The sequence below is a fragment of the Dendrobates tinctorius genome, unplaced genomic scaffold, assembly GCF_039654945.1.
Source record: "Dendrobates tinctorius isolate UK_male_01 unplaced genomic scaffold, ASM3965494v1 ptg000208l, whole genome shotgun sequence".
Taxonomy (NCBI): domain Eukaryota; kingdom Metazoa; phylum Chordata; class Amphibia; order Anura; family Dendrobatidae; genus Dendrobates; species Dendrobates tinctorius.
In genome coordinates, this window is record NW_027361875.1 from 8,862,719 (window position 1) to 9,006,897 (window position 144,179).

The 144,179-nt window shown below is 43.7% G+C and overlaps 1 long non-coding RNA gene across 1 annotated transcript; it reads left to right on the plus strand.

Annotated features, from left to right (window-relative positions):
- Positions 1–23,824: 23,824 nt before the first annotated feature.
- Positions 23,825–103,134, plus strand: LOC141058003 (uncharacterized). The gene is made up of 3 exons (XR_012222070.1): positions 23,825–23,983; positions 80,635–80,794; positions 102,161–103,134. It is a non-coding gene; the product is annotated as an uncharacterized lncRNA (long non-coding RNA).
- Positions 103,135–144,179: the final 41,045 nt, after the last annotated feature.

Genomic DNA, 144,179 nt, shown 5'->3' on the forward strand with positions numbered 1-144,179 from the left:
CGGGCATTATAAACTTCTGTGAAGCCCTTGGGGGTTCAAAGTGCTCACCTCACATCTAGATAAGTTCCTTAGGGGGTCTAGTTTTCAAAATGGGGTCATTTGTGGGGGGTTTCCACTGTTTAGGTATATTAGGGGCTCTCCAAAGGCAACATGACACCCGCAGACCATTCCATCAAAGTCTGCATTCCAAAACGTCACTACTTCCCTTCCGAGCCCCGACGTGTGCCCATACAGTAGTTTTCTCCCACATATGGGGTATCAGCATACTCAGGACAAATTGGACAACAACTTTTGGTGTCCAATTTCTCCTGGTACCCTTGGGAAAATAAAAAAATGGTGACTAAAAGATCATGTTTGTGGAAAAAATACAAATTTTTTATATTCACGCCCGGGCGTTATAAACTTCTGTGAAGCACTGGGGGGTTCAAAGTGCTCACCACACATCTAGATAAGTTCCTTGGGGGGTCTAGTTTCCAAAATGGTGTCATTTGTGGGGGGGTTCCACTGTTTTGGTACATCAGGGGTTTTCCAATCGCGACATGGTGTCCGATCTCAATTCCAGCCAAAAACGTCAAATGGCGCTGCTTCCCTTCCGAGCTCTGCCATGCGCCCAAATAGTGGTTTACCCCCACATGTGGTATATCAGCGTACTCAGGACAAATTGCACAATAACTTTTAGGGTCCTGTTACCCTTGGAAAAATAAGAATTGAGGGTGAAACGATCATTTTTGTGGAAAAAATATGATTTTTTAATTGTACGGCTTTATGTTATAAACTTCTGTGAAGCCCTTGGGGGTTCAAAGTTCTCACCACACATCTAGATAAGTTCCTTAGGGGGTCTAGTTTCCAAAATGGTGTCATTTGTGGGGGTTTCCACTGTTTTGGTACATCAGGGGTTTTCCAATCGCGACATGATGTCCGATCTCAATTCCAGCCAAAAACGTCAAATGGCGCTGCTTCCCTTCCGAGCTCTGCCATGCGCCCAAATAGTGGTTTACCCCCACATGTGGGGTATCAGCATACTCAGGACAAATTGCACAATAACTTTTAGGGTCCTGTTACCCTTGGAAAAATTAGAATTGAGGGTGAAACGATCATTTTTTTGGAAAAAATATGATTTTTTAATTGTACGACTTTATGTTATAAACTTCTGTGAAGCCCTTGGGGGTTCAAAGTTCTCACCACACATCTAGATAAGTTCCTTAGGGGGTCTAGTTTCCAAAATGGTGTCATTTGTGGGGGGTTTCCACTGTTTTGGTACATCAGGGGTTTTCCAATCGCGACATGATGTCCGATCTCAATTCCAGCCAAAAACGTCAAATGGCGCTGCTTCCCTTCCGAGCTCTGCCATGCGCCCAAATAGTGGTTTACCCCCACATGTGGAGTATCAGCGTACTCAGGACAAATTGCACAATAACTTTTAGGGTCCTGTTACCCTTGGGAAAATAAAAATTGGGGTGAAAAGATCATTTTTGTGGAAAAAATATGATTTTTTAATTGTACCGCTGTACGTTATAAACTTCTGTAAAGCCCTTGTGGTTCAAAGTTCTCACCACATATCTAGATAAGTTCCTTGGGGGGTCTAGTTTCCAAAATGGGGTCACTTGTGGGGGGTTTCCACTGTTTAGGTACATCAGGGACTCTCCAAACGTGACATGGCGTCCGATCTGAATTCCAGCCAATTTTGCATTGAAAAAGTCAAACGGCGCTCCTTCCATTCTGAGCTCTGCCATGCGCCGAAACAGTGGTTCCCCCCCACATATCAGGTATCAGCGAACTCAGGACAAATTGCACAATAACTTTTGCAGTCCAATTTCTCCTGTTACCCTTGGTAAAATAAAAAAAATTGAACCTGAAGTATTTTTTTTGTGAAAAAAAGTTAGATGTTCATTTTTTTCTTAAATATTCAAAAAAATTCCTGTGACGCACCTAAAGGGTTAATAAACTTCTTGAATGTGATTTTGAGCACCTTAAGGGGTGCAGTTTTTAGAATGGTGTCACTTTTGGGTATTTTCTATCATATAGACCCCTCAAAGTGGCTTCAAATGTGATGTGGTTCGTAAAAATAAAATGGTGTTGTAAAAATGAGAAATCGCTGGTCAACTTTTAACTCTTATAACTTCCTAACAAAAAAAAATTTTGGTTCCAAAATTGTGCTGATGTAAAGTAAACATGTGGGAAATGTTAGTTATCAAGTTTTTTGGGTGCCATATCTCTGTGATTTAAGGGCATAAAAATTCAAAGTTGGAAAATTGCGAAATTTTCAAAATTTTCGCCAAATTTCCGTTTTTCTCACAAATAAACGCAAGTTATTTGAATGAAATTTTACCACTAACATGAAGTACAATATGTCACGAGAAAACAATGTCAGAATCACCGGGATCCATGGAAGCGTTCCAGAGTTATGACCTCATAAAGGTACAGTGGTCAGAATTGTAAAAATTGGCCCGTCATGAACGTGCAAACCACCCTTGGGGGTGAAGGGGTTAATTTCTCTGGAATAAGACATCAAATTGCAGATATCATTTTATTCGGCTTTCTATGACCTACATGCCCAAATAGACAGCCTAGGAGGGTTGATCCTACTGTCTTTTTTTGCATGTGTTGTTTTATACAAGGGTATCAGAAGAATGTAGTAAAACAAACCCTGTGTATATGAATCCATTACCCTTATGGAAGACTTCCTATATAGTGGCCATTTCCCCTCGGAGAAATGAACCCACAAAGGAGAGTATAAACGAGTTCCTTATCTGTCCAGGGTGTTTATGTTTAGGAAGGTATTTGTGAGCAAAATACATCTAAGAAAATACAGAGAAATCTTCCAAATATTACAACAACCCTTATGGTATCTGTTCTGTCACGTATTCACGAGAAAACTCTCACCGATATTTTATCTGATTACAAAGAGGAATTCAGCTGATGTCATAGATTGTAATCTTTGGGACAGTTTTGGAAATATGTAAACAGAATTGAATAAAAAATGTAAATGACGATAAAATTGAATAAGTAAGGGAAGTATTTTCCAAGCATATGAGGTTTAATGTAGATAAATGTAGAGTGATGCACCTAGGATGGAGTAGTCCTATCGCTGCCTATACATTAAAGGGGAGAATACTTGGGACTGCAGGACAGGAGAAGGACTTGGGTATTCTGGTTACAAGTAACTGAGCAGCAGTACTCAATGTCAGGCAGCAGCTGCAAAGGCAAATAAGATTTAGAGATAAATCTTTTGGGCTCCACATTTAAAAAAGGATATTTAGAGTCAGTTCAAAGGCAGGCAACTAGATTATTTCAAGGGATGGAGGCCTCTCATATGATGAGAGGTTGGAAATGTTGGGCTTGTTTAGCCTAGAAAAAAAGATACCTCAGAGGAGATCTCATTTATATGTATAAATATATGTGTGGTCAGTACAAAGGACTGGCGCATGACTTATTCCCTCCAGGACCATACTAAGGACCAGGGGCACTTATTACCGGCGGAAGAAAGGCGACTCCGACAGCTAAATAGGAAAGGGTTCTTTACAGTAAGAGCAGTCAGACTGTGGAATGCCCGACCACAAGAGGTAGTAATGGCAGACACTATAACAGCTTTTATACAAGGGCTGGATGATTTCCTCAGTACACAGAACATTATGGGTTATAAAAAATTTAGTGATAAAATGTATAATTGATGGAAAAAGGTTGAACTTGATGGGCCGAGGTCTTTTTTCAACCTATATAGCTATCTAACTACTGATGGTACCAATCCTAATGCTATGTTTCTCTGTCACATTCAGAACCTGCATCAGGAAAGTACCCAACATATACAGCCAACCTATACATGGACTGCCATAATCCTTCTGACCTCCATTGCGCTGATATCAGTCAATATTCCTTTTCATTAACTATATTTTTCTATTTAGTGGTTCACCCTCCAAAATATTCACAGGGATCCTTCACTAGATTTCAAAATATAATCTGCGCACATTATAAATCAAATATCTTAGGGTATGCACAAGGAATTTTTAGGAGATGGAAAAACTAGAAGAGTTTTTCTAGAGAAATCCACTTTCACTAGGAAAAAATTTTTCTAAGTGCTTTTTTCCAGAACTATATTTTTCCTGCAGTTTTGAATGAATGATTTCCATACTATTTTGCTGGCGTGTCAAGTTTACAGTCGAATACAAGTCACTTCTTTTTTTTTCATGGCAAGGATTTTGAAAACTCGTTTGGAAAAAAGTTCCCAAAAAACCCCTCACCCTTTCAACAATAAAGTGGATGTTCCACTGAAATGAATAGGAAGAGTATTCAAAGAGTATTTGAAGCATTTATTCATGTGAACTTTGAAACATATCCGCTTCAAAATCCTCCTAAAAAAACCTTAGCCGTCTTTTTTACTGCTTTTGAAGAGAATCTATCACCAGGTTTTTGCTAAGCTAAACACCTAATCTGAGAGCAGCATGATGTAGAGATACAGACCCTGATTCCAGTGATGTATCTGGGCTGCTTACTGTAGCTTTTAAAAAAAATCTATTTTATCAGCAGGAGATTATCACTAGAGGACTAGTAAACCTGTTGCCATGTAGTCCTCCATAATCATGAGTTGTGTACAATCCAGTCCCCACCGCTGATTGGCAGCTTTCTACCTATGCACAGTGTCTTTCCTTGTGCAAATGAAAATAAAGATGATCCTTCTACAATGCGACAGCCCTTGAGATATTTGTAGACAGCTATTACGTCTCCTCTCAATCTTCTCTTTTGCAAGCTAAACATTCCCAAATCCTGCAAAATTTCCTCATAAGACAGGGTTTGCAGACCGGTCACCATTCTGGTCGCTCTTTTCTGAACTTGCTCCAGTTTGTTGATGTCTTTTCCAGATGAGGTCTGACCAAAGAGGAGTAGAGGGCAATAATGACTTCACGTGATCTAGACTGTATGCTTCTGTTAATACATCCTAGAATTGCATTTGCTTTTTTTGCTGCTGCATCACACTGTTGACTCATGTTCAGTCTGTGATCTATTAGTATACCCAAGTCTTTTTCACATGTGCTGTTGCTTAGCCCTATTCTTACCATTCTATATATGCTTTTTTCATTTTTATTGCCCAGATGTAATACTTTGCATTTTGCCCTGTTAAAAAAACATTCTGTTAGTTGCTGCCCACTGCTTCAGTTTATTTATATCTTTTTGAATCCTCTCTCTCTCTTCTCTAGTATTAGCTATCCCTCCTAGCTTTGTGTCATCAGCAAATTTAATCAGTTTACCCTCAATTCCTTCATCTAAATCGTTGATAAAGATGTTGAACAATACAGGGCCCAGGACAGAGCCCTGTGGTACCCCACTTGAGACATTCTTTCAACTGGATGTGCAGCCATTTACGACCACTCTTTGGATCCGATCACTAAGGCCTGTTTCACACTTGCTTTTTTTTGCAGCGCGTTTTTCCCGCAAAAAAACGCATTGAAAAACGCATACAAAAGCATACAACTGCTGCGTTTTTTTCAAGCATTTTTATGAGCATGCATGAAAAAAACGCAGCGTTTTTAAGCGTTTGTATGCATTTTTAGTGCGTTTTTACCGCGTTTGCGTTTTTTTCCAACATTAGGTGGCCACTCACACTAACCCAAACCATGACTTTACTAACCCTAACCCTGACCCTAACCCTAACCCTAACCCTGACCCTAACCCTAACCCTAACCCTTAACCAAACCATACTTAACCCTAACCCTGACCCTAACCCTGACCCTAACCCTGACCCTAACCCTTAACCAAACCATACTTAACCCTAACCCTGACCCTAACCCTGACCCTATCCCTAACCCTAACCCTAACCCTGACCCTAACCCTTAACCAAACCATACTTAACCCTAACCCTGACCCTAACCCTAACCCTAACCCTAACCCTAACCCTGACCCTAACCCTTAACCAAACCATACTTAACCCTAACCCTGACCCTAACCCTAACCCTAACCCTGACCCTAACCCTAACCCTAAACCCCCTTAACTAACCCTAACTTTACCCAAACCCCTAAATTCCATTGTCTAAACTAATGGTAAAAAAAAAAACGCATGTGCAAAAAAACGCATACATAAGCATGCCAATGCGCACATATGCTCACCATAGACTTATTATAATGGGTGTCTTGCTGTAAAAAAACGCATTGCGCGCGCATGCGTTTTTTTGAGGCAAATCGGACGCACAAAAAATGCAACAAGTTGCATTTTGTGCGCCCGAGCGCATACCGCAAAAAAACGCATGCGTGGTAAAACGCGTACAAACGCATGTGTAGGCGCACATAAGCGCATCCCATGCAAAGTATAGGAAAAAAAAACGCATGCGCTATTTAGCGCTAAATTACCGTGAAAAAAAACGCAAATGTGAAACCAGCCTAAGCCAGTTATGAATCCACCTAACAGTTGTCTTGTCCATTCCATATTTAGCCATTTTTCCAATAAGGATTGTGTGAGATACTTTGTCAAATGCTTTGCTGAAGTCAAGATATTCTATATCTACAGTATTTCCCTGATCCACCCAATCAGTGATTCTGTCATAGAAGGAAATTAAGTTAGTCTGACATGACTTATTAGTTACAAACCCATGCTGACTCTGTTTAATCACTTCATTCTTATCCAGGTATTGACATACATGTTGTTTAATAATTTGTTCAAAGATCTATCCTGGTATAGAAGTCAGACTCACCGGCCTATAGTTGCCTGGGTCCACCTTCTTCCCCTTTTTGAAGATAGGAACAACATTTGCTCTTCTCCAGTCTTCTGGGACTTCTCCTGTTCTCCAAGAATTTTCAAAGATTATGTAGAGGGGTTCAAAAATTTCTTCTGCTATCTCCTTCAGTACTCTGGGGTGTAATTCATCTGGACCTGGAGACATGAATTCATTTAGGTTATCTAAGTGTTTCCTCACTATCTTTCTGTTTACAGATATCCTAGATTCTTCTATTCCTTTAAAAGGGACCATAATAGCGACCATGTGTCATTTCATGTCGGGTTTTGGAATGATTTGACAGAAGCCGGCAATTGATTTAGCGCTATTCTGATATATAGAACTCTATGAAATGTAAATATATATATATGTGTCTCAGTGACATGTATATATATATATATATATATACTGTATGTATTCTATGTGTCTATAGCTATTCTTTCTTTTGGGTCTTAACCTGTCATAAGGCTCCATTATATGTCCATTTTGCAAGCCTGCGAGAAAATCTCGGCATACAGATGTCACATGGATGTCACACGGATGCTTAGATGCGAGAAATTCGCATCCTCACATGACAATCGGATGACATACGGATCACTGTTCATGAAACATTTGTGCGATTCTGGTCCGTTAAAAACGGACCGATTTTTTATACGTTTTGTGTGACTCCAGCCTTACGAACAAAAAATCATGAAAACTCACCACATCCTATTATGTGTGGATCCTTCAGAAGAAGGATTCCTCAAAGCTAGAAATGCAGGAATGCCTTAAAGTGTGCAGTGCTGGACGTAACATGGGGAACAGTCCCTTGGTTGGCCAGTTCATTGTTTAGTTCCATAATGAATGACAGGGAAACAATTTGTTGCTGATAAACATAGCTAAGGCCATGTTCACATGCTCAGTATTTGGTCAGTATTTTACATCAGTATTTCTATGACAAAACCATGAGTGGAACAATCAGAGGAAAAGTATAATAGAAGCACGTCACCACTTCTGTATTTATCACCGATTCCTGGTTTTGGCTTACAGATACTGATGGAAAATACTGACTAAATACTGAACGTGTGAACATGGTCTTAGGGTAAGTTCACATGTTGCCTATATGGTAGGGATTTTCTGCAGTGTAATACAATGCTAGCAAAATAAATGAATTAAATCTATACATTGTTGAAAATTGCTGCAAGAAAATTAACATTTTTCTAATCTGCAACATGTTAATTCTTTCTGAAGGATTCAGTGCAAAGTTTACTCTTTGCAATGAAAAAGGTAAAATGTGGGTCAAGTCCACAACATAATGTAAGGCTCTGTTCACACGCTGCAGTTTTTCAGCCTTGTTTTTCGGCAGCCTAAACCTGCTCTCTTGGCAGTAAAACACTATTAAAAATGCAGGTTTTGCTGCATTTTTTGGTATATTTTTTTAGCCACATTATTTTTTTTTGTGCAGATTACATGTGTGAGTGGTCTAAATTATATGTTTAATGAAGTTAGTTTAATTAACCAAAAAAGGAGCAAAAAACGTTGCAAACTAATCAGCAAAACCTGCTTTCTACGTTTTTTAGGCATTTTTTCACTTTTTAATTGCTTTCTATGGATGAAAAAAAGCTGCAGAAATGCTGAAATAATTCATATGCTGCAGACTTTGAAGTGTGCGCATGAAAGTTCTGAAATCTCGTAGCTTTTGCTTGTACTCTAAAACGCTGCTTATTATTTACATTAAGAAAACGCAGCAAAGTAACGTTGCATCTGAACACTGCCTAAAGCTATGTTCACACTTTGCAGCGGTTTTTATGCAAATTTTCAGCTGCTTTTTACAGTACCAGCAGAGTCTATGAGATTTCAGAAATCCCATGCACACACCTTGTTTTTTCTTTTCCTGACTGTTTTGTCAAAGAGCTGCGTTTTTTACAAAAAGCACGTCACTTCTCTCAGCGTTTTTCACCCATTGAAAGCAATGGGTGTTGCAAAAAAATTCAAGTATCAGGTTTTGCCGCCGTTTTGATGCCAAAACCTGATGAAGATGAATCAGATTAATTTTTATGCACTAATCTTTATCAGCATGCACAAGAGACAAATGTACCCTGACAAAAATGCAGCAAAAGCTAAGCAAAAAACGCAGCAAAAGCTAAGCAAAAAAACGCAGCAAAAGCTAAGCAAAAAAACACAGCAAAAACTAAGCCAAAAACGCAGCAAAAGCAAAGCAAAAAAACACAGCAAAAACTAAGCAAAACCTGCTTTTTTAAGGAGCTTAAACGCAACTTAAAATTGGCATAAAAAAAGCTGCAAAAGCGCAACATGTGAACGTGGCCTAACAATTGCAGATTTTGCTGCAAATAACCCACCAGTATGCTGTGGAACTTACTTTGTCGCTAGGTTCATATTTGGTGCGGGTTTTGTTTCTTCGCCGGTACTCTAAAATGTTGTGGATTTTATGTACGGTAAATCTGCACATAAAATCCACACCAAATACGCAAAGTGTGAATCTGGTTTAACTGTTCGATAAGCATTTAGCATCCAAGGGCTTCATCAAAGAGGTTCCGCACACTTTCTGCTCACTGACTTCCATATATCTACCAGAAGTCTTCAAGGTTTACTTCCACATGTGGCTTGAAACAAGAGAGCGTTAATAATGAAAATTCCTATAAAATAACAGCAAGAAGAGGTCTTAAAGCCACGAAACATTAATGAAAAAAGTATATTGGAAATGTATTTAACTTTTTTTTTTGTCATGCAAAAAAAAAAACCTTTCTTTGCTGAAGTCAGAATATTCTTTAGGCATTTTTCTTTCTGATTCCATTGAAGCACATGACAGGCAATAGGCAGAAAAAGAAGTATTAGTGTCGTTTGTACATACGAGTAGTACCGTTTTCTAATTGGCCAGCACACGGACAGCGCACTGACAAATGTTATTCAATTGGGCCGTTTAGGAGACTGTTTTTTTCAAGCGGACCGAAACCCCCCCATACACTAGTTTCTTCCACATTTCAGATGACACTCGCCTACTCAGGTCTATGGGACCGCAAGAAATAAATTGTATCCATATGAATCAATATTTTGGCATCCATATTTCATGGTTGCATTGCGGTTGATAACATAGGAAACATTATTTGGCTTAGTACATTTTTTAAATTTTGATGGATAAAAACAGACACACGGACGATATACACGGATCTAACACGGATGTAAAATACGGATAATTCATGGAAGCATAAAGATGGAATATGGATATAAAATATGAACACATGGATGATACACGGATGGAATATGAATGTTAATTACTGACACACGGATACTACATGCCTGGCGTATGGATGGAATATTGATGTAAAATAAGAACATGAGGGTGATACATGGGTGGAATATGGATGTAAAATATGGACACATAGTTACTACAAGGCTGGCGTATGGCTGGAATATGGATGTAAAATATGGACAGACGGATACTATGTGGCTGGTGTATGGATGGAATATGGATGTAAATTATGGACAGATGGATACTATGTGACTGGCGTATGGATGGAATATGGATGTAAAATATGGACAGACGGATACTATGTGGCTGGTGTATGGATGGAATATGGATGTAAATTATGGACAGATGGATACTATGTGACTGGCGTATGGATGGAATATGGATGTAAAATATGGACAGATGAATACTACATGGCTGGCGTATGGATGGAATATGGATGTTAATTACAGATACAGATATTACATGGCTGGTGTATGGATGGAATATGGATGTAAAATATGGAGAGATACTGTAGATACTATGCGGCTGGTATATGGATGGAATATGGATGTAAATTATGGACAGATGGATACTATGTGACTGGCATATGGATGGAATATGGACGTAAAATATGGACAGATAGATACTATGTATCTGGCATATGGATGGAATATGGATGTAAATTATGGACAGATGGATACTATGTGACTGGCGTATGGATGGAATATGGATGTAAAATATGGACAGATGAATACTACATGGCTGGCGTATGGATGGAATATGGATGTTAATTACAGATACAGATATTACATGGCTGGTGTATGGATGGAATATGGATGTAAAATATGGACAGACAGATACTATGTGCCTGGTGTATGGATGGAATATGGATGTAAAATATGGACATATAGATACTATGTGGCTGGTGTATGGATGGAATATGGATGTAAAATATGGACAGACAGATACTATGTGGCTGGTGTATGGATGGAATATGGATGTAAAATATGGACAGATAGATACTATGTGGCTGGTATATGGATGGAATATGGATGGAATATATGGACAGATAGATACTATGTGGCTGGTATATGGATGGAATATGGATGGAATATATGGACAGATAGATACTATGTGGCTGGTATATGGATGGAATATGGATGTAAAATATGGACAGATAGATACTATGTGGCTGGTATATGGATGGAATATGGATGGAATATATGGACAGATAGATACTATGTGGCTGGTATATGGATGGAATATGGATGGAATATATGGACAGATAGATACTATGTGGCTGGTATATGGATGGAATATGGATGTAAAATATGGACAGATAGATACTATGTGGCTGGTATATGGATGGAATATGGATGTAAAATATGGACAGATAGATACTATGTGGCTGGTATATGGATGGAATATGGATGTAAAATATGGACAGATGAAAACTACATGGTTGGCGTATGGATGAGATATGGCTGTAAAATACGGACATATGGATGATACATGACTGGAATACAGATGACAATAATGGTGAAAATATTATGATTTTTCATACACCCATCTAAGTCTGGGCTTGAACTGTTTTCCTATAGAATCTAGACCAGCTATAACCGTTATGTATCACATACTCTGAATATTGAAGATCCCTGTGGATTGATAGAAATGAACTACAGGGAATAGAAAATTCAGACTAATGAATAAACTTACATCGTGCACAAGAACAGGTAACAAAGAGATACACGTCTCCCTTCCGGCCGAATGCTGCGCTACTAATTACACCATCGCGCACAGATTTGCACTGTTAATGACCATCCAAATGGTGAGATTTACTTGCCCGTTTTGGTGCATTCTGCACTTTTTACGAGCGCAGTTCACAGAAAACCCACTGAAAGGTTCCTCGACGCTTTCATGAATCAGTCCTTTCGCATGCCATTGAAGCCCTCATAAAATTAGTGCGCTTCATATGCTAGCAATTATTGGTCCGCTTTAGAAAAGCATTACACACTGTTTGCATTGGGCTTTTTTTTTCAAAGGCACGTTACCCATAAAAAAGTGTGGAATTCACCCAAGCCCAGTGCCACAGCTTGAAACTCATTAAACCTTTGTGAACAGGGACTGACGTCGAAATTATGCATCTCAGCAAGAGAGCGCGGCAGGCCGGGGCTGTGCTGCCGATGGCTGGGCATCTTAGACTTACTTCGCGTTTACAGGGCACTGGGGTATAGCTCCTTATATATATGTCTTATACCTATGCTGCACAGATTATTTACTACCGCGGTTTATAGGGGAAACTTAGGGCCACTCCTGTTTGTTACCTAATTCTATTTCCAGATGATCTTAGATGCGAGCCTTGCTTTGGCAGGACACAACGTATTTGGAGTCATGTTTTGTATTTTTACCCCTGTGGAAAGTTAGGCAATTGCACGTGCTGCTCCCGCTTGCTCAGTAACCTCATGCAGACACAGCTTTCTGACTATGACTAACAGTGTGCGATGAAGAACGGCAGTGTGGGGATTAAAGTTTACTGCTAATGTTAATGAAAAAGTAACCTTCTCTCAAGGTATCTGATTTTGGATATTGGTAAATAAAAGGAGGTTAGCCAAGTTTCCCACTTTCACTCCTCTGGCTTTGCACACTGCGGCTCCGACACAGACTCTGACTTCTTCTCAAATGTGTCCAATAGTAATAAGAAAATTAATGCAGCAATATAAAGTATATTAAGATTTCTAAAATTGTCTAAGTTCCTATAAAAGTTAATACATTAATTAACCAATAATCATAATAATAATAGGTCATATTTTTATTTATAACTGGAGTCAGCTTTGCCACATTTCTATCATCAATGACTTGAACTCCGCCCAAAATGAGCTCCGACTCTGACTCCTTAGCACTGGTTAATAAATTATACTTTAAAGGGAATCTGTCAGCAGGTTTTGCTATATAATCTGACAGCAGCCGGGTGTAGAGACGGAGACCCTAATTCCAGTCACGTTTCACTAGCTGATTTGCTTGCTGCCATTTTAATACAATAGCGACAAAAATCCCATAGGTAAAATAAATGGTGTGGATACAAGGGACAACCCTGCTCCAACAACATAAACAAAAGCTCTGCAACTGATATGAAAAACCAGGAGGAGCAAAAAGAGCATAAAGTCACATAATTGTAATAAAATGTCAAAATTCTTTATTTAAATATCAACAGTGCAATACAGATCATAATGAGGTGCTCATGAATAAATATGGACATATATCCCAGGGAAAACCCCCCTCAAACTCCCCAAGTTGGAAACAACCCGGCAAGTATACAAAAAATATATAAAATATATATATAGATATAGCACAAAGCCCCAAAAAGGGTCCTATTACCATATTAGTCACCAAGGGACTGAGTCATATCAAATCAGTAACAAAAATGGGGCTTTAGTGCTACCTAATATAAGAGCATAGTGGCAATAGATCATAGAAAATGCTCATAAAAGTTTTCACAAGACGCCATGTGGCAACTTACCAGGAAGGGGAGAAGAGGGAGAGCCCAGCGTAGGTACCCTTATTATTACTATTATTACTACCTTCATGCAATTTTTGCAATATATTTTTTTACTTTTTTATTCCAGGATATTTGTTTTGTGTTTTGCTTTTGGTTTTCTCTGTGTAAAGGTCATGTGTTCATATGCAATTACATTTTGCATGCACATTAATTTACTTTTTCTGCTCAGACCCAGTTTCTCATTTGTTTCAATGTGCATTCTGTGCATATAAGGGTGTGACCGCCCTGTTTCTGAGTTGGAAAATCCATCCTGTCTGGCCTATACTATTACTGGTGGTTCAGTCCCTCTGTCCTTGTTCACATTTACGTCACTTGACAAGTGGAAAGGTTTTAAATACAAGAGTTAGGACTGTCCCACAAGGGTTGCCGTGACGTGGCGGGATGGCTTCTACATTATTTTGATCAAAATTATGTTAACTAAATACCCTTATTACTATTATTACTACCTTCATGCAATTTTTGCAATATATTTTTTTACTTTTTTATTGAGGGCAGAGCAGAGTCCTGCAGTGTGCAGGTGCCGGGAAAGGTCAGAGCGGTCCGGCGCCTGCGCACTGCAGGACTCTGCTCTGTCCTCAACAGGGCAGAGTAGTGCGCCTGCGCGGGAGCTGCGACGGGAATCCAAGAAGAAGACGTCACCGCTACAAGATGGGAGGAGCCGGACCGGACCGCGACACCCATTGGACCCGAACCACATCTGGACCGCCCCTGGGTGAGTATAATATAACTCATTTTTCTTATCTTTCAGGTTACATAGGGGGCTTATCTACAGCATTACAGAATGCATTACAGAATGCTGTAGATAAGCCCCTGATGGTGGTGCCGGCAGCTGATAGGGCTACAAATAGGTGACAGATTCCCTTTAACACATGTGGGGACTGCCTGTTTGTTATGCAATCCTCTTATGTGTGCAGGCTGTCTAACAGCCACAAATAATGCAGCCACAGGGACTCGGACATAATATACGAGCACTCCCAGGTGCTCAGATAAGATGTTAGCTGAGCACGTTCGCTCATCACTAGTGTCCACCTCTCCAGTCAAGCCAAGAGATAAGAGGATTGGGGGACCCCTGTTTTGGAGGTGCAAGAATGATAAGACAACCTATTTAAAAATTAGTTTCACTACGAGAAGCACTTCTAAAAAAAGAAACCATCACTGAAAACACAGCTGATCTACTGAATCTACTGAAAACCCCCAGGAGCAGCTGTTGGAGTAAATTCATATGTGGCACTTCAAAAAAGTGGGCACAGCAAATTTGCCACTAAATCCACATATGCCATGTGCTGAGTCTGATGTGGATTCAAATGCAAGTATTACCCTTTGCCTTCTCATTAATCTGGAATGTCTGTGACAGTGTGTTAGTGCTCTATGCGTAAATAATGATGGAGAGACTGACTTTGTGTTTCCAGCCCACAGACTGCAGCAATAACAGGGACTCCGGCAATAAAACATGTCAGAAGTTTCACTGACAGATAATGGAAATCCGCACTGAAAGCTATAATTGGCTTCTCTGGCTTTTGCCTTATTGGCACTGCTAACTTAGAAGGTGAGAAAAACAGCACTAATAGTGTCATGGCAGCAATATTAGATTTAAAGGGGTGACAGCACTTATCAGCATTGATTACTGAGGTGTTAGCTATTATACATCAGCGTACATTTCTTTATTTTAAATTGTGCCTTATAAATGTATTACCAGGGGAATCAGCATCAACTGCAGTTTTCGTATTGCATAAATCAGCTTCTACATTAACTAGCGCAATAGTTCTACATATAATTGGGATGGTTATTGGAAGGGCAATGCCAACTTGGCAATCCCTCACAAATTCTCCACTAGGTAAAGGTGAGTTCAGTGCATTTATGCTATAGTATATGTTGCTTAATGTAAGCAAATAAAAGCTCCCTTATACATTGTATTTTCAGCATTTATAAACATTTGTAAAAGATATCAAGATCTATAGAGTTAAAAAAATAGAGAAAAATATCAGGAGCAAAACAGCACAAATATATTTTTAAGCACTCACAATAATGCAACAAGATCGTAAACTAAAGAAAATAACATTTCAACTTTTCAAAATGAAACACTAAAGTAACATCTTAGTACTGCTTTTCTTTCTTTCCCTTTCTTTCTCTCTTTCCTTCTTTACCTTTCTTTGTGCCTTTCCATCCATCCTTCTTTCTTTCTTTCTTACTTTTCTCTCTTTCCTTCTTACTTTTCTCTCTTTCCTTCTTTGCCTTTCTTCGTGTCTTTCCTTCTTTCTCTTTCTTACCTTCTTTGCCTTTCCTTCTTTCTTTCCCTTTCTTTCTCTCTTTCCTTCTTTGTATCTTTCCTTCTTTCTCTCATTCTTTCTTTCCCTTTCTTTTTCTTACTTTTTTCTCTTTCCTTCTTTGCCTTTCTTTGTGTCTTTCCTTCTTTCTCTCTTTCTTTCCCTTTTTTCTCTCTTTCCTTCTTTGCCTTTCTTTGTGTCTTTCACTTTCATTCTTTTTTCATTTTTTTCTTTCTTTCACTTTTTCTTTCGTTCTTTTTTTTTCTTTGTTTCTAGCTTTCTCTTCTTTTTTAGTTAAGTGACTACAAAATCTTAACACTCCATGAAAAAGTCGAAGAATACTATGTAAATCCATCCCTGCAGAAATTCTGTGATGTTTCTTTTTATTATCTCAGTGAAGTGAGTGTATTGTAAATTTGATATTCATATGTAACCTCCTCTCATAATAAATTGGGTATTATCAGGGATTACTGCCATCAGCTGCCATCCTTCCACAATGTTAGTTTGATAACTTGTTGTCCTGCTAGAGCTCTCCCGGATATCACCAATAGGTCAGCTAGAATCTAGCAGACATTACAAACTCACAGAATGGGATTACTAAATTAGGCCGGTTTCACACGTCCTGATATTTCCTGTACCGTAAAAAACGGTACTGGAGATATCCATGTCCGTGTGTCAATTTGTCACATTCGTGTGGCATCCATGTGCTATCTGTGCGTACCATCCGTGTGCTGTCCGTATGTTATCCGTACGCTATCCGCGTGTCCGTGTATTGAAACAATTTGTTTCAATATTAACCCTATGACTTTTAAAACGCACACGGATGGCACACGGACACCATCCGTGTGCGGTAGGTATTTACACGGACCCATTGACTTGTATGGGTCCGTTTGATCTGTGCTATTGCTCAAAAACAGACATGTCAGCTTGTTTTGCCCACGGACACACGATCCATGAAAACATGCTGACATGTACATGGACCCATTCATTTGAATGGGTCTACGTGTGTCAGTGTCTCCGGTACATGAGAAAACCATCACCACATGTATCGGAGACACTGACGTGTGAAACCGGCCTTATCCTGGCTCCAATCCATGAGTTCTGACCTGTTTCAATCTAGATTCTGTCAATTAATTTTAATGTTCTGTGTAATATGTTAGTACTATATAAATTAAATTATTGTTAAAATCACTATTATTACTGCTATGTATGGTTGCCCAGTAGTCACTTTTTTGGGACAGCAATCTGAGGAGTTTCCTGCAGCAGCGTATTACGTTGCAGGGATTTAGGAAAGTCCTTTAGACTCCACACCCCAGAGAGGCTTGCCCCAAACCCTTATAGCTTGAGAAGACACTTTTTATTCTACAGATACAACATTTTAAGACAACTATTTCTCTAAAATGCAGCAACTTTTCAGAGTAAAACCTGACTTAGGCAGGGGTCACACTTGCGAGTGTGATGCGAGAAACTCGAGCGCAGGGCCAGCTGGGACAAAAAAGTAGCCCTGCCACACAAACCCCATCGGCTCACAAATAATACTCCTCACCCCGTTCTGTGAATTTTATTTTACTTTGTCGTGAACCTCACTCTCCTAAAAGGAGATATTTGAAGAGCCACATGTGAATGGCGCCACAGTGCGTATGATCGACCACAGCTGCATTTATATGGTGCTCTACAGAGCTCCGATTTTCAGGATCATGGGGTCCCAGCAGTCGGATCTCCAGCAATTGGAAAGTTATCCCCTTTCCAGAGGAGAGGAGATTACTTGGAATAATCCATTTAAAGAGCTTTTCCAATATTTTATTTGGCCATAGTAATATTGAAAATACTAAACCAATATTGACCCTCCCAAAGTCAAATGTCGCCTCTTCGACAACAGGACAGGAAAGCGGTACTGTGTAGTGCATACAGGGCTGGCTCCAGGTTTTTGTGGGTTCCTGGTGAAAGAGTCTCAGTGGCCCCTTTAACAAGTACCACAATTCTTGATGCACAGATACAGCAGAGAAATATAGGTATAGTACAATGCCAAAGATTTTACTTCTTACATTACATGAGTGATAACTATTGTAAAATCAACAATAGTTCAGAAACCAGACAGTATATTGCTCCATACAGAATAATGAGCCCATTATAATGTTCTATACAGAATAATGAGCCACATATAATGCTCTATACAGTATTATGAGTACCACATAGTGCTCCATACAGAATAATGAGCCCCATATATTGCTCCCTAGACTATTATGGGTACCACACAGTGCTCCATACAGTATAATGAGCCCCATATATTGCTCCATACAGAATAATGAGCCCCATATATTGCTCCATACAGAATAGTGAGCCCCATATAATGCTCCATAGAGTATTATGGGTACCACACAGTGCTCCATACAGTATAATGAGCCCCATATATTGCTCCATACAGAATAATGAGCCCCATATATTGCTCTATACAGAATAATGAGCCCCATATATTGCTCCATACAGAATAATGAGCCCCATACAATGCTTCATACAGAATAATGAGCCTTATATACTGCTTCATACAGAATAGGTTCCATATAATGCTCCATACAGAATATAACGGGCCCTGACACGGAAGCACCTTTGGACCAATGGCTGACCAGACGGGGCCATATCAGGCCACTTCCCCCTGAGGGAGGCGCCTGATCGTTGTGTTTCCTAGCAGTCTGGCCTCGCTTCATCGTGTGCTCTCTGCTCCTGCAGTTCTGTTCTCGGCTGCTCTCTGCAGCAACCTCTCAGTCCTGCTACCCGTGTTCCTTGTTCTCTTCTGCAGTTCTGCCTCCTGTGTTCCTGTCGTTCTGCTCCAGTCCTGTCTCCAGTGTTCCTGCTGTCCTACTCCAGTCCTGTCTCCAGTGTTCCCGCCGTTCTACTCCAGTCCTGCCTTCAGCGTTCCTGCCGTCCTACCCCAGTCCAGTCTCCAGCGTTCCTGCCGTCCTACCCCAGTCCAGTCTCCAGCGTTCCTGCCGTCCTACCCCAGTCCAGTCTCCAGCGTTCCTGCCGTCCTACTCCAGTCCTGTCTCCAGTGTTCCTGCCATCCTATCCCAGTCCAGTCTCTAGTGTTCCTGCCGTCCTACTCCAGTCCTGTCTCCAGTGTTCCTACTCGTGTCATTCCTTCTCGTTCCAGTCTTCTGTCTCACTTCTTTCCAGCCTCCTGGTTCCAGTCTTGTTCTGTCATTCTTTACTCCAGTCTCACAGGCTTACTCCAGTCCATCCTGAGCCGCCCCTCTCAGTACCGGCTACCGTGGTACTCGAACCCCTGGGCCTGCTCCTAATGGTCCCTGTATAGGGGTCGGTTGCACCTGGCAGCTCGCCCGGGGTCCTCTCGGTGCCACGGTCCAGAAGGTCCACTCCCGGGGTTTCCTGTTCCAGACCACCCACGCTAACACATACAGTATTTTGAGCCCCATATATTGCTCCATACAGTATTATGGGTACCACATAGTGCTCCATACAATACAATGAGCCCCATATATTGCTTCATACAGAATAATAAGCCCAATATAATGCTCCATACAGTATTATGGGTACCACATAGTGCTCCATACAGTATATTGAGCCCCACATATTGATCCATACAGTATTATGGGTACCACATAGTGATCCATACAGTATAATGAGCCCTATACATTGCTCCATACAGAATAACAAGCCCAATATAATGTTCCATACAGTATTATGGGTACCACATAGTGCTCCATACAGTATATTGAGCCCCATATATTGATCCATACAGTATATTGAGCCCCATATATTGCTCCATACAGTATTATAGGTACCAAATAGTGCTCCATACACTATATTGAGCCCCATATATTGCTCCATACAGAATAATGAGCCTCGTATATTGCTTCATACAGAATAATAAGCCCCATATAATGCTCCATACAGTATTATGGGTTCCACATAGTGCTCCATACAGTATATTGAGCTCCATATATTGATCCATACAGTATATGGAGCCCCATATATTGCTCTATACAGTACTATGGGTACCACATAGTGCTCCATACAGTATGAGCCCCATATATTGCTCCATACAGAATAATGAGCCCCATATATTGCTCCATGCAGTATAATGAGACCCATATAAAGCTCCAAACAGTGTAATGAGCCCCATATAATACTCATTACAGTATAATGAGCCCCATACCTTGCTCCATACAGAAGGTGCCCCATACCTTGCTCCATGCAGAATAGGTCCCATATAATGATCCATATATAATGGGCCCCATATATTGCTCCATACAGAATACAGAATAATGAGCCCCATATATTGCTTCAAACAGTATAATGAGCCCAATATATTGCTCCATACAGTATTATGGGTACCACATAGTGCTTCATACTGTATAATAAGCCCCATATATTGTTCCATACATAATAATAAGCCCCAAATATTGCTCCATACAGAATAATGAGCCCAATATATTGCTCCATGCAGAATAATTAGCCCAATATAATGCTCGATAAAGAATAATGAGCCCCATATAATGCTCCATACAGAATATGATGGGCTCCATATAATGCTCCATATAGAATATGATGGGCTCTATATATAGCTCCATACAGAATAATAAGCCCCATATAATGCTCCATACAGTATTATGGGTACCACATAGTTATCCATACAGTATATTGAGCCCCATTTATTGATCCATACAGTATATTGAGCCCCATATATTGCTCCATACAGTATTATGGGTACCACATATTGCTCCATGCAGTATAATGAGCCCCCATATAATGCTCCAAACAGTGTAATGAGCCCCATTTAATACCCCATACCGTATAATGAGACCCATACCTTGCTCCACACAGAATGAGCCCTATACCTTGCTCCATGCAGAATGGGCCCCATATAATGATTCATATATAGTAGGTCCCATATAATGCTCCATATATTATGGGTCCCATATGATGATCCATATATAATGAGCCCCATATGATGATATATATATAATGACAGAAAAAACTGATGGCACATCCTAGTCTGAATTGGTGCATACCAAAAAACAGCTTACATATCAAAATAAGGAAATGGTTGCATTTAATTGCATTAAGGTATATCAAATATGAAATATATGAAATGTGAATAGCATAATGGCTTTTGGAAGTTAGAAAAAAATATGAGATACTTTGCACAAAATTTGGCCAAAAGATGTGAGCCCACTCACCAACGTCAAGGTGATCTCATTGAACGGGTCCCTATTCTAACTGCCTCATGTGAACTACAGGCTAATAACAAGATAAAGCCTATATTTATAGGAAGATAGGAACCAAAATCACTATTCACATTTCATATATTTCATATTTGATATGCCTTAATGCTATATATATAATGGGCCCCATATGATGCTTCATATTCAATGATCCCCATATGATGCTCCATATATAATGGGCCCCATATAATGCTCCATTATATGATGGGCCCCATATAATACTCCAGTATATAATGGGCCCCTATATTCTGCTTCAGTATAATGGGCCCCATAGGATGCTCCAGTATATGATTGGCCCCATATATTGCTCAAAACATTAAAAACCTGAAATCCTCACCTCTCCTCGCTGGCCGCTGCTCTGCTTCAGACTTCTCAACGTCAGTGTCTTCCGGCTCTCTGCACTTTGACTGTTCAGGCAAAGGTGACGTCATCGCACCCTCTGACCTGAAACGTCACAGTCTGAAGACGCCGTAGTGGAAGAGCAGGAAGAGGTAAGAATCACCAGTGCCGGGGCCCTGAGCTAGCCGGGGAGGGGTGGACTCTTTATTAGCCCATGTGGCAACATTTCACTTCCACAGCAGAGAATGGTTATGTTATCAATCTAAAACGTTGCCATATGGGCTAATAAAGAGTCTGACACTTTCTTCACAATTTTGTCGGAGCGATAGATATAGACATATATACACACATAATAAGAGCAGATACTGAGAATTACACCATGTATACAGGACAGAAGAAATATACACAGCTCCACAATGTATACTGTGGTAAGGAATATAGAGTGGAGCTGTGTATATAATATATAGTGGGATTCGCAGACATGTCATAGACATGCATGCAGACATGCACACAGAGACGCTCGCACACACTTAGATAAGTACATAGACATGTTTTTAGACACTCTTATAAATGCACACACACAGACAGACATGCTTATAGACAATCGCATGCAGACACGCACGCACGCAGACACCCATGCAGGCAGGCCCGAATGCAGACAGACAGGAACGTAAGCACACAGACAGGCATGAAGGCAGACAGGCACGCATGCAGACAGGCAGGCACGCACACAGACAGGCATGCAAGCACGCAGACAGGCACGCACGCAGACAGGCTGGCATGCACGCAGACAGTCAGGCATCCACGCAGACAGACACGCAAGCTCCGTGGCAAATTTTAGGCCACACCCCGACCACACCCATTTCACAACTAGTCGCACCCATGTCCATGCCCAAACCACACCCATTTAGCACTGACTGGTACTGAGGTCACAGTGGTGGTCAATATGGTCACAGTGGCTGGTACTGTGGGCACACTGACTGGTACTGAGGAAAAGAAAGAAAGAACAGAGAGAGAGAAAAAAGAAAACAGAGAAAGAAAGAAAGGACAGAGAGAGAAAGAAAGGGGAAGAAAGAAAGAGAAAGACAGAGAGAAAGAGGGGAAAAAGAGAAAGAAAGAAAGAAACAGAGAGAGAAAGAAGGGGGACAGAAAAAAGAACAGAGAGAGAGAGAGAGAGAGAGAAAAAGGAAAGGGGGAAAGAAAGAAAGAACAGAGAGGGAGAGATAAAGAAAGAAGGGAAAGAAAGAACAGAGAGAAAGAAAGGTTAAAGAAAGAAAGAATAGAGAGATAAAGAGAAAGAAAGAAACAGAGAGAGAAAGAAATAACAAAGATGGAGAGAAAGAAAGAAACAGAGAGAGAAAGAAAGAAGGAACACAGAGAGAAATAAAGAAAGAGGGGAAAGAAAGAACAGAGGGAGAGAGAAAGAAAGAACAGAGAGAGAGAAAGAAAGAACAGAGAGAGAAAGAACAGAGAGAAAGAAAGAACAGAGCAAGAGAAAGGAAGAGGGGAAAGAAAGAAAGAACAGAGAGAAAGAAAGAAGAGAGAGAGAAAGAAGGGAAAGAAAGAACAGAGAGAAAGAAAGGTTAAAGAAAGAAAGAATAGAGAGATAAAGAGAAAGAAAGAAATAACAAAGATGGAGAGAAAGAAAGAAACAAACAGAGAGAGAAAGAAAGAAGGAACACAGAGAGAAATAAAGAAAGAGGGGAAAGAAAGAACAGAGGGAGAGAGAAATAAATAACAGAGAGAGAGAAAGAAAGAACAGAGAGAGAGAGAAAGAACAGAGAGAAAGAAAGAACAGAGAGAGAGAAAGGAAGAGGGGAAAGAAAGAAAGAACAGAGATTAAGAAAGAAGAGAGAGAGAAAGAGAGGAAAGAAAGACCAGAGAGAAAGAAAGAAGAGAGAGAGAGAAAGAGAGGAAAGAAAGAACAGAGAGAGAGAAAGAAAAAAGAAAGATTAGAGAGAGAAAGAACAAAGAGAGAGAGAAAGAAAGAGACACGCGGTTCCCCTCCGTACACCCCGTACACACACAGCTCTGCTCCGCTCCGTACACACATGGCTCAGCTCCGTACACTTCGCACACACAGGGCTCTGTTTCATACACCCCGCACACATGGCTCCACTCCGTACACCCCGTACACACTTGGCTCTGCTCTGTACACCCTGTACACATGCGGCTCCTCTCCGTACACCTCGTACATGCGCGGCTCCACTCCGTACACACACGGCTCTGCTCCATACACCTCGTACACACATGGCTCCGTTCCATGGATCTCCTACACACACGGCTCCGCTCCATACACCTCATGCACACACAGCATTGTTAAATAGATCTCGTCTGATCGAGGCCCCTGATCATGTGACCCCTGACTCCTCCCCTCCTGTGACCTCATCACAGGTCCTGTGCTCACAGAGCAGCCTAGCGACGTCATTGCTGGGATTTATTAGCGAGGGGCTGCGGTGGCCGGTGGGTCTTTCTGGGAGGATGAGGATGGGGTCGGTGCATGGGGGGGCATAGTGGCTCAGTGCAATGGGACAGCGGGTGGAGGTGGTCAAAATTGTGACAGTCTCGCCAGATCCGGAACAGTTGGGAAGTATGCATACACAAATATATATACATCGTCGGCCGTGCAGAGGAGCGGATCACTGGCTGGGGTGAGTAGCACAGAAAGCAAAAAAAAAATCTGCTCTGATGCTGGTACTGGCCAGCATTAGACTGAAGAGCCCTATGCGCGCTGCGATGGCCCTTTCAAACTTGTGACTGAAGGCCCTGTGTACGCTCACTCTCCAGCTTGCACACACTGACGGGGCCGCCACTGCGAGCACGTCCTGACAAGTGCCACAGCGGCTCTTGTCAGCACGTGCAAGAGAGAGAGTGTGCACACACAGGGCCTCTAGTAAGATGTTTTAAAGGGCCGGCAGCCCACTTTGTATTACAGAGCCGCCAGCCCACCGGGCATCTGCCCGGCTCGGCAGATTAGCAATCTGTGGCCTGCTTGAGCGAGTCTCTCGCATCAATACCTGGCACTGCCGCTGACACTCAGGGCCGGAGTGTGTGGCTGCATGTATCTCTATGCAGCTGAACCACCGGTGGCAGTGCCGGTTATTGATGCGAGAGACTTGCGCGAGTTTCTCGCATCGCACTCGCAAGTGTGACCCCGGCCTTACTCTAAACAAGAAGTCAGCTGCTAATTCATGCTGCCAATAGTCATTACTGACTTCCTTTCCCCCATAGTGGATCTTAGTGCCATCCCTTCCACAGGTAAGTGACATATGTACATGGGGCCATTGGGTCACCCTCCCAGGGCTGTGGGGTACTCTGTACCGGGTCGGTATCAGTGGGATGTGTCACAGCAGCGGTGACCCGGACCATGGCCCTGGGCGCCCAAGTAATAGGAAGATGTGAATGGTGGAATGTAGTTAGATGAATAGTTTGTGACGCCACCTGTGGTGCTTGGCAAAGGAGGTGTTAAGCCGACACTACATGCAGATCCGCTGGGACTGATGGTATGGTGCAGCAAAGATGTAAAAGCTCCCCACAGGTGAAGCTATAGTCCCAGGGCAGTGTAGATGTGGTTGGCACGGGTGCCAGAAAGGTAGGAAGCAGACAAGACACAGCGGGGTGCAACTTCTGTACCTTTACTTGATAAATGCAGTCCAGGGTCCTGATTACAGATGGTAACGGAGCAGGCTAGCCTGGAAGCAGTTCGGGGATGCTCTCTCGGCAGATGGGCTGTGCAGTCTCCTTCCTAGCGCTTATTCGAATGAAGTACTCCTAGTACTGAGTTACACTGGAGTTCCTCCTGACAGATGTTCTCAAGAACCTCACTTGCACGGCAGACAGCTGTAGCTTATCTCGGGGACTCCTCTCTCCTGAGTCCCGGCTCACTATCCAAGCTGCTGTTGCGCCCTCAAGTCTTAGATGGGAGTAGGGCATGTACAGCCTCCTACTCCTCTGGTGTCTGTTGCAGGACCGTTAGTATCCATACAACCGTGGAGACCAGGCTCCAGTTCATGCGCTCTCATTGGAGATGAGCCTTTCCTCTCCGCTCAATCTCCGCGCCTCTCCCCACGTCTGCACACGTGTCCCTCCTCACACTAACTGACCACTCCTCCCTCTTGGCCCTCAGAGAGCACTCCTCCCCTCAATTCTGGTTCAGAGTCCCCCCTGCTGGCCTGGAGTGGAACTGTGTTGCATGTATAGGTTGACTGCGAGAGAGACCCTTCACTGCTTCCACGCATGTCATCACCCTCCCTGGAGGAAGGCAAAGTCACTGTGGCGGCCATACTCCTGGGGGCACCACATTCCCCCCTAGTGCAAGTCAGCACTCCTGGGCTGAACAAAACATGAAAACATATAAACAGTTAAGCAATAATAATTGTGCAAGATTTAAAAAAAATGAAAAAGTTCCAAAAACCAAATGCTTCAAAAATGGTCCTATGATGATAAGTCCAAGCATCAATGTCCATGGTCCATTCCTGGGCAAATGGTGAATTATATACAAATAAAGTTTTTGATCACACAAGTCCTGTGGTACAATGTCCATAAAACAAACTGGAAAATTCACAGGAAACTCTTACAGGTTACCTGTAGGCACAAAACTTGAAAACAGTTACATATACAGTATATATACATACAATTTCAACATTTACATTTATTTATCTATATACGATATCTGATGGGCGGTATACCTTGTGTAGTACGGGTAGACCTGCATAATACTGGTGTGGTTGTGGAACTCACTGGTTGTCTGGTACTAACCACTGGTGTTGAACTGACTACAATACTGATGTTTCTACGTAACACAGGGATACTAGATTGTCTGCGAAGTCTTAGTCTTACCATGGGTATGACAGATTCACCACTAGCAGGGCGAGGGTTCTCTGGCACCACTGCTGGTGTGGCATCTGCTGCCTGATTTTCCTGATCCTCAGGATTTTCTTGAGTCACGCTTTCCTGTGCTGCCAGTTGGGGAAATGTCAACACGGGCACCACTATTGCATCATTTACTTTAGTCCAATTGGCAGGAAATTCTCCAAGTATTGTGCTGACCTTCTCTTCTTCTTCTATGGGTTGGATGTTATCTGGTTCTTCCACTTTTTCCTTCAACAGATCAGGACATAGTTTCAGGTGATCTCTTGATATTGCTGCTGAGGTTTCTCCTCCATCTTTGCTAATAAGGCATACCTTGGTATTATCAAAGTTTGAGGGCAGAATGGTATAAGGTTCAGCTTCCCATTGATCATCCAATTTGTGCAATCTTCTTTTCCTCTTGAGAACTTGTTCTCCCGGCGACAATGGAAAGGCAGGTGAATTTTGATTGTAAAGCCTCTCCTGATTTTGTCTTGCCTGAGCTAGACTCTTTTCCACGCATTCTTGAACTCTTCTGTACTGTTGTTGTCTTTCTGTATCCCAGTCAGCATCAGGTGACGTTACTTCAGGCGTAAGGACTCCCATGTCCAAATCAATAGGCAGTTTACCAGGTCTTGCTCTCATTAAGTAGGCTGGGGTACAGTTGGTGGAATTCACTGGAATATGGTTGTAGAGGTCCACCAGATCTGGCAACTTCTCCGGCCACAGATTTCTCTCCTCCAAGGGCAAAGTCTTCAGTAGGTCAATCAATACCTGGTTCATCTTCTCACACATGCCATTGGTCTGTGGGTGGTACGGTATTGTCCGGATCTTTTTACAACCATACAAGTTACAGAATTCCTGGAACACTTCTGCCTCGAAAGCTGGATCTTGATCTGTAAGCACTCTTTCAGGATATCCATGTGGTCTACAAAAGTGCTGTTGGAATGCTCTGGCTGCTGTCCTGGCTGTCTCATCTTTGACAGGCACAAATACGAGGAATCTTGAGTAGTAGTCCACAATGGTAAGAGCATAGATGTAGCCTGACCGGCTTGGAACCAGCTTCACATGGTCCAGGGCCACACTGTTATGAATGAGTCACCGAAGGAGGAAAAAACAAAAATACAAGCTAAGTCCGGAAAACTGGAGAGGTTGGTAGCTATCGGATTGCAGACCCCTGATCCTATTCATACAACTAACAGTAGTCGTGGGGGGTTTCTACGGTGCTCTAGACCCCTTGTTCACAGCCGGAGAACTAAATAAGCCTAAAGAAAGAAAGGGGAAATCTAAACTGCCCCAGAGCAGACCCCAAAGCAATAGACAACCCCCAACATGTATTGTCGGTGAAAAGCAGATGAAAACACAAACGACAGACAGGTTGAGCAAACGATGGGGCCCAACTAATTAAATAGGAAAGGACAGAAAAGATGCTGGCTGCAATCCGCAAAAATTCTGCCAAAATAATGTCCAACACGTCTGATAGAAAAAAGGCCCTGATGTCACTAGACTTCAAAATCACTATATCAGCACTCAGGTATATTCTGAAGACTGAGCAAAAGATCAACTTGACCAGAGACAAAAATGGAGCTCAGCCTGTACCAACAAGGGCAGGCAGAACACAAACACTAAGTAACCAGACACAATCTCATGGAAAAATAAGAGAGCAAAAACTTAGCTTTCAGAAGACAGGTACTGAACTGGTTTGCAAGAGCTCAGAGCAGAAAGGATCACCAGCAACCCTGCAGGGCATCTGCTGCCTTATATCCACTCAGTGATTCCGGGTGTCCAATCACGCTCCGCCTGTTCAGATGACAGGTTTTTCCCATCCCAATCAATTTCACTACCTCTCTTCACCAGCAGAGGGAGTTCATCAGACATCAACGGTGAAGGGGAAAATGAACTCACAACAGTACCTCCCCCTTGAGGAGGGGTCACTGAACCCTCATCCACGCCACCAGGGCGATCAGGATGGGCCCGATGAAAAGCACGAACCAATCTTTCGGCATGAATATCGGATGCAGGGACCCAAGAATTATCCTCCTGGCCATAACCCTTCCATTTAACCAGATACTGAAGTCTCCGTCTAGCCAGGCGAGAATCCAGTATCTTCTCAACCTCATATTCCACATTACCTTCCACCAATACAGGGTCAGGAGGTGCCACCACAGGGACTACTGGCTCAACAAACCTCTTTAACAGAGACTTATGAAACACGTTATGGATCTTAAATGTAACAGGAAGAGCCAATCGAAAAGAGACAGGATTAAGAATCTCCAAAATCTTGTAAGGTCCAATAAATCTAGGTTTAAACTTTGGAGAAGCCACCTTCATAGAGATATTCTTTGATGACAACCAAACCATATCACCCACCTTAAACTGGGGACCAATGGTCCTATGACGGTTGGGAAACCGTTGGGCCTTTTCCTGGGAGAGAGACAACCTATCCACCACTTGGTCCCAGATCTGGTGCATTCTCTCCACCACAGTGTCAACACCTGGGCAGGCAGAAGACTCCACCTGCCCTGAAGAGAATCGAGGATGAAACCCAAAGTTACAAAAAAAAGGTGACATCAAAGTGGCAGAACTAGCTCTATTATTTAAAGCAAATTCGGCCAAGGGCAAAAATGAAACCCAACCATCCTGATCAGCAGAAATAAAACATCTCAAATACGACTCCAAAGTCTGGTTTGTTCTCTCCGTCTGCCCATTGGTCTGAGGGTGAAACGCAGAGGAGAAGGACAACTGAATTCCCAGCTTGGAACAGAAAGTCCTCCAAAATCTAGAAACAAACTGAACTCCTCTGTCAGATACAATGTTCTCAGGAATCCCATGCAAGCGAACCACCTGTTGCAAAAACAAGGGCACCAACTCTGAGGAAGATGGCAACTTAGGGAGTGGTACAAGATGGACCATCTTAGAGAATCTATCACAAATCACCCAAATAACAGTCATTCTGTGAGAGACAGGCATATCAGAGATAAAATCCATTGAAATATGGATCCATGGCCTCCTGGGCACCGGCAAAGGCATCAACAATCCACTAGAGCGAGAACAAGGTTTAGACCGGGAGCAAGTCCCACAGGACTGCACAAAACTCCTGACATCACGAGACAAGGCGGGCCACCAAAAAGACCGACTCACCAAATCTCTAGTACCAAAAATACCACGATGACCAGCCAATGCAGAGCAATGAACTTCAGACATCACTCTCTTCCTCCACTGGTCAGGAACATACAATTTTCCAATGGGACAACGCTCAGGTTTGTCCTCTTGAAACTCTTCCAGAGCACGTCTCAAATCGGGCGAGATGGCAGAAAGAACTACCCCCTCACCTAAGATGGTAGCAGGCTTGGTCACAACAGGAGAATCAGCAAAGAAACTCCTAGAGAGGGCGTCTGCCTTGACATTCTTAGTGCCCGGAAGAAAAGAGACCACAAAATCAAAACGTGTGAAAAACAAGGCCCACCTAGCCTGTCTACGATTCAAGCGTTTGTCCGACTCCAGGTAAATCAAATTCTTGTGGTCAGTAAGGACCACGACTTGATGTTTAGCTCCCTCCAACCAATGTCTCCTCCTCAAATGCCCATTTCATGGCTAACAGTTCCCGATTCCCCACATCACAGTTACGTTCAGATGGGGAGAACTTTCGGAAAAAGAAAGCACAGGGATTCATTTTAGATGTTACCGGATCTTTTTGGGACAAAACAGCTCCTTCACCAATCTCAGAAGCGTCCACCTCTACCTGAAACGGGAGTGAGACATCAGGTTGCCGCACAACCGGAGCAGAAGTGAACCTTCGCTTCAGCTCCTGAAAGGAAGAAACAGCCTCCGGAGACCAATTCAGCACATCAGCACCTTTCTTAGTCAAATCAGTCAATGGTTTGGCAATACCAGAGAAATTAGCTATAAATTTATGATAAAAATTAGCAAAACCCAAAAACTTCTGGAGGGCCTTCCAAGAAGTGGGCTGAACCCAATCATAAATGGCCTGTACCTTGGCCGGGTCCATTTCAATAGTTGACGGAGACAAAATAAATCCCAAAAATGAAATCCTCTGTACCCCAAAAAGGCATTTCGATCCCTTAACACACAGGGAATTCTCCCTCAAAATCCGGAACACAGTCCGAACATATTCCACATGAGAGTCCCAATCCTTGGAAAAGATCAAAATATCATCCAGATAGATGATCAAAAATTTATCCACAAAGTCTCGGAAAATATCATTCATGAAGCACTGGAAGACAGAAGGGGCATTAGTGAGCCCAAAAGGCATCACCAGGCACTCAAAATGTCCCTCCGGAGTATTAAACGCCGTCTTCCATTCATCCCCATGCTTAATGCGAATAAGATTATACGCCCCCCTGAGGTCAAGCTTGGTAAACCAGCAAGCACCCTTAACTCTAGAGAACAGATCAGAAATCAGGGGTAATGGATACTGATATTTAACAGTAATTTTGTTGAGGGAACGATAGTCAATACAAGGCCTTAATGAACCATCCTTCTTGGCCACAAAAAAAACCCCAGCACCTAAGGATGAAGAGGATGGTCTAATATGACCCTTCTCCAACGACTCTTTAATATAGGATTGCATAGCCTCGTGCTCGGGTACAGATAAATTGAAAAGTCGACCCTTGGGAAACTTACACCCAGGGCTCAGCTCAATTGCACAGTCATAACTCCTATGAGGAGGCAAAAATGCAGACTCATTCTCACTAAATACATCATAAAAATCAGCCAAATAGTCAGGAACATCATGCGACTGGGGAGAGGTGGAGAAAACAGGAATGTCACTAAGGGCACACCGACAACCCCAACTCACCACAGACACAAATTTCCAATCCAAAACTGGATTATGGATTTGCAACCAGGGAAACCCCAGAACAATGGTATCATGCAAATTATGCAACACCAAAAATCTGCAATTTTCTTGATGATCTGGGGCGACCCGCATTACCACCTGGGTCCAAAACTGAGGTTTATTCTTCGCCAAAGGAGTAGCATCAATACCCCTCAAAGGGATAGGCGTCTGCAGAGGTGTCATAGGAAATCCACAATGTTTAGCAAAATCCAAGTCCATCAGGTTCAGAGCTGCTCCCGAATCCACGAAAGCCTTAGCGGAAAATGTGGACAGGGAGCAGATCAGAGTAATTGCCAGAAGAAACTTAGGTTGAACACCACCCACAGCAAATGTGTGTGCAAAACGTTTCTCTCGTTTAGGGCAGACAGAAATAATATGCGAGGCATCTCCACAGGAAAAACACAGCTTATTACGCCTTCTGAACTCCTGATGTTGCGCCCTAGACAAAACTCTATCACATTGCATAGGTTCAGACATTTGTTCAACAGGTGGCAACACCTCTCGTGCAGTTTTGTGTTCGCGCAAACGCCGATCAACCTGAATGACTAATGACATAGAATCGTCAAGACCAGAGGGAACAGGAAATCCCACCATAGTATCTTTTACGGTTTCTGACAAACCCTTCCGAAAGAGAGCTGCCAAGGCACCATCATTCCAAGTAGTAAGGACCGCCCACTTTCGGAATTTTTGACAGTACAACTCTGCAGAATCCTGACCCTGACTCAATGCCAACAGGGCCTTTTCAGCCTGATCAATAGCATTAGGTTCATCATACAACAGCCCTAAGGCTTGAAAAATGCATTCACATTAGCTAGAATAGGATCATCAGGTTTCAAAGAAAACGCCCAATCCTGAGGATCGCCACACAGCACAGAGATGACAATTTTAACCTACTGCGCGGAGCTCCCTGATGAGTTAGGCTTCAAGGCAAAAAATAATTTACAATTATTCTTAAAGTTTCAGGAGTAGGGATCTTTGGTTCAGCAACATGTGAATGAGCAAGATAGGCGAAAATTCCCCGCACTTCAGCAGCGAGCTGCTCCACACGATCAGACAATTGCTTCGTCTCCATTGAGAAGAAAAAACTTCCCCCTACGGCCTCAAAGACATAGAGGAAAAAATATACACACACAAAAAAAAAAAAATATTCGGATTGCAGACCCCTGATCCTATTCACACAACTAACAGTAGCCGTGGGGGGTTCCTACGGTGCCCTAGACCCCTCGTTCACAGCCGGAGAACTAAATAAGCCTAAAGAAAGAAAGGGGAAATCTAAACTGCCCCAGAGCAGACCCCAAAGCAATAGACAGCCCCCAACATGTATTGTCGGTGAAAAGCAGATGAAAACACAAACACAGACAGAAAGACAGGTTGAGCAAACGATGGGGCCCAACTAACTAAATAGGAAAGGACAGAAAAGATGCTGGCTGCAATCCTCAAAAATTCTGCCAAAATAATGTCCAACACGTCTGATAGAAAAAAGGCCCTGAAGTCAATAGACTTCAAAATCACAATATCAGCACTCAGGTATATTCTGAAGACTGAGCAAAAGATCAACTTGACCAGAGACAAAAATGGAGCTCCTCCTGTACCAACAAGGGCAGGCAGAACACAAACACTAAGTAAACAGACACAATCTCATGGAAAAATAAGAGAGCAAAAACTTAGCTTTCAGAAGACAGGTACTGAACTGGTTTGCAAGAGCTCAGAGCAGAAAGGATCACCAGCAACCCTGCAGGGCATCAGCTGCCTTATATCCACTCAGTGATTCCGGGTGTCCAATCACGCTCCGCCTGTTCAGACGACAGGTTTTTCCCATCCCAATCAATTTCACTACCTCTCTTCACCAGCAGAGGGAGTTCATCAGACATCAACGGTGAAGGGGAAAATGAACGCACAACACCACACACTCAAGTGGCTGTTTGGTGATGATTGGCTGTAGAGGAGCTCTCTGGCTGTTTCGATCCTTTCTGCGCAGGTTACATTGTCCACACTCTCGGCACCACCTCTCAATGGCTTTCCTCATACCAGCCCAGTAGAACCTCTCCCATAGCAATGCTTCTAACTTCTTCCATCCGAAGTGTCCAGCTCCATTGTGGTATGCTTCCAGGACCATTGATGCCTCTCTCTTTGGGACTATCACCTGCCAAACCAGCTCATGAGTACGGGCATTGATACTCCTCCGACACAGCTTTACTTCATAAATGAACAGCTGGCCTCTCTCCTTCCACAACTGCTGGGTTTCCTCAGGAGCATCTGACTCTGGGCGTGAGTCAGCTTGTGACAGTAGCTCCTTCGCCAGGCGGACCGCAGCGTCACTATCTTGCATTTCTGCCCAATCATGATGGGGCAATGGATTCAGGGTGACCTCCTTCAAGCCAGACCATCTGTTTCTCACTCCTTGGGCACGTTGGGCCACTAGTGGCTGGTAGAAGGGAGGCAACTCTATTTCTTCAAGAGCCTCAGGGTCTTCTCCTCAATCAGGCAGATTAGGCATCCTGGACAGCGCGTCAGCATTGCCATTCTTGTGCCCTGCTCGGTACTTGATGGTGAATTCATAGTTAGATAGCCAAGCCATCCATCGCTGCTCCAGTGCACCTAGTTTTGCAATTTCCAGGTGAGTCAACGGATTGTTGTCCGTGAAGATAGCAAACTTGGCAGAGGATAGGTAATGTTTGAACCTTTCGGTGACAGACCAGACTATGGCAAGGAACTCCAGCGTGAAAGAACTGTAGTTGTCAAGGTTCCTTTCAGTGGGACGCAGATTCCTGCTGGCGTAGGAGATCACTCTTTCTTTTCCATTCTGTACCTGCGACAGCACTGCTCCTAGTCCCACATTGCTGGCATCAGTGTACAGCACAAAGGGTTTGTCATAATCTGGGTAGCCCAGAACTTCGTCACCTGTGAGAGCCATCTTCAGCCGAGTGAAGGATCTCTCCAACTCTTCAGTCCATTCAAAGGTGGAATTTTTCTGTTTGGTCTTCTTGGACTGCCCCACCAGAAGATTTTGCATAGGGGTGGCTATTTCAGTAAAGTCCTTGATGAATCTTCGGTAGTAGCCTACCAGTCCAAGGAATTGGCGTACTTCATGAAGGTTGCTGGGCTTTGGCCAGTCCCGGATGACTGTGACCTTGTTAGGATCTGGTGCAACACCTTCTGCACTGACCACATGACCAAGGTACTGTACCTTGGGCTTCAGGAGGTGGCATTTGGAAGGCTTCACCTTCAGGCCAAAATTGGACAAAGCTTCAAACACTTCAGCCAGGTGTTCCAGATGATCCTCATAGGTTTTGGAGAAGACAATGACATCATCCAGGTACAACACGACCGTCTCAAAGTTCATGTGTCCCAGGCAGCACTCCATCAGCCATTGAAATGTTCCTGGAGCAGTGCAGAGCCCGAATGGCATATAGTTGAACTCACAGAGACCCATTGGAGTGGTAAATGCTGTTTTCTCCTTGTCTGCCTCTGCCACAGGAACCTGCTAATACCCACTAGTGAGATCTAAGGTGGAAAAGTAGTTAGCAGTTTTAAGTGCAGCTAATGATTCCTCAGTTCAAGGTAATGGGTAGGCGTCTTTATGTGTAATGCTGTTAATTTTCCTGTAATCAACACACATTCTCATGGTACCATCTTTTTTCTTTACAAAAACTATGGGAGCTGTCCATGGGCTACAACTGTCTCTGATAACCCCTGCTTCCTTCATCTCTCACAACATACTCTTAGCACATTGGTATTGTGTTGGGGGTATAGGTCTGTACCTCTCCTTTATGGGTGGATGGTCTCCAGTGGGGATATGATGTTGAACCCCTTTTGCCTGCCCAAAATCCAGTGGGTGTTCGCTGAATACCTGCTCATACTCCTGTGTCACTCTGTAACCCCATTTTTCTGGTGTGAGGGCGTAGAGTCAGTTCCCACTTGCAGTTGCTGGCACCACTCCTCTGGCTGCTTCACAGAGCCATTGTCCTCCACCTGGTCGGATGAGACCAAGGGCTCTGCTGCCTGCAAAGAGTTGTTATTAACAGTGAGCAGCTTAGCAACTGTGGCGTACCGAGGTATTGTGGCCTCCTCTTTCCCACAATTCAAAAGGTACTCTCCCTTTACATACATCAACCACCCATCTGGCTATCAGGACAGTGGGCCAGGTTTCAGAGTATACTGGCTCTACCAATGCCTGGTAATCTTTCCCTCTGAGACCTATGGCTGCCCGACACCAAACCAACATTTCACATCTGGGGGGTATTGCAATGGGGAAAGCATCACTCACTCTGACGCTGCCAATCTCTCCGCCAGAGAGTTCTACCTGTTGTCTTTGCATCAGGGCTCTGATCTCCTTCTGCAGGACTCGTTGTTCACTGGAACCAGCAGTCTCAGCCACCTGTTGCAACAAGACAATAACCTCGGAAAGACAGTTTTCAATTACATTTGTACCAAGAGTCATCATGGGATTACATTCACGTCAATCAATATCCACAACTATCAGACCTTGAGATTTTAGCTCTACCCGACCTACTTTAACAGTAATCTCTTTACATCCAATCTGCGGCAAAGACTGACCATTACTGGCAACTACTGTCAGTTCATCAGTTGGGCCACGGGTAAGTTCAGAATCAGCCCAATACCTCTTGTAAAGAATATACAGCATAGTGGTCACCTGCGAGCCAGTGTCCAGCAGAGCGTTCATGGGGATACCGTCAATCACGACTGGAAGGATTGGTCTCCCTCCAGCATACTTGGCTCTCCAGTTCCTTGGGCCTTGGGATCCTATTCCTGGGGGTTGGCCCTCTGCCCCAGGGGTTGCTCGTTTAAAGGACAGAATCTTGCAAGATGACCTGCCTTGTAGCAGCGATGACAGATGGGACGCCCGTCCTGGTCATAGCGATCGTTGTTCCTTCCTCGAAGTGGCGGGGCTCTCCTCCTCCGGAGCCATGGGACATCCTCTGGACTGGAAGCAAGCTGGATCTTTTCTTTGGAGGACACCTGCAGGGACTGCATGGTTTTAGTAAGTGCAGCCATCCCTTTGGTCAACTCCTGGACCTGAAGACGCAGCTCTTCAGTTGGATCTTTATCCAGAGTCTGTGCATCAGCCTCCACAGGGATGGAAGGGAAAGATGTTGCTTCCTGTTGGTAGGTGATCGCTGGGTGCCTAGGGGGCGCTGGACGGCTGTCAGTGGATTCCTGCAGTACCCGAATAGCCATGTCCTTAAAATCAGCAAAGTCCAGGTCAGGGTTTTGCAGGGTTATAATGCGCAACTGTCCTCTGTGGGTACTGGATAGGAGTCCTTCAATGAACTGCTCCAAAAACAGTTTATCTTCCTCCTTCACACTGTCAGGATCAACTTGCTTAACTGCTCGCAGCACCTCCTGCAGGTTGAGAGCATAGTCCCTTATACTGTCCTGCGCCTTCTGTTTACAGGCAAAGAACTTCATCTTGGTTTCAGCTGCAGTGCGTGTGCCAAAAGTGCTTCTCAGCTTGGCCAGGACCTTTGCAACAGTCTCTTTATCAGTGTCCTGCCAGGCTTTCACCTCTCTCTGTGCTGCACCTGTTAGCTGTCCAATCAGGATATTCACTTTCTGGCTTTCAGACAGAGGGTATACTTTAAACAAACTGCACAGTCTCTCTTTAAATTCTCTCACGGTATGTGACTCACCCGAGTACTGCAGTAACCAGGCTGCTCCCGGTATATAGGGCATAGACAGCGGCATTATGCGGACCGCCGCGGCGGGCGCTCCTCCTTGCGGCGCTGCGGGGTTGGCGACGGCATCCGTCGCTGCATTGTTGCTCGGCACAGACATTCTCTTCCTCCCCCTAGTTAACGTTAGCCAGGGCCGGGGGTTGTGTGAGCTCACCTGCGGCAGCTTCGCAGGCCCAATGCTCCGGGCTGTAGGCCTCAGCTCCTCCCCTTCTCACGCACTGTCCTCTCTTCCCGTGCAGCACTTCACTTCTTCACGCTCTGTGGCAGGCTCCACCCTCGAAGGCTTGTCCCTTTTTCTTCCCGCGCTTGCCATGGCGGCAATTGGCGCCAATTTCACACACAGTCTTTTACACAAACACAGTCTATGGCACACAGGACCCGGGTGGTACAGGGCTCCGTAATCCTGTTCGTGACGCCAATTTGGGTCACCCTCCCAGGGCTGTGGGGTACTCGGTACCGGGCTGGTATCAGTGGTATGTGTCACAGCAGCGGTGACCCGGACCGTGGCCCTGGGCGCCCAAGTAATAGGAAGATGTGAATGGTGGAATGTAGTTAGATGAATAGTTCGTGACGCCACCTGTGGTGCTCGGCAAGGGAGGTGTTAAGCCTACGCCTAAGCCTACGCTACATGCAGATCTGATGGTATGGTGCAGCAAAGATGTAAAAGCTCCCCACAGGTGAAGCTATAGTCCCAGGGCAGTGTAGATATGGTTGGCACGGGGATGTAGCGGTGCCAGAAAGGTAGGAAGCAGACAAGACACAGCGGGGTGCAACTTCTGTACCTTTACTTGATAAACGCAGTCCAGGGTCCTGATTACAGATGGTAATGGAGCAGGCTAGCCTGGAAGCAGTTCGGGGATGCTCTTTCGGCAGATGGGCTGTGCAGTCTCCTTCCTAGCGCTTATTCGAATGAAGTACTCCTAGTACTGAGTTACACTGGAGTTCCTCCTGACAGATGTTCTCAAGAACCTCACTTGCATGGCAGACAGCTGTAGCTTATCTCGGGGACTCCTCTCTCCTGAGTCCCGGCTCACTATCCAAGCTGCTGTTGCGCCCTCAAGTCTTAGATGGGAGTAGGGCATGTACAGCCTCCTACTCCTCTGGTGTCTGTTGCAGGACCGTTAGTATCCATACAACCGTGGAGACCAGGCTCCAGTTCATGCGCTCTCATTGGAGATGAGCCTTTCCTCTCCGCTCAATCTCCGCGCCTCTCCCCACGTCTGCACACGTGTCCCTCCTCACACTAACTGACCACTCCTCCCTCTTGGCCCTCAGAGAGCACTCCTCCCCTCAATTCTGGTTCAGAGTCCCCCCTGCTGGCCTGGAGTGGAACTGTGTTGCATGTATAGGTTGACTGCGAGAGAGACCCTTCACTGCTTCCACGCATGTCATCACCCTCCCTGGAGGAAGGCAAAGTCACTGTGGCGGCCATACTCCTGGGGGCACCACATTCCCCCCTAGTGCAAGTCAGCACTCCTGGGCTGAACAAAACATGAAAACATATAAACAGTTAAGCAATAATAATTGTGCAAGATTTTAAAAAAATGAAAAAGTTCCAAAAACCAAATGCTTCAAAAATGGTCCTATGATGATAAGTCCAAGCATCAATGTCCATGGTCCATTCCTGGGCAAATGGTGAATTATATACAAATAAAGTTTTTGATCACACAAGTCCTGTGGTACAATGTCCATAAAACAAACTGGAAAATTCAAAGGAAACTCTTACAGGTTACCTGTAGGCACAAAACTTGAAAACAGTTACATATATATATATATACAATTTCAACATTTACATTTATTTATCTATATACGATATCTGATGGGCGGTATACCTTGTGTAGTACGGGTAGACCTGCATAATACTGGTGTGGTTGTGGAACTCACTGGTTGTCTGGTACTAACCACTGGTGTTGAACTGACTACAATACTGATGTTTCTACGTAACACAGGGATACTAGATTGTCTGCGAAGTCTTAGTCTTACCATGGGTATGACAGATTCACCACTAGCAGGGCGAGGGTTCTCTGGCACCACTGATGGTGTGGCATCTGCTGCCTGATTTTCCTGATCCTCAGGATTTTCTTGAGTCACGCTTTCCTGTGCTGCCAGTTGGGGAAATGTCAACACGGGCACCACTATTGCATCATTTACTTTAGTCCAATTGGCAGGAAATTCTCCAAGTATTGTGCTGACCTTCTCTTCTTCTTCTATGGGTTGGATGTTATCTGGTTCTTCCACTTTTTCCTTCAACAGATCAGGACATAGTTTCAGGTGATCTCTTGATATTGCTGCTGAGGTTTCTCCTCCATCTTTGCTAATAAGGCATACCTTGGTATTATCAAAGTTTGAGGGCAGAATGGTATAAGGTTCAGCTTCCCATTGATCATCCAATTTGTGCAATCTTCTTTTCCTCTTGAGAACTTGTTCTCCCGGCGACAATGGAAAGGCAGGTGAATTTTGATTGTAAAGCCTCTCCTGATTTTGTCTTGCCTGAGCTAGACTCTTTTCCACGCATTCTTGAACTCTTCTGTACTGTTGTTGTCTTTCTGTATCCCAGTCAGCATCAGGTGACGTTACTTCAGGCGTAAGGACTCCCATGTCCAAATCAATAGGCAGTTTACCAGGTCTTGCTCTCATTAAGTAGGCTGGGGTACAGTTGGTGGAATTCACTGGAATATGGTTGTAGAGGTCCATCAGATCTGGCAACTTCTCCGGCCACAGATTTCTCTCCTCCAAGGGCAAAGTCTTCAGTAGGTCAATCAATACCTGGTTCATCTTCTCACACATGCCATTGGTCTGTGGGTGGTACGGTATTGTCCGGATCTTTTTACAACCATACAAGTTACAGAATTCCTGGAACACTTCTGCCTCGAAAGCTGGATCTTGATCTGTAAGCACTCTTTCAGGATATCCATGTGGTCTACAAAAGTGCTGTTGGAATGCTCTGGCTGCTGTCCTGGCTGTCTGATCTTTGACAGGCACAAATACGAGGAATCTTGAGTAGTAGTCCACAATGGTAAGAGCATAGATGTAGCCTGACCGGCTTGGAACCAGCTTCACATGGTCCAGGGCCACACTGTTATGAATGAGTCACCGAAGGAGGAAAAAACAAAAATACAAGCTAAGTCCGGAAAACCGGCGAGGTTAGTAGCTATCGGATTGCAGACCCCTGATCCTATTCATACAACTAACAGTAGTCGTGGGGGGTTTCTACGGTGCTCTAGACCCCTCGTTCACAGCCGGAGAACTAAATAAGCCTAAAGAAAGAAAGGGGAAATCTAAACTGCCCCAGAGCAGACCCCAAAGCAATAGACAACCCCCAACATGTATTGTCGGTGAAAAGCAGATGAAAACACAAACGACAGACAGGTTGAGCAAACGATGGGGCTCAACTAATTAAATAGGAAAGGACAAAAAAGATGCTGGCTGCAATCTGCAAAAATTCTGCCAAAATAATGTCCAACACGTCTGATAGAAAAAAGGCCCTGAAGTCACTAGACTTCAAAATCACTATATCAGCACTCAGGTATATTCTGAAGACTGAGCAAAAGATCAACTTGACCAGAGACAAAAATGGAGCTCAGCCTGTACCAACAAGGGCAGGCAGAACACAAACACTAAGTAACCAGACACAATCTCATGGAAAAATAAGAGAGCAAAAACTTAGCTTTCAGAAGACAGGTACTGAACTGGTTTGCAAGAGGTCAGAGCAGAAAGGATCACCAGCAACCCTGCAGGGCATCTGCTGCCTTATATCCACTCAGTGATTCCGGGTGTCCAATCACGCTCCGCCTGTTCAGATGACAGGTTTTTCCCATCCCAATCAATTTCACTACCTCTCTTCACCAGCAGAGGGAGTTCATCAGACATCAACGGTGAAGGGGAAAATGAACTCACAACAGTACCTCCCCCTTGAGGAGGGGTCACTGAACCCTCATCCACGCCACCAGGGCGATCAGGATGGGCCCGATGAAAAGCACGAACCAATCTTTCGGCATGAATATCGGATGCAGGGACCCAAGAATTATCCTCCTGGCCATAACCCTTCCATTTAACTAGATACTGGAGTCTCCGTCTAGCCAGGCGAGAATCCAGTATCTTCTCAACCTCATATTCCACATTACCTTCCACCAATACAGGGTCAGGAGGTGCCACCACAGGGACTACTGGCTCAACAAACCTCTTTAACAGAGACTTATGAAACACGTTATGGATCTTAAATGTAACAGGAAGAGCCAATCGAAAAGAGACAGGATTAAGAATCTCCAAAATCTTGTAAGGTCCAATAAATCTAGGTTTAAACTTTGGAGAAGCCACCTTCATAGAGATATTCTTTGATGACAACCAAACCATATCACCCACCTTAAACTGGGGACCAATGGTCCTATGACGGTTGGGAAACCGTTGGGCCTTTTCCTGGGAGAGAGACAACCTATCCACCACTTGGTCCCAGATCTGGTGCATTCTCTCCACCACAGTGTCAACACCTGGGCAGGCAGAAGACTCCACCTGCCCTGAAGAGAATCGAGGATGAAACCCAAAGTTACAAAAAAAAGGTGACATCAAAGTGGCAGAACTAGCTCTATTATTTAAAGCAAATTCGGCCAAGGGCAAAAATGAAACCCAATCATCCTGATCAGCAGAAATAAAACATCTCAAATACGACTCCAAAGTCTGGTTTGTTCTCTCCGTCTGCCCATTGGTCTGAGGGTGAAACGCAGAGGAGAAGGACAACTGAATTCCCAGCTTGGAACAGAAAGTCCTCCAAAATCTAGAAACAAACTGAACTCCTCTGTCAGATACAATGTTCTCAGGAATCCCATGCAAGCGAACCACCTGTTGCAAAAACAAGGGCACCAACTCTGAGGAAGATGGCAACTTAGGGAGTGGTACAAGATGGACCATCTTAGAGAATCTATCACAAATCACCCAAATAACAGTCATTCTCTGAGAGACAGGCATATCAGAGATAAAATCCATTGAAATATGGATCCATGGCCTCCTGGGCACCGGCAAAGGCATCAACAATCCACTAGAGCGAGAACAAGGTTTAGACCGGGAGCAAGTCCCACAGGACTGCACAAAACTCCTGACATCACGAGACAAGGCGGGCCACCAAAAAGACCGACTCACCAAATCTCTAGTACCAAAAATACCACGATGACCAGCCAATGCAGAGCAATGAACTTCAGACATCACTCTCTTCCTCCACTGGTCAGGAACATACAATTTTCCAATGGGACAACGCTCAGGTTTGTCCTCTTGAAACTCTTCCAGAGCACGTCTCAAATCGGGCGAGATGGCAGAAAGAACTACCCCCTCACCTAAGATGGTAGCAGGCTTGGTCACAACAGGAGAATCAGCAAAGAAACTCCTAGAGAGGGCGTCTGCCTTGACATTCTTAGTGCCCGGAAGAAAAGAGACCACAAAATCAAAACGTGTGAAAAACAAGGCCCACCTAGCCTGTCTACGATTCAAGCGTTTGTCCGACTCCAGGTAAATCAAATTCTTGTGGTCAGTAAGGACCACGACTTGATGTTTAGCTCCCTCCAACCAATGTCTCCTCCTCAAATGCCCATTTCATGGCTAACAGTTCCCGATTCCCCACATCACAGTTACGTTCAGATGGGGAGAACTTTCGGAAAAAGAAAGCACAGGGATTCATTTTAGATGTTACCGGATCTTTTTGGGACAAAACAGCTCCTTCACCAATCTCAGAAGCGTCCACCTCTACCTGAAACGGGAGTGAGACATCAGGTTGCCGCACAACCGGAGCAGAAGTGAACCTTCGCTTCAGCTCCTGAAAGGAAGAAACAGCCTCCGGAGACCAATTCAGCACATCAGCACCTTTCTTAGTCAAATCAGTCAATGGTTTGGCAATACCAGAGAAATTAGCTATAAATTTATGATAAAAATTAGCAAAACCCAAAAACTTCTGGAGGGCCTTCCAAGAAGTGGGCTGAACCCAATCATAAATGGCCTGTACCTTGGCCGGGTCCATTTCAATAGTTGACGGAGACAAAATAAATCCCAAAAATGAAATCCTCTGTACCCCAAAAAGGCATTTCGATCCCTTAACACACAGGGAATTCTCCCTCAAAATCCGGAACACAGTCCGAACATATTCCACATGAGAGTCCCAATCCTTGGAAAAGATCAAAATATCATCCAGATAGATGATCAAAAATTTATCCACAAAGTCTCGGAAAATATCATTCATGAAGCACTGGAAGACAGAAGGGGCATTAGTGAGCCCAAAAGGCATCACCAGGCACTCAAAATGTCCCTCCGGAGTATTAAACGCCGTCTTCCATTCATCCCCATGCTTAATGCGAATAAGATTATACGCCCCCCTGAGGTCAAGCTTGGTAAACCAGCAAGCACCCTTAACTCTAGAGAACAGATCAGAAATCAGGGGTAATGGATACTGATATTTAACAGTAATTTTGTTGAGAGAACGATAGTCAATACAAGGCCTTAATGAACCATCCTTCTTGGCCACAAAAAAACCCCCAGCACCTAAGGATGAAGAGGATGGTCTAATATGACCCTTCTCCAATGACTCTTTAATATAGGATTGCATAGCCTCGTGCTCTGGTACAGATAAATTGAAAAGTCGACCCTTGGGAAACTTACACCCAGGGCTCAGCTCAATTGCACAGTCATAACTCCTATGAGGAGGCAAAGACGCAGACTCATTCTCACTAAATACATCATAAAAATCAGCCAAATAGTCAGGAACATCATGCGACTGGGGAGAGGTGGAGAAAACAGGAATGTCACTAAGGGCACACCGACAACCCCAACTCACCACAGACACAAATTTCCAATCCAAAACTGGATTATGGATTTGCAACCAGGGAAACCCCAGAACAATGGTATCATGCAAATTATGCAACACCAAAAATCTGCAATTTTCTTGATGATCTGGGGCGACCCGCATTACCACCTGGGTCCAAAACTGAGGTTTATTCTTCGCCAAAGGAGTAGCATCAATACCCCTCAAAGGGATAGGCGTCTGCAGAGGTGTCATAGGAAATCCACAATGTTTAGCAAAATCCAAGTCCATCAGGTTCAGAGCTGCTCCCGAATCCACGAAAGCCTTAGCGGAAAATGTGGACAGGGAGCAGATCAGAGTAATTGCCAGAAGAAACTTAGGTTGAACACCACCCACAGCAAATGTGTGTGCAAAACGTTTCTCTCGTTTAGGGCAGACAGAAATAATATGCGAGGCATCTCCACAGGAAAAACACAGCTTATTACGCCTTCTTAACTCCTGACATTGCGCCCTAGACAAAACTCTATCACATTGCATAGGTTCAGACATTTGTTCAACAGGTGGCAACACCTCTCGTGCAGTTTTGTGTTCGCGCAAACGCCGATCAACCTGAATGACTAATGACATAGAATCGTCAAGACCAGAGGGAACAGGAAATCCCACCATAGTATCTTTTACGGTTTCTGACAAACCCTTCCGAAAGAGAGCTGCCAAGGCACCATCATTCCAAGTAGTAAGGACCGCCCACTTTTGGAATTTTTGACAGTACAACTCTGCAGAATCCTGACCCTGACTCAATGCCAACAGGGCCTTTTCAGCCTGATCAATAGCATTAGGTTCATCATACAACAGCCCTAAGGCTTGAAAAATGCATTCACATTAGCTAGAATAGGATCATCAGGTTTCAAAGAAAACGCCCAATCCTGAGGATCGCCACACAGCACAGAGATGACAATTTTAACCTACTGCGCGGAGCTCCCTGATGAGTTAGGCTTCAAGGCAAAAAATAATTTACAATTATTCTTAAAGTTTCAGGAGTAGGGATCTTTGGTTCAGCAACATGTGAATGAGCAAGATAGGCGAAAATTCCCCGCACTTCAGCAGCGAGCTGCTCCACACGATCAGACAATTGCTTCGTCTCCATTGAGAAGAAAAAACTTCCCCCTACGGCCTCAAAGACATAGAGGAAAAAATATACACACAAAAAAAAAAAATATTCGGATTGCAGACCCCTGATCCTATTCACACAACTAACAGTAGCCGTGGGGGGTTCCTACGGTGCCCTAGACCCCTCGTTCACAGCCGGAGAACTAAATAAGCCTAAAGAAAGAAAGGGGAAATCTAAACTGCCCCAGAGCAGACCCCAAAGCAATAGACAGCCCCCAACATGTATTGTCGGTGAAAAGCAGATGAAAACACAAACACAGACAGAAAGACAGGTTGAGCAAACGATGGGGCCCAACTAACTAAATAGGAAAGGACAGAAAAGATGCTGGCTGCAATCCTCAAAAATTCTGCCAAAATAATGTCCAACACGTCTGATAGAAAAAAGGCCCTGAAGTCAATAGACTTCAAAATCACTATATCAGCACTCAGGTATATTCTGAAGACTGAGCAAAAGATCAACTTGACCAGAGACAAAAATGGAGCTCCTCCTGTACCAACAAGGGCAGGCAGAACACAAACACTAAGTAAACAGACACAATCTCATGGAAAAATAAGAGAGCAAAAACTTAGCTTTCAGAAGACAGGTACTGAACTGGTTTGCAAGAGCTCAGAGCAGAAAGGATCACCAGCAACCCTGCAGGGCATCAGCTGCCTTATATCCACTCAGTGATTCCGGGTGTCCAATCACGCTCCGCCTGTTCAGACGACAGGTTTTTCCCATCCCAATCAATTTCACTACCTCTCTTCACCAGCAGAGGGAGTTCATCAGACATCAACGGTGAAGGGGAAAATGAACGCACAACACCACACACTCAAGTGGCTGTTTGGTGATGATTGGCTGTAGAGGAGCTCTCTGGCTGTTTCGATCCTTTCTGCGCAGGTTACATTGTCCACACTCTCGGCACCACCTCTCAATGGCTTTCCTCATACCAGCCCAGTAGAACCTCTCCCATAGCAATGCTTCTAACTTCTTCCATCCGAAGTGTCCAGCTCCATTGTGGTATGCTTCCAGGACCATTGATGCCTCTCTCTTTGGGACTATCACCTGCCAAACCAGCTCATGAGTACGGGCATTGATACTCCTCCGACACAGCTTTACTTCATAAATGAACAGCTGGCCTCTCTCCTTCCACAACTGCTGGGTTTCCTCAGGAGCATCTGACTCTGGGCGTGAGTCAGCTTGTGACAGTAGCTTCTTCACCAGGCGGACCGCAGGGTCACTATCTTGCATTTCTGCCCAATCATGATGGGGCAATGGATTCAGGGTGACCTCCTTCAAGCCAGACCATCTGTTTCTCACTCCTTGGGCACGTTGGGCCACTAGTGGCTGGTAGAAGGGAGGCAACTCTATTTCTTCAAGAGCCTCAGGGTCTTCTCCTGCATCAGGCAGATTAGGCATCCTGGACAGCGCGTCAGCATTGCCATTCTTGTGCCCTGCTCGGTACTTGATGGTGAATTCATAGTTAGATAGCCAAGCCATCCATCGCTGCTCCAGTGCACCTAGTTTTGCAATTTCCAGGTGAGTCAATGGATTGTTGTCCGTGAAGATAGCAAACTTGGCAGAGGCTAGGTAATGTTTGAACCTTTCGGTGACAGACCAGACTATGGCAAGGAACTCCAGCGTGAAAGAACTGTAGTTGTCAAGGTTCCTTTCAGTGGGACGCAGATTCCTGCTGGCGTAGGAGATCACTCTTTCTTTTCCATTCTGTACCTGCGACAGCACTGCTCCTAGTCCCACATTGATGGCATCAGTGTACAGCACAAAGGGTTTGTCATAATCTGGGTAACGCAGAACTTCATCACCTGTGAGAGCCATCTTCAGCCGAGTGAAGGATCTCTCCAACTCTTCAGTCCATTCAAAGGTGAAATTTTTCTGTTTGGTCTTCTTGGACTGCCCCACCAGAAGATTTTGCATAGGGGTGGCTATTTCAGTAAAGTCCTTGATGAATCTTCGGTAGTAGCCTACCAGTCCAAGGAATTGGCGTACTTCATGAAGGTTGCTGGGCTTTGGCCAGTCCCGGATGACTGTGACCTTGTTAGGATCTGGTGCAACACCTTCTGCACTGACCACATGACCAAGGTACTGTACCTTGGGCTTCAGGAGGTGGCATTTGGAAGGCTTCACCTTCAGGCCAAAATTGGACAAAGCTTCAAACACTTCAGCCAGGTGTTCCAGATGATCCTCATAGGTTTTGGAGAAGACAATGACATCATCCAGGTACAACACGACCGTCTCAAAGTTCATGTGTCCCAGGCAGCACTCCATCAGCCATTGAAATGTTCCTGGAGCAGTGCAGAGCCCGAATGGCATATAGTTGAACTCACAGAGACCCATTGGAGTGGTAAATGCTGTTTTCTCCTTGTCTTCCTCTGCCACAGGAACCTGCTAATACCCACTAGTGAGATCTAAGGTGGGAAAAGTAGTTAGCAGTTTTAAGTGCAGCTAATGATTCCTCAGTTCAAGGTAATGGGTAGGCGTCTTTATGTGTAATGCTGTTAATTTTCCTGTAATCAACACACATTCTCATGGTACCATCTTTTTTCTTTACAAAAACTATGGGAGCTGCCCATGGGCTACAACTGTCTCTGATAACCCCTGCTTCCTTCATCTCTCACAACATACTCTTAGCACATTGGTATTGTGTTGGGGGTATAGGTCTGTACCTCTCCTTTATGGGTGGATGGTCTCCAGTGGGGATATGATGTTGAACCCCTTTTGCCTGCCCAAAATCCAGTGGGTGTTCGCTGAATACCTGCTCATACTCCTGTGTCACTCTGTAACCCCATTTTTCTGGTGTGAGGGCGTAGAGTCAGTTCCCACTTGCAGTTGCTGGCACCACTCCTCTGGCTGCTTCACAGAGCCATTGTCCTCCACCTGGTCGGATGAGACCAAGGGCTCTGCTGCCTGCAAAGAGTTGTTATTAACAGTGAGCAGCTTAGCAACTGTGGCGTACCGAGGTATTGTGGCCTCCTCTTTCCCACAATTCAAAAGGTACTCTCTCTTTACATACATCAACCACCCATCTGGCTATCAGGACAGTGGGCCAGGTTTCAGAGTATACAGGCTCTACCAATGCCTGGTAATCTTTCCCTCTGAGACCTATGGCTGCCCGACACCAAACCAACATTTCACATCTGGGGGGTATTGCAATGGGGAAAGCATCACTCACTCTGACGCTGCCAATCTCTCCGCCAGAGAGTTCTACCTGTTGTCTTTGCATCAGGGCTCTGATCTCCTTCTGCAGGACTCGTTGTTCACTGGAACCAGCAGTCTCAGCCACCTGTTGCAACAAGACAATAACCTCGGAAAGACAGTTTTCAATTACATTTGTACCAAGAGTCATCATGGGATTACATTCACGTCAATCAATATCCACAACTATCAGACCTTGAGATTTTAGCTCTACCCGACCTACTTTAACAGTAATCTCTTTACATCCAATCTGCGGCAAAGACTGACCATTACTGGCAACTACTGTCAGTTCATCAGTTGGGCCGTGGGTAAGTTCAGAATCAGCCCAATACCTCTTGTAAAGAATGTACAGCATAGTGGTCACCTGCGAGCCAGTGTCCAGCAGAGCGTTCATGGGGATACCGTCAATCACGACTGGAAGGATTGGTCTCCCTCCAGCATACTTGGCTCTCCAGTTCCTTGGGCCTTGGGATCCTATTCCTGGGGGTTGGCCCTCTGCCCCAGGGGTTGCTCGTTTAAAGGACAGAATCTTGCAAGATGACCTGCCTTGTAGCAGCGATGACAGATGGGACGCCGGTCCTGGTCATAGCGATCGTTGTTCCTTCCTCGAAGTGGCGGGACTCTCCTCCTCCGGAGCCATGGGACATCCTCTGGACTGGAAGCAAGCTGGATCTTTTCTTTGGAGGACACCTGCAGGGACTGCATGGTTTTAGTAAGTGCAGCCATCCCTTTGGTCAACTCCTGGACCTGAAGACGCAGCTCTTCAGTTGGATCTTTATCCAGAGTCTGTGCATCAGCCTCCACAGGGATGGAAGGGAAAGATGTTGCTTCCTGTTGGTAGGTGATCGCTGGGCGCCTAGGGGGCGCTGGACGGCTGTCAGTGGATTCCTGCAGTACCCGAATAGCCATGTCCTTAAAATCAGCAAAGTCCAGGTCAGGGTTTTGCAGGGTTATAATGCGCAACTGTCCTCTGTGGGTACTGGATAGGAGTCCTTCAATGAACTGCTCCAAAAACAGTTTATCTTCCTCCTTCACACTGTCAGGATCAACTTGCTTAACTGCTCGCAGCGCCTCCTGCAGGTTGAGAGCATAGTCCCTTATACTGTCCTGCGCCTTCTGTTTACAGGCAAAGAACTTCATCTTGATTTCAGCTGCAGTGCGTGTGCCAAAAGTGCTTCTCAGGTTGGCCAGGACCTTTGCAACAGTCTCTTTATCAGTGTCCTGCCAGGCTTTCACCTCTCTCTGTGCTGCACCTGTTAGCTGTCCAATCAGGATATTCACTTTCTGGCTTTCAGACAGAGGGTATACTTTAAACAAACTGCACAGTCTCTCTTTAAATTCACTCACGGTATGTGACTCACCCGAGTACTGCAGTAGCCAGGCTGCTCCCGGTATATAGGGCATAGACAGCGGCATTATGGGGACCGCCGCGGCGGGCGCTCCTCCTTGCGGCGCTGCGGGGTTGGCGACGGCATCCGTCGCTGCATTGTTGCTCGGCACAGACATTCTCTTCCTCCCCCTAGTTAACGTTAGCCAGGGCCGGGGGTTGTGTGAGCTCACCGGCGGCAGCTTCGCAGGCCCAATGCTCCGGGCTGTAGGCCTCAGCTCCTCCCCTTCTCGCGCACTGTCCTCTCTTCCCGTGCAGCACTTCACTTCTTCGCGCTCTGTGGCAGGTTCCACCCTCGAAGGCTTGTCCCTTTTTCTTCCCGCGCTTGCCATGGCGGCAATTGGCGCCAATTTCACACACAGTCTTTTACACAAACACAGTCTATGGCACACAGGACCCGGGTGGTACAGGGCTCCATAATCCTGTTCGTGACGCCAATTTGGGTCACCCTCCCAGGGCTGTGGGGTACTCGGTACCGGGCTGGTATCAGTGGTATGTGTCACAGCAGCGGTGACCCGGACCGTGGCCCTGGGCGCCCAAGTAATAGGAAGATGTGAATGGTGGAATGTAGTTAGATGAATAGTTCGTGACGCCACCTGTGGTGCTCGGCAAGGGAGGTGTTAAGCCTACGCCTAAGCCTACGCTACATGCAGATCCGCTGGGCCTGATGGTATGGTGCAGCAAAGATGTAAAAGCTCCCCACAGGTGAAGCTATAGTCCCAGGGCAGTGTAGATATGGTTGGCACGGGGATGTAGCGGTGCCAGAAAGGTAGGAAGCAGACAAGACACAGCGGGGTGCAACTTCTGTACCTTTACTTGATAAACGCAGTCCAGGGTCCTGATTACAGATGGTAATGGAGCAGGCTAGCCTGGAAGCAGTTCGGGGATGCTCTTTCGGCAGATGGGCTGTGCAGTCTCCTTCCTAGCGCTTATTCGAATGAAGTACTCCTAGTACAGAGTTACACTGGAGTTCCTCCTGACAGATGTTCTCAAGAACCTCACTTGCACGGCAGACAGCTGTAGCCTATCTCGGGGACTCCTCTCTCCTGAGTCCCGGCTCACCATCCAAGCTGCTGTTGTGCCCTCAAGTCTTATATGGGAGTAGGGCATGTACAGCCTCCTACTCCTCTGGTGTCTGTTGCAGGACCGTTAGTATCCATACAACCGTGGAGACCAAACTCCAGTTCATGTGCTCTCACTGGAGATGAGCCTTTACTCTCTGCTCAATCTCCGCGCCTCTACCCACGTCTGCACTCGTGTCCCTCCTCACACTAACTGACCACTCCTTCCTCTTGGCCCTCAGAGAGCACTCCTCCCCTCAATTCCGGTTCAGAGTCCCCCCTGCTGGCCTGGAGTGGAACTGTGTTGCATGTATAGGTTAACTGCGAGAGAGACCCTTCACTGCTTCCAAGCATGACATCACCCTCCCTGGTTGGAAGGCAAAGTCACTGTGGTGGCCATACTCCTGGGGGCGCCACACCATCTACATGTTCAAAGCAGAATGTGATCCATCAAGTCTGGCCATCTTCTTCTATTTCTTCAAGGTCCAGTTTTGATGCTGATATGGCTATTGTAGGCACTTTTAGCCGTGAACCACCTTGATCACAGACACCCAGACTGTTCTGCAGCTACACAGCTCTGTTCTCAGCAAGCTGCTTTGTATTTTGACACCTTTTTATTATACCCAGCTTTAGCTATTTCAGCAGTTTGTGCTACAGTAGTTCTTCTGAGTGATCAGCCCAGAAGAACTAGTTTTTGCTTCCCACAAACATCAATAAGACATGAGTGCCCAGGACTCTATTGTCAATGTCCATAGGTGCCCATGATCTGTGCAGTGGGTTGTCCTTCGTTGGACCACTTTTGACCTTACCACTGCATACTGGGAACATCTCAATCAATCTACACCAATTTCACAAACTCAAACTAACTGTTTACCAGCTGCCTACCATTTGGCACTTCTTAACACGTCATTGTAATCCTTTTCCAATTTTTTCTTCTGTCATACATTTTCTGTAACACTTTAATTCTATAATTGATTTTTGGTAATATTTTGAACCTCATCAACTACTACCAAAACGAATCTAATAAGATTTGCTAGGTAGGTAAGTAAATGTACAGAAAGAAAAATGTGGAAGGAGGACACAGTATAGGTATGAAGTGCACAGTTGTCAAATAGAACTAGCAAAACAGGTGTGCAAAAACAGACATACACATTTTTTATAACAAAATTCAACACCCCTTCCCAAAATAAGTTTTATTAGGAACATAACTAGAGATGAGAGAACCAAAACTTAAAAGTTTGCAGTTCATACCGGACATTTAGCGTCCAGGGCTAAACTCTGAACACAGATTTCTTCCGGAAGTCCATTTTCAGGTTTGTGACAAGCAAGCACATCGTCTTTGATTGACACTGTTTTATTTATTTTTTATATATGCATATAAAAACTATTGTGCTTTCTGGATTCTGCTTTCTATTGCATTAAGAATGAAGAAAAGAATATTTAATTGCAAATCAAATGCACCAAGACACATGCCAGCTTCACCATATCACTAATCAATCACACTGAGTCGGGTGCTGCTGCTGGCAGATCTCATATCTAACCCCCTATCAATTTAATTTCTGTGTCATTCCCAGACTACTACTCTCATCTTCTTCAGTGGTTTAGTTATACAAAACAGTGCAAATTAAAGCTGTACTCTGAAGTGCTATAATATGTAAAAATGGATATATGAAACGGAAACTGCATTTCTGGTAGAAAACATGTTAAAAATGAAAGGTTTTTTTAGCACAAATTGACCAATGTGTAAGAACCCAAGAGCCACCGTCAAGGCGTACCCTTTTGTTGATACCCTAAACCTAACATGATGCCTCTCACAAGCTAAAAGCCTACAATTATAAGGGCAGGTAGGATCAAATTCTGTTTAAAAATGACTTAGGCTGATAGGAGGTGTGCTCAGTCAAAAAGCATGTACGGCAAATGTTAAAAAACTGACTGGCAATAAGAGGCTCTCTTAGCTTGCAACTGTTCACACTTGTTTTTTTCTGTTTGGTCAGTTTTTTGATATTTATACAACACATTACTGTTGTTTCAATAGTGTAGAAATTCACTCGGGAAAAAAGGTAACACGCTAAAAACTGCAACTGACCCTTTCGGCTCATGTACAGACTAGAGATCCTTACCACGCAGTCCCTAATGGATCATGCGTAAGCTGAGTTAACCCTATCCACAGACCAGACGATTCCAACTTGGACCTATGCTGCCTGAAAGGTCGTTGAGCGTTTCACGTTCCTCCGAGAGAACCAGAGGGCAGAGCAGAGTGTAAATTACCTACAAAAGTGAAATTGGGCTGAAATTGAAGAGATCCCAGTGAGTAACAAAAACCACAAAATGCAAAATAAGGATTAATTACGTACTGATAGAGAATATGCTGTCTACTTCCTAAAAAGAAACAGAAGATAGTAGCAGGGTAAAGAAGATAAACCGCAGAGAGATAAACCCTGACTGGCTTAAACTGCAGCAGTATGGATGGATATCCAAATGACACTATCACCAGCTGGAAATACCAGCATGGGGAAAGTATATAAAGCTGTACACAAAAGGTGATAGGGCAGACAAATGAGTAAATGAAAACACATTACTCTAAAAAGGCTGAAGCAAGAATAACAGAAACTGAACACCTAGAAAAACGGTGTATCTGCTGTGCCTCGGCGGACAGAGAAGCTGATCACAAAGCACAGGCTCAAGGGATTTAAACCCAAATGCATGACAGCTGTCTGAAATATTTGTGCAATATTTTAGGGCCTTCTCATCTTGATATCTGAGCTGTGAAATCTGATGTCCTTTCACTATCCTAAAATGACTGCTGCATTGCCTACCAAGGCTTTTATACAAGCTTTAAAGGGAATCTGTCAGCATGTTTTTGCTAGCTCACCCGAGAGCAGCATGATGTAGGCAAGGAGAAGCTGAATCCAACAATGTATCACTCATTTTACTGGGTGCAGCTGTTCTGACACAATCAGAGCTTTTAGATTTAGAATGATGTGTAACTCTAGAAGTGGAAAACAGAGCGCACAATAGGGTGATACCCTATGGAGAGAGAGTAGAAGAGTGCTGGTTTTGCTCACCTGAGGAAATTATGATAGGCACAACTCAACAACATGAAAGGCATGAAGAAAAATAGCTGCTACTTCCCCGTAGCTGGTGGATAAATCCTCCAAAAGATATTGGATCCAGTTGGAAGAACACAAAGGTGGGCTGCGCAGTTGGAGTAAACCAGTTCTTCAGAATTGATAAGGAAAAGGCTTTTTATTCATGAAGCATTTCAACGATGTACCGGCATCTTTATCGAGTGAAAAAAACAAGTGTTTTTTTAAAGTAGTTTTATATAATAAACCATATTTATTATTTTCTAGTTGATTTAATAAGCAATATATCAGTAATAATTATAGCAATACTATAATGTACAACAAATACAGTTCTGTAAGGACTTTTGACAGATTGTGACACATAATTGATATATTATTGTATAATAAATAATTATATAAATTATAACTATAAAAATATAAATAATTGTGGTATAGAATTTATCTACATAACATTTTGAAGGACAGTGAGGTCTTAAAGATTTTCTTGTATCTCACTAATGGATTGCATTGTATTAGAAGAACGTATTCCATCACTATATCTACATTTCCTTATTACTTTTTTTATAGCTTTATTTTTCATTACAGTATATTAGCTTTTCATCCGATATCCATCAGGTACTTGCCATTTAGGCAAAACATGGCCAAATTAAAAAGTGTAGTCATTTTTTGACAATCCTCTTTTTATTAATTCCACTTTAACTAATGATAGCATTTTGGATTGTGTCACGAAAATAAAAATGTATCTTTTAAAAATAAATTATTACCTACAGAATTAAACTATTCCATTGAATTTTGCATATTTTTTTATAAATTTGAAAATGTGTTCATTATCTAGGAAGAGCTGGCAGCTCCTCTGTAAGAAAATTTCCTGTAATTTACAGTAGGACCAGTAGAGGGGGCTTTAGGATAATGTTTCATTAAATGGTTTGTGACACAATCAATGATTTTGTGCTGAATCTTCATATATTAGTGATCTGTCTAAAGTCAAATTACCTATAAAAATGGTTCCTTCTAAAACTATGTAAACAAAAAATTGACTAATTTGTTAACATAGCAAAGCAGTTATATTCCCAGTAATGCATCCTAGACAGTTCACACTGCATATTTATCAATGGTATTGCTATATAGTACATTGCTATTGTTATATCGTGTTTTTGTCACATATCAGTGGCCCCATCTGGGCTTCTCTTTAAAGCCACGAAAAATGGGATTTGGGCGGAACCATCAATTGGGCCGTTGACTTTAATGAGGCAGGCAGAGTCACTTTTCTGCTCTGTCTGACTTCAATTTTGGCACTGTCTGCCTTCTTGAGGCAAGCACAAAAGATTGTTTGACTGCCTTGTTAATGTCAATGAGAAAATGGACAACGGTCTTAGGAACGCAGGAAAGAGACTCAGACGAGAGATGGGGTTAAACCACAACGCGTTTCGACGGAGGATCCGTCTTTGTGGTGCCCTGCGTCTTTATCGCCACAAAAAGGGTTAAATATATACTGTTCTGTATGTGTTTTGCGAGCAATGGGAGTTATGCTTTCTCTGCTAGAGACCACAACACCACACACACACACAAATTGCCTCACTCCCTCACTTGTCTGAAGCTTAGCGCTTTGCAGACATACCCTAACTGGGAGGGGAAGGAGTTGTGAGTTGTTGTTTCAGTGAAGAAGAACGAGGAAGAAGAACTCTTGGAAGCCATGATTAGACATGTGCTCAGTCCAGGAGTGAGAGCTAAGAAGCCTCAGGGTGTCAGCCTCTAGACCATCCATGCTTTCAGAGCAGGGTGGTAAGCTGAGAGACTGTGTGGGATTATACAACCAACAGCATCGTGTTTTCTCCCCAGAAAGACTGCAACAACCTAGGATCAGTGAAGGATAGTGCACGTTGGAACTTGAGCTGCTCACACACAGGATCCATGCTGCAAGTTGCCAAAGGAGAAATACACAGTGAGTAGAGGCTATATCGGAAGTTTTAGACTTTGGGAAGCCTTTGTCCCAGAAGGGATTAGAATAGCAGGAAGCTTACACTGAGTCACAGCAGAGTAAGATAACTCCTATTCTCCAGAGCAGACTGTAACCTGGTGAGAGTTGTAATAGCTCCTCTGAACTGTACCTGAACTACAGTAAATGATAAAGTGACTGTCCTTGTCTCCTGCCTTCTATTTGCATCACAATCTCTGGGGGTCTGCCCTGGTTGGAGAGGGTTTAACATCTGCACAGCCATCAACATCTACTCCCCCAGGGATCATCTGCAGTGCCGGCTATACTACAGTCAAACACTCCAACTGGCGTCACGAATCACTACATAAACTTTATCCCCATTCAACTCTACCCCTTTTACATGACCGCCTGGGTCCACAGAACGGGTCACTGCCACTGGGACGTTTCCCATTGAAGTTAACGGGCCCGGCGTCGAGTATCCCACGGCCTCTGGGGCGCGTCATCTTCATCAGGTGGATTTTTGGAAAGAAATCCACCTGACGAAGATGGATCCTCCGTCGAAACGCATTGTGATTTAACCCCATTTCTCGTCCCAGTCTCTTTCCTGCGCTCCTAAGACCATTGTCTATTTTCTCATTGCTCCTATCCTCCATTGGAGGTTTTCGGCTGGAGCTGCGATGGAGACCTGACATTCTAATCTGCCCCTGGGTTGCTTCCTAAGCGCTCCTCTATGACCGCTCATTACTGACTCTAATTGTTAATGTCAATAAACACATTGGGGATTCCACTCAAATCCATTGACGTGTGGTAAAAATGAATCTGCTATTATTAACAGTAAAGGAACAATTCAAGATTCGGCAATATCCACAGCAAGAAGAAAAAGAAAAAAGTAAGAATAATGGCTACACTGAAGACAATGCAACAAAATACCAAGGTCAAAAGTGCATGTTTAAAACACATAAAAATAAAAATAATAAAAATAAAGGGGTGCTGGAATAATAAACCCTATCAAAGCACAAATGGACAGTATAAGACAAATAAGGACAAATCGGAACTCAAATCATATCACAGCGAAAAAAATGAAGAAAATGTCCAATGTATAATTAAATTAAATATTTTTTAAGAAAAATACAAATCAATAAATACAGGGGTGGGAATAAATTAACAAAAGAAGGGGCAACACAAGGGTTCTATTGCACAGTTATTATGCACTACAATGTACTATGGCTGTTAACATAATTACAAAAAAATTAATTAATGAGCCACAAATTAATAAGCCACAAAAAATTTTTTATGTGCTGATATTATACATAATCATAACGTATAGAAAAAAAACAATCCGTATATAAAGTGCAATGTGCAGACATACGTAAATAATGGGCTCAGGCATAGGTAAGTAAATGAATCATATATAAAGTGCAAAATGCTAATAAACAATGGGCAGAGGCACAAAAACCGCATGGATGTATATCACCAATTGAACAAATGACTAATATAAAACACCATATGGGCAAGGAATGTCACAGCAAGCAACCATACAAGAATACTCAGTGGCAGGTGCAAAAAAGTATATACGCTGGCATAAGGTATAGTTTGGGCGCAATATTCCTGGCACTTGTTGAAACTTTTCATTTGTAACCGCATACATGATTAATTGTCATTGGACATCTTTTTTGTACCTGCCACTGAGCATTTTTGTATGGTTACTTACTGTGACATTTCTTTCCCATATGGTGTTTTATATTAGTCATTTGTTCAATTGGTGATATACATCCATGCGGTTTTTGTGCCTCTGCCCATTGTTTATTAGCATTTTCCACTTTATATATGATTCATTTACTTACCTATGCCTGAGCCCATTATTTATGTATGTCTGCACATTGCACTTTATATACGGATTGGTTTTATTCTATACGTTATGATTATGTGTAATATCAGCACATAAAATTTTTTTTGTGGCTTATTAATTTGTGGCTCATTAATTAATTTTTTTGTAATTATGTTAACAGCCATAGTACATTGTAGTGCATAATAACTGTGCAATAGACCCCTTGTGTTGCCCCTTCTTTTGGTAATTTATTCCCACCCCTGCATTTATTGATTTGTATAAATATTTACTGAAGACAATGCGAAGATTTCATACCGAATAAATAATGTAATGCTTTACATATCACTGTAGAAAAATCATAAGACTTTCCTGCACATAATGTGAGCTTTTCCACCACCAAAGCTTATTACAATTACATCCTACCAAGAACATTTATTTTATAGTTCTCATGATAAAATTGCGCACACATGATTGTAACAATTACACAGTAATATTTGGATTTTTATTCACATTAAAATGGCAGAATAGTTCTTACAGGAATGCGGTTTCTTTTGGATGATAGAAATTGTTGAACATTTACTATTTACTCATCATATAGCATGAACATATACAAGAGACATTATAAAAAGCTATAAATGAAATACAAGGTGCACCAATGGGTAGTACAGTAGGAACAGTATGAAACTTTCGGAGTGTAAAGGCATCTGCTCTCCTGTCCGTGTTTGTCTACTTTAGCACAGCCCTAGTGTAGGCGTATGGTAGGGCTGCACAACTGGGGTTAGATACGCTGCCAGCAGAGAGTAAGGTGCATCAAATGCTTTTCCCATTACAAGGTGCTTTGCTAACAGTATGTCAGGAGGTTCTCTTAAGGGTATGTGCACACGCTGCGGAATGCTCTGCAGATTTGGCCGAGCGGATTTTGTAAAATCCGCAGGTAAATCTGCAGGTCAAAAGACCTGTGGTTTTACCTGCGGATTAGCTTGCGGTTTTGCCCTGCGGTTTTTCATCTCCACAATGGAGGAGATGGCAAACCGCTGCGGATTCTGCAGAAAGAATTGACATGTCAATTGTTTCTGCGGTTTTGAAACTGCAGCAAATCCGCGCAGAAAATTCCACAGCGTCTGTACAGCGTTTTTTTTTTTCATAGGATATTATGCTACTGTACACCGCAGCAAAAACTGCTGCGGATCCGCATCGGCCAAATCCGCTGCGGATCCGCAGCAGAATCCGCGGCGTGTGCACACAGCCTTATAGTGGAGTTCATGTCAGATTGTTGACCACTAGTGATGAGGGCAATTGCTTGTTTTTCGAGTTTGCCTAGGGTTCTTGGGTATGCACCGGGTGTCACCGGTGCTCGATTGACAAGCTCGAGTCCCTGCAGCCTTTTGTTTCGCAGCTGTTAGACAGCCACAAAACATGTGGGGATTGCCAAAGTTTGTCAAGCAATCTTCGCAAGTTTTGTGGCTGTCTCACAGTCACGAATCATGTGGCCGTGGGAACTCGAACATGTCACTCGAGCACCCGCGACACTTGGTGCATATAAAAACCTGGGCAGATACCGCTGGTCTTCTAATTTAACATTCCTCTATGTTTTCTTATCCATGTATCTTGTTTATAAAGAACTTTTAATAGCAGTAGTTGAAAAGTTCCCTCTGACATATGTCAGTAAATAGTGCAATCATAGAATCCTAGAATATTAGTGTTGAAAGGACATCCAGGACCATTGTGCCCAACCCCCTGCTCAATGCAGGATTCGCTAAACCATCTCAGACAGATGTCTGTCCAGTGTTGTGAATTCCCTGGCTCAGATTTCTGAGCCAAAGCTCCCCCTGCTCCCTCTGGTGGTTACTGGAGGTAGTGGAGCTGGTGAGATTGACAGAGGTCTGCCACCTGATGATGATTATGACGATTGAAGGTCTGGGGTTACTGATTGGAGTATTTAAGTCTGCAGACTTCCTTCAATCCCAGCTGGTGATTGCTTTCCTGTGCATTCTGAGGTCTGATGTCTCCTGCCCTGATCCTGCATTGTTCAGCTAAGTGCTCATTTGCTAATCCTTTGCATCTGATCTGTTTTTGTCTCTCTCTGCTTGTTGTGCGGGTTCAGATTGCTCCTCTGGGGGCTGTGCTGGATCACTGCTCCATATGTTACAGCCTGTGTCAGTTTTTTCAGTCCCCTGTTATATTGGTCTCTTTTGCTTTGCTTCTAGTTCATACCAGAGTGCTGATATAGTGGGGGCGAAGTCATGTGACTTCAGTGTTTTTTTGTACATCAGACGTGTTGGATTTTTCAGGGTTTTTGCGTGATTGCAGACAGTGTCTTTCCTTTTCTATTATCTAGTCAGTTTGGGCCCCATTATTTGCTCAGTCTATTTTTCTGCCTGCGTTTGTGTTTCATATTGTCTCACTGACAATATATGTTTGGGGGCTACCTATTCCTTTTGGGGTCTGCTCCGTGGCAGTATAGATTTCACCTTTCTTGTTTTAGGCTTAGTTAGCTATCCGGCTGTGTCGAGGCATCTAGGGCATCGTAGGTATGCTCCACGGCTACTACTAGTTGTGTGGATAGGATCAGAGGTCTGCAATCTGCTTAGTTACCAACCTCTCTGGTTTTCTGGTGGCTTAGCCTGTTCCTGCCATCCTCCTCGGTGACCCATTCATAACAGAATCACCAGCCTTACTGTAGACTCTAGTGTACTCCAAAGAAGGAAAGAATTGTAAAAAAATAAAATAAAAAAAAAAGGGTGTCAGAATTTTTTTATGTATATTTTTTCCTCTTTTTCTCTGGGGCCGTAGGAGGATTTTTTGTCTAAATGGAGACTAAGCAATTATCTGATCGTGTTGAGCAGCTCGCTGCTGAAGTGCGGGGAATTTCTGCCTATCTCGCTCAATCATCTGCTGTTGAACCCAAAATCCCTACTCCTGATGTGTTTTCTGGGGATCGGTCTAAATTTTTGAAATTTAAGAATAATTGTAAACTATTTTTTGCTTTGAAACCTAACTCATCGGGGAGCTCTGTGCAGCAGGTTAAAATTGTCATCTCTCTGCTGCGCGGCGATCCCCAGGATTGGGCTTTTTCTTTGACACCCGGAGATCCTATTCTGGCAAATGTGGATGCGTTTTTTCAAGCCCTGGGGTTTTTGTATGATGAACCTAATGCTATTGATCAAGCTGAGAAAACCTTATTGGCATTTAACCAGGGTCAGGATTCTGCAGAGTTATATTGTCAAAAATTCCGAAAGTGGGCGGTCCTTACTAAATGGAATGATGATGCACTAGCAGCTCTGTTTCGGAAGGGTCTGGCAGAAACCGTAAAGTATGTTATGGTGGGATTTCCTGTCCCCTCTGGTCTTGACGACTCTATGTCACTGGCCATTCAAATTGATCGGCATTTATGTGAACGTAAAGCTACACGAGAGGCGGTGCCGCCTTTCGAACGAACTTCTGAACCCATGCAATGTGATAGGGTTTTGTCTAGGGCACAAGGTCAGGAGTTTAGAAGGCGTAATTAGTTGTGTGTTTTTTGTGGGGACGCCTCTCATACTATTTCTATCTGCCCTAAACGAGAAAAGAGTTTTGCACACACATTTGTGGTGGGCATTGTACAGCCTAAGTTCCTTTTGGCGATTACCTTGATCTGCTCCTTGTCTACATATTCCGCTAAGGCTTTTGTTGATTCAGCAGCAGCTTTGAATCTGATGGATTTTGACTTTGCCAAGCGTTGTGCTTTTCCCATGATACCCCTGTGGACTCCTATCCCTTTGAGGGGTATTGATGCTACTCCTTTGGCGGAGAATAAACCCCAGTTTTGGACCCAGGTGATAATGCGGGTCGCCCTGGACCACCAAGAGAATTGTAAATTTTTGGTGTTGCACAATTTGCATTATACTACTGTTCTGGGTTTTCCTTGGTTACAAACCCATAATCCTGTTTTGGATTGGAAATCTGTGTCTGTGGTGAGTTGGGGTTCTCAATGTGTTCTTAGTGACACTCCTGTTTTCTCCAACTCTCCCTAGTCTCATGATATTCCTGACTATTTGGCTAATTTTTCTGATGTATTTATTGAGAGTAAGTCTGCGTCTTTGCCTCCTCATAGGAGTTATGACTGTGCAATTGACTTAATGCCCGGGTGTAAATTTCCCAAGGGTCGGCTTTTCAACTTATCGGTACCTGAACATGATGCTATGCGATCTTATATCAAGGAGTCGTTGGAGAAGGGTCATATTAGACCATCCTCTTCACCTTTAGGTGCTGTTTTTTTTGTAGCCAAGAAAGATGGCTCATTAAGGCCATGTATTGACTGTCGTTCCCTTAACAAAATCACTGTTAAATATCAGTACCCGTTACCCCTGATTTCTGATTTATTTTCCAGAGTTAAAAGTGCCTGTTGGTTTACCAAACTTGACCTCAGGGGCTTATAATCTTATTTGCATCAAGCACGAGGATGAATGGAAGACGGCGTTTAATACCCATTCATAACAGTCCAGCCTCTGTTTGAAGACTTCCATTGAAGTAGAATTCACCACCTCTTGTGGCAACCTGTTCCACTCAATGATCCCCCTCACTGTCAAAAAGTGTTTTGTAATATCTAATATTTATCTTCTCCCTTTCATTTTCATTCCATTGCTTCTTGTGTTTCCATGTGCAGTCATTAGGCAGTGAAACCAACGTACAGATCATTCAGTAGGACATTACATCGCATAATATATGACAAGCGCCCACTTTTCATTGGTCATTACGCCAATAACATGATAGTTCTTAGCACAAACATTTGGTGTAAAATGGAGCTGATCAGAAATGTTAATCCTCCAGTCCATGGATGGGAATGGAAATGCAGAAAATTTCCATTCCCTCCCTTCAATACAAACCATAAACCAACTTTTTTTAATGTGCATGTCCATTATGATAATGGCTGTTCTGTATTAGAATGAGCCCACCAGACATGCATTGATTTGCACTATAGTAGGGACAGAAAAATTAATATATCCACTAAGAAAAAAGATTATTAGGTGACTATCAATCATATGTGTTGGGTAAAAGCCACAATGGGGCTTTTCTGGTATTAGGTTCTGCATAGGTAAGGATCTGGCTAAAATATTCAAACTCACTAGAATTAAGCAGTTGAAAAAGGTAAAACCAAAAGATGTCTGCTTTTTTCCAAAAACACTGCTGTACTGGTCCATTGGCAGGGGGCGCATACAGAAATCTAAGGGCCCCCATAAGAAAAAGTCTGAATTCCGATGCTTTCATTATTAGTAAAAGCGGTCCCCCCATCTAATTACTTAGATGTTTTGGTCACTGTTCACCATGACTTGTAGGTTGGTAAGAGACTCTGTCACTAGGTCAAAAGTGGCTAGTTTTTGCTCCTATTTTATTCCTCCTGTTCCCTTAAGGATTCCGTCTTTTTTTTTTTCTTAAATCTGTCATATGGTTCCAGACGTTGACACTTTTATTTAGTGCGCCCTGTATGCTAATTATTATGGTCTTTGCTGTGGAGGCATGGCTCACAGGGTTCTCTTAGGGCATGTTTTTAGCCGGCTCTGCATAATTATCCTATGAGCCATGCCTCCTTTGTAAAGATCATAAAAAGTAGCACCAAATAAAACTGCCCATATCTATAAAACCGTAAGGCAGATTTGAATAAATAAATAGAAATGTAATTTTCAGGGGAGACAGGAATAAAATAAGAGCAAAGACTGGCCATTTTGACCTAGTGACAGGTCCTCTTTAAGCTAATATACAGAGCTTGCAGTTTCTGGCTGGTATCTGCTGTGTAAAACAAATGACATCTGCTAACAGCAGACTTGTTGCCTGCCCCCTTACCACTGTCCATGTGTGGGGAAGGTGACTTGACGGACAGACTTGACTGGAGGAAGAGGGGATGGTTTGTGCACTATAGACGGGGATTGGCAATGACAGAAGGGTAACAACTGGGGAAGATATAAAAGGGAGTGCAATACCTGTATTTGACCACAAGATGGCAGGGGGAGCATAGTTTAGGACTTGACAGCAGCTTAAGGCTATAGAAACTGCTTAGTCATGGGGGGAGGGGAGATATGAACCCAGAAGGGGATTTCCCAAGGAGGGAGATAAATAGAAAAGGAGTGGGTTCCAGAGAGTTCTAGTCCCGGGAGGAGCTCAGGAGCACAAGACTGACAATGGTGGAGAGCTCGACCAGGGGACTAACGGGAAGAGACAGTCAGGGGGTGGCCCTGACATCAAGAACCGCAGGACAGACGAGGCCCCGGGGGTACTGATTGGACGACGAACTCGGGCAGGTGAAGTGCTGGCAGTAGATAGGTCTAGGACAGCCCCAGCGAAAGATCCGTGAGGAACGTCACTAGGACTGAAGGAAGGTGAAGGTACCCGGGCCTGAGTACGGAGTGCTGTAAAGGAACTGCGGTGTATGGCTATGGTCGTCAGGAGGACGGCCAATAAAACCTGTACCTGTTGCAACTGAAATCTGCCTCCGTCTCGTCTTTGTATCGGCTGTGCGCGGTAAGCAGTGGACCACCCCCCAATCTGGGCCCTAGTACACATGGGCTGTGTGTGGCATTGCATTTCATGCCATGTTTTCTAATTCTGGTCTTATCTTGTGGTTCAGCTAAGTCCCAATTTCTTGAGCTTCAGTACTAAGAGCAGCTACTACAAAATAAACAGAGGTGTGCGCGGTAAACATTGAACCAGATGAAGCGGTGTGCAGGGCGTGTTTAAAATGCTAGCTGTTCACAGAGTGCTGTATCCAAGCATATTAATGGAAAGTTGAATGGAAGGAAAAAGCATGGTAGAAAAAGGTGCACAAGCAACCGGGATAACCACAGCCTTGAAAGGATCGTTAAGAAAAAGCCATTTAAAAGTTTGGGGGAGATTCACCAGGAGTGGACTCATGCTGGAGTAATTGCTTCAAGAGCCTCCACACACAGACATATCCAGGACATGGGCTACAAGTGTCGCATTCCTTGTGTCAAGCCACTCATGACCAATAGACAACGCCAGAAGCGTCTTACCTGGACCAATGAGATAAAGAACTGGACTGTTGCTCAGTAGTCCAATGTGTTGTTTTGAGATGAAAGTAAATTTTGCATTTCATTTGGAAATCAAGGTCCCAGAGTATGGAGACGCACTCAAATCCAAGCTGCTTGAGCCATGTCATTTGCTGGTGTAGGTCCACTGTGTTTTATCAAGACCAAAGTCAGCGCAGTCACCTACCAGGAAATTTTAGAGCACTTCATGCTTCCCTCTGCCGACAAGCTTTTTGGAGATGGAAATTTCATTCTCGAGCAGGACTTGGCACCTGACCACACTGCCAACAGTACCAATACCTGGTTTAGAAACAACTGTATCACTGTGCTTGATTGGCCAGCAAACACACCTGACCTTAACCCCAGAGAGAATCTATTGGCTATTGTCAAGAGGAAGATGAGAGACACCAGACCCAACAATGCAGATGAACTGAAGGCTGCTATCAAAGCAACCTGGGCTTCCATAACACCTCAGCAGTGAAAACTGGCTGATTGCCTCCACGCCACGCCACATTGATGTAATTGATGCAAAAGGAGTCCCGACCAAGTATTGAGTGCATTTACTGAACATACATTTCAGTAGGCCTACATTCTGGATTTTGAAATCATTTTTCAAGCTGGTGATAATTATAAAGTATTCTAATTTACTGGGATAATGACTTTTGGGTTTTCATTGGCTGTAAGCCATAATCATCAACATTAACACAAATAAACACTTGTTTATAATGACTCTATATAATATATGAGTTTCACTTTTTTGCATTGAAGAACTGAAATAAATTAACTTTTTGATGATATTCTAATTTAGTGAGAAACACTTGTAAATCTGCTATGTTTAGCCTTGCTTTCCACTCCACCCAGAACTTGCACTTGTACTTGACTGAGTCCTGGACTCTGACTAGACTATCTCTGACTAGACTGTCTCCGAATGCCTGTAACCAGAAAACATTTTCTATAAAACCTCATCTAACACCTCCCATACTATGGGCTAATCCCAACTATATTTAGTATCTAATCCCTAGTGTAGTGCAAACTGTATCCCTATCTACTGTATGGTTCCCCTAGTGGACAGACCTCCCACACTCCCAGGGATGGCCTTAGGCATAGCCTGTAGGAGAACCGAACATACATCACCAGCCATAGGGATACAATCTAACATTACCTTTTATCAGCCGAAGGACACTTTCTGAAATGCACGTAAGGTTGTGCGCCGCACCAGTGACCGCCAGAAACTCAGGTAATTCACCGTGCCTCTGCCCACAATATCCTACCTCACTCCAGTCCCATATATCCCAGAGGCATTGTATCTCCTGCTCACATTTATGTGTTTTAAGTGATTCACTGCAATCACAGTCACTCTTTTGATCAGCTTGTGCATCTCATATTCCTTACTTACCTGCTCTCCTGTATTTTGGACACACTACATAATTATTGAGTGACGTGCTAGTTATTGTCCATATATAGTTTTACACTTTAGTGGTATTTCTTCTCAGCACATTATTTAATTATTATTATTTCTATTTTTTTCTACATTTGCCTTGATTTTCCTATATCCACATGACTGCTTCATTATTCCAGCTACATTAATATTTCGTGTCATACTGATACTGTAAAGCACTTTCCTTGTTGGCGCTCTTGCCATTTATGCTGATATACCTGCGCATTATCTTTTGCATATATTACCTAGTGTTTTTGGCTTTTAATATATTTTATTGTTTTGTATAATTATGTTTTATTACTTGTGCGGGCACCTCTTTTGCTTGTAGTTGTCACGGAGTGACTATCACGGTTTTACACGACCCAACGGGTGGTCGGTCAACGGACGGCACAACTCTCATACAACTGGGATGGTATAGGTGAGAGGAAGGCCCTACCAAAAGGGAATGAGGGATGGTCACCACCTGAGCTCAAACCTGAGCCTGTCCCTGTACTCCCCTAACGCACTATGCGGGTCCTTCCCCGTCGTCGGATTGCCTCGTCCCTATATATCACCTAATACTGCCCTGGCTAGTGCAGTGGTCGGCAAAGAGCACTAGCCTCACCTCTGCAGGTAATAAACACAGGGGGAAGTGACAGACACTAAAGGGACAAGGTAACAAAAACTTTACACTTAGCTTTCTCTGTTGCATAGAATGGCACAGCAGAATAAAGGCACCAGATCAGCAAATTCAGCAGAAGCACCACTGCACCCAGAGAGCTCCTTACTCCAGCTTGATCACTGCAGATTGCTCTAACACCGACAGTCAACTGATGCATCAGGCAACCTTTTATAGGATGGTGGGAGTGGTCACTGCTCACATCAGCTGCCCCGCAGCAGTGCAAGCACACCAGCTTACCAGCGGGGAAAAACTGACATTTAACCCCCGCTGGCCTGAAAGGAAAAAAGTTTTAACTTAGTGAAGCCAGAGCTGCCACAAATCCAAAAATGGATTGTGACAGTAGTGCTACGTCTTATTAACCTCACTTATAAAGGTATTTTAGGTCTTTCTCTCCTGGGTTTTCAGAATCTTCTGAATGGTCTGCCATTCTACCTTATACAGCAGATATACAGTATATCATTCACTGTTTGTAAGATATATTATTCTATTTTTCATGATTAGTGATATACATCTTTTGGTGTGTTGAGCACGTCTCTGAATTTCCATTATATGTTGCATAAGTCCAGCAAACCATTATGAGAAGCTCCATCTTCTACTGTAAGGACTGCAGACATCGAGGTGTGCCGCTACAGCTACTCTCAACTACCAGCTGATTTGTGAGAAGCTCACTGGCTGATGTGCATCAGTATAACACCATACTACTACTCTCAAAGTTCATTTGATGAGGGCAACAAGCTCCTTGCTCCTTGATGTGCCACTCTATACTTAGTTTTCCGTAGGCGAACTTGTGTCTCGGGTTGGCCATGATCTCCTTTATGACCCTCCATATACTCTGGATTCTTAGGTCTCCACTTGCCTGATATAAGAGATCCATCCAGTCCTTGTTTCCTTCAGAGTATGCTACCTTATATATGATCTTTTCTCTTCACACATAAGTCCCCTTTCTACTTCTTGCCAACCCCCAAGCACCCCCCTTTTCAATTTAGATCTGCGAACAACAGGACCATAGGGCCTTATTATTTCAAGGTCTTTTCCTATCTGCCTAACAATAGGAAACTGATTTTTCTATGCCCATTTAACTCCTTCTTCAATGGGCTGGCTCTAATAGTTTACCCTGTCTGTAGCTAACCCACTGTTGCAGGCCACAGAATAGATAAACAACATACCCAACATTTAAAACACAGCAGAATGCATTACAAAACCATGAGATCTTCAAAGGAGCGTGTCGAAAGCTTCTCTACTCCTTTACACAGGGAATGGAAGGTCAGATTGGAGAACTCCCAACAGGAAAAATAAAACAAAGTTTGGTGGTTGATTTGGGGCTAAGGATTTGCTTAGAAAAACGAGAGCTGTGCCCCATTTTAGAGTAGCTTTACATTTTATTTGAAAAGTGTTTCAGGGAACATTTTTCCCAATTCTTTACAGAAGGATCAATCTTCATATCATATACACATGTACATGATGTTAAGCCATTTTCTGAATTAAATGTCTGCACAGATCTCTCAGTGATTTGGCAGAGAGCTTTATCAGTCTTTTATTTGATCATTAGAAGAGAAATCAGGGAGTCTGTTTAGGAGAAAACATTCCCAATGCGTGAGGATGTATTTATTTCTACTGTCACTCTGCTAAGCGCTGACGGTGAATGGCGCCATCAATGATTTTTGTGTTCTACTCAGATACCAAAAAAACTACCAGTGGTTGACAAAAAACTTGGAGCAACGTAGCAGCCAGAAAAAAATAACAAATAATTGACCTGAAATCTGTGATATCTTATCTGTAATGACATTCCTAAAGTTCTATGCATATCTTTGATTTTGCAATGCTTGCTAGATATTACTTTATTCTTTGAGATATTTGTACTCAATGTTAGCAGGAAAAAACCATAATGTTGAAAGTGATCAATCCCATTAATGAAAGTAAAGGTAAGAGCGGGAAAGAGAGGGGAAAATAGGGGTTATTAAGAGACAGAGTGGATCACAGGCATAGCAGGAAGGTTCCACTGCAGGCAAGGACCTCTTAACTACTATCATGTGGGCAGTGTGCAAGGTAGACTGACATCCAGGTATGGACTGGGAGAGAAATTCAGCCCTGGCATTTGAAATCACATGCTGTCCCTATCCCCAAGCACCAGATGGGGATATATTACTATTATTACCCTGGATGGAAAAAAAATCAAGATTTACTACAAGACCAATATTTCTAATGATACCCGTGGCCTGCTGAGGTAAGTGACGGAGCCGGTGACTTTGTGCTCTGTCACAACTCTTAACAGTATGGGTGTCTTTAGACATGGATTCTGTTAACAATCTAGCAGACAAAGCAGCCCACAACCAGACAGGCCCTTCTGGCATTTGCCAGAATTGCCAGATGGCCAGTCCAGCCCTGCTGACATCTCTAATATGGCTTCCACAGAAAAGCTTTATGCTAGCTACTTCAGTTATCAGGTCACATGGGAGCTCTGGCCTTCACTCAATAACCCGCTATACAGGGATCTGGACTTACACACGGCCCTGGGTTTAGTCCCTAGAGTAGCTGCTGGGTGATAGAGCATGTTGAAAAGTCAGATTGCTGGCTGAGAAGCAGGAGGTCAGGGACATGAACAGAATCATCATGCTCAAAAGTGGTCAAAATACGGTCAGAGGTCAAACTACGGGAATCAAACAAGAGACGAAAAAAGTATAAACGATAACTAGCAGCCAGGTACTGACTGCTGGAGTTTTAGAAAGGAAGTAGCCTATCCATTGCTCCAGCAGAGAACTAATTACATCTGAATAGTAAACTCACTGAAGCAAAAACAATTAATCCAACTGGAAGGACACAAATCCCAGCAGTACTAACAGGGGCGTAACAATTGTAATAGATGAGGCCACGACAGCGGCCAGGTCTGTGCACGTGGGAGACCCGCCTATGCCAGCCCAAACATAAACTAGATGAGTGTCCTTGCATGCACATTTAGCTGAAGTGTATAGTGGTGCAGGGGACTCGCTGAGTCTGAGCGCTACAATACACACTACCGCCAATCAGAGGACAGCAGCTGACATCAGTGTGTACATGACTGAGCACGCATGGCAGAAAAGTCATGAGCTGCCCGTTGCCTGCACACAGAAGTCAGCTGCTGGTTTAAGATGAACATAACGGGTGGTGGGGCAGCGGATGGGAGGTGAGTAGAATCGTTTATTTTTTTATGCATTAAAGAGCAGTGGCAGAATGGGGAACATATATACCAGAATAGGCCTAGGATAAGGGACATATATACAAGTATGGGGAACATATATACTAGGATGGGGTCCAGGATAAGAGACATATGTACCAAGATGGAGGCTATATAATCCAGGATGAGGCCCAGGATATGGGACATACAGTGGGTGGGGGGAAAGTATTTTATCTCTTAGTGATTTTGTGTTTGCCCACTGACAAAGACAAGAATAGTTTACAATTTTGAGTGTAGGTTAATTTTAATATTGAGACATAGAATATCAAAAATAAAATCCAGAAAATCACATTGTATAAATTATATAATTTTTTTACATTTTGCAGTGTGAAATAAGTATTTGATCCTTCTGGCAAACAAGACTTTATACTTGATGGCGAAACCCTTGTTGGCAAGCACAGAATTCAGACGTTTTTTGCAGCTGATGATGAGGTTTGCGCACATGTCAGGAGGAATTTTGGTTCACTCCTCTTTGCAAATCGTCTCTAAATTATTAAGATTTTGACTCCCTGCATAAGTTTTCTTAGGGATTAAGGTCTGGACATTGGCTAGGCCACTCTATGACCTTTAATGTGCTTCTTTTTGAGCCGCTCCTTTGTTGCCTTGGCTGTATGTTTTGGGTCATTGTCTTGCTGGAAGACCAAGCCACGACCCATTTTTAATGTCCTGGCGGAGGGAAGGAGGTTGTCACTCAGGATTTTACGGTACATGGCTCCATCCTTTCTCCCATTGATGCGGTGAAGCAGTCCTGGGCCTCTAGCAGAGAAACACCCCCAATACATAATATTTCCACCTCCATGCTTGACAGTGGGGATGGTGTTCTTTGGTTCATAGGTAGGTCTTCCTCCAAACATGGCGAGTTGAGTTAATGCCAAAGAGCTTAATTTTTGTCACATCTGACCACAGCCCCTTCTCACAATCACAGAATCATCCAGGTGTTCATTAGCAAACTTCAGATGGGCCTGCACATGTGCCTTCTTGAGCAGGGGGACCTTGCGGACACTGCGGGATTTTAAACCTTTCCGGAGTAATGTGTTCCCAATGGTTTTCTTGGTGACTGTGGTCCACGCTGCCTTGAGATCATAAACAATTTCCCCCCATGTACTTTTAGGCTGATGTACCACCTTCCTCATGATCAAGAATACACCATGAGGTGAGATTTTGCATGGTCCCCCAGATCGATGTCGATTGACAATCTTTTTGTATTTCTTCCATTTTCTTACTGTTGCACCAACAGTTGTCTCCTTCTCACCCAGCATCTAATTTATGTATTTGTAGCCCATTCCAGCTTTGTGCAGGCCTAGATTTTGTCCCTGACAGAAGCTCTTTGGTCTTGGTAGTAGAGGTTAGAGTCTGACTGATTAATTGAGTCTGTGGACAGGAATCTTTTATAAAGGTAACTATGTAAGACAGGTGTCTTTAATGCAGGTAACGAGTTGATTAGGAGCGTCTAACTAGTCTTTAGTTGAGATGAGCGAATTTGTTCGGATTCGGTTCCAAATACGATCGGCTTCGAATATTGTTTTTGAAATATTCAACGAACACAGCCAAACGTCATTACAGTCAATGGGATTAGAAATTACCTAATATGTTCGGATCCGCTCATTAAACATGAATTCGGCACGAATAGTGTATGAATATGGCACGAACATGTCAAAATCAGATTGGGGATAAAAACCGAAATAATTTGCTCATCTCTAGACTTTGTAGGAGCAGGAACGGTTGGTACGGGATCAAATACTTATTTCTCACTCAAAAGGCAAATAACATTTCTATAATTTATACAATGTGATTTTCTGGATTTTATTTGTTACATTCTATCTCTCAATGTTAAAATTAACCTACCCTTAAAATTATAGACTATTCAGGTCTTTGTCAGTGGGCAAACTTACAAAATCATCCATTGATCAAATACTTATTTTCCCCACTGTACATACCAGCATGGGGCTAAGAATAAGGGTCTTAAATACCAGGATTGGGACCATATGTACCAGTATTAGCCCTTGGGTAAGGGACATATATACCAGGATGGGTGAAATATATATGCCAGGATGGGCTCAGGTTGGGAAACATGTGTATATACACTCACTGGCCACTTTATTAGGTACACCATGCTAGTAAGGGGTTGGACCCCCTTTTGCCTTCAGAACTGCCTCAATTCTTCGTGGCAGAGATTCAACAAGGTGCTGGAAGCATTCCTCAGAGATTTTGGACCATATTGACATGATGGCATCACACAGTTGGCGCAGATTTGTCGGCTGCACATCCCTGATGCGAATCTCCCATTCCACCACATCCCAAAGATGCTCTATTGGATTGAGATCTGGTGACTGAGGAGGCCATTTGAGTACAGTGAACTCATTGTCATGTTCAAGAAACCAATCTGAGATGATTCGAGCTTTATGACATGGCGCATTATCCTGCTGAAAGTAGCCATCAGATGTTGGGTACATTGTGGTCATAAAGGGATGGACATGGTCAGCAACAATACTCAGGTAGGCTGTGGCGTTGCAACGATGCTCAATTGGTACCAAGGGGCCCAAAGAGTGCCAAGAAAAAATTCCCCACACCATGACACCACCACCACCAGCCTGAACCGTTGATACAAGGCAGGATGGATCCATGCTTTCATGTTGTTTACGCCAAATTCTGACCCTACCATCCGAATGTCGCAGCAGAAATCGAGACTCATCAGACCAGGCAACGTTTTTCCAATCTTCTACTGTCCAATTTCGATGAGCTTGTGCAAATTGTAGCCTCAGTTTCCTGTTCTTAGCTGAGAGGAGTGGTACCCAGTGTGGTCTTCTGCTGCTGTAGCCCATCTGCCTCAAAGTTCGACGCACTGTGCGTTCAGAGATGCTCTTCTGCCTACCTTGGTTGTAACGGGTGGCAATTTGAGTCACTGTTGCCTTTCTATCAGCTTGAACCAGTCTGCCCATTCTCCTCTGACCTCTGGCATCAACAAGGCATTTCCGGCCACAGAACTGCCGCTCACTGGATTTTTTTTCTTTTTCGGACCATTCTCTGTAAACCCTAGAGATGGTTGTGCGTGAAAATCCCAGTAGATCAGCAGTTTCTGAAATACTCAGACCAGCCCTTCTGGCACCAACAATCATGCCACGTTCAAAGGCACTCAAGTCACCTTTCTTCCCCATACTGATGCTCGGTTTGAACTGCAGGAGATTGTCTTGACCATGTCTACATGCCTAAATGCACTGAGTTGCCGCCATGTGATTGGCTGATTAGAAATTAAGTCTTAACACACAGTTGGACAGGTGTACCTAATAAAGTGGCCAGTGAGTGTATATATATATATATATATATATATATATATAAATACGAGGGGCGCCTGAAAACTTCGAGGCCCACCCATGAAATCTTTTTTGCATGGTCTTGTTTTGCAATGCAATATGTTAATTAGTTAGTTTAATGGTCTCATGAGCAATCTGGATTTATTTAGATTTTTTTTGTTTCCGTTACAGCATTTTAAAGTTGGGTCGCAAGGCTGAAATATGGAAATGGAGAAGTTGACAAAGTTCACACATCGGCTGCTGCAATTCACTCCTGTGGTTTCCAACTGCTTCAGCACCCACCCTATTCCCCTGATTTGGCTCCCTCGGACTATCACCTATTCCCACAGATGAAAAAGCACCTTGGTGGAAGGTGGAATTGCAGCCATTGCAGCCATTGCAACAGCCGATGTGTGAACTTTGCCAACTTCTCCATTTCCATATTTCAGCCTTGCGACCCAACTTTAAAATGGTGTAACGGAAACAAAAAAAACCCAAAATAAATCCAGATTGCTCATGAGACCATTCAACTAACTAAATAACATATTGCACTGCAAAACAAGACCATGCAAAAAAGATTTCATGGGTGGGCCTTGAAGTTTTCAGGCGTCCATCGTAATATTCACTCCAAATAAAGTCAGCACTCCATATTAGCTCTTTTCAAGTGGTGGTGATTTTTATTCAGCCCACATATCAAGGCAATGTTTCGGCTCAACTGAGCCTTTCTCAAGCAGTGGGTGTTACAGAAAAGTGTCTATTTATAGACCATATAACAACCTCTTAATAGTATCAATCATTTTACATTACAAAAATACATTTAAGTGCATTCAACTTCTTTCATTATAGTCAATAGAATCAGCATGTGCAAATTGTCATGATCCAGGACGGGGTTTCGCTTTGGCCCGTCCTGATCAGACTGGGGGTTAATTGTTCCGCCTCTCTCTGGCAGAGGGCAGCTATTTAATGCTCACTGGACATAGGTCCGGTGTCAGTTATACTCCTGCCCTCGGCTGAGTTAGTTGACCTTGTGCGTACGTGTGCCTTGTGCCTGATATCTTGCTTGCTTGTTTGGTTTTGATCCGGTTCTGTCCCTGTTACAAGTTCTGCCTGGCCCTCTTGTACTGCGCTACCTCTCGTGTATGACTCTCTGCTTGTGACCCGACTTCTCTCTGCTCGTCCCCTTGGTACCACGTCGCCCTCTTGTGTATGACCTTTGGCTTTGTCTGACTACCCGTCTGTTTGTCCCTCCTGTGCCTCGTTTGCCCGTACTGTTGTGACCTCCGTTTTGCCTGACTCTGAGTTGTTGTATGGTGTCCTGTCATATCTGAAAGCAGGACGCTAAGCCCCGCCCCCTTGCAGTCACCTGACCATAGGTCCTGTGCCAGCTTGCTAATTTCAGTGTCCGCAGGTCCTGTGCCTCTTTACTTTCCGGCGCTAACTGGACCCTGACACTAATAGTTTGAAGCACGCATTGTCTCCTCTGCTGCCCTGCTCCACAGGTATCTTTTAGCACTGTTTCTGTACTCAGGACACACGCACTGGCTCTGTGAGCGAGTGTAGTGCGGTGTCTCTGACACAAATAGTACAAACCGTGCTATGTGCTTGTTACAATCTTTATACTTTAAATTAAACTCCATTACAATAGTGTTTATGGGTCGCCCCGTCCCAGGGCTGAGGGGTACTCGGTTCCGGGCCGGTGTCGGTGGGATGTGTCACAGCAGCAGTGACCCGGTCCGCAGCCCTGGGCGCCCAAGTAATGGGGAAATGTAATGATGTAATGGAATAGTTCATGACGCCACCTGTGGTGTTTGGCAAGCAAGATGTTAAGCCAACGCTGCATGCAGATCCTCTGGGGCTGATGGTGTGTTGCAGCATAGATGGTATAGCTCCCCACAGGTGAAGCTGTAACCCCAGGGCAGTGTAATGGCAATAGATGAGAATAGGCGCAGGTGGTGTGAGGAATGTTGGTACCCAGATGTAGCGGTGCTGGCGGTGTTGGCGCACAATTGAATGGAAGACACCAGGGCTTGTAGTTCCAAAGCTTTACTCTCAGTTTGTGGTACACACTGATGCCTACCTCCGTGCTGTGTCCTCCGGGGCAGAGACTCAATCAACCTCCTGGGCAAGTCAGGCTTCTCCTCTCCAACACTACGCCAACATGTACCTTTCCTGAACGACTCCTCTATTGCACCTTTTAGTGTGAAGAGCTCCAGTACCGTGGTACTCTGAAGTTCCTCCTGTCAGATGTTCCTAACAACTCTACTTGTATGACAGACAGCTGTAGCCTCTCTCGGGGACTCCTTTCTCCAGAGTCCTGGCTCTCTATTCAGTTGCTGTTGTGTACCAAGTCTTAGATGGGAGAAGTGCATTTTCAGCCAACTACTCCACCGGTGTCTGCTGCAGAACCATAAGTGTCCATACAACCTCGGGGACCAGGCCCCGGCCTTGCGCTGAGAACCTTTAGGCAGGGTTCCTCTTCCAATCCACAACTCCTCTCTGTTCTCCTACTCCTTCTTTCCGCGCTGTTCCTTCTCTCTCTTATGGAAGCTTAGGTTGCAGTTCTATGTCTTTCTCCTTCTGTTCCTTTCCCGTGCTAGCTGTCTCAGGTCACTGAGGCAGCTGCAGCACTCCTTCCTCTCTCTCGGACCCATCCTCAGTCTCTCCTGACTGACTATCCTTCTCCTGCCTGACCTCCCGTCAGACTGACCTGTAATTCTAAACTTTCCAAACCCTTTATATGAATCTCAACTCCACTCTCCTCCCAGCAGATCTCGTGTTACGAAGCAAGGACCCACAAAAGGTGCTCTGCTACCCTCTAAGCATGAAGCTGCAATATGGTCAGTGCTGAACTATCCTGTGTGTGGGATGCAGGTGTTGGAGTGTGGAAAGGAGTTCCCAACTTACCTAGGTGGTGGGGCACTACACCTTAGGAGAAGGTGCAGTACCTCTGTGGCGACTGAGCCTCAGGGGTGCCTCATACCCCCTCATTAAACACAGCATGTCTGCGGGCTGCAAGATAACAAAGTAGACAGCAAAGAAACATACAAAAATTTTGTAATGCATAACAAACTTTTCTTATACTAATCTTCCCAGTATAGGAGGTACTCATCTTGAACGTTACAAACAATTTTAATTAAATTCTATCTAAAATTTTAATTCTAAGTGCAATTCTCAATTCAAAGTGCTATTCTCTGTAACACATTTTTCTTTCTTTTCTCTCATTTTCCTAGACGCAAGACGCTGACCGCAAGTACCTGGTCCGTCACCTGTCACTTTCAATTCTTTATTCACATCACTCATCTCTAGATCAGACATTCCTAATTCTTCCATAAAAGCCATTTCTCAGTTACTGCTACTCTTATAAAACACATTATCAAATACTTCACAGTAAAACATTCAACAATTATTCTTGTAAGTGCTGGACACCGCTCCCAGCTGGGATTTCTTGCAGTGTCCTTTGAGGTAGACATCATCTTCAAAAAGTGTCCATGTCTAACATTCTCTTCGCAAAATGTCTCTACATGTAAAACTTGACATTTTCTTCGCAAAGTGTCTTTATATGTAAAACCAAGAGAGGGAACCTAAAGAGGTGCAACTATTTACAATAAAAGTTTTTGGATCACTCCAAGGTCATGATCGCTAGTTCAAAATTGAAGAACGCTGCCAATGAAAACAGGGCAACTAAAGGTGCTACCAGAAAAACATGATAGCAAAAATAGAAAAATAGAAAAAGGCACAACTGGTGCAAATAAACCCTCCTGGGTAACAAGATTTGAAAGTTTTTCTTTAATTGTGGTCCCCTCCTGGGGTTCTGGAAGCCGAACTGGAACTGCTACCAGATGTGGTATCTTCATCCTGCTGACTACTTGCTAGCCACATATACTCTGCTCCCACAGGGTGAGATAGGGACTGGTCGGGGTAATGGAAAGGGCCATTAAAACGTCTACTGCCTGCGGGGACGGCATGTCCGCTACCTCCGATGGCACTTCTGCGGCTGTTGGGGACTCAGCCACTGCTGCCGCTGATTCCCCAGAATCCGATTCCTCAGTGTCCATCAGGACTTCAGCTCACAGTATTGCAGTCGGGAGTGGTCGGCGGAGGTCAATCGGGCCATTCCTATCTGTAGGTTCCGCTCCCAAAGCTAGGGTCAACCCCGGGGCAGGATTCATACCTGGCGTTTCCAGCTGCGGTTCCGGCTCCGGTACCGGGTGGTAGATGGCCGCAGCCGCAACTCCCGGGGTGACTGGTGGGATGGGCCGCAGTTTGATCCGTGCCCGGGCCAGGTTGGTCTCAGTCGGGGTCGTCGGTGGAGGTAGGTGCAGTCGCGCCCGGTCCAGGTGGGGGAGCAGTCCCGGCCCTCCGTTCTGCTCCAGGTCTCTCATATATCTCCTCTGGACGGGACTCACCCAATGGCAACATCGGTTATAAGGAGGTGGTGGCCGCTGCCGAGGATGTTTCAGCGGTCGCAGCCTCCGCAGGGGCGGTCTAGGAGCGAGTGACCTCTCCTCCACCTGTTCTTCTGACTTCTCATCCTCTTTCATCATGGCGTTCTGGCGTTCTTCTTCCTGCCTCGGCCTCTTTCCCACCACTGGCTTCTTCTGCCCCTCCTTCCGGGGGCGGCGTCTTCTTCCAGCGCCTCCATACCAAGCCAGTATACGAACCCCTCGGGGGGTGGGCCATGTCGCTGTCACATAGTAATTCAGGTAGGGAAGGCCCAATACTCTTCGCGGTCTTTTCCTAGGACCTCCCATCTCTTCACGCCCTTCTTCTCCGCGCCAGCGGCCATTTCTAATGTCCATTTTACAGTCTATTAAATCAGGTCTTCTGCACATCTTCAAAAGTTCAAAGTCTCACAAATTTCAGGCGCACAGAACCCGATGGTATCGGGTCTTGTCATCCTGTTCGTGATGCCAAAATTGGGTCACCCCGTCCCAGGGTTGTGGGGTACTCGGTACCGGTCCGGTGTCGGTGGGATGTGTCACAGCAGCAGTGACCCGGTCCGTGGCCCTGAGCGCCCAAGTAATGGGGAAATGTAATGGTGTAATGGAATAGTTCATGACGCCACGTGTGGTGTTTGGCAAGCAAGATGTTAAGCCAACACTGCATGCAGATCCTCTGGGGCTGATGGTGTGTTGCAGCATAGATGGTATAGCTCCCCACAGGTGAAGCTGTAACCCCAGGGCAGTGTAATGGCAGTAGATTATGATAGGCACAGGTGATGTGAGGAATGTTGGTACCCAGATGTAGCGGTGCTGGCGGTGTTGGCGCACAATTGAATGGAAGACAGCAGGGCTTGTAGTTCCAAAGCTTTACTCACAGTTCGTGGTACACACTGATGCCTGCCTCCGTGCCGTGTCCTCCGGGGCAGAGACTCAGTCAACCTCCCGGGTAAGTCAGGCTTCTCCTCTCCAACACTCCGCCAACATGTACCTTTCCTGAACAACTCCTCTATTGCGCCTTTTAATGTGAAGAGCTCCAGTACCGTGGTACTCTGAAGTTCCTCCTGTCAGATGTTCCTAACAACTCTACTTGTATGACAGACAGCTGTAGCCTATCTCGGGGACTCCTTTATCCAGAGTCCAGGCTCTCTATTCAGTTGCTATTGTGTCCCAAGTCTTAGATGGGAGAAGTGCATTTACAGCCAACTACTCCACCGGTGTCTGCTGCAGAACCATAAGTGTCCTTACAAGCTCAGGGACCAGGCCCCGGCCTTGCACTGAGAACCTTTAGGCAGGGTTCCTCTTCCAACCCACAACTCCTCTCTGTTCTCCTACTCCTTCGTTCCGCGCTGTTCCTTCTCTCTCTTATGGAAGCTTAGGTTGCAGTTCTATGTCTTTCTTCTTCTGTTCCTTTCCCGTGCCAGCTGGCTCAGGTCACTGAGGCAGCTGCAGCACTCCTTCCTCTCTCTCAGACCCGTCCTCAGTCTCTCCTGACTGACTGTCCTTCTCCCGCCTGACCTCCCGTCAGACTGACCTGTAATTCTAAAAGACGCCATATTATGTGTGGCAGAAGGTCAAATAGTGCTACTAGTCCTTCATTACCATTCAGTGGATTATTACAGCTGCGGGGATAACTGATATATTGCCTTTTAGTCACTGGGGTGAATCAGGTGGCCTGATGAAGGTCATGTGGCGCACGTGAGTGGCTATTTGGATAAACCGGGGACAAACTGTCAAAGGTGTTGTCTGGGGTTCCAGGGCAAAGTAACAATAATAGTAAAATCCCATTATATCTAAAAGATATTAGCAGTTATATAGATTTCCCTTTATACATAGTAATATTCAAAGAAATAACAGCGGTTAATAATGTTGGCAGTGATATTGTGACAAAAGGTGTTATTAGAACAGAATGATAATGGTGCTGCATGGTTTAAATAAAACGCTGGATTTAATATATAATATGAATGGTAATGAAGGACTAGTAGCACTATTTGACCTTCTGCCACACATAATATGGCGTCTTGGAAGTGATGAATGCACCAGAGCTCCTGTGCAGAGAAGGGAAATGCCACACACGCTCTCCTATTGGCTGGCTGAACATGACAGAGCTGATGACTCATAGCACATGCGCAGTAGAGCTACAGGAACGCCAGATATAGCGTTTTCAGCGTTCATGGCGTCCTCTATGTGGGGGTATGTAAACCAAAGGGATTATATGAGACACTGTAGTACTGTATAATTAATATGACTAATGAGCAATCATATAAACACTATTGTGATGGAGTTTAATATAAAGTATAACGATTGTAACAAGCACATAGCACTTTTTGCACTATTTGTACATGCTGATTCTATTGACTATAATGAAATAAGTTGAATGCACTTAAATGTATTTTTGCAATGTAAAATGATTGACACTATTCAGAGATTGTTATATGGTCTATAAATAGACAATTTTCTTTAACACCCACCGCTTGAGAAAGGCTCAGTTGAGCCGAAACGTTGCCTTGATATGTGGGCTGAATAAAACTCACCACCACTTGAAAAGAGCTAATATGGAGTACTGCCTTTATTTGGAGTGAATATTGGATATTGTGGCTGAAAACGGGACTTTTTGCCAGGGGCTGGGCACCCGAAGCTAAGTACTGTGCTGTTTCCTTTTTTTCAATATAATAATGTCTGAAAATTTTTGCACAGTTGAAATGTTTTTGATTTTTTTGTTTTTGAATACAATCTCTCTCAAAGCCATTTTTTGTACCATGGAAAAAGAGCCCATGGAAACAGGGGTCTTCAATTACACCACTGAAGATGAGGAACGCATTATGGGTGCCATAGAAGGGGATGCAGCCTTCTTAAAAACGCCGACTATAACTGAAATGAAACGCAAGTATGAGAGCGATGTTAAAAAGTTAATTAATTTTCAGCTTCATTTGACCACTTTGGGCCAATATTTCAGAGATAAAAAAATTCCAAGAGGTTTGAGGTCCAACATACGTCCAAATTTATTTGCTGGAAATTCTACTTTTTGTGCAAGATTTACTATGCTGTCTAACAAATATGCTCTGGACATTATATTGTTAAATATTGAATTTTTGCAAATGGAAATTAAGAGGTTACAATTGGTGATTGGTGATAATGAAAAGAACATACAAAGTATTTTTAAAAATGAGGACGGGATCCTGTTTAAAGAGAAGGTTGATAAGGATGTGACAAGATTTAGAATGGATTTGGAAGAAATAAAAAGAAAGAAATGGTGTAGAGATATGGAGAACTATGAGAGTGGACATGTTCACACTTGGCAGAAGGATAATATTAAACCAGTATGGAAGAAAAGAGGTCAATTTCAAGATGATCAATATAATCTTGTTGTTCCTAGATATTTTACTAATGATTTTGTTCCCTTTAGAGCTAGACAATGGAACAGGGGATCTCCCCGACGTAAAAGGCGAGGGGGCAAGCGTCACCAACGGAGCCAGAAGAAAATTAGAAAAGAACAGATTACAGCCACAGAGACAAGCCACCCAGAAGAAAAATGACTAGATCTTGTAGTCAACATATCCACCAAGGTATTGACTGAGCTTCAGATATCAATATTAAGTAAGGGCTTGTCATACAGCCTGTGTTCACACACTGATTGGTTTGGACTTCAACTAGATTTGGAACGTTTCTTTAGGAACATTAAGCTTAAAGAGTGGTTTTATGGTAAAAATGATGTGAAAAAATGAGGAAAAGTGAATTTGATCTACATCAAGTTGATTTAAGAAAGAAGGGTGATTTTCTTCCTCCTAGTAATTCGTCTGTTATAGTAACATAGTAACATAGTAACATAGTAATTAAGGTTGAAGGGAGACTTTAAGTCCATCTAGTTCAACCCATATCCTATCCTAACTTGCCCTAACATGTTGAAACTTTTGAGAAAGCAGTCAGGGGTGTTGTTGAAAAACTAAGAAGTTCTATGACTGAGGGTTTTAGACATACGAATGTTACAAAAGATGAATATAAGATATTACAGGAACTTGTCCATGATGACGACATAGTCATCAAGCCCGCAGATAAGGGGGGTGCGGTCGTCGTCATGGACAGGATAATTATTTAAAAGAGATAAGGAGACAACTTTTGGATGATGAAGTGTATTTAATTATGAATAGTGATCCTAAATTAAAAATAATGAAAGAAATAAGGGAGTGTTTACAAGAAGCGTTGGATTTCCATATCATTGATCAAGATTTGTTTGATTTTTTGTTAGCTAAAAACCCTCGTACCCCTGTACTATATGCAATTCCAAAAATCCACAAAACGTTAATAAATCCCCCGGGTCGACCGATAGTATCAGGGGTCGACTCATTGTTCAGCAAAATGGGGATATTTTTGGATAAAATATTAAATCCAATTGCAAGGAGTTGTAGATCGTATATATTAGATACAACAGATTTTTTTTAAAAATTGGAGACAATTGAACTTCAGGGTGAAGTGATATTGGCGTCTTTTGACGTCGTGTCACTTTATACTTCAATAGATCATAAGCGTGGTCTTAGTTCAGTTGATGAGATGTTGAAACAGGCCGGATATATTGAAGAGGGGAAGAATTTTTTATTAAGAATGTTGGAAATAATTTTGACCCGAAATTATTTTTTATTTGGTGATGTTTTTTATACTCAAAGATGTAGCACAGCAATGGGGGCCAATATGGCCCCTGTTTTTGCAAATATTGTTATGGGATCTGTTGTGAGTTCATTGAGTTCTCCTTCCAGGCTCCCTCTGGTGGTAACAGGAGGTAGTGAGGCTGATTTAATCAGTAGAGATCTGCCACCTGATAATGAGGATGACGATTGAACCTCAGGAATCTCAGATTGGATTTAAGACAGCCGACGCCCTACTCTGGTGCTGGTGATTCCGTCTGCTTGTCAGGTCTTGGTTCTCAGCTCTGTTCCAGTCAGCTCAAGCTAAGTTTCTCTGCTAATGTTCACACTTGTGTTGTGAACTCATTTTCTGCTCCAGCAGTTGAGAGTTCTCCTTCCATTCTCCCTCTGGTGGTGACAGGAGGTAGTGAGGTTGGTTTAATTGGTAGTGATCTGCCACCTGATGAGGAGGATAACGATTGGATCTCTGGAGTATCAGACTGGATATAAGACAGCCAACGCCCTATCCTGGTGCTGGTGATTCAGTCTGCTTCTCAGGTCTTGGACTTCAGCTCTGTTCCAGTCTTCTCAAGTTAAGTTTGTTTTTGCTATTGTTCACACTTGCTCTTGTTGGTCAATTCAGTTTTTTGTGGTCAGCCAGCCCTTGCTGGGGTCGTGCTGAATTTCCACTCCTATTTATCTGTATTTGCTTTTTGGTCCCTTATTAGATTGGCCTCTTTTTGCTCTGTCTCAGAATATTTCATGTGGGGGGCTGTCTTTCCTTTGGGGTCTGCTCTGGAGCAGTTAGTTTTCCCCTTTTCCTGCTTTAGGCTTATGTAGCTCTCCGGTTGTGACGAGGCATCTAGGATCACCGTAGGTACGCTCCACGACTGCTGCAAGCTGTGTGGTAAGGATCAGGGATCTGCAATCTGCATAGTTACCAACCTCTCTGGTTTTTCTAGGCTTAGCATGTTTAGGTTTTTTCCTCCTTGGTGACCCATTCATAACAGGGTCCTATAGGAGAACTTCGTCTATTTGTCTCCCCACTTTCAACATACATTGGTGTGGTGGAGGTACATAGATGACATTTTTCTCCTCTGGCGCGGCACAGAGGATGCATTGGATGAGTTTCATCGGTTTTTGAACACAGTTGATGAAACAATCAAATTCACTTTGGTTTCTTCAAAAGCACAGTTACAGTTTTTGGATGTGTTAATAAAACAAATAGAAGGTGAATTGGTTACTACATTGTTTGTTAAAGAAACTGACAAAAATAATTTATTGGTATATGACAGCCAACACCCACGCAGTATAATAAGATCAATACCACTCAGTCAACTATTGAGAGTGAGGAGGATTGTTAAAATGGATAGTGAGGTGGATATAGTTATGGACACTATGATCAAAAAATTTATGAATAGGGGTTATCCTCAATATATGTTGGAGAATATAAAAAGGAAAACTTTGGAAAAGGGTAGGAAAGAATTAATTGGGGGTAAGTCGGATATCAGCAAGAGAAAAGATTTAAAAAGAATCCCTATTATAACTACATTTAATGAGGAAAGCAAAGATATATCAATTATAATAAAAATCATTGGGCTATGTTAGGTAAATGTTTACCACATGTTGAGGAACTAACTGTACCACCATTGTTTGCATATAAAAGGAATAAGAATATAGGAGATTTTCTAGTTAAATCTGATATTGGATCTTTAAAAAGAAACCTACAGGTTACACTGATGGGTAACAAAAGAACGGGCTGTTATCCATGTCTGTCATGTGTGAATTGTCCACTAATGTTAAAGGGTTCCACTTTCCAACATCATGAAACTTCTAAAATCTATAAAATAAATCAATATCTAACATGTAACTCTGATTACGTGATATATCTTTTGGAATGCCCCTGCAAACTGTGGTATATTGGGGAAACGACATGGGACTTTAAGACCAGAATAAACTAACATCGATATACTACTAGAAAGAAGAAACTTTATTTGCCGGTCCCGAAACACTTTGTGGAGTATAATCATACTGAGAGGGACTTGAGATTTAGAATAATTGATATGGTCCCTATACAAAAGAGGGGTGGGGATAGAGAACTTATACTTAAGAGAAAGGAACTGAAGTGGATCTATGAGCTGAATACACTGAAACCGAAAGGGTTAAATGCTGAATTTAAACTACATACTGTTATGTGAGAAAGTTCCTCTGTATGTGCTGTGTTGAGGGCCTATGGTTGTATAGGGAATAATTTTTTGCATTTTTTGTAATTTTTGTGATTATTCCTGATTTCAATTCTTTTTTTTATTCTTTTTTAGATATTTCACTATTTGTAACAGTGTTGAAATTACCCTGGTGAAGATATTAAGAACATGGAGGACGAATGGACTTTTTGTAAAAACTTTTGTAAAAAAATTTTCTTGTGAAGTGGCTTTTTGACTAAAAGGTTTTTTCTATGAATAACTTTTTTATGATGGTTCTTTCATGTGACTAGCCAATTATATACATTATATATACCTATTTGATGATCAGTGGATTATTACAGCTGCGGGGATAACTGATATATTGCCTTTTAGTCACTGGGGTGAATCAGGTGGCCTGATGAAGGTCATGTGGCGCACGTGAGTGGCTATTTGGATAAACCGGGGACAAACTGGCAAAGGTGTTGTCTGGGGTTCCAGGGCAAAGTAACAATAATAGTAAAATCCCATTATATCTAAAAGATATTAGCAGTTATATAGATTTCCCTTTATACACAGTAATATTCAAAGAAATAACAGCGGTTAATAATGTTGGCAGTGATATTGTGACAAAAGGTGTTATTAGAACAGAATGATAATGGTGCTGCATGGTTTAAAGAAAACGCTGGATTTAATATATAATATGAATGGTAATGAAGGACTAGTAGCGCTATTTGGCCTTCTGCCACACATAATATGGCGTCTTGGAAGTGATGAATGCACCAGAGCGCCTGTGCAGAGAAGGGAAATGCCACACACGCTCTCCTATTGGCTGGCTGAACATGACAGAGCTGATGACTCATAGCACATGCGCAGTAGAGCTACAGGAACGGCAGATATAGTGTTTTCAGCGTTCATGGCATCCTCCATGTGGAGGTATGTAAACCAAAGGGATTATATGAGACACTGTAGTACTGTATAATTAATATGACTAATGAGCAATCATATAAACACTATTGTGATGGAGTTTAATATAAAGTATAAAGATTGTAACAAGCACATAGCACTTTTGCACTATTTGTACATGCTGATTCTATTGACTATAATGAAAGAAATTGAATGCACTTAAATGTATTTTTTGTAATGTAAAATGATTGACACTATTAAGAGATTGTTATATGGTCTATAAATAGACACTTTTCTGTAACACCCACTGCTTGAGAAAGGCTCAGTTTAGCCGAAACGTTGCCTTGATATGTGGGCTGAATAAAACTCACCACCACTTGAAAAGAGCTAATATGGAGTGCTGCCTTTATTTGGAGTGAATATTGGATATTGTGGCTGAAAACGGGACTTTCGGTCAGGGGCCGGGCACCCGAAGCTAAGTACTGTGCTGTTTCCTTTATATATATATATATATATATATATATATATATATATATATATATATATATATGAAATCGGCCATTTTGGGTCCAACTTTATTTTTTACAATCGGAAGAGGGTCATATGACACATGAAGCTTATTGAGAATTTCACAAGAGAAACAATGGTGTGCTTGGTTTTAACGTAACTTTATTCTTTCATGAGTTATTTACAAGTTTATGACCACTTATAAAATGTGTTCAAAGTGCTGCCCATTGTGTTGGATTGTCAATGCAACCCTCTTCTCCCACTCTTGACACACTGATAGCAACACTGGTGGAAAGCATGCCAAGACGCATGAAAGCTGTGATTAACAATCATGGTTATTCCACAAAATATTGATTTCTGAACTTTTCCCGAGATAAAACATTAGTATTGTTGTTTCTAAATGATTATGAACTTGTTTTCTTAGCATTATTTGAGGTCTGCAAGCACTGCATTCTTTTGTTCTTTTGACCATTTCTCATTTTCTGAAAATAAATACAAAATTTAGTGCTTGGAAATTCAAAGTCATGTTGTCAGTAGTTTATAGAATAAGAGGGCAATTTATATTTTACTCACAAATATACCTATAAAGAGAAAAATCAGACAAACTGAAAATTTTGCAGTGGTCTCTTAATTTTTGCCAGATCTGTATATATATATATATATATATATATATATATATATGTATATATATATATATATTCCAGCATGGGCCCAGGCTGGGCAACTTATATATACCACGATGAGCCTAGGATGGAGTCATGCACAGTCATGGTCAAAAATGTTGGCACCCTTGAAATTGTTCCAGAAAATGAAGTATTTCTCTTAGGAAATTATTGAAATTACACATTTTATTATACACATTTTATTTCCTTTTCGTTTATGTGAAACAACCCAAAAAACATAGAGGAAAAAAATGCAAATTGGACATATTTTCACACAAAACTCCAACGGACAAAATTGCTGGCACCATCAATTTAATGTTTGGTTGCACGCCCTTTGGAATAAATAACTGCAATCAACAGCTTCCTAACACCATCAACAAGCTTCTTACATCTCTCAACTGGAATTTTGGACTACTTTTCTTTTGCAAACTCCTCTGGGTTTCTCATATTTGAAGGTGGCCTTCTCCCAACAGCAATTTAACCCCTTAATGACCGGAGGGTTTTTTCAGTTTTGCGTTTTCGGTTTTCACTCCCCTTCTTCCTAGAGCCATATTTTTTATTTTTCCATCAATATGGCCATGTGAGGGCTTATTTTTTGGGGGACGAGTTGTACTTTTGAACGACACCATTGGTTTTACCATGTAGTGTATTTGAAAATGGGAATCAAAATTCCAAGTGCGGTGAAATTGCAAAAAAAGTGCAATCCCACACATGTGTTTTTGTTTGGCTTTTTTGCTAGGTTCCCTAAATGCTAAATCTGACATGCCATTTTGATTCTCCAGGTCATTACGAGTTCATAGACACCAAACATGTCTAGATTCTTTTTTATCTAAGTGTTGAAAAAAATTCCAACGTTTGCGCAATTTTACGAGACCCGTAGCGTTTCCATTTTTCACGATTTCGAGTTGAGGGAGGACTTATTTTTTGGATGCCGGGCTCACGTTTTTAATGATACCACTTTTGTGCAGATATATTCTTTTGATCGCCCATTATTGCATTTTAATGCAACCAAAAAAAGTAATTCTGGCGTTTTGATTTTTTTTATCACTACGCCGTTTAGCGATCAGGTTAATTCTTTTTTTTTAATGATAGATCGGCCGAATCTGAATGCGGCGATACCAAATATATGTAGGTTTGATTTTTTTTATTGTTTCATTTTGATTGGGGCGAAAAGGAGGTGATTTAAACTTTTTTTTTTCATTTTTTCAATTTTTAAACACTTTTTTTTAACTTTTGGCAGGCTTCAATAGCTTCCATGGGAGGCTCGAAGCTCCCATACTTGATCGGCTCTGCTACATATAGGCGATGCTCAGATGTAGCAGAAATACAGCATTGCAATGAGCGCCGACCACAGGGTGGCGCTCATAGCAATCTGCCGGCAACAACCATAGAGGTCTTTATGAGACCTCTGGTTGTCATGGCAACGCATCACTGACCCCCGATCACATGACGGGTGTTGATGATGCGCTCATTTCCGGCTGGGCGCCGGAAGTACTAGTTAAATGCCCACTGTCAGCGTTTGACAGCGGGATTTAACTAGTTAATAGGCGCGGGTGGATCGCGATTCCGCCCGCGCCTATTGTGTGCACATGGCAGCTGTTTATAACAGCTAACATGTCGCGGCTTTGAGGTGGGTTCACCACCGGAGCCCTCCTCAAAGCAAGGGATACAGACCGCTCATGTACTATCCCGTCAGCGGTCAGTAAGGCTACTTTCACACTTGCGTTTTTTTGCTGCGTGTTTTTTGCGCACACAAACACATGAAAAAAACGCATCATGCGTTTGTGTGTGCTTTTTTGCGAGTTTTGGTGCGTTTTTTTGCGCATACGTGCGCATTACAATGCACACATATGCGCACCCATAGACTATAATGGGTGTTTTGCTGTAAAAAAATGCATTGCGTGCGCATGCTTTTTTTGGGGCAAGTCGTACGCACAAAAAATGCAACAGGATGCATTTTGTGCGCCCGAGCGCACACTGCAAAAAAACGCATGCGCGTACAAACGCATGTGTATGCGCACCTATGCGCACCCATGTTAAAGTATGGGGAAAAAAACGCATGCGTTTTTTTGCGCTAAAAAACAGCGCAAAAAAGCGCAAGTGTGAAACCAGCCTAAGAGGTTAAAAATCTCTCTACAGGTGTTCATAGGGATTTAGATCTGAACTCACTGCTGGCCACTTCAGAACTCTCCAGCGCTTTGTTTTCATTCATTTCTGGGTGCTTCTTGAAGTATGTTTGAGGTCATTGTCCTGCTGGAAGACCTATTACACAAGACCAGATTTCTGACACTGGGCACTATATTATGACCCAAAATCCCTTGGTAAACTTCAGATTTCATGATCCCTTGCACACAGTCATGGCACCCAGAGCCAGAGGCAGCAAAACAACCCCAAAATATCTTTGAACCTCCACCATACTTGACTGTAGGAACTGTGCTCTTTTCTTTGTAGGCCTCATTCCATTTTTGGTAAACAGTAGCATGATATGCTTTACCAAAAAGCTCTATCTTAGCTTCATCTATTCACACGACCCTTTCCTAGAAGGATTTTGGCCTATTCATGCACATTTTGACAAAATGCAGTCTAGCATTTTAATATCTCTGTGTCAGCAGTGTGGTCATACTGGGTCTCCTGCTATAGTGTTTCCTGTCATTAAAATGTTGAGGAGTAATTTGCGCTGACCCTGATGCACCCTGAGCCTGTAGGACAGTTTGAACTTCTTTGGAACTTGATTGGGCTGCTTATCTACCATTCGTACTATCCTGCATTGCAACTTTTCATCAATCTTTCTTTGCTGTTCACATCCAGGGAGATTGGGTACCATGGGTTGTAAACTTCTTGATTATGATGCACACAGTAAAAAAAGAAACATCAAGATCTCTGGAGATGAACTTGCAACCTTGAGATTGTTATATTTCAACAATTTTGGTTCTCAAGTCCTCACACAGTTCTCTTCTCCTCTACATGCTTAGTGTGGCACACACAAACACACAATGCAAAGTTCTCCCATTTTTATCTTGCTTCAGGTGTGATTGTTATATTTCCCTCACCTGTGCCACAGGTGAGTTTGAAAGAGTATCATATGCTTGAAACAAAGTTGTTTACCCACAATTTTGTAAAAGGTGCCAACAATTTTGTTCTGTCTATTTTTGGGGTTTTGTGTGAAATGATGTCTGATTTGCCTTGTGTTCTCAGTTTTTTTGTGGTGTTGTTTCAATGCACACAAAGGAAATAGACATGTGTATAACTAAACATGTGTAATTGCAATAATTTTCAGGGATAAATACTTCATTTTCTGGAATTTATGTGGAAATTCAAAAACTGAAAAGTGGGGCGTGCAATATTATTTGGTCCCTTTAGCTTAATACTTTGTTGCTCCACCTTTTGCTGCGATTACAGCTGCAAGTTGCTTGGGGTATGTCTCTATCAGTTTTGTACATCAAGAGACTGAAATTCTTGCCCATTCTCCCTTGGCAAACAGCTTGAGCTCAGTGAGGTTTGATGGAGATCATTTGTGAACAGCAGTTTTCAGCTCTTTCCACAGATTCTTGATTGGATTCAGGTCTGGACTTTGACTTGGCCATTCTAACACCTGTATACATTTATTTGTGATCCATTCCATTGCAGATTTTGCTTTATGTTTGGGATCATTGTCTTGTTGGAAGACAAATCTCCGTCCCAGTCTCAGGTCTTTTGCAGACTCCAACAGGTTTTCTTCAAGAGTGGTCCTGTATTTGGCTCCATTCATCTTCCCATCAATTTTAACCATCTTCCCTGTCCCTGCTGAAGAAAAGCAAGCCCAAACCATGATGCTGCCACCACCATGTTTGATAGTGGGGATGGTGTGTTCAGGGTGATGAGCTGTGTTGCCTTTATGCCAAACATATCATTTGGCATTGTTGCCAAAAAGTTTGATTTTGGTTTCACCTGACCAGAGCACCTTCTTCCACATGTCTGGTGTGTCTCCCAGGTGGCTGGTTGCAAACTTTAAACAACACTTTTTATGGATAGCTTTGAGAAATGGCTTTCTTCTTGCCAGTCTTCCATAAAGGCCAGATTTGTGCAGTGTACAACTGATTGTTGTCCTATGGACAGACTGTTCCACCTCAGTTGTAGATCTCTGCAGTTCATCCAGAGTGATCATAGGCCCCTTTGGCTGCATCTCTGATCAGTCTTCTCCTTGTTTGAGATGAAATTTAGAGGGATGGCTGTGTCTTGGTAGATTTGTAGTGGTATGATACTCCTTCCATTTCAATATGATCGCTTGCACAGTGTTCCTTGGGATGTTTAAAGTTTTGGAAATCATTTTGTATCCAAATCCGGCTTTAAACTTCTCCACAACAGTATCACGGACCTGCCTGTTGCATTCCTTGGTCAGCACCCTGAAACTATCACAGAGCAGGTGCATTTATACGGAGACTTGATTACACACAGGTGGAGTATATTTATCATCATCAGTCATTTGGGACAACATTGGATCATTCAGAGATCCACAATGAACTTCTAGAGCGAGTTTGCTGCACTGAAAGTAAAGGGGCCGAATAATATTGCACACCCCACTTCTTTTCAGTTTTTGAATTTCCACAAAAATGTAAAATAACCAATAAATTTTGTTCAACTTCACAATTGTGTCACACATGTTGCTGATTCTTCACCAAAAATTTACATTTGGTGTCTTTATGTTTGAAGCATGTGTGAGGCAGCGACCGGAGTCATATGTGAGGGTCGCTATGTGTCCCCCAGAATGCACTCAGAAGCATATTAGAACCGCTGGAGTGCCCTGTCGTCGCAGCAGTGTTCCTGTGACTCACAGGACAGAATAAAAGTGAGTTTGAGCTTGTCAAGTTATTTGGACAAGGAGTTTATTCAGGAAAACCTAGTATGGGCTTTTATTTTTTAAACAGACTGCAGAAAAGTAGTGGGGTCCGGTCCGTTTCCTCCAGCCAAGGTTTTATAAGTGGCCTATGACCATAGATTGGAGAAAGAAAAAAAACCCTGCAGAAAGGGTTTTGGGTGTGTCAGTTCTGACTTGCACAGAGACAGAGCAGTGGTCTGCAGAGCTCCCTGTATGAGGCAACACAGGGCCAAGCTGAGCCAAGGTCTGGCACCCCTTTCATACCCGGGGAACACGGTCGCTCACAGCAACAGGTCACAGACTGTTTTGTTACTTCCCGGCTGCGATCCGGAGGATACAGCTTGTTGTGCACTGTGAGTGTTTTTTTTTGTGGACATTAAACACATTTTTTTGTTTGAAATTGCTGGGTCACTGCCTCATCTCTGCACAGCGTGGACGCCGCTGCTTTACACTTGGTTGGAGAATGCGGGCAGTGTGAACTGAGGCATACCCAAAGCGTGCTGCATGTCGTATATTAGGTCTGCAACGCTGCAGCTTAAGTCGACTGATAAGATGGAGGAACTACTGAGACAGTTGGCCGCCTCGCAGGTGTGACAGCAGAAGCTGCAAGAGGAGCAGCAACAGACCAACAATTTAATTCTGCAGCAGACTGCGGCTCTGCAACAGGCGGGTACCTCAGCCACCACATACCGATCGGAAGCCCGGTACAAGGTCCACTCAGCACTGAGGAAGATGGCACCTGAGGACGACATGGAGGCTTAGCTCACTATTTTTGAATGCACTGCAGAGCGGTAGAACTTGCCGGTGGCGCAGTGGGCTGAGGTGGTGTCCAACGGGAGATGCACAAAAGGCCTACCTGGACCTCAGTCAGGACGATACCCTGGACTATGGGAAGCTGAAAGGTGAGATCCTTGCCCGACTGGGGGTTAATACATATGTGCGGGCCCAACAGGTGTTCCAGTGGTCCTTTTCTGAGACTCGCCCTGCCCGGTCTCAAGCCTATGACTTACTGCAACTGGTTAAAAAATGGCTACAGCCTGAGACTTTAACACCGATCCAGATGGTAGAGAGGGTGGTGGTCAAACGGCTGGTGAGGGCCCTGCCAGCCACCATACAACGTTGGGTGGGGCAAGGGGACGCGGGCACTCTGGACTAGGTGGTAGGACTGGTTGAGCGGTATACAGCCACTCAAGACTTTATACGGGACACTGCCCCACTTCGACTGTCACGTAAGGCCCCATCAGCTCAGGAGCCTGGGAAAAGTCTACAACCCTCCACCAAGGCCAATACTGATCGTGCCTGTACTGAGGGGATATCTCGGAAGGAGAGTGTCAACCACCCCGTGTCCCCTAGCGTAGCCCCAAGGTTGCCTCAGGCCCCAGTCCTTAAGTGCTGGCGGCGCCAAGAACCTGGACATGTGATTGCTAACTGCCCCCTAACAACTGAACCCATGGACTGCGGGTATACCCGCCGTGTTTCTATGTATGCCCAGCCAGTCTGCACTGCCACTACAGACCCTGCTGGTACCGAACCTCAGCGGAGCGAGGTACTCGTCATTGGGTACCAGATGAATGCTCTCTTGGACTCCGGGAGCTTGGTGACCATGGTACACAGGTCACTGATTGCCGGGGATAGACCTAATGGACGGACGGTGGGGGTAGTGTACATACATGGGGACCTCCGTGAGTACCCGACTGAGGAGGTCACGTTCTCCACCCCGTGTGGGGAGATAAAACATATGGTGGGAGTGGTAAAGACTCTTCCGTATGGGACTGTTTTAGGAAGAGACTTTTCCCTGTTCTGGTCCCTATGGGAGACCAGGGTTAACCCTCTCAGGGTAAAAGGTATTCCGGGCGCTGAACCTGAAGATCCTGAGTCAGGGATTCCTGCCGTAGGGGTCACCAACATAGGGACAGAATGTAACGCCGATAGGTTTCCCCTAGAGGTGTTGGAAATTGAGGAGAACTCACCAATTCCTGAGCTGGAGGTGTCACCTGGTAAGTTTGGAACTGCCCAGCTCCAGGACCCCACTTTGACCCGGGCCAGGGAAAGAGTAATCATGGTAAATGGGGTGGCTCAACAACCAGGTACAAAGAGGGAGTTTCCCCGGATGGAGATCAACCAAGAGTTACTGTACAGGGTTGATAAAATCAGGGATGAGGTGGTAGAACAGCTGGTGGTGCCTCAACCCTATCGTCGGGAGGTGCTCAATATGGCTCACTCTCACATTCTGGGAGGGAATTTGGGGGCCAAAAAGATGCTAGAGCGCATATTGCAGCTGTATTTCTGGCCTGGGGTCTATGTTGAGGTCAAAAGGTATTGCGACACATGTCCGGAGTGCCAACTAATCTCACCCACCATGAACTACCGGAGTCCTTTGGTGCCTCTGCCCATTATAGAGGTACCTTTTGAGCGGATTGCGATGGATCTGGTAAGGCCATTAGTAAAGTCCGCCCGGGGCCACCAGCACATATTAGTAGTCGTAGATTACGCCACCCGGTACCCAGAGGCGATACCCCTCCTCCACACTTTGGCTAAACTAATAGCCCGTGAACTGTTCACCATATTCTGTCGCTTAGGGCTACCAAGGAGATCCTTACCGATCAAGGTACTCCACTTATGTCTAAGGTGACCAAGGAGCTCTGTAAGCTGCTCCATATCAAACAGCTACACACGTCGGTGTACCATCCACCAACCGACAGGTTGGTGGAGAGGTTTAATAAGACCCTCAAAGCCATGCTAAAAAAGATAATCGCCAAGGAAGGGAGGGATTGGGACATGTTACTGCCCTACCTAATGTTCGCCATTCACGAGGTACCCCAGGCGTCAATTGGTTCTCCCCGTTTGAGCTATTGTATGGCAGGCACCCAAGAGGATTGCTAGATGTAGCCAAAGAGACGTGGGAACGGGAGCCCACTCCCCATAAGAGTGTCATTGAGTATGTGACAAAAATGCAGGATCGGATTGCCATCGTGCGGCCTATAGTAAAGGAGCATCTGTTGGATGCCCAGGCCGCTCAGAGCCACACGTATAATAAAAGGGCCACAGTCAGGACCTTTAAAGAAGGAGACCGGGTGTTGGTACTAGTACCCACCCCAGAGAGTAAACTCATGGCCAAGTGGCAAGGGCCTTATGCGATACGGGGAAAAGTGGGGGAAGTGAATTATAAGGTGTACCAACCTGGGAAAAGGAAACCCGAGCAGCTGTACCATGTAAACCTGCTAAAGGCCTGGAAGGACTGAGAATGTTTGGTTACCGAGGCGACTCCAGTCATACAAACGGGGGTCCCTCTGGCTATAGCCAAGGATCTGGCTGGGTGTGAGGTAAAAGTAAATGACGCCCTCACAAAACAGCAGCGACGGGAGGCTCGAGCTTTAGTGCAGCAGAATACGGATGTATTCTCAGAGCTGCCGGGATGAATTTCGGTGATACAGCATGACATTATCACCGAGCCCCTGGTTAGGGTACCGATGAAACCATACCGAGTGCCAGAAGCCAGGAGGCAAGCGATAGTGGCTGAAGTGAAGCAAATGCTTCAATTGGGAGTCATTGAAGAGTCCCGGAGTGAGTGGGCTAGCCCCATTGTGCTAATACCGAAACCGGACGGGTCTTTACGCTTCTGTAATGACTTCAGGAAATTAAATGAGATATCAAAATTTGACCTCTACCCAATGCCTCGGGTGTACGAGCTAATTGATAGACTGGGAAAGGCCCAGTACTTCACCACACTCGACCTCACTAAAGGGTACTGGCAGGTTACCCTGACAGAATCAGCTAAAGAGAAGACCGCATTTATCACGCCAGAGGGTCTGTTTCACTATGTTGTCTTACCCTTTTGGTTACATGGGGCTCCGGCCACATTCCAGAGGCTAATGGACATAGTATATTAGAACCTTATCGGAAATAAGCATCGGCCTCTTTAGATGACATAGTTATCTTTAGTACCAACTGGGAGACCCACCTGTCCAAGGTACAAGTCATGTTAGACTCGCTTCGAGTCGCGGAGTTAACAGCAAACCCAATGAAATGTGCGATAGGGCTCACGGAAGCTCAGTACTTGGGTTACGTGATCAGTCGCGGGGTGATCAAACCCCAAGTAAACAAGATTGAGGCCATCCAAAGCAGGTCCAAGCCCTTAAGTTCTAAGCAGGTGAGGGCATTCCTTGGCATCATTGGTTACTACCGCCGGTTTATACCCAATTTTGTGGGGGAATCAGCACCCCTAACGGATCTCTTAAAAGGTAAAAGGATGGAATCCTCAGGCGGAAAAAGCATTAGAGTCCCTGAAGTCGGCGTTATGTGCACAGCCGATCCTCATCAGCCCTGACTTCAAAAAGACCTTTATTGTACAAACCGATGCCTCGGAGGTAGGTCTAGGAGCGGTGCTGTCGCAAGAGGTAAACGGGGATGAGCATCCAGTCACCTACTTGAGCAGGAAACTGACCCCGGCAGAGAAAAATTATAGCGTAGTAGAGAAGGAGTGCTTGGCGATTAAATGGGCCTTGGAGTCTCTACGCTATTATTTGCTCGGGCGTCAGTTTCGTTTGGTAACAAACCATTCCCCCCTTGTCTGGATGAGAAACACAAAAGAGAGGAATGCCCTAGTCACCAGATGGTTCCTGTCCCTACAAAACTTCAGTTTCTCAGTGGAACATAGGGCGGGGAAGGCACAGGGAAATGCGGATGCCCTGTCACGGGCCCCCTGTATGGTGACAAATGTTCAGCCCCACAAGCTTGAACAGGGGGGGGTATGTGAGGCAGCGACCGGAGTCATATGTGAGGGTCGCCATGTGTCCCCCAGAATGCTCTCAGGAGCGTATTAGATCCGCTGGAGTGCCCTGTCGTCGCAGCAGTGTGCCTGTGACTCACAGGACAGAATAAAAGTAAGTTTGAGCCTGGTCAAGTTATTAGGACCAAGGAGTTTATTCAGGAAAACCTAGTATGGGCTTTTATTTTTGAAACGGACTGCAGGAAGGTAGTGGGGTCCGGTCCATTTCCTCCAGCCCAGGTCTTATAAGTGGCCTATGACCACAGATTGGAGAAAGGAAAAAAAAGCCCTGCAGAAAGGGTTTTGGGTGTGTCAGTTCTGACTTGCACAGAGACAGAGCAGTGGTCTGCAGAGCTCCCTGTGTGAGGCAACACAGGGCCAAGTTGAGCCAAGGTCTGGCACCCCTTTCATACCCGGGCAACGCGGTCGCTCACGGCAACTGGCCACAGACTGTTTTGTTGCTTCCCAGCTGCGATCCAGAGGATACAGCGTGTTGTGCACTGTGAGTGTTTTTTTTTGTGGACATTAAACACATTTCTTTGTTTGAACTTGCTGGGACACTGCCTCATCTCTGCACAGCGTGGACGCCGCTTCTTTACACATGATATGTGGGAAAAGGTTGAAAAGTTCCAGGGGGCCGAATACTTTCGCAAGGCACTACCTATACATGGATATAAATATACTAGGTTGGGGAACATATACAAAAGAATGGGAAACATATACCAGGATAGGGAAGATATAGACCAAAATGGAGGTCATATATACTAGGATTGAAGACATATGCCAGGAGAGAGGATATATATATTATATATACTAGGATTGGGCCAGGATGAGGGACATATACACTACCGTTCAAAAGTTTAGGGTCACATAGAAATTTCCTTATTTTTGAAAGAAAACCACAGTTTTTTCCAATGAAGCTAACATTAAATGATTCAGAAATACACTCTATAAATTGTTAATGTGGTAAATGACTATTCTAGCTGCAAATGTCTGGTTTTTAATGCAATATGCTCATAGGTGTATAGAGGCCCATTTCAAACAACCATCACTCCAGTGTTCTTATGGTACTTTGTGTTTGCTAACTGTGTAAGAAGGCTAATGGATGGTTAGAATACTCTTGACAACCCTTGTGCAAGTATGTTAGCACAGCTGAAAACAGCTGATTAGAGAAGCTATAAACCTGACCTTCCTTTGAGCTAGTTGAGAATCTGGAGCATTACATTTGTTGGTTCCATTAAACTCTCAAAATGGCCAGAAAAAAAGAACTTTCATGTGAAACGTGACAGTCTATTTTTATTCTTAGAAATAAAGGCTATTCCATGTGAGAAATTGCCAAGAAACTGAAGATTTCATACATCCCTGTGTACAACTCCCTTCAGAGGAGAGCATTAACAGGCTCTAACCAGAGTAGAAAGAGAAGTGGGAGGCCTCGCTGCACAACTGATCAACAAGACTAGTACAATAGAGTCTGTAGTTTGAGAAATTGATGCCTCACAGACCCTCAACTGGCAGCTTCATTAAATAGTACACGTAAAACGACAGTGCCAACGTCTGCAGTGAAGAGGCGACTCCAGGATGCTGGCCAACAGGGCAGAGTGGCAAAGAAAAAGCCATATCTGAGACTGGCTAATAAAAGGAAAAGATTAATATGGGCAAAAGAACACAGACATTGGACAGAGGAAGATTGGAAAAAAGTGTTATGAACAGAAGAATCCAAGTTTGAGGTGTTTGGATCACACAGAAGAACATTTGTGAGATGCAGAACAACTGAAAAGATGCTGGAAGAGTGCCTGACGCCATCTGTCAAGCATGGTGGAGGTAATGTGATGGCTTGCGGTTGCTTTGATGCTGGTAAAGTGGGAGATTTGGACAAGGTAAAAGGGATTTTGAATAAGGAAGGCTATCACTCCATTTTGCAAAGCCATGACATACCCTGTGGACACAGCTTGATTGGAGCCAATTTCATCTTACAACAGGACAATGACCCAAAGCACACCTCCAAATTATGCAAGAACTATTTAGGGAAGAAGCAGGCAGCTGGTATTCTATTTGTAATGGAGGGGCCAGTGCAGTCACCAAATCTCAACCCCATTGAGCTGTTGTGGGAGCAGCTTGACCGTATGGTATGCAAAAAGTGCTCATTAAGCCTAACCAACTTGTGGGAGGGGCTTCTGGAAGCATGGGGTGAAATTTCTCCAGATTACCTCAGCAAATTAACTGCTAGAATGCCAAAGGTCTGCAATGCTGGAATTGCTGCAAAGGGAGCATTCTTTGATGAAAGCAAAGTTTGAAGGAGAAAATTATTTCAAATAAAAATCTTTTTTTCGAACCTTGTCAATGTCTGGATGAGATTTTAAATTCATTTGGCAACTCATTTGATTAATAAAAGTATGAGTTTTCATGGATAACACAAAATTGTCTGGGTGACCCCAAACTTTTAAACGATAGTGTATACCAGGATGGGGGATATATATAGTAGGAAGCAGCCCAGGATGGGGGACATTACTACATAATGGGGGAGGAGGGGAAACTTGCATGTCTTTATAGGATAGAAAGCTACAAGTGGTGGGGTTGCCCAGGTCCAATTTTGCACCGGGGTCCATCGGACTCTGGTTACACCACTGAGTATTAGAGTTTAGAAAGAACTCACTTACACTTTCCCATTGGACTTGGAGAGATAGACAGTACCATTGACCATCACAGTCAATGTCCAAGTCTTGTGAGCAAGCAAGCAACAACTTTAAATCTGCTTCACCACTCCAGCTCCAATGCTCCAGTCTTTGATTACTTACCAAGAACAGAGACCTGTTGTACTATAACGTGATCACTTCAGCTAACAGCTGCACTCATTGCGATGCGATGGCTAAATGTCTGGGTGAGAAAATAGTTAATTCTGTCACGGTTCCACCCCTCAGTGTGTTTGAGATGCAGTTACTGACAGCTTAGCTTTACAATCTGGTACAGGGGCGTGCTGAAGCTGTCAGTACTTTGACAGCTTAGCCATTCTGTCTGATACAGGGGCATGATGAGCTGTCAGTGTGTTGACTGACAGCTCAACTATCCAATCTGAGACTGGAATGCGTTGGCTGTCTCCAAGTGTTCATTATCCCAGGTGATTGCATGCTACTTAACTGAGCTGTTTCTCCCAGACTTCTGCCAGACATACATTCAGCTAGTGAGGTTTGTGCTCCCTGTACCTTGAGTTCTGTATGCTTGATCTTTTGTTGCCTGACCTTGGACTTCGATCTGACCATCCATCTGTCTAACCCCTCTTGCTCTGCACCGGTTTCCTCCTGGTATCCTGACCTCAGAACGTTACCTGACCACGCTTTTGTATCATCCTTCTGTTTATGACTTACCCTCCTTGCTTCTGATCTTAGACTCTTTGACTTTTCTGACTCAAGGCTTGGCCATGAGAAGAGACTAGTGTCACAAATTCTGTAGGTATTGTTGAGGATGACTGTTATGCAGTGGTTAGTACCTGGCAAAAAGTCATAGATGCCCAAGGTTCTCTAATGTGCACAGAGATAAAATTCTACCCTCTCTGGTCTGGTTTGTTCTCATGCCACATAAGAGCTACTATAACGCAAACTGTTGAAATTGTTAATACTAAATTTCACAGAAAGCTGTCAAGATACACAGTGCCTTGCAGCATGTTGTTTATGGAGCAGTATAACTGCAGACGGGTCAGAGTGCCCATTATGATTCAGAGTACCCATTCTTGTTTATCTTAAAAAGCAACTACAATTGGCATGTGACCATTTGATTTGGACCACAGAGCAATGGAGGAAGGTGACTTGGTATAATAAATCATATTTTTTTCCTTCATATGATGGCCAAGTTGTTGCGTAAATTTGAAAAGATGGTATGCAGTATAGAAAGAAGGCATGCTGGCCGAAGCAGTGTGATTCTCTTGGTGATGTTCTGCTGATAAATTCTGGGTTCTCGCATTCAGTTGGATGTTACTTTTAAAGTTATAAACCAGGCTGCAGACCAATAATATCCCTTTATGACACATTAATCTTTCCTTGATGAGTTATTATTGTCATGCTTCAGGATTTGATCCATGCTCTTCTTTCGTGTCTCTGTCTGCTGAGCCACAGCAGGTTCTGTTGTTGTCTGAGTGCTGATTACCTTTTGCCTTTGTCCAGCAGGTGTTTTTCATTTGTTATCTAGCTTGTCCTATCACACTGTAGGTGACACTATTTAAACCTACTCTTTGCTGGTCTTCTCTGCTAGTGATAATCTTTAGTGGATTCTGTTTGGAGTTCTAGTCCCACTTCTGAGTGTCTAGGCCAGTCAAATAAGTGTATTGCTGGGGTTTCTTTCTTACTGTGCACTCTCCTTCAACTCTTTAAGAGGTATGTGATACACTCGACAGCCTTTTAGGTAGTCAGGTCCGAGTTGTCTTCTCTAAGCATTACCTACATGGGTTATTCAAGTAGCGCTGAAGCCACTAGGTCCTGCGTTACTGGATACTATACTCTGAACAGGAACCGAGTGGGGCTTGTGCAACTTTTTCATAGTTAGATCCTTTAGCCCTGTGTTTACTTCTACCACATGTGCATTACAATTATGTACTGACAGTAATTCCAAAATGCGGTATGAAGTGACAGTGTGTTTTTTTTCTTAGCGTGTTTCGAAAGCGACTTCTTCAGGAGAATAATCCTTTTGTGGTTCTCTGAAGAAGTCTGAGAACTTTGAAATGCGTTGATAGTAAACTGCACTGTCACCTCATATCGCATATTGAAACTATTTGTCATATTGAAACTATTTGTGGACACATTACCAGCAGATTTTGCCAGCAGGATGGGGCATACACATTATTACAGATTTTACTATAAGTGTAGTTCTGGGCATCATAGGAACTTTTAAAAAAATTCTAATAACAGGTAATATCACACATGTATCTAAATTTGGTCCTATAATATCATTGAAATATTCCAACAGAAAATTGAGGAAAATTTGTTTAAAAATGGTTTTATTGAATTGTCAAGGGAAGAGGCTGGGTGACGGAGTGGGTTGACAGGGTTGGTACATTGAACAAAAAATTATTGAAGTACAGAGTCTAAAATCAGCATATAAAATTGTATAGAATTATATCTATATCCATGATTGTAATATATAACAATCCACTCAAATTAAAATTGAAATGATTTCGCATTTGAGCTGCAGATAAAGATTTCTGGATATTTTCTTCTTTCAGCTGATTTCTCTTTAAGGTTTAAATAGCTGAACTAAAATCTCCCTAAGAGCTAGAGCAAATATTTAATAGTGGAGAGCTCTTGAGCAGCTAAGTGGACCCATTACGAAGGTCTACTTGTATTTGTGAGCACAGGATGTCAACTAGATTAAAGGACTTGAAAAAGTCACCTATAAGAAATACTTTTACTTTACCTTGCAGTTTTTTTTTCTCCCTGATATATTTGATATATTGGATTTTCACATGAGCTCAAAGGTAGAATATAAGTCAGGAGAATTTAATAGAGCTATCAATGAGCTTGGTAAAATATCAACCATTAATATCAATGAGAATAATTAAGGAAGAGATATTCAGTTTTAATATTTTGAATATTTTCAACCCTTCAGCACTACTACTTACTACAGTCCTCATAAAAGGTGTTCATATTGTACTCACATATTGTGCCACAAGACAGAAATGCATTTCAAATATATATATGGTATATATTCGTTTTTGTCTAAAATGGATTTTTAAAAAGTCGTAAACAAAGAAATAGAAACATTTACCTTTTTTTGTCATTTTTATGTATTTTTAACGCATTTTTGTCATTTATTTTTTGTGCATATTTGCATGTATTTGTGTGGCACTGTACTTTAAGGGTTAACCTGTCCTGGGTCGATTTTGTAGAGAACATTGACATTTTGCTGTTAGTATATCTTTTAGAAACATATGTATAAACTATTGCTAATTTTTTTTTTCTGGTGATAATGCAAATATTTTTATTTGATTTGTTTCAATAGATTCATTAAAAGTATTATTTCCAAAACGAACATACATTAGAGTATTAGGTCATTTTAGTGCACCGTGGCTCCTCTCACAATTTACGGTTTGTAAAGTAGACTGATGGACAAACTATTGTTCATTTTTTTCTAGTGATGATACAAGTTTTGAATTGGTTAGTTTTAATAGAATCATTAAAAATATTTTTTCCAAAACATACATACATATATTAGAGTATTGGGAAATTTTAGCGACTCTTCTCTCAATTTACAATTTGCAAAATAGACTCAAAATGAAATCTAAGGTTTTTGATACTATTACTTAAAAACAGCTTTTTATGTACTGTAACTTTATAAAAATTTTTTTACAGAATTTAAAAATATAACTGTAAATAGAATATTATTTGAAGATTTGCTACAAATTTATTTTTTCTAATTAAGTTTGAATAATTACTTGTTTTTTATTTCTAGATATTCTGCGCTCACTTCCTGATACTTCACATTGTTGGATTCTTTATAAAAGACATAAGACTCCCTGTTGTTGTTTTTCTTCATTATAGTAATTGTGCCGGATTTCTCATATGTTTGTTTGGCTCAGTGTGTTAGGTCTTGTGCATCCAGGTGTCCTTAGAAAGTCACAATTCCCAGTGTATCTGACCGCAGGGTACAGCCGCAGGCTGACACTCACGTTGTACCTATAGTAATAAAAAGAACACTCTGAATTTGACATGAATACACTCTAGCAAAGGGAAGGAGCTCCGAAAAACTAGGGGAGGAAGGGATAAAAGTCATTTCAATTTAATCTCATTTAAAAAGACATAACTAATAAATTTGTATGGACTGTGCTGCTGGAGATGCAGGCTAGAGTCGATAGTGGTTTAATTCCCATTGAAACCATTGAAAAGCCTTCACAACAAAGACCCTAGTCTGATTATCCCCTAGAGCTAAAGAACATTCTAAGGAGGTGTCAATCACTTATTATTCCAGGATTGAACAAATGCAAAATCTTGACTGGAACAAATGCTTCCAACAGGCCTAGAACTCAGGGTTACATTTTCCTTTTGTTCTCAAACTAGCAGTTGGCATGAATTTGTCTTCCCCCAGTACGACCACCCAGGAAGTCTTGTTTGGAGGCTGCTTTGGAGTGAGGGATGGCTGGTGACACAGACTTATCAAGCACTACTTTATAGGTGTTGCCAATACGACTGGTACATGGGAGACTTTCTTGAGATCCAGAAATATGCGGGGAGTTAGCCAAGTATTGTCATTTGATTGTCAAACTATCCTTCTGCTTAGGAAATAACGGCTTGTTTCTGTATCCTGGCCTGTCACTGCTTGCCTTCTTTCTTTTTCACATGGAGTTTTTGTAGTTCTTTTATTTCATGTACTTTTTTCTTTTATATTGTTGCATCTTATACATGTCCAAACAATAAACGTGCAGGTTTGTGAAGCATCTATAGGGCTAGTTCTCTATAAATCTACACATTTGTATACTTAAATGAAATGCTTAAATAGTGTTTCTTGGATGCAAACTTACTAGAAGATGCACTTCATTGAGATGATAGCGCACAACCTGCAAGGATGATGGGATATCATCTCCCGATGCCATTCCTGCCACTTATCTGAAGACCCTACTGTTAACTAAGCTGGTACAAGATACAAGATAGGACATTTTCCCCTAAAGCAATAAAAAATTGTATGACTTCTACTATAACTGGAAAAAATTAGACTATTACACCTTACTTTTAGTACTATGTGAAAAAAAACAAACTGAAGACAAGCATCAGTGAGCGAATTCTCAGTAATGCAGCATAGTCAATAGCTGGTGCCCTTGGCACTGCAACCTGTCCCTGACATGCTTTATCTGTAATAGTAACAAAGCCATTAGGCCTCATTCACAAGTGATTTTTCTCATGCATTTAAGAAAACGGTCCTAGTTTGATCAATATTTTTGATTAGAGTGTCACCAGAGTTTGGTCAGTGTCAGTTTTTACTAACAGAGATTCATCGGTAATTCTACAATAAAAAAATGAAGGTTTCTCAACTATTTATCGAACAGTCCATAAAAACAAACAGCACACGTATGGCATCAGAGTGGTGTCCAATTTTTCTCAGAGCCATATATTTACATTGGCCAGTTTGATCTCAAAATCAGATCGATATTGGAAAGTTTCCATGATTTTGTGCAGATCACTCAGTTTGCAAAGATATTGTACATAGACATGTGAACAGCCCTCAGACTACAATAGGTATGTGTGTTATCGAGGAAAAACACAGACAGAACTCATATGATAATAATTGACGTCTGAATGAGATAATATTGCATCATTTAAGTTCAAGGGAACAAGCTGCATCCAAGACTCAGCCGATGGACAAGTGTGTCAGTGGAGTAGGGATCCTATCTCTCAGGTAGGCATTAGGCAACGTTCAATCAGGCAATGCAGCTTGGTCCAAATGTGTAGTTCATGGGCGGACATACTGCCCGTTCAACCGGTGCACTGCACCGGGGCCCAGAGCCTCCAGGGAGCCCTTCAAGGCGGCTAATGATGAGGGCAATCTGGACGTTTTTTCCGGGCCCGAAGCTCCGGGGGGCCAGATTACCCTCATGTGTAGTGGCAGGCAGGGAGAGATCCAAGCAGCTCTGCTGCCTGCAAGAGGGAATAGCAGGAGCCGAGCTGCATGGACCCGTCCTGCTTCCTGCCTGCCGCCCTCGCTTCCTGTCTGACAGAGAGTAGCGCCGCTGAATGACGTCATCATTCAGCGGCCGCTGCTGTGTGAGCGAGGAAACGCGGGTGAAGCTGCGGACAGGTGAGAGGAGAGAGGTGGTGTCTGTGTGTGTGCATATGTATGTGTGTATGTCTGTGTGTGTGTATGTCTGTATGTGTGTGTGTATGCATGTATATGTCTGTGTGTGTGTCTGTGTGTGTGTGTATGTATAGTATGACTGTGTGTGTAAGTGTGTATGTCTGTCTGTCTGTGTGTGTGTGTACGTATGTATATGTCTGTGTGTGTGTGTCTGTGTGTGTGTGTAGGTTAGCCTGGCCCTGGAGGAGATGGGGACATGAGGAGAAGACCGTGATGGGGAGAGAAGGCCATGATGCCTGGGGTGATGGGAGAAGGCCATGAGGGGGTAATGGTAATCTTTATTTATATAGCGCCAACATATCCCACAGCGCTTTACAGTTTAACAGTTTCAAAACACAAGTCATAAGTAACAACGTTAACAATACAATAATTAAAGTAAAATAAGATGACACTGCTCATGAGAGCTTACGATCTACAATGAGGTGGGGAAGATACAAAGTACAGGTGTGTATTTACAATGATGTATTTACAATGATGGTCCAGCCATCTTGAGAAGGTGGGGGATGGAGATAGTGATTGGGCTACACACGCATACTTACACATAAAATGACTTTGATTAGTGAACGTGATAGGCTGCTCTGAACAGATGTGTTTTGAGGGAGCGCCTAAAACTGTGCAAATTGTGGATAGTCCTAATTTCTTGGGGTAGAGCATTCCGTGGATTGGCACAGCGCGGGAGTAGTCTTGGAGTCGGGAGTGGGAGGTGCGGATTAGTGCAGAGGTTAGTCAAAAGTCTTTTGCAGAGCGCAGCGGTCGGCTAGACCGATAGACAGAAATGAGGGAAGAGATGTAGGGGGTGCCACACTGTGGAGAGCTTTGTGGGTGAGAACAAGTACTTTGAATTGGATACTATAATGAATGGGCAGCCAGTGTAATGATTGGTGAAGAGCGGACGCGTCCGAGTACCGATTAGCCAGATGGATGACCCTGGCTGCTGCATTAAGTATGGACTGGAGAGGGGAAAGTCGAGTAATGGGGAGGCCAATTAATAGAGCATTGCAGTAGTCCAGGCGGGAGTGGATCAATGCGACAGTGAGGGTTTTTGTTGTTTCCATGGTGAGAAAAGGGCGAATTCTGGAGATATTCTTTAGGTGTAAGTGGCAAGAGCGTGGAAGAGATTGTATGTCGGATGTGAAGGAGAGATTGGTGTCAAACATAACGCCCAGACAGCGTGCCTGCTGCTGGGGTGTTATTATGGTGCCACCCACGGAGAGGGAAATGTCAGATTTAGGAAGGTTAGTAGACGGCGGGAGCAGAAGAAGTTCAGTTTTGAAGAGGCTGAGTTTCAGATACAGAGCGGACATGATGTTGGAGACTGCGGACAGACAGTCACTGGCGTTCTGTAGTACAGCGGGGTTAAGGTCGGGGGATGACGTGTATAGTTGTGTGTCATCAGCATAAAGATGGTACTGAAAGCCAAATCTGCTGATGGTCTGTCCAATTGGGGCCGTGTAGAGAGAGAAGAGAAGGGGGCCAAGGACTGAGCCCTGAGGTACCCTGACAGCGAGAGGAAGAGGAGCTGATGTGGAGCCAGCGAACAAAACACTGAAGGAGCGGTCAGAGAGATAGGAAGAGAACCAGGAGAGCGCAATGTCCTTAATGCCTAGTGACTGGAGCCTATGGAATAGGAGACGGTGGTCAACAGTGTTGAAAGCTGCAGAGAGGTTGAGAAGAATGAGCAAAGAGTGTTCACCGCTACATTTTGCTGTCAGAAGGTCATTGGTAACTTTGATGAGTGCAGTTTCAGTTGAATGTATGGGTCGGAAGCCAGACTGTGAAGGGTCTAGGAGGGAGTGAGTGGAGAGGTAACAGGGGAGATTGGAGACTGGTCTGTAGTTGTTTGTGCAAGATGGGTCAAGAGCAGGTTTCTTTAATAATGGAGTAATGATAGAGTGTTTGAAGGAGGATGGGAAAATGCCCGAGGAGAGGGAGAGATTAAAAGATTGCAGCTAGGTGAGTTGTGATGACTGGAGAGAGAGACTGGAGGAGATGTGAGGGAATGGGGTCGGTAGTGCATGTAGTCAGACGAGAAGAAGAGAGGAGTCTGGCAATTTCTTCTGTGATGGGATCAAATGTGGAACGTGAGCCAGGGGAAATGCAGCACTTGGTGGTTGGGAGCGGATTTCCTGATGGATATTATCTATTTTTTCTATAAAATGGGAGGCCAGGTCATTTGCACAAATTTTCTGAGATAGGAGCTTGTGCTTTTGACCTGAGGAGGGAGTGAAAGGTGTCAAAAAGTTTCTTGGGGTTGTTGGCTAGTGAGGCGATCAGGGTGGTGAAATAGGTCTGTTTGGCGAGGTGAAGGGCAGAGTTGTAGGTTCTTAACATAAATTTGAAGTGGATGAAGTCTTCTGGTGTGCGGGTTTTTCTCCATCGGCGTTCAGCACTCCAAGAGCATTGCTGGAGAAACTGAGTTTGCAATGTGAGCCAGGGCTGTTTTACTCTGTGTTTGGAGCTTCTGAGGGTGAGGGGCGATACCTGGTCAAGGGCGCTTCTAAGAGTCTTGTTGTAGTGATGATCAGCAAGATCAGGACAGGAAAAAGAGGAGATTGGGGACAGGGAAGATTGTAGGGAGTCTGAAAGTGTCTGAGGGTTAATGGCTTGTAGATTTCTGAATGTGTGATAGGTAGGAGTGTGCTGGGGTGGGTGAGGATTTGTGAGCGTGAAGGAGAGAATGTTGTGGTCAGAGAGGGGAAGCGGCGAGTTATTTATGTAGGAGATTGAGCAAAGCCGGACAAACACCAAGTCAAGGGTGTTACCGTCCTTGTTTGTCTCAGAGGTTGAGAGCTGTGAGAGGCCAAGAGAAGTGGTTAGTGATAGAAGCTGGGATGCAGATGTGGAATTGGGACTGCTAATGGGTATGTTGAAGTCTCACAGGATAAGGGTTGGTAGCTCTGAGGACATGAAGTGCGGCAGCCAGGCTGAGAAGTGGTCAAGGAAGTGGGTGGGAGAGCCTGGGGGCTGGTATATGACCGCTATTCTGAGGGAGAGGGGACGTCAGAGTCTGATGGTATGGACCTCAAAAGAAGGGAATGAGAGTGATGGAACTGGGGAGATGACCTGGAAAGTGCATTGTGGCGACAGGAGTATGCCAACTCCACCACCAGGTCTGTTTGTGGGTCTCGGGGAATGGGAGAATTGTAAGCCACCATGGGAGATGGCAGCAGGAGAGACAGTGTCAGCATCCTGAATCAAGGTTTCAGTGAGGGCCAACAGATTCAGGGAGTTGTTCAGAAAGTAGTTGTGCAGGAAAGGAAGCTTGTTACATACAGACCGTGGATTCCAGAGGGCTCAATTGAGAGAAGGAGATGAAAGAATGCAAGTAATATTAATTAGATTATTATGGTTTTGATATGGGGTAGGGTAGAGGTTGAGGTTGGAGGATGGTGAACCAGGGTTGGGGGAGATGTCCCCTGAAATCAGTAGGAGTAAGAAAATAAAGAGCAAGTGGTTCTTTGAAATGTTAAGGCCCCTTGTAATACTATTGTAGGAACTTGAGGATTCTGATAGCGTGGGGCAATGAACAGACAGAAGCGGGTTACAAATAGTGTATTTTATAACAGCAGTGACACCCAAAAACAATATGCTGATAACCTGAAATGAGACAAGTCCTAAAGCTATATAGCAATTCAGTAAAGTTCCTAAAACAGGGTCCTCATAAACATGTGATCCAAGGTGAGTGTAACACTCAGGTGATGTGGCGCAGTTCACAACGTAGTGATGCAGAGGGAGTCCAATCAGGTATGTAGCAAGCACAGGGAAGTCCAGAACAAGTCTATAGGTAAATCCCAGACGCAGCAAGAGCACAGGAAAGTCCAAAAGCTGATTCACAAGTTGATCCCTGGAGCGGCATGAACACAGGTGAGTCCAGAAACAGGTTCACATTAAGGCATACGGTAGGTGACAGTTCCGACTGCTCTCATTGGGGAAGAGTGAAGGGTTAAGAACCACACATAGTTCAGGAACACAGTTCTTACCAGATACTGTGAACCAAGGGTTAAGTTCCAAAGATGAGTGCAGCTTTCCTACAGAGAACAGGGAATGTCCAGAGCCACAGCAGAAGCACACTCAGAAACCAGCAGCACAGCTGAAGGAAGCAGAATACTCCAGCAAGGAAAGGTAGCACCTGAGCCGGTTTTATACACATGAACAGGAAGTAGGGCACACAGCAACCTCCATCTTAACAAAGGGCAAATTCATTCACAAGGTGATTTAGAAAACCCGGAATACTGACATTACTCCCCCCCTAGAAACGGCCTCAGGACGATCCCGGACCAGGTTTGTCTGGGTATCTCCGATGAAACTGAGCAACCTTCAGGGGAGCATTGATGTTACTTACTAGTTCCCAGGAATCGTCTTCAGGAGAGTAACCCTGCCATCTAACTAGATACTGAAGCCGGTTTCGATGAAGTCTTGAATCAATAATATCCTGGACCACAAATTGTTCTTCGCCATTAACCAACACTGGTGGAGGAGGAGGTACGATACGTCCCTGAAACTTGTTAGGAGAAACCGGTTTTAATAAAGAAACATGAAATACTGGGTGTACCTTTAGAGTTCGTGGTAGCTTCAGCCGACAAGCAACGGAGCTCACAATCCCGGTAATTTTGAATGGACCGATGAACTTCTGTCCCAGTTTCTGCGAAGGAACACCCAACCTTAGATTCTTGGTAGACAACCAAACCGAGTCTCCTACCTTATACAAAGGTGCTGGTTTCTGGAACCTATCAGCTGACTTCTTGTAACGCTCCTGTGCTACAGTCAGGGAGTCCTTCAAAACTTCAAGATTACGTTGCAACAGCTCCACTCTGTCTTGAACCGCCGGTACCGAAGAGACAACCGGAGACCTAGGGAGAATATTTGGATGATATCCCAGATTGGCAAAAAAAGGAGTTACCTTCGTGGAACTGCTCTGTGAGTTGTTGTACGAAAATTCCGCTAAAGGAAGTAGCTTCAGCCAGTCATCCTGCAAATGACTGACGTAGCAGCGTAGATATTGCTCCAAGGTTTGATTGGTACGTTCGGTCTGCCCGTTGGTCTGAGGATGGTATGCAGAAGACAAGCAAACATTAATGTGGAGCGTAGAGCAAAATTCTTTCCAAAACCTAGAGGTAAACTGTATTCCCCTGTCAGAGATGATCTCATCTGGTACCCCATGCAGCCGGAAAACGTTCTGGATAACCAGATCCACTGTCTCTGTAGCTGAGGGGAGACCGGTACAAGAAATAAAATGGGCTGCCTTTGTTAAACGGTCCACTAGCACCAAAATAGTGTTTTTACCGCCAGAGGTGGGTAATTCCACAATAAAGTCCATCGAAATAGACCCCCAAGGGCGAGATGGTATGGGTAGTGGTTTGAGAAGACCAGTAGGTGAAACACGAGGAACTTTGTACCGGGCACAAACCTCACAAGAGCGGACATACTCATTCACATCTTTTAAGCAGGTAGGCCACCAGAAAAAATGACTTAAAAATTCCTGAGTCTTCTGTACCCCCCTATGACCAGCCAATACGGAGTCATGGACCAATTTGAGGATTTGAAGTCTCACAGCCTCTGGGACATAAATATGTCGATCTCTAAGCCACACACCATTCTGAAAGACAAGATTCACATTGTCAGGTGGAGCAGCAAGAAATGCATCACCGTCATAGGCCAGCTTGATCTCCTTCCACAAGTCCCGGTCCTGGAGCACTCCTATGAAATTGGCATCAGACAAGATGGTCTTAGACGGGGTCCCAGGCACTGAGTCCACCGTGTGGATTCTGGATAATGCATCGGCCTTCCCATTACGTGAACCTGGGCGGTACGAGATAATAAAATCAAACTGGTTCAAGAACAAACTCGGCCTAGCTTGTCGGGGAGAAAGATACCTGGCGGATTTAAGAAATTCCAAATTACGATGATCTGTAAGCACTACTACCTGTTGAGTTGCTCCCTGCAAATGGTGTCTCCATTCTTTAAAGGAGGAAATGATTGCCAAAAGTTCCTTATCTGCAATGTCATAATTTAGTTCAGCAGAAGATAACCTGCGCGAAAAGAAGGCACACGGGTGCAGCAAACCTTTGTCTCCGGTTCGTTGTGAGAGGATAGCTCCCAATGCACAGTTAGAAGCGTCCACCTCCACGATGAAAGGCAGTGCAGGATCCGGATGCATTAATATCGGAGCCGTGGTAAAACAAACCTTGAGGCGGTCAAAGGCTTCCTGGGCTTGCGAAGACCATACAAACGTCTTCCCCTTCTTAGTAAGGAGAGTGATGGGACGGACAATATCCGAAAAATTCCGGATAAAACGTCTATAAAAATTAGCAAAACCAATAAATCGTTGTACCTCTTTGAAGTTTCCTGGTACCGGCCAGTCTATGATCACCTGGATCTTGCTGGATTCCATGTTCAATCCCTGGGGAGAAATAATATAGCCCAGAAATTGAATTTCGGAGCAATGAAACTCACATTTTTCGAGTTTGATGTATAAATGATTCTCTCTTAAACGTCTGAGCACGGTCTTGACATGTTCCTGATGTTCCTGTAGAGAATCAGAGAAGATTAAGGTGTCATCCAGGTAAATTACCACATAATGGTCCAATAAATCCCTGAAGATATGATTGGCTAAGTGTTGAAAAGCAGCAGGAGCGTTACACAGTCCGAATGGCATCACTACATATTCAAAATGTCCATACCGGCATCTAAAAGCCGTCTTCCATTCGTCTACGGGACGTCTACGGAGTAAATTATATGCCCCACGAAGGTCTAATTTGGTAAACACCTTGGCTTGACGAACTCTTTCCAACATTTCAGGAATTAGCGGCAACGGGTACCTGTTACGAATGGTTACCTTATTTAGCTCCCGGTAGTCAATGCAGGGTCTTAGAGTCCCATCTTTCTTCTTTACAAAGAATATTGGGGCTCCTGCTGGTGAAGAGGATGGTCGGATAAACCCCTTGGCTAGGTTCTCATCTATATACTCTCGTAATGTTTTTAGTTCTGGAGCTGCCAGTGGGTAAACATGGCCGAAAGGGATCGCTGCCCCAGGAAGCAATTCTATAGGGCAGTCATATGGTCTATGTGGTGGGAGTTGGTCTGCCTTCCTTTTGTCACAAACGTCTGCGAATTCGTGGTAAACCAGAGGGAGAGTGGGTACCTGTATTGCCTCTTCCACGTCCCGGGTAACTGGAACCGTGACTGTTGGACAGATGGTAGGACTACCCTTCGAGGGGAAGGATATCTCCTTGGTTTCCCAATTGATGTTTGGATTTTGCGACCGTAGCCAGGGAATTCCTAAAATTATAGGAAAATGAGGAGAAGATATTAGCATAAATGAAAGGGTTTCCTGATGGTCTGGTTCCATCTTACACTCCAGGAGCACCATTTCCCGGTCTACTGGTCCAGAAGTTAATGGGGAACCATCCACCGTTTCCATGGTGACTGGCGAAGCTCTTAGTTGTGTCTTTATACCATGTTTCCTGGCAAAAGAAGAATCCATGAAATTCCCACCTGCTCCAGAGTCTATCATGGAAGAACTTGGTATCCACTGACCTTTCCACAGAATCTGAATAGGAAGAGAACAATGTGAATATTTTTCCCCTTGATCTTTAGGGGAAGTCGACATCAATGTTGGGGGAAACACAGCGTCTAGGTGTAGACTGGTCTCCGAAACTTCAGACTCAGCGTCCGTATTGTCATAATCCCCTACTGCCGCTAACACCTTGTTAGGTCGCCTGGGACATTAAGGACAATTAATGAGGAAATGGTCTGATTGACCGCAATAAAAACATAATCGTTCACGGAAACGGTATTCCCGGCGTTCATTATTCTCACGTCTTTGTAGCGAGTCCACTTCTATAGGCACCTCCTCGGTCTCCCGCGGGTTTTTGCCTGTAGTTTCCCTAGATGGAAGAGAAAAATTAGCAATGCGATTTAAAGCTGCCCATTTCTCTTGTCTGCGTTCAGTTAGGCGAATGTCAATACGCACACAGTGTTGTAAAAACGACTCGAACTCCTGTGGAGACTCGGAACGAGCTAGCTCATCCTTGATTGCACTGGATAAACCTTTCCTAAAAATTGGCAATAAAGCATTGTTTTCCCAGTTGGTATCCACCACTAACCTCTTAAATTCGGTAACATATTCTATGACTGAGCGCTTCCCCTGGCGTAATGACAGCAGGGCAGATTCAGCGGTGGCACGGCGGTTGGGATCGTCGAACATTTGCGCCATAGATGTCAGAAAATCATCCAAATTATTTAGACAGGTATCGTGACTTTCAACCATAGGGTTTTCCCAAGCCAGAGCCCGTGATGTCAACAACATAATAATACATAAAACCTTAGATCTATCAGACCGGTAGTAAGAGGCATGTACATCAAAAAATAATATGCATTGATTAACAAACCCACGAAATTGACTTCGGTCACCATTAAACCGGAATGGGGGCAACTTGGGCATACTGGGGGACGGTATATGCTCAGTAGGTAAGGCCTCCTGGACTTCCGTCCTGGTACGTAGATCTTGGAGAGCCTGACCAAACACCTGTGCATTGTGGTCCACCTGGGACTCCAAGTCTCTGAGCTTATTTTGTAAAGCCCCCACCTCTGCAAGGAGTTAATCATAGAAAACATCTTGTCCGCTTGTGACTGTGACATTGCCCCAGCAGAATCCTCTTTTGGCTGGAGTATCCTGTAATACTAATGTAGGAACTCGAGGATTCTGATAGCGTGGGGCAATGAACAGACAGAAGCAGGTTACTTTAGTGCAAATAGTGTATTTTATAACAGCAGTGACACCCAAAAACAATATGCTGATAACCTGAAATGAGACAAGTCCTAAAGCTATATAGCAATTCAGTAAAGTTCCTAAAACAGGGTCCTCATAAACATGTGATCCAAGGTGAGTGTAACACTCAGGTGATGTGGCGCAGTTCACAACGTAGTGATGCAGAGGGAGTCCAATCAGGTATGTAGCAAGCACAGGGAAGTCCAGAACAAGTCTATAGGTAAATCCCAGACGCAGCAAGAGCACAGGAAAGTCCAAAAGCTGATTCACAAGTTGATCCCTGGAGCGGCATGAACACAGGTGAGTCCAGAAACAGGTTCACATTAAGGCATACGGTAGGTGACAGTTCCGACTGCTCTCATTGGGGAAGAGTGAAGGGATAAGAACCACACATAGTTCAGGAACACAGTTCTTACCAGATACCGTGAACCAAGGGTTAAGTTCCAAAGATGAGTGCAGCTTTCCCACAGAGAACAGGGAATGTCCAGAGGCACAGCAGAAGCACACTCAGAAACCAGCAGCACAGCTGAAGGAAGCAGAATACTCCAGCAAGGAAACGTAGCACCTATACATATTAACAGGAAGTAGGGCACACAAAAACAGCAACCTCCATCTTAACAAAGGGCAAATTCATTCACAAGGTTATTTAGAAAACCCGGAATACTGACACCCCTTTACATTTAGCGATGCACCAGCGATCCCGACAACGATATGACCCGGTCAGGAACACTGATGCATTGCTAAATGGTCGCTAGTGAGCTGCCACACAGGCAGATCTCACAGCGATGCAGCAGCGATACAGCGGTCGTTACTTACCTTTCAGACAAGGCGATCCTGACATTCTCCCATCTGCGTCCACGCGTCGCTTGTCGGCGCCAGCAGGAAGCGCCCGACGAGAAATGGAGCTGCGCGATCTCGCGCGATCAGCGACAGACAGCGGGGGAGCCGGTCGGAGGTAAGTATTACACATAGCGATATCGCTAGCGATATCGCTGCTGCGTTACCAAATCGGTGATGCTTTAGCGATATTGCTAGCGATATCGCTATGTGTAAAACCCCCTTTAACTGTTTTTTGTGCAATGTGTTTGGGCCAGATGGACTGAGGTTTTTCTAGAAGGTGAGAAGTGCATGGGAGCTGTACATGGGAGAGGGAAGTATAGAGGGGCTGATGTGTATGAGTGTTGATAGAGGGGGGATGGGGCGGTGAATGTGGATGGCAAGGGAGCACAGGAGGATAGAAATAAAGTACATGTTTAAAAGGGAGAGCAAAGTGTGGGTTACCTGACTCCTGTCCTGACTGTCATGGAGTAACTGTCTTTTGCTAGATGCTTAGCTAATGCGTGCGACCCCTCACATGCGTGTTCCCCTAAGAATGAATGTAAATTTATGCACCCCACTACAAGGCAAGGAGAGTGTGATTGTGGGAGCTGCTTAGTTATAAATTAGCAACAGCTGCTCAACACCTCTTGGTGTGCAAAAGATGATCAAATATGCAGTCCTGATACCATCTCTATGCTATAGCACCTCTCCGGAGATAACATCTCCAGTGATTCCCCCGATGGATATACAACAGTAAGGGCCCCGTTACATTTAGCGATGCACCAGAGATCCCGACAACGATACGACCCGGTCAGGATTGCTGGTGCATCGCTAAATGGTCGCTAGTGAGCTGCCAAACAGGCAGATCTCACCAGCGATGTGGTGACACAGCAGCGGTCGTTACTTACCTGTCAGACGCGGCGATGATGAAGTCCTCCACCCGCGTCCACATGTCGCTCGTCGGCACCAGCAGGAAGCCCAGCAGGAAGCTGCCGCCGTGAAACGGCCCAGGACGTTCTCGCGCGATCACTGATAACCAGCGGGGGGAGCCGGTCGGAGGTAAGTGTCACATGTAGCGATATCGCCAGCAATATTGCTGCTGCGTCACAAAATAGGTGATGCTTTAGCGATATTGCTAGCGATATCGCTATGTGTGAAGCCCCCTTAAGTCCTGAGAACAATGTAACAGATGAATTATAGCAAAGAAGTTGAATAACATGATTACCATTCACTCTGCTTGCTAACATTGAAAGGGGTGAGATACATGCAGGCTGGTGCAGATCAGAAGTTGAATAACATGATTACCATTCACTCTGCTTGCTAGCATTGAATGGGGTGAGATACATGCAGGCTGGTGCAGATCAGAAGTTGGCCATGAGGGGGTAATGGGAGAAAGCCATGATGGGGGTGATGGAGAGAAGGAATTGATGGGATCATGGGAGTGATGGGGAGAAGGCAATGATTGGAGTGATGGAGAGAAGGCAGTGATGGGGTGATGGAGAAGGCAATGATGGGAATGATGGCGAGAAGGGAGTGATGGGGAGAAGGCAATGATGGGAGTGATGGGGTGATGGAGCAGACAATGATGGGAGTGATGGGGAGAAGGCAATGATGGGGTGATGGGGCAGGCAATGATGGGGGTGATGGAGCAGACAATGATGGGAGTGATGGGGTGATGGGGTGATGGGGTGATGGAGCAGACAATGATGGGAGTGATGGGGTGATGGGGTGATGGAGCAGGCAATGAGGGGTGTAGGCAATGATGGGAGTGATGGGGAGAAGGCAGTGATGGGGTGATGGAGAAGGCAATGATGGGAGTGATGGGGAGAAGGCATTGATGGGGTGATGGAGCAGGCAATTATGGGGGTGATGGAGCAGACAATGATGGGAGTGATGGGGTGATGGAGCAGGCTATGATGGGAGTAGGCAATGATGGGAATTCAGAGCATTACAGCAGCAAGGCAGGAACAAGTACAGATACAGATGCATAAAGGCATTACATTGACAGTAGGTAGGTACATATACGAAAAAAATAAAAAAAGATATAACCGGACTATCACAACTTTGGATCTATCAGTTCACTGTTTGGGTCATTCTCCGTTTTGGACAGTGCTGGTTATACAGCCTAACTGCAGCAGGAAGGAAGGACTTTCGATAGTGCTCCCTCTCACATTTAGGATGAAGTAGCCGGTCACTGACAGTACTGCACATCTTTGTCACGGTCTCATGCATGGGATGGGAATCATTCTGCACCATGTAGCTCACCTTGGCCAGTATCCTCCTGTCGCCTACTTCCTGAACTGGATCAAGGGGGCATCCCAGGACAGAGCTGGCCCTTCTAATCAGTTTGTCCAGCCTATTCCTGTCCCTGGTTGATATGCCACTACCCCAGCACGCCACACCAAAGAACATGACTGATGCCACAGCAGAGTTGAAAAAGGATGCAAGGAGTGCCCCCCTAACTCCGAAGGCTCTCAGCCTTCTGAGCAGATAAAGCCTACTGTGGCCCTTCCTGTACACTGCATCCAAGTGATGGGCCAAGTCAAGCTTATTATTGAGGATCACACCAAGGTACTTATAGGTGTCGACTATCTCAATGTCATTTCCCTGAATGTTCACCACTACTGGTGGATTTTTTCCCTTGCGAAAGTCCACCACCAATTTCTTGGTCTTCCCGGAATTAATCCTAAGGTGGTTCCTCTGACACCACTCCACAAAAGCTTGGTTAGTATCTCTGTACTCTCTTTCATCTCCTCCTGTGATGAGGCCTACTATTGCAGAGTCATCAGAATACTTCTGCAAGTAGCAGCTAGATGAGTTGCACTTAAAATCCGCAGTGTACAGTGTGAAGAGAAAAGGGGCAAGAACTGTACCTTGAGGTGCCCCTGTATTGCAGATCACTGTGTCTGACACACTGTCCCGAACCTTTACAAACTGAGGTCGGTTCGTGAGGTAGTTAAGGATCCAGGTGGAGAGTTGGAGGTCCACGCCAACAAGGCCCAGCTTGTCTCTCAGTAGACCTGGCTGTATGGTATTAAAAGCACTAGAGAAATCGAAGAACATTATTCTCACAGTGTAGGCAATGATGGGAGTGATGGAGAGAAGGCAATGATGGGTGATGGAGCAAGCAATGAAGGGGGTGATGGAGCAGACAATGATGGGAGTGATGGGGTGATGGAGCAGGCAATGATGGGAGTGATGGGGAGAAGGCAATGATGGGAGTGATGGGGAGAAGACAATTATGGGAGTGATGGGGTGATGGAGCAGGCAATGATGGGAGTGATGGGGTGATGGAGCAGGCAAGGATGGGGGTGATGGAGTAGGCAATGATGGGAGTGATGGGGAGAAGGCAATGATGGGAGTGATGGGGTGATGGAGCAGGCAATGATGGGAGTGATGGGGAGAAGGCAGTAATGGGGTGATGGAGAAGACAATGATGGGAGTGATGGGGTGATGGAGCAGGCAATGATGGGAGTGATGGGGAGAAGGCAGTGATGGGGTGATGGAGAAGGCAATGATGGGAGTGATGGGGTGATGGAGCAGGCAATGATGGGAGTGATGGGGAGAAGGCAGTGATGGGGTGATGGAGAAGGCAATCATGGGAGTAATGGGGAGAAGGCAATGATGGGGGTGATGGGGTGAAGGCAATGATGGTGGTGATGGAGAGGGCAATGATGGGGTGGTGGGGGAAAAAGAAATGATGATGGGGTGGTGGGGGAGAATGCAATGATGGTGGTGGTGGAAAGGGCAATAAATGGGGGTGGTAGAGGAGGAGGAAATGATGGATGTGGCAGAATGGGCAATGATGGGAGTGGTGGGGGAGAAAGCAAAGATAGTGGTGGGGAGAAGAAAATCATGGAGGTGGTGAAGAGGGCAATGATGGGGTGGGGGAGAGGACAATAATGGGATGCGAGGGGTGGAGGACAATGAGGGGTGTGGGGGATTGGGATGGGAGGAAAGGGGACTTATAATGGTCTTAGGAACAGGGGGAGGTGGAGGAAGACATTATCGCTTATTATGTCTAACACAGTCCCTTAGTGTATAATGTGCTCACTATGTCTAACACAGTCCCTTAGTATGTAGTGTACTCACTATGTCTAATACAGTCCCTTAGTATATAGTGTACTCACTAATTCTGTATAACACCATCCTTAGTGAGATAGTTTGCTCTTTTATTATGTATAACACCATCCCTTATTACGTACCATCCTCTCTAGTTATATATGGTGCCGTACCTTATTATATAGCTTCCTCTGCTGTTATGTATACACTCACTGGCCACTTTATTAGGTACACCATGCTAGTAAGGGGTTGGACCCCCTTTTGCCTTCAGAACTGCCTCAATTCTTCGTGGCAGAGATTCAACAAGGTGCTGGAAGCATTCCTCAGAGATTTTGGACCATATTGACATGATGGCATCACACAGTTGGCGCAGATTTGTCGGCTGCACATCCCTGATGCGAATCTCCCGTTCCACCACATCCCAAAGATGCTCTATTGGATTGAGATCTGGTGACTGAGGAGGCCATTTGAGTACAGTAAACTCATTGTCATGTTCAAGAAACCAATCTGAGATGATTCGAGCTTTATGACATGGCGCATTATCCTGCTGAAAGTAGCCATCAGATGTTGGGTACATTGTGGTCATAAAGGGATGGACATGGTCAGCAACAATACTCAGGTAGGCTGTGGCGTTGCAACGATGCTCAATTGGTACCAAGGGGCCCAAAGAGTGCCCAGAAAAAATTCCCCACACCATGACACCACCACCACCAGCCTGAACCGTTGATACAAGGCAGGATGGATCCATGCTTTCATGTTGTTTACACCAAATTCTGACCCTACCATCCGAATGTCGCAGCAGAAATCGAGACTCATCAGACCAGGCAACGTTTTTCCAATCTTCTACTGTCCAATTTCGATGAGCTTGTGCAAATTGTAGCCTCAGTTTCCTGTTCTTAGCTGAGAGGAGTGGTACACAGTGTGGTCTTCTGCTGCTGTAGCCCATCTGCCTCAAAGTTCGACGCACTGTGCGTTCAGAGATGCTCTTCTGCCTACCTTGGTTGTAACGGGTGGCAATTTGAGTCACTGTTGCCTTACTATCAGCTCGAACCAGTCTGCCCATTCTCCTCTGACCTCTGGCATCAACATGGCATTTCCGGCCACAGAACTGCCGCTCACTGGATTTTTTTTCTTTTTCGGACCATTCTCTGTAAACCCTAGAGATGGTTGTGCGTGAAAATCCCAGTAGATCAGCAGTTTCTGAAATTCTCAGACCAGCCCTTCTGGCACCAACAATCATGCCACGTTCAAAGGCACTCAAATCACCTTTCTTCCCCATACTGATGCTCGGTTTGAACTGCAGGAGATTGTCTTGACCATGTCTACATGCCTAAATGCACTGAGTTGCCGCCATGTGATTGGCTGATTAGAAATTAAGTCTTAACACACAGTTGGACAGGTGTACCTAATAAAGTGGCCAGTGAGTGTAGTGCTATCTCTTTCATAGTGTATTCTTGCTAATTTTGTTATTTACAGTGCCCTCTTTTATTACATAGTCACCGCTCTTTTTAGATATCAAATGACTGCTGATCGAGGAGCCGGTGACCAAACTACCAGTCCATCAGCTCCTCCATTAGAAAGGAAGCTTTCCCATGCTTCATCAGCCATCACTGCATTATACAGCTAACAAGACAGGACGGTATGTAGTAAAAAACAGGGCTCTATATACAGTAATTGAATATGTAAGAAACGGTACTGTACATAACAAGAGAGGACACTGTGTAAGGGACAGAAATATACATAATAAAGGAGACTATGTAATATATATACATGTATGTGTGTATGGCTATATAATATCTATATATATACAGTCATGGCCAAAAGTATTGACACCCCTGCAATTCTGTCAGATAATATTCAGTTTCTTCCTGAAAATGATTACAAACACAAATTCTTTGGTATTATTATCTTCATTTAATTTGTCTTAAATGAAAAAACACAAAAGAGAATGAAGCAAAAAGCAAAACATTGATCATTTCACACAAAACTCCAAAAATGGGCCGGACAAAGGTATTGGCACCCTCAGCCTAATACTTGGTTGCACAACCTTTAGCCAAAATAACTGCGACCAACCGCTTCCGGTAACCATCAATGAGTTTCTTACAATGCTCTGCTGGAATTTTAGACCATTCTTCTTTGGCAAACTACTCCAGGTCCCTGATATTTGAAGGGTGCCTTCTCCAAACTGCCATTTTTAGATCTCTCCACAGGTGTTCTATGTAACTCAGGTCTGGACTCATTGCTGGCCACCTTAGATGTCTCCAGTGCTTTCTCTCAAACCATTTTCTAGTGCTTTTTGAAGTGTGTTTTGGGTCATTGTCCTGCTGGAAGACCCATGACCTCTGAGGGAGACCCAGCTTTCTCACACTGGGCCCTACATTATGCTGCAAAATTTGTTGGTAGTCTTCAGACTTCATAACGCCATGCACATGGTCAAGCAGTCCAGTGCCAGAGGCAGCAAAGCAACCCCAAAACATCAGGGAACCTCCGCCATGTTTGACTGTAGGGACCGTGTACTTTTCTTTGAATGCCTTTTTTTTCTCCTGTAAACTCTATGTTGATGCTTTTGCCCTAAAAGCTCTACTTTTGTCTCATCTGACCAGAGAACATTCTTCCAAAATGTTTTAGGCTTTTTCAGGTAAGTTTTGGCAAACTCCAGCCTGGCTTTTTTATGTCTCGGGGTAAGAAGTGGAGTCTTCCTGGGTCTCCTACCATACAGTCCCTTTTCATTCAGACGCCGACGGATTGTACGGGTTGACACCGTTGTACCCTCGGACTGCAGGGCAGCTTGAACTTGTTTGGATGTTAGTGGAGGTTCTTTATCCAACATCCGCACAATCTTGCGTTGAAATCTCTTGTCAATTTTTATTTTCCGGCCACATCTAGGGAGGTTATCCACAGTGCCATGGGCTTTAAACTTCTTGATGACACTGTGCACGGTAGACACAGGAACATTCAGGTCTTTGGAGATGGACTTGTAGCCTTGAAATTGCTCATGCTTCCTCACAATTTGGTTTCTCAAGTCCTCAGACAGTTCTTTGGTCTTCTTTCTTTTCTCCATGCTCAATGTGGTATACACAAGGACACAGGACAGAGGTTGAGTCAACTTTAATCCATGTTAACTGGCTGCAAGTGTGATTTAGTTATTGCCAACACCTGTTAGGTGCCACAGGTAAGTTACAGGTGCTGTTAATTACATAAATTAGAGAAGCATCACATGATTTTTCAAACAGTGCCAATACTTTTGTCCACCCTCTTTGTTATGTTTGGTGTGGAATTATATCCAATTTGGCTTTAGGACAATTCTTTTTGTGTTTTTTCATTTAAGACAAATTAAATGAAGATAATAATACCAAAGAATTTGTGTTTGCAATCATTTTCAGGAAGAAACTGAGTATTATCTGACAGAATTGCAGGGGTGTCAATACTTTTGGCCATGACTGTATATACACACACACACACACACGTAGCTTTGATGCCATAAAAGGAGGGGGGCCTAGACACATTTCTTGCACAGGGGCCCCAAGCTGTCAGTGTCTGCCCGTTGTGTAGTTTTATAGCTTTCATAAAACTGCAAGGGATTCAAAACCCAAAACAGCCTCTTATGGGCACAGAGGTATCACAGCAAATCACCAGTTAATATAGCAGGGCACATACATGTTAGTGGAGTTTCAGTCATTTTTCCAAGGGTAAACTCTACATACAGTAGAGTTACAATCCTACCTGTCTCAGCAGAGCTGTATTTGGTGTTCATGCTGCCCTAGTCACTCTAAAGCGTGACGCCTCCTACTGATAAGTCAGACTAAAAGTGCCCATATCTTTAGATAGTAGTTAAAGCCCCCATACACACCAGACTAATGTCGGCCAAACTTGCCGATATCACGAGGTTCGGCTGACAGCCTAAGGGCGCCTGGAGACAAATGTATGAGAAGCCACCTGAGTTTCATCCAGAAAACTCAGACCATTTTTTTCTCATTTTCATTGTATTTTAAATCCATGTGTCATCCATGTGTCCGTTTTTTATGTCCATGTGCAATCTGTTTTTACACAACACATCCTTGATCACATACAGTTTCCTGGGTTTATAACAGAAATCTATCTGTAAAAATTGGATGCTACCTGGATATTCCATGTGGGATCAGATTTTTTTTCTAGCACCAATAGACTTCAATATGTAAGTCTCATCCGAGACTCGGTAGAAAGTAGTGCATGCTGCCACTTTTTTTCTCATGAACACCAAAAAAAAATTGTTCATCTGAAAAACAGCCCTATTGCATAACATTGATCAGTGCCCTGACCGTGTGTGATCTGATAAAAAATCAGACAGCACACGGACGATTAAACGCTCATCTGCATGAGCCCTAAGGCCACAGTGACAATTCCATTGTGAGTGTTAAAATCCAGGAGAAACATCAATGTTTCCTCATTGTGGTCCTCGTACCCATTTGCTTCTGTGTGTAGAGGGGTCCTTGCTTCCAAGCCAAAAAAAAAACCTTTGGAACATCATGATTTCACTCAAGTTTATCACTAAACAACAAATCCGTGATGCAAAATTGAAGCAAATCTGAAGATCCGATCTGCATCCATGTCTCACGGATCCCCACAGACATGAATGACTGAGTCTGATGCACGGATTGGATCAGATTAAGACCTGTCACAGCGATCTCACAACCAGATCCATCGTTTTACTGATGAGTGAATACATCCATTCTACTTTATGGGACAAAGTGCTGTCCAATGGATATGAATTAGCCTAAGGGCACAATCAGAAGGCTGAATAACATGGACGATCATCACATAACAATGCTCGTTGGCTCTATTGTGGAGCAAAGATGATAACATCCCACATACATAGTAACATGGTATTTAAGGTTGAAGGGAGACTTTAAATACATCTAGTTCAAGCCATAGAGTCCATCTAATTCAACCCATAGAACTCATATACAGCCTGCACTCCATATGTACTCCAACCTCACATATAGCCTGCACCTCCATATGTTCCACTACATGTAGCTTGCAACCCCAAATGTACCCCTGCAACACACACATACCCCCACATATAGACTGCACCCCCTTATGTACCCATCAACCCTATATAGCCATCACCTCCTCACATATAGTCTGCACCCCATATGTAACTCTCCATATAGCCAGCAATATGTACCCAATTCAACCAACACATGTAGCCTGCACCTCCATATAGCTTCATAGCTCCCAACTGTCCTAGATTCAGCTGTGCTGTCCAACATCCCATCAATAACTTCATCACTCAGTAGGTCCTCCTCCAGGGGAAGGGCCACTTCATGCCTTATGTTATGTACATGTTTACATCTGCCTCTGCTCCTGTGATCAGAACTCCCCAGGATTTGAACTCTTCATGTTTGGCAGACTGTTGCTCTACCAAAGAGCCTCAGCTTATACAGTTGGGCTCAAAAGTTTACATACACCAGCAGAATTTTTGCTTTCCTGGCCTTTATTTCAGAGAATATGACTGATAACAACAACACTTTTTCTCCACTCATGGTTAGTGGTTGGCTAAAGCCGTTTATTGTCAAACTACTGTGTTTTATCTTTTTAAATCATAATGACAACCCAAAACATCCAAATGACCCTGATCAATGTTCACATACCCTTATGATTTTGGCCTGATAACATGCACAGAAGTTGTCACAAATGGGTTTGAATGGCTACTAAAGGTAACATACTCACCTGTGACCTGTTTGCTTGTAATCACTGTGTGTGCATAAAAGCTGAGTGAGTTTCTGGGATCCAGACAGACTCTTACATCTTTCATCCAGCCACTGACATTTCTGGATTGTGAGTCATGGGGAAAGCAAAACAATTATCAATGGATCTATGGAGAAAGGTAGTTGAACTGTATAAAAGAGGAAAGGGATACAAAAAGATATCCAAGGAATTGCTAATGCCAGTCAGCAGCGTTCAAATGGTGATTAACAAAAGGAAAATCAGGGGCTCTGTAAAAACAAAACCATGGCCAGGTAGACCAACAGAAATGTCATCCACAACTGCCAGGAAAATTGTTCTGGATGCAAAGAAATAACATCAGCAGAAATACTGGACTCTGAAAACTAGCGGTGTGGCCGATCGTGATATTGTTTTCAAGATACATGTTGACTAGGGATGAGCGAACCTGAACGGTAAAGTTCAGGGTTTGTATCGACCACAGACATCTTACTGTATGCCCATGTTACTGTTCGGGATCAGCAACCTAATAAAGCCTGTTGAAAGACTGCAGTGCAGCCAATCAACAAGCTTTAAGGCTGTGCGCACTTCCGGCCCCATTACAGCCATGCCAACTAATGACATGGCTGTGATTGGCTAATGCACCACATGACCTTACAGTGGAAAATAAATAATTTAAAAAAAATAATGAGTGAAAGAGGGAAATTGTTGGGCAGGTTTTTCTTATCAAATAATTATTTTTTTCTGTGTGTTTTTTCAAATAAAGATTTTTTTCTGTGTGTTTTTTTTCTTTTTTTACTTACTGGGTTTGTAATGTGGGTATTGGATAGATGCCTTTCCATTACTAACCTGTGGGCTTTATGTAAGCAGACATTACACAAATGACATCAATGTCACAATTCCATTACTCCGATTGCCACCACTCCAGAGCAATCGGGGACAGCCAAGGCTAAATGCTAGAATTGATGCATCTAATGGGTGCATCATTTCTGGGGCAGCTGAGGGCTGTTATTATTAAGCTGGGAAGGGGCCAATATCCATCGCCCTTCCCAGTCTATTAATATCAACTCCCAGCTGTCTGCTTTGCCTTAGCTGGTTATTAAAAATAGGGGGACCCCTCTTCTTTTTTTAAAAAAAAACAGCTAAGGCCAAGAAGACAGCTGAGGGCTTAATAGGCTAGAAAGGTCCATCAATTTTGGCCCCTTCCCAGCATAATAAGATCAGCTCACAGCTATCTGCCTTCCCTTGGCTGGTTATTAAAAATAGGGGGACCCCACATTGTTTTTTTTTCATTTATTTATTAACAAATACAGTAAACTATACATGCAATGCACTGCTCCACTCCTCCACTTGGACCTCCATCTTCTCATTCAAGATTATTATTTTTTTAGATTTTTTTAATCTATGTTATTCCAAGTCATTTTCTTATTCACATTTGTTTGCAGGGCAATTGTCTTCCTCTTACCCCCTTTTTGCTTCTTTTTTCAGCTCCCTAGTTCTTACTAAGACCATTTTACAGCCATTTTAGGCAACCAAAGTTTGGGAATATGTTGTGTCCCATGAATGGAACAACTTGTTATGTATTTTCTATGTTATGCATTTCATTTTGCTGTTGCTAGGGAGAAGCCCTCTGAAGTTTGTCCGTTTGTCTCTCCTGTACTTGATGTTGTTAGCTTCATTATCAGTTTGCTGTAGCCATCTTTGGATGCACTTGTATACTTCTCTGTTTGGGATTACTCTTTCCACCTGCTGCATTGTACTTAACCCCTTCACCCCCAAGGGTGGTTTGCACGTTCATGACCGGGCCAATTTTTACAATTCTGACCACTGTCCCTTTATGAGGTCATAACTCTGGAACGCTTACATGGTTCCCGGTGATTCTGACATTGTTTTCTCGTGACATATTGTACTTCATGTTAGTGGTAAAATTTCATTCAAATAACTTGCGTTTATTTGTGAAAAAAACGGAAATTTGGCGAAAATTTTGAAAATTTCGCAATTTTCCAACTTTGAATTTTTATGCCCATAAATCACAGAGATACAGCACACAAAAAACTTGATAAGTAACATTTCCCACATGTTTACTTTATATCAGCACAATTTTGAAACCAAAATTTTTTTTTGTTAGGAAGTTATAAGGGTTAAAAATTGACCAGCGATTTCTCATTTTTGCAACACCATTTTATTTTTACGGACCACATCACATTTGAAGCCACTTTGAGGGGTCTATATGATAGAAAATACCCAAAAGTGACACCATTCTAAAAACTGCACCCCTTAAGGTGCTCAAAACCACATTCAAGAACTTTATTAACCCTTTAGGTGCGTCACAGGAATTTTTTGAATATTTAAAAAAAATGAACATTTATCTTTTTTTCACTAAAAAAATACTTCAGGTTCAATTTTTTTTATTTTACCAAGGGTAACAGGAGAAAAGTTATTGTGCAATTTGTCCTGAGTACGCTGATACCTGATATGTGGGGGGGAACCACTGTTTCGGCGCATGGCAGACCTCAGCAGGGAAGGAGCGCCGTTTGACTTTTTCAATGCAAAATTGGCTGGAATTCAGATCGGACGCCATGTCGCGTTAGGAGAGCCCCGGATGTACCTATACAGTGGAAACCCCCCCAAGTGACCCCATTTTGGAAACTAGACCGCCCAAGGAACTTATCTAGATATGTGGTGAGAACTTTGAACCCACAAGGGCTTCACAGAAGTTTATAACGTACAGCGGTACAATTAAAAAATCATATTTTTTCCACAAAAATGATCTTTTCACCCCCAATTTTTATTTTTCCAAGGGTAACAGGACCCCAAAAGTTATTGTGCAATTTGTCCTGAGTACGCTGATACCCCATATGTGGGTGTAAATGACTATTTGGGCGCATGGCAGAGCTCGGAAGGGAAGCAGCGCCATTTGACGTTTTTGGCTGGAATTGAGATCGGACACCATATTGCGATTGGAAAACCACTGATGTACCAAAACAGTGGAAACCCCCCACAAATGACACAATTTTGGAAACTAGACCCCCCAAGGAACTTATCTAGATGTGTGGTGAGAACTTTGAACCCCCAAGGGCTTCACAGAACTTTATAACATACAGCCGTACAATTAAAAAATCATATTTTTTCCACAAAAATGATCTTTTCACCCTCAATTCTTATTTTTCCAAGGGTAACAGGACCCTAAAAGATATTGTGCAATTTGTCCTGAGTGCGCTGATACCCCACATGTGGGGGTAAACCACTATTTGGACGAATGGCAGAGCTCGGAAGGGAAGCAGCGCCATTTGACGTTTTTGGCTGGAATTGAGATCGGACACCATGTCGCGTTTGGAAAGCCGCTGATGTACCAAAACAGTAGAAACCCCCCACAAATGACACCATTTTGGAAACTAGACCCCCCAAGGAACTTATCTAGATGTGTGGTGAGCACTTTGAACCCCCCAGTGCTTCACAGAAGTTTATAACGCCCGGGCATGAAAATAAAAAAATCGTATTTTTTCCACAAACATGATCTTTTAGTCACCAATTTTTTCATTTTCCCAAGGGTAACAGGAGAAATTGGACCCCAAAAGTTGCTGTCCAATTTGTCCGGAGTACGCTGATACCTCATATGTGGGAGAAAACTACTGCATGGGCACACGTCGGGGCTCGGAAGGGAAGTAGTGACGTTTTGGAATGCAGACTTTGATGGAATGGTCTGCGGGTGTCATGTTGCTTTTGGAGAGCCCCTGATGTACCTAAACAGTGGAAACCCCCCACAAGTGACCCCATTTTGGAAACTAGACCCCCTAAGGAACTTATCTAGATGTGTGGTGAGCACTTTGAACCCCCCAGTGCTTCACAGAAGTTTATAATGACCGGGCGTGAAAATAAAAATATTGTATTTTTTCAACAAACATCATCTTTTAGTCCCCTTTTTTTATTTTCCCAAGTGTAACAGGAGAAATTGGACTCCAAAAGTTGTTGTCCAATTTGTCCTGAGTATGCTGATACCTCATATATGGGAGAAAACTACTGTATGGGCACATGTCGGGGCTCGGAAGGGAAGTAGTGACGTTTTGGAATGCAGACTTTGATGGAATGGTCTGCGGGTGTCATGTTGCTTTTGGAGAGCCCCTGATGTACCTAAACAGTGGAAACCCCCCACCAGTGACCCCATTTTGGAAACTAGACCCCCTAAGGAACTTATCTAGATGTGTGGTGAGCACTTTGAACCCCCAAGGGCTTCACAGAAGTTTATAATGCCCAGGCATGAAAATAAAAAAATCGTATTTTTTCCACAAACATGATCAATTAGTCTCCAATTTTTTTATTTTCCCAAGGGTAACAGGAGAAATTGGACCCCAAAAGTTGTTTTCCAATTTGTCCTGAGTACGCTGATACCTCATATGTGGGAGAAAACTACTGTATGTGCACACGTCGGGGCTCGGAAGGGAAGTAGTGACATTTTGGAATGCAGACTTTGATGGATTGGTCTGCGGGTGTCATGTGCGTTTGGAGAGCCCCTGATGTACCTAAACTATTGAAACTCCCCACAAGTGACCCCATTTTGGAAACTAGACCCCCCACGGAACTTATCTAGATGTGTGGTGAGCACTTTGAACCCCCAAGGGCTTCACAGAAATTTATAACGCCTGGGCATGAAAATAAAAAAATCATTTTTTTCCACAAAAATGTTATTTTTGCCCCCAATTTTTTATTTTCCTAAGGGTAACAGGAGAAATTGGACCCCAAAAGTTGTTTTGCAATTTGTCCTGAGTATGCTGATACCCTATATGTGGGGGTAAAACACTGTTTGGGCGCATGGCAGAGCTTGGAAGGGAAGGAGCACCATTTGACTTTTTCAACACAGAATTGGCTGGAATTGAGATCAGACGCCATGTTGCATTTGGAGAGCACCTGATGTACCCAAACAGTGGAAACCCCTCAATTATAACTCCAACCCTAACCCCAACACGCCCCTAACCCTAATATGAGCCCTAACCCTAGCCCTAACCCTAGCCCTAACCCTAGCCCTAACCCTAGCCCTAGCCCTAACCCTAGCCCTAACCCTAACCCTAGCCCTAACCCTTACACTAGCCCTAACCCTAACCCTAGCCCTAACCCTAATGGGAAAATGGAAATAAATACTTTTTTTTAATTTTATTATTTTTCCCTAACTAAGGGGGTGATAACGGGGGGTTTGATTTACTATTTATGGCGGTTTTTATGTTTGGCGGCTGTCGCACGTTAAAAGACGCTTTTTATTGTAAAAATAGTTTTGGCATCACCACATATTGAGAGCTATAATTTTTCCTTATTTTGACCCACCGAGTCATGTGAGGTCTTATTCTTTGCGGGACGAGTTGACGTTTTTAATGATACCATTTTCGGGCATGTGACATTTTTTGATCGCTTTTTATTCCGATTTTTGGGACGCAGAATGTACAAAAATCACCGTTTCATGAATTTCTTTTGGGGGGGTGCGTTTACACCGTTCCGCGTACGGTAAAATTGATAAAGCGGTTTTATTCTTCGGGTCAGTACGGTTACAGCGATTCTTCATTTAGGTCTTTTTTTATGTTTTGTCGGTTTTTTGCAATGAAAACAATTTTATATAAAAAATAATTATTTTTGCATCGCTTTATTCTGCGAGCTATAACTTTTTAATTTTTTTGTGGATAATGCTGTATGGTGGCTCGTTTTTTGCGGGACAAGATGACGTTTTCAACGGTACCATGGATATTTATATGCGTCTTTTTGATCGCGCGTTATTGCACTTTTTGTTCGGTGGTATGATAATAAATCATTATTTTTTGCTTCGTTTTTTATTTTTATTTTTTAAGGGGTTAACTAAAGAGGTTAACTAATGGCACAGTTTTATAGGGCGGGTTGCTACGGACGCGGCGATACCAAATATGTGTACTTTTATTGTTTTTTTTTATTTTCAAAAAATGAATTTATTCGGGAATATTTTTTTTCTTTTTACTAATTTATTTAGCGATTTTTTTAAAATTATTTTTACACTTTTTTTTCTTTTTTTTACTTTATTACATAGTCCCAGGTGGGACATCACTGTCCTGTGACAGATCGCTGATCTGTCACATCACAGGTCACTGTGACAGATCAGCAATCTGTCACAGGCAGTTCTGCAGACTTCCTCATGCCTGCGATTTGCAGGCAGTAAGGAAGTCAGCTCCCTACAGGCCCCCGTCGCCATCTTGGATCCAGGGGCCTGTAGGGAAGGAGTCCCCCGCAGCAGCTTCCCTTTAATCCCCGGTGCACTGCGATCGTGTTTGATTGCGGTGTACAAGGGGTGAACGTGTCAGGGGCAGTCCGTGACTGCCCCTGACACATTGTGCCGGGTGTCAGCTGTGATAATCAGCCGACACCCGGCCGAGATTAGCGGCGCTCACCACGTGGGCGCCGCTGATCGCGCTAGACGTACTATCCCGTCCATGGGCATAGGGACCCGGGTCCCATGGACGGGATAGTACGTCTGATGTCAGAAAGGGGTTAATACAAGATTTCAAATAATATCAACTCTTTTTCTCCTGGACTCTTATTACTCTTATGGACTGCTATCTGAGTTGGCACTATCTGAGGATGCCTGGCATGTGAGTACAACAATCATACAGTTGTCTAAGGGATTGAAGGCTAAGGATTTCGAGACTCATACTGCATTGAAGAGTCATTATAGTGGAAAGAGTGGCCTGCCACTGAGAACAGAATACAGCTTACAATCCAGAGAAAGGAACATCTATCAAGCTAATTGTGAAGACACAGGAGCTTACATAGAGTCTGCAGACACTGCCTGCTGCTTGTAAATTGTAACATTTTATGTGAGCTCCTCTGCAGTTATTAGCAGAATAGCCCACACCCTTGGCATTCCTATGTACAATGGAAAAGACAGGAAGAATTTCTACTTCTCTGTCTGATTTACAACAGCAAGAAAAAGACACAGGATCTTATGCAGCCTTCAGTGAACGATCAAAATGCTTGACTAAACCTACATGGAAGGTCAAAGACAATCTAGAAACCGCCAAACATGAATTACTTTCCAGTGTAACTTCCCGATGGGAAACGGTACAGAATCAAGTGACTGTCTTATCTATGCCTGCAGCTCATAAGTTACCACCAGAGGGAGCCCTGGAATGTTCTCAACATACCAGTCTTTCAAGGACACTTGTGAAAAACAACCAGAGTCTCTAAAGGAACTTCAGAGCTTTCAACAACTCAATTCTGAATGAGACTGCACTGTGCACGACATCGTGAATAAAATAGAAGCAAAAATCGTGCAGATGTCAGAAGTGTCATCTCACAAATCAAGGTCCGCTAAGTACTCAAAGCACTTATCCAGATCAAGTGCATCAAAATTCTCTACCCTCAGTGAACAACTTATAAAAGCGCATGTTGAAGCATAAACTACAAAGGAACAAGCCATCTTCGCCCAAAAGAAGGCAGAAATGGAAGTTGAATCTGCACGCAAGAAACCAGAGATGAAGGCAGACAGGGAAGCTGAATCTGCACACAAGAAGGCAGATATGGAAGTTGAATTTGCACGTAATAAGGCGGAAATAGAAGTCCTAGAGAAAGAATGCAAAAATGCGATAGCTATGGCAAGGTTAAAGGTCTTTGAACAAGCTCTAAGTGGGAGTCATGGGGACAGTATCAGCTTGTGTGAGATAGATACAGAAGAGCCCCTTAAGCGCACAAGAGACTATGTACTGTACTAAGCCAAAATAACAAACCACCGACCACCACTAACGTTCCTGTCAGTCCCGACACTTCTCCAAGGCACCAAGACGCTGATCTGCCTGCAGCTCCAAGCTTTCAAGGTCAATCCAGTGCACAACCAATGTCCAAACCTGAATCTCATTCATGCTCCAACACGCAACCAAACACTGCATCTCAGCAAACTCCATATGCCAATGTCTACATGCAACCTAACATGACAGCAAGTCACTATACCCTTGACAACCACTTGGCTCCAGCCTCGCATACGACAGAGACTGTATACACCAAACTGGTTGCTGGGATAAACGCTTATGCCGCTCTATACGTTCCCACGTTTCTGAACCAAGAAACTACAACCGAAGTGAACAACACTACAGACATGTCCGACTTTGCGAGGTACATGATTCGCCAAAAATTCACCAACAACGGTCTCACAAGGTTTGACGACCAACCCGTAAACTACAGAGGGTGGAAGTGTGCCTTTAAAACCACATCTAGTGACCTCAGCATTACTGCTGCTGAAGAACTGGACTTGCTGATCAGGTGGCTGGGACCACGATCCACAGAGCGAATCAAAAGACTCATATCTGTTTACATCAGTGATCCAGCAGCTGGTCCCACGACCACATGGGACAGTGTTGTGAGCTCATTTTCTCATTCACCTTTGATGTCCAATGAACTCCCTCTGCTGGTGAAAGGAGGTGGTGAAACTGATTTGGATGGGAGAGACCTGTCACCTGAACAGGTGGATTGCGATTGGACATCAGGAATCTCTGAGTGGATATAAGGCAGCCGACGCCCTGTAGGGTTGCTGGTGATTTATCTGCTCTCAGCTCTGGCCTCCAGTTCAGTTCCTGTCTTCTAAAGCTAAGTTTTTGCTGTGTTATTGTTCCATGAGATTTTGTCTGATTTGCTTAGTTTTGTGTTCAGCTGCCCTGGCTGGGGCTTTGCTGAATTTCCATTTTGTCCCTGATCGGTTTAATCTCTTTTGCTCTGTCTTCAGAATATATCGGAGTGCTGATATAGGGATTTTGAAGTCTAGTGACTTCAGCGCCGTTTTTCCTATCAGACGTGTTGGAACATTTTTGGTAGGGTTTTTGCGAATTGCAGCCAGCATCTTTTCTGTCCTGTCCTATCTAGTTAGTTGGGCCCCATCGTTTGCTCTGCCTGTCTTTCTGTCTGTCTTTGTGTTTTCATCTGTTTTCACCGACAATACATGTTGGGGGCTGTCTATTGCTTTGGAGTCTGCTCTGGGGCAGTTTAGATTTCCCCTTTCTTTCTTTAGGCTTATGTAGCTTTCCGGCTGTGACGAGGCGTCTAGGATCACCGTAGGAACGCTCCACAGCTACTGTTAGTTGTTGTGAATAGGATCAGGGGTCTGCAATCCGCTAGCTACCAACCTCTCCAGTTTTCTGGACTTAGCTTGTATTTTTGTTTTTTCCTCCTCCGGTGACTCATTCATAACAGGACAGACTAAAGAAAGGTTTCGGCAGTCCTGAAGCTATAGAAGACGGACTGCTCAAACAATTACAGGATTTCCCTAAAATATCCAGCAAGGATGCTTCAAAATTCCAGGAATTCAGCTACCTGCTGTTTTAACTCTAGCTTGTCAAGACAGACACATATCTACTTGTCCTCAGTTATCTGGACACCGCACATGGGGTGAAACCCATAGTCGCCAAGCTGCCATATAATGTGCAAGAAAGGTAGACTACGCTAGGAACAAGTTACAAAAGGGAAGACCAGGCGTCCTTTCCTCCATTCTCCTACTGCTGCGAGTTCATCAAAGACATTGCAGAGCGTAAGGCTGACCCAAGCTTTACCTGCAGAGAACCCACTGGCACAGCTTCACCAGCTCCTAAATATGAGAACCCTCATCAAATTGACAAAAAATGTAGAAGCCTGGTATCGGTAAAAAAGACATTCTTCCAACACTAGCATCGGTTCCTGACAAGGACAACAAGGGTGAAAGAGAGCGTAAGGCTGACCAATGCTTTACCTGCAGAGAACCCACTGGCACAGCTTCACCAGCTCCTAAATATGAGAACCCTCATCAAATTGACAAAAAACGTAGAAGCCTGGTATCGGTAAAAAAGACATTCTTCCCACACTAGCATCGGTTCCTGACAAGGACGACAAGGGTGAAAGAGTCGAGAATCCAAACCGTCAGTGTCCCATCCACAAGAAACCCACACATCCGCTGAAGAAATATATTGGCTTCAGAAAAAAAACACTCCAATAACACAAGGAGCTTCTAAAGAAGTTCGGAGTGTGCTTCAGATGTTGTGCTTCTACCGGCCACCTTGCTAAGGACTGTAAGGTTATAATCAAGTATATGGCGTGGGACAGCGAGGACCATGTACAAGCGTTCCATCCATCCCAGCTTAACTCTACACCTACGCCTTCTCCCACCACAAGCCATGGCGGGGAGAGTACAGGCCAAGCAGCAAGTTGTCTAGCAGTACCTTTTTTATGCACGGAAGTCTGCGGAGAAGGTCTTTGGGACAAGTCTTGTGCGAAGATTTGCCTGGTAAAGGAATATCCCAAGGGTCACACAGAGAAGGCTGTGGAGGTGTATAGCATCCTGGACGATCAGAGCAACTGATCACTAGCAAGGTCAGAGCTCTTGGATCTGTTCAATTTATAGGGAAGCAACTACCCCTACACCTTAAGCACCTGTAGCGGCATCTCAGAAGTCTTCAGAAGAAGGGCCAGTGGAGTAATGTCTCTTGAAAATACCATAGACCATACTCGTCGAGTGCAATCAGATTCCATCCAACAAGGGAGAGATCACAACGCCGGAATCCACTCTTCATCACCCTCACCTGAAGACTATAGCCAGCAAAATTCCGGCTCTCAATCACAACGCAGAAATCTTGATTCTACTTGAGAGGGACATCCTCTGTTTACACAAGGTACGCCAGCAGATCAATGGCCCGATGCACCATTTGCTCAGCGCTTCAATCTAGGCTGGGTGATCATAGGGAATGTCTGCGTAGACAAATGAAGAGACCTAATGCTATCTTCTCCCACAAGATGCACATCTTGCCAAATGGTGGCAGCAATCATTTCCAGTCATGCCCACATCATTACTGGGTGAAAGAGAAACTTAGCGACACCAAGTGGCGACGGCCACCACTTGACAGTGCGGACATGGACAGTACCTGGGACGATGACCTTGGGTCAACGGTGTTCAATTCCACAAGTTTAGACAACAAGTTGGCACCCACAAGAGAAGATAAAGAGTTTATAAGGGTTATGGACAAAGAATTTGCTCAAGATGACTCCAACAGCTGGGTGGCTCTGTTACCCTTTCATTCTCCAAGACCAATGTTGCCAAACAATCTGCAGCAAGCAACTACAAGGTTCTCTTCTCTAAAGCACACTTTAAAAAGAATACCAGAGATGGAAATACATTTCATCGATTTCATGCAGAACATCTTTGACAGAGATCATGCAGAACCCGCAGACACCACTGAAGGAAGGAAAAGAATGCTGGTACCTTCCTTCGGTGTCTACCATCCTCAAAAACTTAACCAGATCAGGGTGGTATTTGACTCCAGTGCTCAGCATGAAGGCGTCTCCCTCAACAACTTGCTTCTTACTGGACCCAACATGAACAACATCCTCATAAGAATGTTGATTCGCTTCAGGCAGGAACCCATGGCTATAATGGCCGACATCCAGCAGATGTTTCATAGTTTCTACTGTCTTCCTTCACAATGAAGCAATCTCAGGTTCCTATGGCACAAGGGCAACGACATCCATGACGAGGTCGTGGACTACCGGATGAAGGTACATGTCTTTGGCAACAGCCCTTCACCTGCTGTAGCGATCTATGGACTGAGACGTGCAGCCCAGGAAGGTGAGAGAGAATATGGAAGCAAAGCTTATCAGTTTGTAGAGAAGAATTTCTACATGGACGACGGACTCAAGTCTTTATCCTCGAGTGAAGAGGCTATCGATCTGCTCTCCAGGACTCAGGAAATTCTCTCTTCATCAAATTTCAGGCTCCACAAGTTTATCTCCAACAGTCAAAAGGTAATCGAAGCGTTCCCATCTGAAGACAATGCCACAAGTTTAAGAGACCTCGATTTAGGTTCCGACGTCCCTCCCACGCAACGCAGCCTCAGTCTTCTATGGTATATTTAACAGGATGCATTCTCCTTTCAAGTGTCACCCTGCGACAAACCATTCACCAAATGAGGAGTCCTATCTGTCATAAACTGTATGTACGACCCTCTTGGGTTTGTCGCACCCATCACCATTCAAGGCAAGATACTGCTAAGACAACTCACTGCCGAAAATACCAATTGGGATTCTCCGCTGCCGTCCCAGAAACAACAAAGATGGGAGGCCTGGAAGAAGTCACTGAAGATCTTAGAACAACTCCAAGTCCCACGTTGTTATTCTGTAAAATCGTCTTCAGTTGCCGCCAGAAGAGAAGTCCACATTTTCTGTGACGCGTCTACAGAAGCCTAGCCGCAGTAGCTTATCTTAAGAACTTGGGAGCGCATAATGGAGTGCACTGTGGTTTCATTCGGGGTAAGTCAAAACTAACCCCTATTCTTCCACACTCATCACACATGGGTGGCTCCTGGAAACGCATGATTGGAATTGCACAAAGAATTCTCAATCCCATGTTGCTTGACCACAAGCTTCCTCTCACCTTCCTTGCAGAGGTGTCCACTATAGTAAATGCCAGACCTTTGGTTCCAGTATAATCCGACCCTGATGCTCCAATGATTGTCACTCCAGGTACACTCCTGACTCAGAAGATTGGAGCTGTTCCGGTCCCTCCCGGAGACTTTGATCAAAAGGACATTTTCAGATGTCAATGGAAGCAGGTACAACATCTGTCTAATGTATTCTGGCACCGATGGAAGACTGTATATCTGCATCTGCTTCAAAACCATCACAAATGGCAAGAGCCAACTCCTAACCTGCAAGAAGGAGATCTCATCCTTTTATATATACAAAGAGGCTCATCGTAACCACTGGCCGATGGGTCTTATTACCAAGGTTTTGCCCAGCGATGATGGAAAGACTCGGAAGGTAGAAGTCAAGGTGACAAAAGGGGTTCAACTCGAATATGCAATATGTGATCTTAGCTATTAAATGTTCACTTTCTTGTTTATTTACTCCTTTTAATCAGAATAGTAATTATTGTCATTTGTATCATTTGTGGATTTGTTCTGCTTAGTGAACGTGTTTGGATAAGGTGTTATCCGTGCACGCTCATGTGCTAAAGGAGTATCTTCGGCATGCTCGAATAATATGTTTGAGTCCCTGCTGCTGCATGTCTCAAGACTATTTGACAGCCGCAAGACATGCAGGAATTCCTGTTTGTCAGGAAATCCCTGCATGTGTTGCATCTGTTGAACAGCTGCGAGGCATGCAGCTACGGCAACTCAAACATATTATTCGAGCACACCGAAGATACTCTATTAGCGCATGAGGGGGTTCGGATAACACATTATACGAGCATGCTTGATCATCACTAGTTCTGCTGGTTCACTTACAACCGTTTTGAATTCAAATTTTTGACCTGCTGGTTCTTAGTCTTATACCTGTACTTTCCTGTGTTTAAATGGGTTATCTGAGATTTTTTTTCTCTATTGGCCTTGGCACTTTTCGGTAGGTAGTTATAAACTACCTGCCTGTGCTGCCCTGTAACGATGTCTCCCGGTTCAACATGATTCTCCTGCTTCCTGTGATGTCATGTCATGTTGATTGACAGCTGGCTCAGCCTAACACTGAGTGGACCCAGCTGTCAATCAGCATGAAGCAAGCAGTGATGCCCCATCCACAGAGGAGAGTGTTATGCTCATAACTTTATCATACACCGGTAATGGGAATAATAAAGCCTACAACAGAAAGAAGTCGCACCAACACCCTACTGATCCCTGTACAGACTAGACAATACTTAGTAGCACTTCTAAAAACACCATCTTTGACTTGGCTCCCTAAAATGCCATTGAGGGGTTTCTCGTTCCTACTGAGGAACCAGAGGGAAGGCCATTCTGCACAGCTAACCAGGAAAAGTGTGCAGAGGGAAACGAGCACTCAGGGTGAGTAATCCTCAACACATGCATGAAGGTGAAATAAGGAGAATATTAAATGAAACAAGAATAATCTCCCACTAACCTAACTAAGGAGAATGGAAATGTGCTGAGAAGCACAAAAATATATAAAGTGCTCTCAGTGAGAGAAACAAAATAGGAATCTTGTGGGTATGATACCTTTTAATGGCTAACAAATAATAGTGAATGATGTTACAAAGCAAGCATGTGGTTTACACCAGCATGTGCTTTAAACTGTATATAAATAAGGTTTCTTCAAATATTTTGTTATATCAGCCTGATGAAGGGACGTAAGCAGTCCTGAAAGCTTGCTTTGTAACATCATTCACTATTATTTGTTAGCCATTAAACGGTATCATACCCACAATATTCCTATTTTGTTTCTCTCACTGAGAGCACTTTATATATTTTTTTCTACTGGCTAACACGGTACCAAACCACTTTTTTCGTTTTACTAAACACACAGCAGAAATACAAAGAGTTTTTGCCTAGCAGGGAAAATCCTTTTGAACCATCACTGATAGGAGTAAGGGAGTAATGATGAGTGAGCACTAAAATGCCGACCGGCTCGAGTGCTCGGTACTCGAATCGAGCAGGTCGGACGCTCAGACAAGTTCGATTCGACTAACGAGTATAATGGAAGTCAATGGGAAACTCGAGCATTTTTCCAGGAGACCCTAACAAGAGAGCAGAGGGGACAAGACAATCACTGAAATGGATAAAAACAACACTCAACTGGAGTGGGAACAGCATGGGCAAGACGCCTCAACACATTTCTGACTCCCAGGTCGCTGCTGGGAACAATGTTATCAGAATATTAATCCACTTTTACTGAGTGACAATAAAACATACAAAACCAAAGATATAATGGATTTTACAGGAAAAATTTTTTAGGAATCATTATTTCCTGTATAATGACTTGTATATAAGGCAAGATTTAAAAGTGAGAAAACAGTCTCTGCTACCTCTTAGACTAATCTGACTCACTCTGCTCCTAGTGAATACTTCAGAGGTTCGCACACGGCCTGCGAGCGTGTATGCTGTTCGTGTTCTGTGCCATTCCAGAGGAATCAACAAAAGAGACTGTTTCTATGTTCCAACACACTCATGCCTAGCGAGCCCGGATACATTGGCATGGTCGGGAGACAGTGCTTTTCGTTCCTCTGTAACAGAGCCAGAGACATTGTCCACGATCTACGAAGCCGGCGGGAGATATTCCTGCCTCTCCCCAACCAGAACTCCAAGCGATAAGTTATCTCTTTTTCGTACATCTTTTTTCCAAATATTGTGTTTTTGTGCAAATCCTGTTGTTGCTCAAAGTGATCTTGCATTTTCCCACTGTTGAGTTCATCTCCCTGCACGGAGTATTCCTTGTATGACTATAACCTGTTGTAGTAAATCCTGTTAACCCCTTCTCTGCCTCCGCCTCTTCACTGCATGCAATGAACCTCATTTCCAGTGCCCTCTTACGCTTCTTTCAAACACACAGCAGTTTTCCATTTCTGGGAGAAAAAAGCAATTGTGTGCATGAGATTTCTGAAATCTCATAGCTTTTGATGGTACTGTAAAAAGCTTATTCCATACATGTGAAAAGGAGTGTACATAAAAAAGGACAATAATCATGTACAATACAAGTCACCAACTGGTACAGGATGAAAGAGGACCCTGCCCGTGATTGCTTATAGTCTACAAGGGATGGGTGAGGATGCAGTAGGTGAGGGTAGATCTGGTCGTGGAGCGGTATGGTGGAATAAGGGTTAGTCTAGGTTGAAGACTTGTTGGAAGAGGTTGTGGTAGATTGTCTCACTCGGCTGCACATGGAAGTAGACATGGGAACACTGCGACTTGAAAGATGCACTTGGTCTATTAAGTATGACAAAAACAAAGGGTTAAGCACAAAATAAACATGGTCCTCTGGGCAAAAACAGCAAAGTAAAACAAAATGGTATCTCTAGGTACAGTCCTTGTAATAGCGGGGCAGCCCTCTCTGGGTTAGCACAACCCAAGGTTCAGGCATAAACCACAGCACAAAACCACTTCTCTGGAGTGTTCCTCTCCAGACCCACAACACTGCTTCCTTGGGAAGCCAAGTACGTAAGCCCCAGACCATGTGACTCCTCCATGATTTGACTGATCACATGATTGTGACATCACACAGGTCCTGTCAGGACTCTGCAGCTGGAGATGAGGTGGACATTCTCCCACCCACTCTATGAATGTCCACATAAAATAAGCCCATTTATGCAACTTTAGTTTACGCCTCACAATGCTTTAGTGTGCTGGAGGAAAATACTCTAGCTTTATATCCCTGACGCCATTAAACGTAGTGATGCATATCTCCCCTCCAGTACTTTACCAGTTACTTTGTCACAAGGTAAAGAGGTAAATGTAATGTTTACATTTTACTCCCTTATCTGGGCATGTTGGGTGCGTGACATGGTCAGACACATCCTGTTTAATTTATGAAGCAGGGACTCTGAAATTCACAAAGCTCATGCAGACAATGCAAGAACAGCCAAAAATTAGAAGGAAAAGGATCTCCAATACATCTAATACGATATGTATTAGACATAAGACATAAAGAAGGGCCTCACACATTCTGTTAAAATTGTTAGGTAGATAGACTCCTAGAGTCATAAAGCCTATGCAATAAGTGCAAGGGCTGCTAAAAATTAGAAGGAGGGACTGCAATACACAAAAAAAATACAGGGAAAAACAGAATGCCTCACCGTGTCAATGTGCCTGGTAGTCTTGAATTTGCCAGCAGCGATCCAAAAAATTCTGTCTGATTGTCAGATCACAATGAGAGGAAGAAAAAAGTTGTCGGATCACACAGCTGAATAATCAAAAACAATTCTTCTTTATTTCACACCATCATAAAAATGTGTAGATATATCCACAAATAGATAAAATCAGAGTCACATTCTCACTCGTTTCATAGAATGTGACAAACACTAAACAGGCATATTTCCAGACTGCTTTCCATTCTTTCTTTCCATTTGCTTTCCATTCTTTACATTTAGGCTTGTGGATACTGAGGCTTTCCGCAACCTCATGGTGGCGGTCGTACCTCGGGAATCGGTCCCCAGCCGCCACTATTTTACCCCATGTGCCGTCCCCGCCTTACACCAGGATGTGTCCCATAACATCACCCGTGCCCTGACCAATGCAGTTACTGGGAAAGTCCACTTAATGACTGACATGGACAAGTGCTTGTGGCCAGGGATGCTACATTTCTGTAATGGCACACTGGGTGAATCTTGTGGAGGTCAGGACCGAGTCGGACCCTGAGATGGCACACATGCTACTGACAATGAGGATTGCGGGCCCTAATTCCATCAGTGTTTCCTCCACCAGTTCCTGCACCCCTACTCCTCCTTAGCCACCATTTCCAAATTGTCATCTTGGAGCATGTCCATATCAGTGGCAAGCTAGAAGCACTGTAGCACTGCCTCGGTGAAACGGCAACAGGCTCTGCTGAAACTTATTTGCTTAGGTGACAAACAACACACTGCTGCTGCAAGGTATAAAAGAGCTGACAGATCTGTGGCTCTCGTTGCTAAACCTACAACCTGGCATGGTTGTGTGTGATAATGGCTGTAAACTGGTGGGGGCTCTGAAGCTTAGCAACCTCACACACGTACCATACCTGGACCATGTGCTCAACTTAGTGGTTCAGAGGTTTCTGATAACCTACATAGATTTGCCTGAGCTACTTGTGAAGGTGTGCCACGTGTTCGCCCATTTCCACAAGTCATCTATAGCTGGCAGTGCTGCAGTAGGTCTTGCAAGTGTCAGTTCACCGACTGGTGTGCAATGTAACCACGCGCTGGGACTCCACATTACACATGTTGGTAAGGCTTTGTGAGCAGCAGAGGGCAGTAGTTGAAGACCAGCTACAACATGTCCGTCGGTATTCTTGTCTGCCCCCGCACATAACAACTGACAAGTGTGCATGGATGTCTACCCAGCCCTGGAATACTACCCAGTCCAGCCTCATATCATCTTCTCAGCACAGATTGGTTATTAATGAGGAGGAGGAACAGGAGATGGTTGCCTTCACTATAAAGGGGACTACCCAAACCAGCTTCATCCCATCTGTTCAGCATGGATGGGCTGAACAGGAGAAAGAGAGAAGGAAAAGGAGGAGGAGATGAAGAGTTGCCCTCCTGGTGGGCACAGGGAAGTCTTGCCTGTTGGGAGTCTGGCACACATGGCTGACTTTATGTCCCGTTGCCTCTCCCATGACCCTTGCTTTATACGCATTTTGGGAAACAATGATTACCTGTTGTTCACACTTCTCGACCCAAGCTACAAAGAGAAGTTTCCATATCTCCTTCCAGCGGCATAGAAGGCTAGTAAAATGGTGCATCGCCTGTGTGTAGCAGATGCGATCAAACTATTGCAGCTTCTAGTCTCCCATGGAGTCTATTGAAGCATGAACAATGTAAAAAAAGTTTTAAAACTATTAAAAAAATAAAAAAACGTAAAAATTCAAATCACCCCCCTTTCGCCCCATTCAAAATAAACAAAAAAAATCCAATATACACATATTTGGTATTCCCACGGTCCGAATCACCTGCTCTATCAATATAAAAAAAAGAATTAAACGGAATAACGAGTAAAAAATTCAAAATGTCAGAATTGCGTATTTTTGATTGCCACTACATTGCAATAAAATGCAATAACGGGTGATCAAAAGATCATATCTACACCAAAATAATATCAATAAAAACATCAGATCGGCGCACAAAAAATAAGCTCCCATCCAGGACAAGATCACGAAAATTGGAGAAGGCTACAGGTCTTGGAAAATGGCGCCTTTTTTTCTTTACAAAATTTTGGATTTTTTTTCAGCACTTAAATAAAAAAGAATCTAGACATGTTTGGTGACTATGAACTGGTAATGACCCAGAGAATAATAATGACAGATCAGTTTTAGCATTTAGTGAACATGGTTAAATAAAGCACTGTGGAATTGCACTTTTTTTGCAATTTCATTGCACTTGGAATTTTTCTCCTGTTTTTCAGTACATAATATGCTAAATCCAATGGTGTAGTTCTAAAGTACAACTTTTCCCACAAAGAAACAAGCCCTCACATGGTCATTTTGACAAAAAAAATATGGCTCTGGGAGCAAGGGGAGCAAAAAGTAAAACGCAAAAACTGAAATATCTCTAGTCATTAAGGGGTTAAAGAGAGCAGGGCAGATGAACACAGAACTTAATCACTTGTTAAAAAGGAAAAGAGAAGTGTATATCAAATGGAAAGAGGTGGGCATATTTATTCATATTTATTCATATTTATTGCAGGGAATACAGGGCAAGCGTTAGAAGAGCTAAAGCCAGTGATGAAGTAAGGCTTGCAAGGGAGACCAAAAGCGGTAAAAAAGGATTTTGGGGGTATGTCAAAAGCAAAAGAAAAGTCAAATATGCTACAGATTTTTACAGGGTGACATGGTAAAAAATGATGTTGAGAAGGCCGTACTTTTAAATTCCTGTTATGCATCTGTGTTCTCTAAGAAAGTAATTGCAACATCAACTGATCTTCACAGTGCCATTGAAGGAACAAAATAATCAACAACATCCTTAAACAGAGAGTTGGTGAGGGAACACTTGGCAGAGGAAATTGCAGAACCACTAGCCAGCATCTTTCAAAAATCCTAGAAAACAGGAGAAGTCCCAGAAGATTGGAGAAGGGCAAATGTTTTCAATAAAGGAAAGAAGATGGAGTCAGGAAACTACAGGCCAGTGAGCCTTACTTCAATACCAGGAAAGATATTTGAACAAATTATTAAACTGCATGTATGTAAGTATTTGTATAAGAATAATTGGATAATTTCTTGTGAAATTCTCTATAAGTTTGATGTGTCACATGACCCTCTTCCCATTAAAAATGATAAAGTTGGATCCAAAATGGCCTACTTCAAAATGGCCACCATGGTCACCACCCATCATGAAAAATTCCCCCCCTCCCATATACTAATGTGCCACAAACAGGAAGTTGATATCACCAACCATTCCCATTTTATTTAGGTGTATCCATATAAATGGCCCACCCTGTATAGTAATTAACCAGAGCCAGAATGGATTTGTACCAAATAAGTCATGCCAGACTAATTTCCTTCTATGATGGAATCACTGACTGGGTGGATCAGGGAAATGTGGTAGATATAGTATGTCTCGACTTCTGCAAAGCATTAGATAAAGTATCTCATACTATTCTTATTGAAAAAATGACCAAGTATGGGATTGACAAGGCTACGGTTAGGTGGAATCATAACTGGCTCAATAATTGTACTGAAAAAGTGGTAATAAATGGTTGCATATTCTATTGGACTAGTGTTTCAAGTGGAGTACCTAAAGGCTCTGTCCTGGACCCAGTGTTGTTCAACATTTTTGTAAATGATCTAGATAAGAGAACTGAAGGTAAACTAATCAAATTTGCAAACGATGCAAAGCTAGGA